The sequence below is a fragment of the Sarcophilus harrisii genome, chromosome 4, assembly GCF_902635505.1.
Source record: "Sarcophilus harrisii chromosome 4, mSarHar1.11, whole genome shotgun sequence".
Taxonomy (NCBI): Eukaryota; Metazoa; Chordata; class Mammalia; order Dasyuromorphia; family Dasyuridae; genus Sarcophilus; species Sarcophilus harrisii.
This window is the reverse complement of record NC_045429.1, coordinates 221,697,170-221,841,348: the sequence shown is the minus strand read 5'-3', so window position 1 is coordinate 221,841,348 and position 144,179 is coordinate 221,697,170.

The following is a 144,179-nucleotide window of genomic DNA, read 5'->3' as shown; positions in this document are numbered from 1 at the left end:
CAGAGCAGAGTTACAAAGAAAGGAGATCCAGTCTTTACAATTTCTGACTTCTAGCTTTGAGAAAGAAGATGCATGATGCAACTCTCTCTTCAGATCAATAAAGGAAGAAAAGGATTTTTGAAAGAAGCCAGCACAAAAGAAGCGGGTACTCACCAACATATTCCTATTCTCAGTTTACTACACTAGAGACTTTGGAAAATTTTCCCTTTGGGTGAGATGTAAAACCTATACTCTCTTGGTTGAGTTACATTACCTCAATCCCAAAAGGAGAACTCCTTCAATCTGTAATTGAATTGAATTGAATATGATCAAATCCTTGATTATATTCTTTTATATATACTTTCTCTGGTTTCTGTTTCACTCTCAATTTGGATAAATGGGATTATTTTCTATTTACTTATTGTGTGTTCATTGTGAAATTGGAATTTGTTGGGAAGGGGAATCAAGTCTTGAATATAAAGTTTGTCCCTCCCCTTCCTTATTAATGAATAGTGATAAGGAGTTTAGCTCGAACCTAAAATTTATATTCTCTGAGTTAAAAACTCTGTTGGCAATGGGGGAAGGGGAAGAAGATGATGGAGCTATATCCTGACCTCCTTTTGAGCCTACAAATGTCATTTTTATGTTAAAAAAAAAAAAGTATTTTAAAATTATCCAAGTCAGGATTCTTTGTACTAATCTGAAAAAAGAAGCCAAATCTTTCTCTATCAGTTCTGAAACAATGTTTTTGCTTTCCTCTCTCTGTTGAAATCAAGAAGGAATCTCCCCTTGAAATAATTATATTGGTGATATACGTAAGACAAGAAGTCCTTAACTTATCCATTTAGAAGTCGTAACTACTTTCCCACCTCCTTGAGGGGATGAGGATAATGATCTGCCTGAAAGAAGGAAGAAGGCTTTCATTATTTCTGAATGCTTGGTGCCAAAGAGTATTTTTTTCATCCTTCTTCCCCTCCCACAAGCTCTTGAGTGAAAATTAAAGAGAGAATCTTATTGATACATATTATTATATTTTATTAACTTCCCAAAGGAGAACAAGAGTTATATTTGAGATTTTCTCTTCCTTAGAAGAAAAGCAATCTGACCACCATTGTTCTCTGGGAGTTGTTAGGCACTTCTAAATAACAATGCTCTATGTCTTGTTTTCCTACCCCATGCATGGGCAAAGAAATCTCTCCATAGGGGTAAATCTGAGAGTGGTGACTAGAAAATAGGCGTTATCTAGTGAAATAAGTGAACTGAAGGAGTCTTTGGAACATCCATGTTCCAAAGGTGGGAGCCAAGTAGGGAGTATTCCCCACTTCCTTTCCTAAAGTAACTAAATAGTTGAAACATTTTGGTTCCATTTTCAAATAAACAAATCTCCAATTCTCATAGATTCCTGGCTACACATATATAAAACAAGGTGAAGACCATGGACTAAATTTGTCTTATTTCAAACTTTAGACATATATAATGTTTGAATTTGAATATGCATGCGCTCCACCCTTGCTGTAACACCTACCCTTCTTCCACAGTTTTTTTTTTTTTTTTTCCAGTAATCTCTATGGACTCCATAGGAGGGATTTCAAAGATGAAATTTAAGTCAATTCAAAAAGCATTTGACAAATGCCTATTCGATAATCTGGAACAGTTAGGTGGCTCAGTGAATAAAGCATTGAGCTGAAAATCAGGAAGACTCTTCTTCATAAGTTCCAATCCAGCTTTAGACTTTTTGGAGCAGTGTCACCCTGGGCAAGTCACTTAACCTGGTTTGCTTCCTTTTCTTCCTCTGTAAAATGAGCTAGAAAAGAAAATGGCAAGCCACTCTAGTATTTATGCCAAGAAAACTACAAATAGGATCACAAAGAAAGAATTGAACAACAATTGAATCAATCAATATTTGTGATAAGCACTGGTGTGAAGACCGCATGTTTTAAAATCAGCCGGAGTCAGGAATTCATGTTAGGGGAAAATCATTAGTCTTCATTCTCAGTGAAGAAAGATCGGAGGTGGAAGAGAATGGGCAATAGCAATGTGTGTAGCTGAGTCAAGAAGCTAGCTAGACCAGCAGCCACATGACCAGCAGCTAGGAGTATGGAACCCAGGCCAATCTCTCCCAGCTTCTCTTCCTGTCTCTCTCTGCCTCCACCCACCAAAATCGTCATTTCCTATACAACACATCAGGACTTGCACTGAGAGTGGGCAGGGGCCATTCTTTATCCAATCATGTATATTAATAGAGTATAGCCCAATTACTATTTAGCCTCATGTACTTGGGACCTCAGTGCATCAACTCAAACCTCAGCCCATTACACACTGGGAATACAAGGGAAAAGGGGAAACAATCCTGTTCTCATGAAGCATATGTTATATTGGAGAAGAACCATGCGCGAGCGCACACACACACACAAACACACACACACACACACACACTCCTATACAAAAAAAAAAAAAAATACAGAACAGAAAGGTAACCTTAGGAAGGTACTATGTACATGTCACTATGCTAAGCATAGAAGATATAAAAAAGAAAGAGTTCATGTCCTCAAAGAGGTTATGGAAACCCTTAAAGTACGGAAATATATTTTAAATTACTTAGGACAATGGTTCTCAAATGATGTGCAACATATTTTCACTTGAAATGCCTCAAATGACATGTATAAGAATGAATCCCCCAGTAAGATCATCATCTGAAGGTAACCATGGAAAGTTAAATGATGGAAACATTAAAATTTAAAGAGGGTAACCTGATCAAAGGAGGGTAAAATATATATACAAAGTTGGGTACAGATAAGTGTGCAGGATCCAGATCAACCAACTTTTCACCAATTGTTAAATATTGAATGAGAAAATTTGCACCTTGAAAATTAGCAAACAACACAAACAACAAAAAATTTTTTCTTTATTATTTTGTTATTGCCTAGAGTTAAGCAATGAAAACTGTATTAATAATGCAAAGTAAACTCAAAAGTAGTCATGGATATATTTGAGGGAGCAAGAAGAACTGGTTGTTAAAATACTTAATAGCCCACCCCTGAATAAAAATAAATTTCTCTCAAATTGGGAAACAGAAGGAAAATAGGAGAAGAAAGAAGGAGAAATAAAATTAAATAAATAAAAGAAAGAAAGAAAATCCATTTTTAGAATAAGGGAGAGACAAGTCTCAAGGAAAACAAACACTACATATGTAAAAAATATTTATAGCAGTTCTTTTTGTGATGGTAAAGAATTGGAAACTGAGGTAGTGTAAAGGGGTCCAGAGACCAAAAAATTTGACAACTTCTGAGATGGGTCTTCCTCTAGGTAGCAATACCTCGCACAGATTAGCACATAATCTGTCACTCCTCCCTCTTGCTAGTGAGGATAATATTTTTTTTTAAGTTTTTGTTAACACTATGTCTTTTCAGTAACTCACTGACTTCATCTTAAACTTCAAATTGATATCCAACTTTGTGCCTTTAATCCAGATTTTATTTTATGTAGTCAGCTTTTCATGATCAGAAAATGATCATGACTATTCTCATTGTTGTTGTGTTTAAACAAACTGTAAATGGACAAGCTGGTTTCCAATGATATTAAGATCACAAATAAGTTGCAGTAAAAAGAAAGATCCACATAATTGGCTAATTTCACTTGTTAGATCCAATGATGTCATCTACTCTTGTGACATATTTTAGATACTCTTTCTATTCTGGTTTTTCATGATACATTCTCCTGGTTCTCCTCCTCCTTGTATACCCCCTCCTTTTCAGTTTTCTTGGAAGAATCATAATCTGAATCACACCTCTTATGCATGTATATAACTAGTACTATTTGATAAATGTTTTTACACCTGGCTCCCTCAAAAAAATGTATGCCTGGACACTCTTTTGAATTTAATCTGTATTACTAATATTTTCTTCATCACTTTCTTAAGTTTAGGCAATCAATAAAACAATGAATCCATCCCTTATTTGTAGCATTTGATGGTTTCTATGATATAAATATTCACACTGAAAATTTAAACAATTAACTCTCACCCTTTGAGGTGGCTCCAATATAAAACTGAACCTAAGTCTCTCCCTTGGGCTTCTCTGTGTGTTCTCTATCTTCTGTTGATGTCATCAGTTCCCATAGGTTTATTTATCATCTCTATGCATTTCCATCGTGAATGTCTCAAATCACCAACTATCCATTGGACCTCTCCATCTAGATATTCCATAGGTATTTACAACTCAATGTGTCCAAGATAGAAATCATCATCTTCCTCACCACACCCCATTCTAAATTAGGAAAAAATCACTTTGGCAGACACATGGAGAATGGATTAAAATGGGGAGAAGTGTGAGGTAAGGAGACCAAAGGATCCTATTGAAATAGGTCAGGACAAATAAAAGGTAAAAGAAGTTTTCTTATCTTGAAACTCCCTATACAGGACAAAAAAAAATATTTTTTATTTGTGTATAACCTCCAGTGTTTTCCTCCAGTAGAATGTAAGATCCTTTGGAGGCATGTATTCTTTCTTTTCTGAAATTTTTCCCCAGCACCCAACACAATGCCTAATACAGAGGAAGCATGTGATAATTGCTTGCAGAACTGAGTGGAATTAATCAAGTCACTGCAAAAATTGATTTTCACTAAATAGTTCCTTTATGCTATACCTGACAACACCTTTAGCAATCATTTAGTGAACCTACCTTCTCAATAAGTCTATCCCTAAACTGCTGAAAGCATTCAATTACTCAAGTAGGCACTAGATTTTGTGATGTCAAGCAATGAAGTGTTAATGAGGACCATGTGTGAGTGATAATGGGGTCCATGTGATTAGTTGGCCTACAAAATATAAATGAAATAAAAGATGGAGATATTCATATTCTGTCATAACAGGTGGCTCAAAATGACTAGATTATGTGTGTTTGGTCATTATAGAGACTTCTGAAAGATTAAGAATGGTATATTGATAAACGTAATTTTGAGATAGGAGAAATTTGTCATTTAGTCAACATTTTCACTTTACTAATGAGGAAAATGAGCCCAGAGAAATTAAGTGGAATTTTCAAGCTCATTATTGGCAAAAGCAGTCTTGGCAAAGCAGAATTTAGACCCAGATCCTCTGAATCTAAATATAGCATTCTTTCCATTGTGCAAACATACAATCAACTTAATCCAATGACTTCTGAATTTTGAAAATGTTTTCATCATCTTTCACTAATTCACAAAATAATATATCCCTCATTCTCCTCTAAGAAGTTATATAATTTATTTTAATTCTTTTAAAATTTTAAATTCACTTAAAAATAAACACATCAAATTGTCTCAAGTGGATATATTTATTTTTCACATGACCTCACTCTTTCCTCGTGAATTATATTATTTTAAGAGGCAAAGTGGTAAGAGAACTGCACTTTGAATATGGAAAAACTGTGATCAAACCCTGCTTCAAACATTTACTAGCTCTGTGACCATGGGCAAATCAGTTAAGCAAATCGCTCTTTGGATCTCAGTTTCCTCATCTATGAAATTAAATGGTAGGATCATAAAGGTTCTAATGTCCTTTACAGGTTTAAATATATTATCCCTAATAATTTGGTCTGGGGGCAGCTAGAGATAGAGAACTGGCCTGTGAGTTAGGAAGGCTCATCTTTATGAGTTCAAATCTGACCTCAGACATTTATTAGTTGTGTGACCCTAGGCAGGTCACTTAACCCTGTTTGCCTCAATTTCCTGATCTATGAAATGAGCTAGAGAAGAAAATAGCAACCCACTCTAGTATCTCTACAAGAAAACCCCACATAGGGTCACAAAAGAACAACAAAAATCTGCACTAACATTTACCTGATGGATCATGAGTCTAAGACCATTGAAAGATAAAATTTCATAATTTATAACTTTTCTTTGTCAACAGCTTTTCAGGAATACCCTTCAAGACATATCTGTCCAGAAGATGGCACAGGTCCTTTCCAATAGTGGTAAACTCATTATTTTAAAAACCTAACAGTAAAAAAAAATGCTGAATAATGTTCATGGATTTGAGAGGAAAGCTATCCTGCATGGTCCATTAAAATTTTGGTTAAAAGTGGATTAGAATACTTCCCATGCATATAAATTCTGGTGCCTTTTTCTTCAACCTGTCTTCTGACTCCTTGTTAAAGGATATTCATGACACTTTAAACTGACATAGCTCTTTAGTGGTGCCTGTGACTGGAATATTTCATCAAAAGGATTGTACAGTAAATCTCATGGAAAATAGACACTTAGAGAGGGAACATTCCCCTACATAGATTAAGAAGAGCTACATAAAGGCTCTTTTGAGCATTTTAAAATAGCTTTGTGGTTCAGCTATCTCCCCTGTGGAATTCTAGCAAGAGAGGGAGAGAATTTCTTTCCTTTCTCACACCCCAGCTGAAATGACAGCAACAAGAAAATGTATTTACCTAAGTGAAGCTGAGTCTCAACTTTTGAGATCTTTAAGGATAGGTGGGCAACCAGTCCCCAACAATTCTGAGAAATTAATCTTTTCAATCATATGAGTTTGAAGGCTCCTGAAGTATTGTCAGCTCAATTTCTTCTATTCTTTATGAGTTGAAATTTTCATCCTTTTTTTTTTTATTTTTTGACTACCAGTGAGGTACCTGGTTAAAACTTTTACAGATAATTATTACTTCTTATTAATTTGACGAATCTATTCAATTTCCTTTCATTAGTCTCAACATCTGCACACCCACACCCACCTTTCCTCAGTCTTACACTAACCTCTCTGTTTCATCCTGTTCATTGTCCCTACTCTTTAGGCTACCAGTTTGCTTCAATTTCTAATGTTCCATTTATCTCTTCTTCCTTGCCTTGCCAACTATCATTTCCTTCTTGAGTATACCTTTTCTAGGGAGTTCTGCTCTCTGATCCTATTTGATCCTTTCATGTTCTCTTTATCCTTTAATTGTCCTCTTTTAATTCAGAAGTAGAATCTGGAACAATGTCTATGTTTACTGGGATATTTTCAAAAGTAAAAAATGTGATAAAGCAACCAAAAAAGCTAATATGCTCTCAGACTACTTGTAGGGATATGTGACTTCCAGGAAGAAGGAGGTGAAGCTCCCATTGGACTCAGCTGTTACTAGACCTTATCTGTAGCTCCTTATCTGTAGGCACTTAAATTGGGTGCCACAAATAAAGAACATTGGTGAGCTATAGAGCATTCCAAAGAAGGGCAAAAAGAATGAGAAAGGATGTAGAATCTATGCCATGTGAGAGTGATATTTAGAGATACTGAAGAAAAGATTAGGGTAGATGTGATGATATTTGTCTATTTTGGAGTAATTAATTTTGTTACATTTGGCACCTGAGGATAGAATCAAAAGAAAAGAAAAAAAATAAGTAAAAGAGAAATTACAAAGAGGCCAACATAGAGTTGATGTGAGATAAAACTCCCTAACAATTAATTAGGGCTGTCCAAAGTTGGAATGGACTGCTTTAGGAGGTGGTGAGATCCCCTTCCTTAGAAGTCTTAAAGAGGAGCCTGGACTACTTCTTGTCAGGTATGTTACAATGGTGGTTCCTTTCATGTTTAGGTTTGACAAGATGGCTGCTGAGGATGCTTCTCACTCAAATTCTGTAATTCTGTGATGGCTTTTATGTTTTAAAGATCAAAGACAATGCTCAAGATGAAGCAGATGTCAGTACTTTTCTTCAGTGGTCCCATCTTTGCTGAAGAGTCAAGAATGACAAAATCAGATCTGATTCTTCTCCTCAAACATTTTTTTAGTATCAAATGGACATAAAATGCCAGTCCCAATTACAACAAAGAACAAGGAATATTTTTCCTTTGCCTTTAAAAAAAGATTCACATCAAATTTATAATAGCTTTTTTAAAATTGTGTCTTCCTTAAAATATTACAGCATTTTATAAATATATGTATATATGTATTTCAGATCAGAATTATATGCATTTTAATTAGTAATCTTCCCCTACTTCCCAAATAATTTTGTTATCTTTAAGTTTGTATGAAATCACTAAAGTAAATATTAAACTGAAGAATAATCTAGGTGTAAATTTTAGCGTATTCATTCATATTTGCAAGATTGTAAAATAACATTCATATTTGCAAGATTGTAATATAACATTCATATTATGTCCTCTCTTTGGTATTGTAGCAAAAAAAGAAAAATCATCTAACTTCTTAAGCTTGCTGATCAGACTAAGTATTATGAAATCTTAGATTAAGATCAGAATTCAGGAATAACAAAATTTTACAAAGTGACTTTGATGAGGCCTCTAAAATGATTATGAAACTGGAAAGGGCATCATAGAATACAACACTATCCTGTTTAAGATAAGCTGACAAACTGAAGCCCTAAGTGGTAAGATGACTTACTTTATGCATTACACAGATAGTTAAGATCTGAGTTCAAATCTAGCTTGACACAATTACTGTATGACCTGAACAAGGCACTTAACATCTACGTTCCTCAATTTCCTCAACATGAGTATAACAATAGCACCTACCTCCCAGGATTATGGTGAAGATCAAATAAGATAATAATTATAAAATGCTTTGCCAACCATAAACCTCTATATTTAACTATCATTATTACTATTATCATTATCAACCAACTGACCTACTAGTCAGGATGACCCAAGTTCAAACCTACATCTGATATATTCTGGTGGTAGGATCTTGGAGGAATCATTTGATCTCTCAAAAATGTAAGAAACTTTAATTATCAGAAAAAGTACCAGCACACATTTCCAGAGTCACTTAAAATCACAGGTCTAATTTCTGTCCTGTATAAGAATTAACCAAAATACAAGGAAATCTCATTATAGCCCCTTATATTTGACAAAACAATATTTTTCCAAGATCTAATTCTTCATTTAGCTATTTTTCATAGTGCCTCTGTCAAATACATTGTAGAATACTCCTCTCTAAGAATTAAAGTTGGGAGAAGCCAAAGGACAACAGAGAAGCTAATCCTAGGGCTAACCCTAATTCTGAGAAGCACATAGAGGTTTCAAAATATCACCAACCAATCTCAACTAAACCTTCACTAGAACATGACTTTTACTCTTCCTTAATTGATTATCTACCCAACTCACTACAACAGTTGTTCCAAATATCTCTCAACTGAAGATCTAATTTTATACTTTACAAAAAAAAAAAAAAAAAGGAAATCAAAGCCATCTGAAGAAATATTCTTCTTCTCTCTATCTTATGTCATAACCCCTTAGGGCTAAGATATTCCAGTGCCTCCAGGACCATCTCCAATCATCCTGATCTATATCTTGGCCCAAAACCCATATGACTCTTGAAGAGAAAAACAAGCTGGTGACTTTGCACAGCCCTTCCTCACTTAAATTCAACTCACTTACATGTCATGGTGACATGGTCCTCTTCAAGAACTAAGGACAAATAACAAAAAGGAATTATAATTACATTGTAATTGTAATTACATCTCTAAGGATCTCTCCTGGGACTTCCTATCTTTTATCTTTATACTCCAATTTGATGATTTCATCAGTTTCCATTAGTTCCATTATCATCTCTATGCAGATGATTTCCAGATCTATTTATCCAACCCTATCTCTCTCCTGAAATTCAGTCCCACATCACAAACAGCTTTTGTGACATTTCAAAGTAGATATACCACAACCATCTCAATCTGAGCACGTTTAAAGCAAAACTCTTAATCTTTGCAACAACCACCACCACTACCACCAATAAGTCCATTCCTCCCGTAAACTTCTCTATTATTATTCAGAAAACTTCCATTTTTCTGGGTATGGAGGTTTAAAATTTTAGTGTCACCTTCATCTCCTTATTCTACTTCACCCCATATATCCAATAATTTGCTAAATTTTGTCTTTTCTATGTCCACAATGGCACACTTTTTTTTTTCACTCACACAAATACTATATTAGTTCAGGCTCTTATAACCTATTGAATAATATCCTATTTGGTCTCCCTACCTAAAGTCTCCATTCCAAACCAAGTTCTACAGAACTGCCAAAATGAAGTTCATAAAGTACAGATCTGACCATGTCACCTCCTTACTCAATAAACTACAATGACTCTCTATTACGTCTAGGATCAAACATAAATCCTTCTGAGAGTTAAAGCTCTGCAAAATCTGAACCTTTCCAATCTTCTTCAACATTACTATCTTCAACATGTTCTTTGATCCAATTATGCTGGCCTTACCATTATTCCCACATAACATTTCCACCTTCCATCTCTAGGCCTTTGCTCAAACTGTCCCCCATAACTAGAATGTACTTCCTCCTGCCTTTTGCTTCTTGTAATATCTGGTTTCTTTCAATATTCTTCTCAAGTAACCATATAATGTCATGAGATCTGAAGGAAACACTGTAGTTCATTGGAAGGATTCCCACTTTGAAGGATTTTCTGTGATATATAAATGAATCAGATGAGATGAGATTAATAAAAATAATGATATAATAACTAGAATTTATATAGTACTTTGAGGTTTATAAAGTACTTTATAAATATGATCTCATTTTATTTTCACAACAACCTTGGGATATAGGTGCTGATATTTTTCTCATTTTACAGAAGAATAAATTAAGACCAGATAGAGATTAAGTGCATTTCTCAGAATTGGTCAATAAACATTTATCAAGCTCCTATTACATTGTCAGGCACTGTGCTAAGTGCTAGGTATACAAAGAAAGGTAAAAGGCAGATTTCCTCTAAGAGTATATGCAAATAACTATTTACAAACAAGCTAGATGCAAAGATAAATTGGAAATAACAGAGAGGAGATACTAAAATTAAGTATCGGGAAAGGCTTCCTAGAAAATGTGAGATTTTACTGGGACGTGAAGGAAGCCAAGAGACATAGGATATAAAGGACAGTCAGTAAATGCTTAGAGTCAGAAGATAAAAGTATCTTTTTAAGAAAGGCCAATATCTTCGGACAGAAGACTATATGGGAGTAAGATTGGGAGGTATAATGTGTTAAAGGTGGAAGAGGGGAGGGGAGGCAGATTATAAAGGACTTCTAAGGGTCTGAAGCTGGATTTGAACTCAAAATTTCCTGCCTCCAAGCCCTTACTTCTGTCTACTGAACAAACATAGGTAGTATAAAGATGGACAGCAATCATATCATGGTAGGAAATATTGGGTAATATTCAGAAAGCCTAATTAGGAGTCTACCTATGGCTCTCTAGAATATTTTACTTGATGATGGCATGCCTTAAACCTCTGCTGCCAGTGAGACTTGATTCAGCACAATACTTCAGAGTTGCAATGAGCTATTCCAATCAGGTGTCTGAACTAAGTTCGGAATTAGTATAAAGAGACTTCCAGAGCAGGGGTCTACCAGATTACTTTGTTGTTGTCCAGTTGTTTCAGTCACATCTCATTCTTTGTGGCTCCATTTGGGCTTTTCTTGACAACAATAACAGAGTAGTTTGCCAATTCCTTCTCCAGCTCATTTTACAGATGAGAAAATTGAGGCAACAGGATTAAATAACTTGCCCAGGCTCATAAGGTCAATTCTGAAAAAATAATAAAGTATCAAGAATTATAGGCCAAAAGCCCTCTTTATTCCATTGGAAGAGGGAAAACTAGATACACATGCCATGGTCTGATCTAAGACCAAGGAGACCCAAGGGAAAAAGACTAAGCCTTAATACATATGGTTGTAGCAAGACAAAAAATCAATCAGTGAGGTGTAACAGCAGCAGTGAGGTGTAACAGCAACAATGTAGCAAGTTTGCCTAGTGACAAAAGTCTATTCATTGCAGGGCTTCATGACCAGGATGCGGTTTCTGCAGGTGCTTGCCCAAGTTCAGGGACCACCTGGGGTTGGTTTGAGCCCAGGTCTGTGATTTAGTTGCTGCAGAGTTCATGCAAAGGGTGAGCACAAAGGGCTGTTGTTATACCAGGCTCAGGACACAGTTTGCTTTTGGGGCCTTGGAAACAAGGTGTCTCCTAATAAAAAGCAAAGAGAGGAGTGATATTGGCATGAGGCTTCTTGATTCCAGGTCCAGTACTCTATTCACAAGGGAAAGGCAAACCAGCCTAGCTTAGCAAAGGAGCAGGTCAAAACTCTAGTGCTGATCAGTAGTGGTTTAGACTGGTGAGCAGTCTGTATTTCTATCCTAGGAGGCACAAGGAGACCCAATATTAAAAATAATAACAATAACAAGTACATGCATGCATACTTATGTATATATTTATACACACATACCTATTACTCATGCACACTTAGCTTTCAATCTATTTTCAAACTCTCACACTTCCTCGTGGGTCTATATCAGAAAAAGACTAGTACTTGTGGACTAGTACTAATGGAATTATCATGCAATCATGAAAAGAAGGAATATATATTTCATATTGTCTCCTCGAATTCAAATCTAGAGAGAGATGATGTATAAACCTTTCAAAATGAGGCTTCCCTTGGGCTTTCAAAATATCTCCTTGAACTATTTTCAAACAAATAGCTTCTATTGTTACAAACAAGAAGCAATAATATAGGGGAAAAAATACCTGTGGGTAAAAGAAATTTGTTTTTTTTTCCTTATATGGAGAATTTAAAATGATAGACATGATCTGCAAGACAGAAGTCCAAGGTTTTCCAATTCAGAAGGATCAATCAGTAGAAATTATAAAGGAGCAGATTTCATTTCAATATAAAGCATTTCCTAACAATCAGAATTATCTGGAGGTAGAATAGGATCCCTCATAAACTTTCTGGAGGTGTTCAGACAGAGACTGAAGAACCCCTTAATGGAAATATTGCCAATGTGATTCCTATTTAATAGAATTGTTGTCCTGGAATAACCTTTCAGAAGATTTGATCCAAGGGATAAAAAATTAGACAGATCGTGCTCTGGGTTTGAATTTAAACTTAGAAGAAACCTTGTAGTACAATGGTTCTTAATTTTTTTGGTCTCAGGTCCCTTTTACACTTTTAAAAGTTAGTGTGGTTCCTAAAGAATTTTTGTTTAAGTAATTTGTATCTGTTGAGATTTTAAAAAGAGAGAGAAAGGAGTGAAATGAGAGGCGTAGTCTTGGGTTATTAGAAATTGACACTCACAACAATTTTAAATGTTTATTCATTGATTTATTTTCATATGTCATACATATTTTATTTAATATAATATATAATTTAATATCTTAATAATATATATTTATTCATTTAATATAATAATAACTTTTAGGTTTATAAAGCACTTTACAAATATCTCATTTTTTGCTCATAACTCTATGAAGTAGGTGCTATTATTATCTATGTTTTACAGATGAATATAATTCACATACAAAGTAATAATAAGCCTATCATGTTAATATAAATAAGATTTTTATGGGAAAATAACTATATTTTCCAAAAATAAAAAAGTTTAGTGAGAAGAATGGTATTATTTCACATATTTTTGCAAATCTCTTTAATGTCTGGCAAAATAGAAATTAGCTGAATTCTGATAAATGCTTCTGTATCCAATCTGTTGCAATATATTGTTTTGAAGAATACAAAGTATATAAAGAAACTCCAGCCTTTCACAGACATGGAAAGAAAGTATTTTAAAATGCAAACTATGCCTTAATATTATTTTGAAAAGAGTTTTGACCTTTATGACCCTATTTAAAGGTATAGGAAATCCTCAGGGATACATACAGACCACATTTTGAGAAACACTGATCTAATCCAATTCCCTCATTTTATAGGTAAAGAAACCAAAACTAAGAAAAGTTCATGGGAACTTAGAGGTAAAATAATTATTAATATATTTCTATATTTATAATATAAATATTATATATGACATACATTATATATATCATATACTATGATATATAAATAATAAATATATTTGTACAAATAATGAATAATCATATTATAAATATAAAATATTATTAGAGGTAAAATATCCCTACTCCTTCCTTTTACAGATGAATACTGAGAACCAGATTGATTAAGTTTCTTGACCAAGAACACATAGCTTATAAGTAAGAAAGGTAAGATTCAAATGCGGGTCCTTTCATTCTAAAGCAGGAGATTGTTCTGTTATACCTTATTTTGCAGATGAGGAAAATAAGGCCCAAATAAGTGACTTGTCCAAAACCATGTAGTCAATAATCAACAACAATAGGATTTATCTGAACCTAGGTCTTTTTACTTAAGAACCAGTACTATTTATACTATACTGTGAGCACCACCTTCAATGTTGTGATTTGTTCAAGGTCAGTAAATAGTGGAGAAATAGTAAGTAAATGATAGGTCTTCTCATTCTTTAATCAATGCTTTTTCTACTCTCCTCACTAATCTCATAGGATAGAGGGGATAAAGATAATAAGAGTGACATTTTACTATTCATTTCAATATATTGATGAATCCATAAAGTTATCCATATGAGGTAGTTCCTCCACTGGTATGGACTGCAGCCCAACCTTGCATTTTTATCCTTCCTCTTTGTCATAACTTATGGCTCTCAGAAAAAAGGTGAAGGAATAGAGATATTTTGAAATGGAGGTGATTAAAAACAAAAGATATTAATAAAAACCAAATGTAATTAAAATATAATTCCAAACATGTAATCTAATTTAAATTTTTTCTACATAGTAAAATATGTTTTTTTAATAAAATGATAAACAATAAGCACAGCAGGATCTTAAAAAGTGACCTGCTATAGAAAATTAGATGTGGAGGCCTATTTCCTCATGTTTCCATCAAGGACAATTTTGATGCATTAATGGACGATTTTATAGTGATAAGAAAGTTGATATATGATTTGATAGGTACTTATATCTCTATCATCTTTTTTTAAAAAGTAGAGGAGCTTCCAGGTATGGCATTAAAATTCTGTCTCTGATTTTTTTCTCCATTCCCTTTTAATATTTGCATTGTCTTTTCTTTCACATTCATTTATTTTATTTTTAATTTATGGACTAAAACAAGCATTTCTATAACCTAGTATAATTTTTTAAAAGATGATTGAATATGAAATCTAGAATGTAAATTTATTTTTTCTTTTTTTTTTCTTTCCTTTTGCTATCCCTGCTGTAAAGATTGCTTCCATTAGACACAAATAGTACAATTTGGCACATCTACATATATAGGTGTATATATGTAAATTTTTTCTATACAGATTTCTGTTAATACATATATGTACGCACATATAAGTGTGTATATATAAAATTTTGCTATACATAATTTCTGTTAATTTCCTCTGGATGCAGATAGTGTCTTTCTTTATATGTCCTTTATAGTTAACTTGGATATTTATAATGCTGAAAATTATTTATTCACTTAACATTTTTCTTAAAACTGTAATCTTCAGGCTAGCTTTTTGGAGGATCTCTGGACAGGCCTTGGTCTTTAGGTGGAGAAGTGATAAAGGCAGGAGAGCCACCATAAGGCTGGTCAAAGATGGAGTCCAGAGTCTTCTCTGTTTCTGTGACTGAGATTCTCAGTTCTCAATCCTCTCAGCCCTTAAATACCTCAATACGATTACATCACTACAACAACTGAGCATGTGCCAACTGTCACCATATCACACTAAATATAGGCCAACTAGAGTGCTTACATCATTATAATACATTAAGTATATGTTTAAGTAAAGAACTATTATCCCATCAATCACACTGAGTAGGTACTTAACTATAAGCATCCTGCTGTCCTTGATCCAAGTTTACCTTTCCAGAGTTCCAGCTCTCTACATAAAACAATAATGTTCTTAGTATATATCTTTTGGTTTTGTTCATTTCACTCTTCATAATTTCATTCAAATCTTTCCATGTTTTTCTAAGATCATTGAGCACATTTCTTTAAAACAAACAAACAAAATAACAACCCCTAAGTTTTTTTTTTTTCATTTTTGCCTCCAGTATAATTTTCCCTCTATACATATTTAGCCAGATCCACCCACTCTTCCCTCTTTTGTCTTCCTAAGATTTATTGCCACTTTCTCACATAGTACATTACAGAGTTAAAACATTATAGTTTTGCTTTCATCAGAGATAAGAATAAATCATAATGGAATTTCAATAAAATTTTTCCTTTTACATTTATTCCTTTGTGCATTGCATCTATACATGATCTCAGGATGACCTTGCCTTGGTATCTCTCACCAAGGATTTTACAAATTCACTTTCCCCTCAAGTGTTTTATGTACTTTTAAGATAGAGTGTGAATGATTTCATATTATTCTCTTTTCCAAAGTTTTGCAAATAACTTTGTACCAGAAATCATCATTGTCCTTGGTTGCCTTGTCTTTCTACTAGACAAGGAGATTACGTGTTTGTAGGATAGTAGTTGCTAGGTTTGTTTGGTTGTTTTTCTTTGTCTACCTCTTTAATATGGCGATTGTCCTGTGTCAGTTAAATGATGCTGGAAGAATCAATATATTTACTTCTCTCCATTTCCCATTTTTCAGAGTTTCAGCTTGTTTACATAAATCAGATTGGGATGACTAATCACAACCAATGTCTTTTCATTTTTATCCTTTCTTTTAATATAAATAATCTTGACCCTTGGTCTCACCAGTTGTTGAGCCAACTATATACAGACAGCTGATTCTAAAATAATTGCTATCCAATCATTTCTAATCATGAGATTTAACCAGTTTCATTTTTTAGATTTTGTCTGATGCTTCCCATTACTATATCTTCTAACTCACTTCTTAAAAAGACAAATCATAATATAAAGACATAAATGAGCCTTCTCAGTAATCTATGAATCATTGACTACTTTTATTTCTTGAGCTCAAGTTATGCTTTACAAAATTGTTTACACCATTTTTTCCTGGAGCTACTTTCATACTGAAGTCATCAAATAATCATGTATCTGTAGATAGTTTGGAGAATCTTATCAGATTTCATAGAACTCCCCTACTTTGTTCTCTATTATAAATATTGATGCTTGTTATAATCATATTTATGCTGGACTTTTAAGTTAAGTCCCTTACAAGCACTGCCTTTCAAATAAGCATGATCCATGAAAAAAAGATTTTAGTAGCAAATTGAAATAGATCCCACCTATTAATTCCTTTATTTATTTTTCTCTCCTTACAGAATCTACAATCCACCATTCCATTTGGCTAGAGTGTCTTTATATTTCCTGGTTTCATTTATAGCAAGAATGTCAATAATGATGTGGTTGAGTTCTTCTAGTAAGTGTATCAACTCTTGGCCATCATCCAAAGATCACACATTAAGAACACCAACAGTTAAATTAATGTTTGTAGAAGTCCTAATAATTGTGTGACTCAGCACCCTATCTCCTATCTACCCTTTTCTATTTCATTCCTTCTATCATTGTTACTAGGAAAGATTGATTAGAGTTTATAGTTTTATCTATTTTATGTTGTACAAATTTAGAGCAGAATTCTGGTGAATGATTTGCAAGGGCACTAAGATGGGTTAGAATGATTTACTGACATTCTTATCCAAATGTAGCATAGGAGGGTATGTGCAAATGAAGTCACTGGTAGCCTTTCTTACCCTCATTGTCCCATGAGGCAATATACTGGATGATGATCTAGGGTAAGTAGTGGGATGAGTACTCCTTTCAAAATCACAGAACTGCTTGGGACCTAGATTTTCAGATAAAGGGCCAGCCTGGCAGCTGTCATGTCATAGGTGAGGCAAGGAGGTCAAGCAGCATGGTTCACTGGAAAAAATCAAAGGTTTCTAAAATTTAACCAGGAAGGGCACTCAGGGTGATGAAAGTAGAATTATAACTCTGTCCTATCAACAAGCTTGCTGGAGAATTTCAGCATCCAGTTCCAAGCCTAGAGTTAGGAAAATTTAAGTTCAAATCCATCCTTAGACACTTAGTAGCTGCATGATTGTGCAAGACATTTAACCTCCGTTTCCCTCAGTTTTCCCATCAATAAATGGGGCTAAAAATAGAATCTACCTCCTGGGATTGTTGTGAAGTTCAAATGACACAAGTACTATATAAATGTTATATCATCATAATTATTATTTACTCTAATTATATAAGGAAATACACCTAGCTAGAGTAGAAACATAGATTCCTCTGTCTATTCACATGAATGTATCACTATAGTCAAAAATCTTCTCATTTAATGTGATATAAACTGTATGGTTTAAGTGGATAGAAACTGGGGTATCAGGGGATGTTGGGGGAAGGAATAATTTCTGCCATGCCTATGCATTCTAAGAGTGGGGTTATAGTTACTCCATCAGGTAGAAACTGTCTTCTCACTTCTTTATTCCTTTCACTTCAGTGACTCCTTGGAGTTACTTGAAAATAGGAACTCTTTGATGAACCAAATCAGTTCCATTTGTTCAGTAATGAGTAGAACCAGCTACACCCAGCAAAAAGAACTCTGGGAAATGAATGTGAACCACTACATAACATTTCCACTCCCTCTGTTTTTGTCCGCTTGCATTTTTTATTTCCTTCACAAGTTAATTGTATGTTATTTCAAAATCCGATTCTTCTTGTGCAGCAAAATAACAATATGGATATGTATACATATATTGTATTTAACATATACTTTAACATATTTAACATGTATTGGACTACCTGCCATCTGGGGGAGAGAGTGAGGGGAAGGAGGGGAAAAGTTGGAACAGAAGGCTTTGCAAGGGTCAATGCTGAAAAATTACCCATGCATATATCTTGTAAATAAAAAGCTATATAAAATAAATAATAATAATAATAATAAAAAGAAAATAGGAACACTTTGCTACTTATTGTCATAGATCCCTTTAGCAATCTGAAGAAGCCTACTACAAATAATATTTGATATAATTAAAGGAAATGCTAAAGTTCAATTAGAGTCTTTTTAAACTAAAGTTGTCGTTTTTCCCCATTCCAATTTACATACCTTCTGAAATTTAATCCCAGATCAAGAACCCCTGTTGTAGAAGCAAATAAATTAGGTTCACTTCTTAAAAGAGAGACTTAGTCTGGGGGGGAAATGTCAAAAATTCCTCTTCAACACTTGATGCCTTCCTATTTGTCCTGTAGCCTCTGCAGGACTATCTAAGCACCCCAACACTGCATGGGTTAGGGATGAAGAACCTCTACCTCCAATCCGGAAAATTCACGTAAAATTTTTGGCCCACTTTGTATCAGAAAAGAAAGAGGATGGTATTGTACAATAAAAGAGGTTGATATTATACAATGCTATACATATATTTTATGCAATTCTGTGTTTCTAAACTTTTTCTGTGTTATCTACTAGCCTTCATGTGTCATCTGTAGCTTCCATAAAACTACCCCAAAATTTCCATTTAATTTCTTATGCTGACCCATGCTCTTTCAAAATTGTTATGGGGTAAGTCAGTGTGGAAGAGATAACTATATTTCTATCTTATGTTCTCTTAACTGGATTTTGTGATGTCTGAGTGATTATCGCATTTTGAACCAGCTTGAAACATAGTTGACAATAACTATGTACCACTCTTCTGGTAATGAACCAGTCCACCCATAATAATAACTCACAATTATACATAGATATAGATATAAATATAAATATATTATAGATAGATGTCATACATATATGTAGAGATAGATGTTATATCTCTATAGATAGATAAATATTATCTATAGATAGTTATATAATATCTATACTTTATATATATTGCTTTAAGATTTGCAAATCTTTATATATAGAATCTTAACAGATCCTTAACAACTTCATCAGGACAGAGGTGCTATTATTATTCCCATTTTACAGATAAGGAAAATTTAATTGGCTTTCCCAGCATCTCAAAGCTAATATCTGGAGAGGGATTCAAATTGGACTATCAGTCTATAGCTCTAACCAATGGATGATACTCCCCTGCACTAACAGGCCACTTCTCAGGTAGCAAACACAGTCTGTCTCCAGACTTGCGTTGGGAATTTTTTCAGCTTGTTAAAATCTTCCAGAACTACTGACTTGGGTTTTAAGAATATGGTATAACTTATGTTTCATTTTGAGACAGGAGAGTTAGACTTTCACAGTTATTATTTCATTTTATAAATGTATATATTTTACTATTAGAAAATTCTGGTCTCCATAAAAATTTAATTTGAGCCAATCAATTAACTCAATATAGTGCTTTAATGTTTGCAAAGCACTTTACATACACATTAGCTAACAATAACTTTATGAAGAAAGCAGTAAAATGAAGCTCAGAGAAATAGTGCTTATTTGAGTCTGAACCCACATCTCCTTGTCTTGTGATCTAGCATTCTGTCTCATACTACCTCAAACAGGACACATTGCTTTTTTGGGGTGGGAGTAGAACAATTGTGTTTAAGTATCTGAGGTCAAATTTGAACTCAGGTCCCTCTCCCTCTCTCTCTCCCTTTCCATCTCCCTCTCTCTCTCCCTCCTTACTTCTCTCTCTCTTCCTCCCTCCCTCCCTCCCTGTGTGTGTCTCTCTTCTCCTCTATGTATTCTACAGTGAGACTAGTACTACTCTGCTAGAGCTCACACTCTCTCTCTCTGCTCTCTCTGGCTCTCTCTTCCATTTTCTCTCTGATGCCTAACCACATTTGTAATTTGAAATTAAAGGAAGAATCATAGTAATCTTAGACCTTGATTCTCTAAAGCACAAACCCTTTTCTAGCTTGCTAGGTTCTTCATTTGTTTTATCTTTTAGAGCATTAGATGATTTTTTCTAATTTGAATCTTTCAAATGATGATTCATCTAATTCTTGTATCTTGAATGGTCATAAAGACTAAAAATGTTGCTTAGATAATGAAATGAAGTTTCAATTTGAATAAATTTTATCTTGTTGGAAATGGAAGACTTGAGAATAAAAACATAGTCTGTTATGGGTTCTCTATATGTCAGTCTTTTCAGTTCATCCACATAGATTATCAGTAATTTGAAAGACTGAGGATCACACAACCTAATGGCAATTCAATTCAGCTCAATTCAACAAGAATTAATAAAGAAAGATGACTCATGTTGTAATCTTAAGGCAATACAATAGATTATTACTCAATGAAAATAGATCTGCATCAGAACTGAGAATACTGAAAGTGAATTTGATAGATTTCAACTTTTAATTGTGTTCATGCTAATTTATGTCATTTCTTTCTCATGCTTTTCTCATTTGGATCTGATTTTTACAGAATCAGAATTTAGAAAAGATCTTCAGAGAATTCCATTTAATCTATGACTGCTATCTTGAGGAGAGGAGATTAAGAGATAGACAATTGAAACAAACAGTCTTACATAAAAAATATTGAAACTATCATTATATGTATTTAGAAAAGTAATACTATTCGAATAAATACTAAATGAATAAAGATAAAGACATTGCAATAAGTAGGACTAGAGAACAATGTGGAAAGTGAATTTGGATAGTATTTTCAACTTTTTATTTGTTTGTTTGCTTGCTTGCTTTTTCTTTCTCATAGCTTTTTCTATTTGATCTTGATTTTTTTATACAACATGGCAAATATAGAAATATGTTCAAAAGAATTGCCCATATTTAATCTATCAGATTGCTTGCTATCTTGAGGAGAGGGGAGATAAGAGAGGGATGGAGAAAATTTTGGAAAACAAAAGTCTTACAAAAATGAATGTTGAAAACTATCATTATATGTATTTAGAAAAATAAAATACTATTGAATAAATACTAAAATGAATAAAAGATAAAGACAATGTGCTCAATAATAGTAGGGACTAGAGATACAACAATGAAAAGTAAAATAGTCCTTGACCTCAGAAAGCTTACATTCTACTAGGGATATCCAACATTCACACAGAGGAGCAAAACACAAGATATAGTATGATACAGTGGAAAGAAAAGAGGTAGACAACTTCTCTAGAAAAATCTGAGCAGGGAAGAGCATGCTTTCAACTGGAAAAATCAAGGAAAGCTGAACAGAAGAGGAGGAAGTACATGAGCTGAACCTTGAAGAAAGAGAATAATTTTTAAAGGTGTTTATGAGTAGGAAATGCACTCCAGTGACAAATATTATCAGGAGGTCAAGGAAAATAAAGATTAAAAAAAGACATTAACAATTCAGAAATCATTGATGACTTTCAAAAAAGTGGTTTCAAGAGCAGCTAGATTGTGTAATAGATAGAGTACCTACTCTAGAATCAGGAGGATCTGAGTTCAAATTTGTTTTCAGACATTTGACACTTACTAACTGTTAGATCCTGGGCAACCCCAATTGCCTGACCAAAAAGCAAACAAACCAAAAAAGAAAAGAAAAGAAAGAAAACAATTTCAACAGAGCCGCAGACTACATTGCCAACAGATGGGAATGTAACCTATTTTTAAAGACCTCCATAGAAGCCTTGCAAAATAATGTTCAGGAATCATCTCTTGAGTTGCCAAAAGTCTACTTGGCAAACATCATTTGCATTTGCCCCGCCTACATTAATCAATACCACTCCTGAGGCCTCCTAACATTCTCCACATCACAAAGATTTTAGTATGTCAACATCTGTGTGTAGCTAATGCAGTCAGAGTCACCCAGCAAAGAGAGAGCCCCTTGCCAACCAAACCAAAACTCAACGAGGAGGAGAGGCAAACTGTAATAAATTAACCTGAAGCATGATTTTCTTTAGGCCAGTCCTCATTGCTTTAAGGCCCCAGGGCACGTGAACCCAGATGTGGATCAGATGGGGGTTCAGCACCCTCACGCTATACACCATACCTTCCCTGACAGCACCAAGGTGTCTGAGAGGATAGGCTCAAGCAGGCACATTCCAAAACTCTCAGGAGTTTTAAATCTAGGGACTCGCTTGCCAAAAGGCAAAGATTCATAGACATCTAAGAAGGGACCGCAGTGTTTGACACCTTATATAAAATATTTACCACTAGCTTTAATAAAAGCATCTCAAATCTACGCCTGATCCAAATTGTTAGGATCTGGCGCAGTTTTTTAAATAAAACTCCTCATCACCTTACCTGACTGGAAACACCAGAGAAATTACATTTTTGTTTATTGATTTGCAAGAATCTAAGGGGTTGTAAATAAGGGGGAAGGAAATAGGATTTCTTCAGAAATTTTTTTCACCCAAAATCTATAAAGGAAGAATGCTGGGTTTAGAATCAGAGGGCCTGGATTTGTCCATCTGGAGTCCTCTCCAACTCTAAATATATTATCCTTTATATAGATAGTTCAGATCTTGATTTTATCAGTTTCAACTCTCTATAACTTCTAGTCTTAGAATTCCTAGTTCAATGTCTGAATAAACAGTACATGGTTAATAAATGCTTGATGATTAATTAATTAAAGAGCTTCATGGAACACCAAGAGGTTAAATGGCATGTCTAAGGTTATTCCATTAATATATATCAATAATAGGCCTTAGATTCAGGTTTTGATTTTTCAGTCTCTCTCTATAATACCACTCCTTCTCACCTGTTGAATATATAAGCTGTCAAATATTGGCTGGAGAAGGAATTGTTGTTCTCCATGACTTAAATCATTTCCTTGTAGAGTTGTATCTGAAAAGAGTTTGTTTTCTTTGTCTTCTGACAACTGTTTTTATGTTTTTCTCATATTGGATCAACAGACAGACTGATTTAAAAAACATTATGTGCTTTATCAGTAACACAGATCAAAAACTTTTCTTGGGTCACCATAAAGGATTGAGCTTATCTCCTGCATGGTTTCTGTTCTCAAAGTGTAACTGGCCTGCAAGGTGGGGAGAATTACAATACCACACCATGTGAAAGACTGGATTTCCATTCAGTCTTCTACTTTTATTCTGGGACTCAAATCACAAAGATATCAGTCTACATAGTTGCAGGAGAATATGAAGTGCTAGTTGCAGAATTCATCCCACATTTGCATAGTGACAAAGAGAAAGAAATAAAAATCCCAAGAGAAATTGAAGAAGCTTCCAGGATTAGACAGTCTACTCAAAGCAGATGAGGTAAATTTCCATGAAAACAGACCACTGGCCTCCAGAAGAGGAAGGGCTTCAAGAGAATTGTGAAGGAGCACTGGAAGATAGGGGATATGGACAGGGGGAAGGAAAGCAGGAAATAGATAAGAACCAAGTTCAAAATTATTTTTCATCATAGATATATGATTTCTTCTTGTGAAGACATTCCCCATCAATATAGTCAAATACTAACAATCCCTGGATGAGTAATTGATTTGGGGAGATATTATTTTCTCTATTTGAACTTCGTTTAAGTTGAAATTGAACTTAAAAAGTCAATTTTATTCATATATTCTACTTTACATTGCTTAAATTATCCTCTTTATCTTTCTCTCATTCTGAGAGATTCTTTCCTTATAACAAAGAATATTTAAAAGGAAAAAAAATCAACAAAACCAATTAGCATCAAAAATATCTGTTGTTATTTGAGATGTTCCACACCCATGGATCCAGCTCTGGGGGAAAAAAAAAAAAAGTTTTGATCATCTTCTAATTCTATTAGACTATTTCATGTTAATGGTCCTACATTAGTCAGTTGAAATAGTTGCCATAACTATATATTCTAGAAATGTGTTCTAGATTGTTCCTTCAGGGGTCCTCAAACTACAGCCCGCAGTCCAGATGCAGCAGCTGGGGACGATTATGTCCCTCACCCAGGGCTATGAAGTTTCTTTATTTAAAGGCCCACAAAACAAAGTTTTTGTTTTTACTATAGTTCGGCCCTCCAACAGTCTGAGGGACAGTGAACTGGCCCCCTATTTAAAAAGTTTGAGGACCCCTGCAAGTTTAGAATGAACAAATAAAGGGGGAAAGACATCCCATATTTCACATTCGAATGTGGGAAATAGCTTGCAAATAATGAGCAAAGATATATACATTTTAAATTGGAGATGGTTTCTGGGGGAAGGTATTACCATTAACTAGGATGGGGAAAGACTTTTTGTCTCCACAATACTGTGATTTCCTGAAGCAGGTATATGAACTCCTTTCATCAATGCAATGACATGTTGCCTAGAAAGGATTTGCCTTTATAAGGGGGCAATTTATGCCCATGTTTAAATTTGTGGGCCTTGAGGGAAATTCAGATAAAATGCCCATAGCATCACTGACAGAGCAGTTCTCCTCCCAAAAAGGCTGAGGCTCTGCCCTCATTTGACCCCGAAGTAGGAAGGGGTAAACCAGAGCAGATGGCAATTGCTATGACCACAGCTTGCAAAGGGCAGGGCCTGGGAACACTGCCCTGGCTACAGGGTGGAGTCAGCAGTAGAATTCAAGGCCCCTCCTTACCACACCCTCTGTCTGGGGAGTTCTCTACAGGATGTAAGCTCCCTACCAAGGCTCAACTTCCTGTTGGAGCATCCTAACCCTATTTTTGCCAAACCACTTCAAACAGTTAGAGTCATAGACTGGGAAAAATCCTCATTTTAGTCAACACAGCCTCCTCTGTTCCCCCTTCCTAATAATCCACCCACTGCAAATCAATATGCAATCTAAACAGACTTAAAAACAAATTTAAAAACAACAACACCAATAAACATTTATTAAGTGTCATTTATTGTGACAATACCTGCTGAGGATACAAAGAAAAATGAAGAATGTCTGCCCTCGAGGATCTTACATTCCACTAGAGTTGGGGGAAAGGAGGAAAGTGGACTATAAATTCATACAAAGGTCCCTAAGACAAGATGGCTGGAATAAAACTCTTCACTACAGGGACATAGAAATTTGAAGGCAGTTAATGAAATCCTCTCTAAATGTTGCCCACCTGCTCACTACAGAAAAATTTCCCAGGCTGAAGAAAATCTTGTTCTGTGCTGAGAACAGCTCATTTTAACTAGCTTGTTTCATGTTAGGGTTTGGGCTTTTTTTTGTTTTGTTTTAAGGCGAACGCCTCACTTGCACAGTATTTCCTTTCTAGGTACAGAGTGGCAAATGGAGGTGTCGTAAATATAAGACTTTATCATCTGTTGAGTCATAATCCAGATGCCCATGGGGCATAAATCGTCCAGAGCTGGTCTCCAGGTATATCAACCAGGAAGGGTTACTCTCTCACTATTGCCTGGAAGAGTTCTGTTATTTTTCTACAGGGCCTTTACTGCCCTCTGCTGGCCCTAGAATCTGGCTACCTTGTAAAACTATCTTTTTTTTCTAAAAGCAGAAATCAGATTTAAGACTTTTCAAACTGGAATTCTTCACTTTTAGGGGAAAAAAGACAACTTTTGAATTCTGTATTCTGTATTGCCTCAGCCATGTTCAGGTAAACAAAGATATACTCTCATGCTCCTTCCATTATTTCTGCCACTTCCATAGAACTGGACATATTATTCTAATAGATGTCATCCTAATTACATTTCAATTTAAGCATAACAACAGATTTAAGATTTGAAAAGCCCTTTGCAAATATTGTCTCATTTGATCCTTACAAAAACCCAGAGAGTTAGGTGCAATTGTTATCCCCATTTTTCAGATGAGAAAACTGATATCTTCCCAATTTCAGTTTCAGCATTCTAGTTATTCCATGTGACAACAGGGCAATATGAAAGGTTTGGGAAATATTTAGCTTTTCACATTCAAGGCTCATGATTTCCTTTCTGCGGGTAACCAAGCTTCACTGGAAATCTTTGCAATATTCTGAGATTCCTCTATGATGAACTCTTGAGGGTTTCATTCCCTTCTTCTTTTATCTGGAGATCCACAGAGCCAACTAAAATTCTTTAACCATCACTGAACTCAATAATTAATCAGTCAATAAGTATTTACTAAGCACCCACTATGTGTCCTGCCCTGTACTAAATGCTGGAGATACAAAAAAAGAGGGGGAAAGTTTCTACCTGCAAAGAACTTACAATCTAATGGGGAAATAGCCTTCAAGGGAGGTAATCTGTGGAAAAGATGGAAAATATACTTCATTTGGAGTCATACAAGTGACATATTCCAGCTCTATTACCTATTGGCTAAATGTCCTTAAGAGCAAGGGTTGTTGTTTTCATTTCTGTATTACTACAGCCTGGAAGAGTTAGTGACTAATAGCAAGCACTTTCCCATTCAGTCCATGAATAAATGAATGAATGAAGCAGCTAGTGTCACTGGGCATATAAAGTACTGGGCCTGAAGTCCAGAAATCCTGAATTCAAATCTGGTCTCAGAGACTTACTAACTTTGTGACCTCGGGCAAATCACTTAACCCTGTTTGCCTTAATCTACTGGACAAGGAAATCACAAACTATCCCAGTAACCCCATGGACAACATTGGTGTATTATGGTCCATGAGGTCATGAAGAGTTGGGCATGACCAAATATCAATAAAAAGAATTTTTAAATTTTAAGAAGCCTGGAATTGTTCATTTATTTCTGAATGAAAAAGGAATTTAACATAACAAATGTATTAGATCCAAACTACTGAGTTTATCTTACTACCTCAAAGCCAAATCTACCATCCTAATGGTGTCCATTTTGCCAGTAACTGGGTTTTGTTTGGATTGGTCTTGTAGCTGTTGGATCACCTAACAGTGTAACTAGAAATATTCTTGTTGCCATGAGGAAACCCAGCTTTTATGAGATTCCTCATACTTCCTCCTCTCCACAAACTATATTTTGACAGCTTGCATCATTCAAGATCATCTGATTCAGTTTAAATAATTAAAGAAAGGTGCTTCAGTACTATACTCAGTGTGTTGGAGCTGCAATCTTCAAATAGAGCATCTTCCAAGAGTTTAGGGACAAATTCAGAATATCACATCTTCTGAAAATGAAATTAATAAAAAAATACAAATACATGTATACATATATGGATATGACTGTTATATATAATTAAGTGTAATATGTTAAAATATAACATACCCCTAATATATGCACAAGTATATACAAAATTATATGTTATCAAGAAATATAATGATATGATATATGTAATAAATAAATTAATATATTTAAATGTTATATATAAATATGGTAAATTAAATATAATATATAAGTTATAAATATCTATGTATTGAAGTATATATTATTTATGCATACATATATGTTAATTGTTATATACCTTAGATACCAAACAAATAGTTAACAGATAAACTTGATACAAATACTTTTTCCTATTCAATTTCCCTTTTTTATCCCTTTTTATCCTTTTTTATCCTTTAATGAATCCTAAAATTCATTAATTTTGTTTTGTAGCATTTTTTCAGTTTCACATAATCAAAGTTATATTTTATCTTCTGAATCTTGGCAATTCTCCGTCTCATAAGACTGTGATCTTAAAAGCAGGGACTGTTTTTGCCTTTCTTTGTATTCCAAGTGCTTAACTTAGTGCCTGGTACATAGTAGGCACTTAACAAATGTTTGTTGACTGACTGACTAATTCATCCAACTGCCTACTAGAATCAAGCAGCAAAATGTTGATGTATGTCATGGTTGACTAATATTATCGGAGGCAAGAAGTTATCCAGTTTTTTATACTGTTTGACCAAAGGTTCTCACCAAGGAACTTATTCCTAATAAGAAAAAACTTAGCTGTACAAAAATGCATTATTATTTATGATTTTTAAAAAGCTGGAAACAAATTGTATATCATACAAGATTGAAATAGCTGAACAAAATAAGTTTCTAGATGTGATCTACTATTATTATATGGGTAAATAACAATGAATGTGAAGAGAAATACAAGAAGACTTGTTTGAAAAGATGCAGAGCCAATAAATCAAAAGTATAATTATGGAACAGTGTTGGAACTAACTCACACCCATCCTTATTAACAAAAAGAAAACTATTTATGTGATTATGTGTATTATAAGTTGCAATTATTCTTTTATGATGCTTTATTTGGCTGTATTCAGGGACTGAATATTGCAGGGCACTGTGCATGTGCTGGGAATAGGTAGGCACTTTATATGACATGCTGAAATGAAATGTGTTTCCTTGGTTCCTGTTCCAGGTCTGCAATTTCCAAACCACCTTTAGTCTCTCTAGGACTTCAGTAATACAAGAGAGTTGGACTAAAAGATTTCAAAAGTTCCTTCTCCCTCTAAATCCTATTAGATTAACACTTTCTTTCTTTTATTTCTTATTCCATTACATCATCTTGGACATCCAGTCTGGATCTCTATCTAGTTTCCTTCAGTTAAAATAGCACGTCATAAGGAGCCAGCATACATTCTAAAATAGAGAAGAGACATGATAAAGGCAACATTTCAAGAAAATTAACCTGACAATATGGGTAGGATGAGTTAGAAGACTAATTATGAAGTTATTGGTCTGGGTATGGAATGTTGAGAATCTACAGTAAGATAATAACAGTGAGATTGCAAAGAGAAAATTAAATGCAAGAGATATTATGAGTCTTTGCTCATTCAGAGAATGTCAAACAAATGAAAAGGGGACTTACATAGTTCCCAAAGATAAAGGGACTCCAACGTGTCATATTATCTAGCAGGTAGATATCCTCTAAGGATAGCCCTACCCTACTATAATGCAATACAGATTCATATGATGGACATACATTGTCTGAAACTTATGACAAACAATGACTTATATACAAAAAAGTGATGTAAAAAATATACTTTAAAGTGATTGCAAAAGGAGGAAGATGGCTCAAGTATTGTATTGGTATCCAAAAAATATCAAAAGACTATTTCTAGGCTGTTGGTTAAATCCACCATATAAGATTTGTAGAAAAGCATGACAAAGAATGAGAAGGCATGAATGAGTGGTAATCTGCACTATTGAAAGGCAAGTCATTATAATTATTACATTATTCCTTTTAACCTTCATGACAATCCCATGAGACAAATCATGAATTTTTAAATAATAATAATAAAATAAAACTATAGCTCATCCTAGTAATTCTTTATCTAGGATCCATAAACTTGATTTTTAAAAAATATTTTGATAAATATATCAATATTATTGGTTTCCTTTGTAATTTTATATGTTTTATTTTATGAACTAAATAATATTCTAAGAAGAGGCCCACAGACTTAACCATTGGCAAAGGGACTCATGATATAAAAAGGTTAAGAACCCTGCTCTAGTCTAATCCTTGTCTAACCTCTCATTTTATAGATGAATTTATGTAGAAATTGAAGTCCATAATGATTTCGTGTCTTGCTCAAAGTCATACAACAAATCAAACATCACACATAGGTCTAGAAAATGGGTCTCCTAACTCTCAAGAACATGCTTTTTCTATTGCTCCATTTTCTATGAGCTAATACGCATAGAAATTAAGTAGTATAATGAGAAGACTGGCCAATGAGGACCAGTCCTTAGAGTAGGACTTAGTGACCTGCCTCCAGGCCTCTTTAAAAGGGGCCTTCTTCACGTTGGAAGCAATACAAGTTTTGTTTCTTTTGGCTTACTGTGCAGAGACAAAAAGTCATTTAATTGGTTGCTGAGACAGGGAAGATTTTTTTTAAAGAAAATAAAGACAATAAGCATGTACATATCAAATATATAAATATATTTATGTTTATATAGCATGTGCCAGGCACTCTACTAAACATTTTTAACAAATATTTCACTCAATCCTCATAACAACTTTGTGAGGTAGGTGCTATTGTTATCCCAATTTTACAGCTGGGGAACACTCTTAGACCAATAGCCTCCAGTTAGTTTTCTAATTCATCCTACCCATAGTGTCAGATTAATTTTAATTGGTTAAATGACTCACCCTGAATCACATAGCTAAAAAAAATCTGATGTCACATTTGAACTCAAGTCTTCCTGACTCCAGCTTCAGAATGCTACTCCACTGTACAACCAGTGTCTCCTAAGGTAGAACTGAGTGTGAGTATAAAAGTCTCAACAGAGATAAAATCCTTCTCTGTTCCCTAATGGTGAGAGCAAGATAAATAACTATTATAAATCTGTCAAGTGAAGGAAGAAACAACAGCCTTCCGCTTTCCATCAGTTACCTCACACTTTTCCTTCTTCTGTTCCAACCTGGCCTCAATGTATCTGTGAACACAAGATGCCCCTAATTCCTCTATTTCCTCTGAGTTTCTACTTTCCTAATTTTATGAGCCTTGAAAGGCCAAGACATTTATCAAATATTTTCTCAGCAACTGGAGTCAATAGTAATAGAGTTAAACCTGGGAAATGGCCTGAGCTAAACAGTCACATGAATTGACCCAATAATTCTATCCTCAAAAGTGACCTTAATGAGAGGAATATTTTGTAACAACCACTTTAAGTTTAAGGTGTTAGAGAAAAGTGTGCTCCAAATTATTGATGTTGATAATTTTGGTCCTTTGCTATTTTTCTTAGTAAGGATGTTCAAGGACTAGCCCCTCTGGTGTGAGGGCTCGTCCAGCCCTTCTCAGGGAGGCTCCTCCACTTTTGGGGTCCACCATTTCATCCAACTCTGATCTGTAACTCCAAGAAGCTATAGTATGAGCAGCAGCCACATCCTGGTTGAGGGTAAGCAAATACCTTCAAGTCTGTGAGTAAATTAGGGAAATGACTTACCCCAGGCAGGTGAAGACTTTCCCCAACATAATGGGTGAATGAAAACAATTTGTTCCAAGGGCTATGAAGGTGGATGAATCAGGTGTCATAAAAGGCTTAGAGCTTGATTAGACTTAAAAGATGCAAAGGTCATCTACTACACTTCAGGTCACTGCCAAACGATTTTTGTCTCACCACTGGACTTTGATGATGATTCTAGAAGTGAGACTAATGACTATGAGCAACTCTACCTCATTTAAATCCAATTAACACATAAAGACATTAACTTTTGATGTCATTGCTCCTCTTCGAAAATAAAGAACAAACAACAAATTCCTCTTAGTAAATATCCTTTTGATTAATATTCGTTGATTATATTGGGCCAATATTAACTGGAGATTTATATTGGGAAGAACATACAGGATTATGCAGTTCTAGACAAATAATCCCACAAAGTCTTAGAGTTTCTCTCAAAACCCTGAGAGATGATGTAGCAATCATACTCTGAGTGCCCAACTACCCAAACTCCAAATGTGGACTGAGTGAGTAATTTCAGAACCCTTATTTCAGTAGAATTCACAGAATAATAGTGTTAGTGCTGGAATAAATATTAGAGATCATCTGATTCAGCTTCTTTATTTTCAGATGAGGGAATTCATGATGCTAATAAGGCCCAAATTGGTTAAGAGGTTTGTCTAACTCAAATCAAATAGCACATTAAATGGCAAAGAAGCTAGGATTAGAAACTGATTCTCAAGCAAGTGCTTTTTCTATTATTCCCATTTTATAGGCAAGAAAGCTAATAATACCCAGAGAAAATAACTGACTTATTCAAGATGGCACAGAAAGTTTGTAATAGTGCTGGCTATTAACACAATCAGGGAAACACAGCCAGTGAAGTATGGGAGTAAGGAGATAGCAGTCCTTGCATATACTAGATACCCCAATAAATCCTTTTTGATTGATTAATGGAGTGGGGGTTTAGATGGGGTAAGGGTGGAGGGAACTTACACAGTTTTCATATTTTTACATGGATTTTCTTTCATACATTTATTCTCCATGGAGAAAATAACTGAATTTCAATGTGACTATTCTTTTAAACCTCTATTATGGATTTTCCCAATATTTAATCAGTCTAAATATGAAAAAAGTGAACCTCATTTCCTGAAAATTGCTTTTCTTTAGGAGATAATATTCAAAAAAAGAAGAGCCACATAACCCTTTCAAATCCTTTCAGGTCATCCATACTTCTAGCAAGGCAGACTTTGCCACTATGCTTCTGCTGCCTTCTCCCTCTGCCCCTACAGCCCCTTTATCCCATTGATGAGGTTTCTTCCCAAAAAACTCCATTTTCAAGAAAAGTTAAGACCGTCCATCTTTCATTCTTCTTGATTTTCCACAATGTCCCTGCTGCCGTCTCTGTCTGTTCATCTAAGCCACTTCTCCCATTAGTGACCTCTTCCTGTAAGTTCCAGACCTCACCATGTGTTAAGGATCATGTTTAAGTGAAAAAAGGCAGGTCAATTCTCCAAAAGCCCCTACAGCTGTGAATCACAACACCCCTGAAGGAATTACAAATCAGCCTTTACTGACACAGATTTTGCTTGTGAATTGGGAATGAAATAAATTGGAGGCAAGAGGGAAGAGGAGAGAGGTCAGAGAACACAACTGCCTCTCTCAGTCTACTCATATCCTTATCATCCTCTCACATAAAGGGATCCATTCTGCTGGTCTGAGTTGGATCCCCAGCAGCCACTAGCAGGTGGCTCCCATAATATCCAGCAGCCACCAGCAGGTTGCACCTGTAACAACCATGCCTCCCCCTCCCCCCTTTCAGCTGCCTTTTGTGTTTTTTCTTATATATATTTATATCCCCAATGTTTAGCACAGTGACTGACACAGTAATTAATAAACACTTGTTGCTTTAATTTTACACTGTGTTCCTTCTATCTATCCAGTGTTTTGCACATTGCAAGACCTGAGTCAAATCAAGACTTGGAGCAATTAAAAAAAAGAGATAATGCCATGAGATTGAGAGACTTCATACCCACCCCACCAAAACTCCAACTTTTATTTTAGAAGTTTAAAAATTAATAATAATTAACCACCTGAGGCAACATTGGGTAATACAGAGATATCAAACACTTACAATACAGTATAGTCCAAACCTAATTTAATTGTTTTGGGGAAATATTTAATAAAATAAATAAAAATAATGTTAATATGTGATTTTCTAAGTCAATATGCTGAAATCCTTAAATATGGTTTGATAGCCCCCATTTCTATATGAGTTTGATACCATTGGCATAATAGAAAGGATACTGAATCAGGAATCAGAAGAGTATGGTTCAAATCTTATCCCTGTTTATTGCTACTTACATGACTTTGAGCAACTTACTTCTCAATGAAAAGTATACTGCTTCAAAGTCAGAGGGTCTTGAGTCAAATCCTATTTCTGTGATCATGCAAGTTTCAGCCTTTAGGTTTCAGCTTTGTCATCTACAAAATGAAGGAATTCTTTTAAATCTCTGCAGTGCTTTCTAGCCTTGAATTTATGATCACATGGACTTGTGACTCTACAATTTCTCTTTATCTCTAGTACCCCATATGTAAAATGGGGCAGCTGGACTCAATGATGCTTTAAGTTCCTTCAAATCCTAGTGTCCTATGATTCTTACAGCCCCCATCTTCACTGCTTTCCCTCCTAATTCTTTGAAGTTTACAATACGTTCACAACCATTCCCTCATTTGATATTCACAATCCTATGTGGTAAATAGGATAGGTACTATCACTTCCCACTTTACAAATGAGGAAACTGAGGTCATACAGTGATGGTAATCAATCATCAGCAAATCTGTGAAGATCCTGCCTAATTCAACCCAACAGGAACCAAGCATTGACTACTGTTGCCTAAACCAGGAGATAATGGCAATAGATTGTCTTTCCAGTATCAACATGGCTTGTATTTTGAGTTCTTTCTGTGGTGTCAAGGATGGATTTAGCCCTTTTTTTTTTTTAAGCAATATTCGGGATCCAGGCTGTAGATACAAAAGAAAAAAGCAAATTGATTCGGAGGGAGGGAGAGAGGGAGGGAGGAAGGAAGGAAGGAAGGAAGGAAGGAAGGAAGGAAGGAAGGAAGGAAGGAAGGAAGGAAGGAAAAAAGGAAAAAAGGAAGGAAAGAAGGGAGGGAGGGAGGAAGGAAGGAAGAGAGGGAGGAAGGAAGGGAGGAAGGGAGGGAGGGAGGGAGGAAGGGAGAGGAAGGAAGGGGGAGGGGAAGGAAAGGAAAGAAAAGGGATGGGAAAAGAGATGGGAGAAGAGAAAGGAAGGGAGGAGGAAAGGAAAGGGAAGAAAGAAGGGAAGGAAAGGGAAGGGAGAAAGGAAGGGAAGGGAGAAGGGATGAGAGAAGGGAAGGGCAGGGAAGGGAAGGAAAAGGAAAAGAAGGGAAGGAAAAGGAAGGGGAGGAAAGAGGGGAAGAGAGAGAAGAAAGGAAATTGCATCTGTGTAGCACCTGCTTTGTACCAGGCACTGTGCTAAGTGCTTTACCATCCTGTTTGATCCACACAGCAATCCTAAGAGATAAGTACTATTATTATCCCTTTTTTTATAATTGACAATACTAAAGCAGAGCTTAAATAATTTGCCCAGGCTCACATAGCCAGTGAGAATATATAATAGGATTTGAATTCACTTCTTCCTAACTCTCCATTACACCATCTAGCTGCCTCTCTGGAAATTGAACCACATGTTTTTGTGTGTGCATAGTACCTTGTAGTGCCATTCAGAAGCTTTATCTTACTTGGTTTTCCCAACAAACCTATGAGGTTTGTTATTATTAGTATTTTACAGAATTATTACAAGAATTATTATTAATATTTTACAAGTGAGGATACTGCCATCCTGGTCCATAGTCACCGAGGTCTGATAAATCCAGGACCAGAATTAAGTTCTTCAGATTCTTGGGCCATTCATGGCTGAGGCTTCAAGGCCAGTGTTGCATAGAAGACATTTGGAGTCAGGAAGGCCTGAATTCAAATCCTGCCTTAAATGCTTACTATCAGGGAACTGAGAACATCTCTCAAGCCCTCTAAGTTTTGGTTTTCCTTTTCTGTAAAACAGAGATAGTAACGTCTCTCTCACAGAGTTGTAGTGAAACTCAAATGAGAAAATGTATGTATGCAGCATTCTTTAGACTTCAAATCCTCACAAAAATGTCCTTTGCTGATGGACCAGGTCTGTAACCTTTCTAGGACTCAGTTTATTCATCTGTAAAATGAATGGCTTGGAGATGAACGCTAATGTCTCAACTCTAGGTCTGCGATTCCCTCTTTGCCCTCATTATCATCATAAATTGCTAGTTACACACAAGCTGCACAAAATTGTTGTGGGAGATCTCAAGGTTATGTGGTTATAACCCTGAATCTTCCTAAAATGGCCCTGTCATCTACCATGGTTACTGTCATTTTGGAGTCACTAGTTGGGCATTCAGGTACTTCTATCATTTCTCCTAAAACCCAGGAAGCTCCACTGAGTTTTTCCTTCTCAGTTTTATTGTGTGGAGCAAGGAAATAATGTTCTCAAACAGCCCAGGATCCTCAAAGGCAATTGCTTCTATAAACAAATTCTGTGCTCTTTCCTTGACTGAGGAGGCCATAGATAATGTGGCTTTGAACAACGCAGTTTTTGGAACTTCGGCAGACCTTTCTTTCCAATTTGGTTTTATAAGCACCTTGACTTTATATGTTTAACACAAATTGTTTGATTTTTAATAAAGTGCTGGCGCATTTTAGCTTTCATGGCACATTTTTTGGCCTTTATTAGGGTTTTAATACTGTTTTTCCTCAGCTGTCACCCCCTGAGAGATGTAGGACAAGGAGAGCTGGCATGAGGTTCTTACATGCTAGATGGCCAACCTTAACAACTATTGGAAAGTTTTATATACTTTCCTTTGCTGCCCGAGTGTGCCTAATGCAATTAAACTTCCTTCTGGAAACATGAAAAGGAATAAAAATGGCCACTAAAAGGAAAGCAATTTGGCCCCTCATGCCCACAGCTGCCCGATATTGCATTTTATTTAATTGGAAAAGGATGCAGGGGGTCTGCTGAGGAATTAAAAGAAACTCAGAGCTTGGAGAGATCACAGGAATTTCTCCCTGCTCTCATCTAGTAAAAATTAACATTATTAAATAATTTATTGAGTGTCAACAACATACTAGGCAAGAAAAGGAAGGAAAAAATAGACAGGAGCTAATTAAAAGGGAGAATATATTTAAATGTTGTGGCAGGAATGCTCTAAGATCTTTGAGTGTATGCCTCATGACCTTATCCATCAATCATTCTCTTTTCCCCAATTATCTTACATTTCTTGCTGTTTACCTAGTTCTTCTCCTCTAGCTACAAATACACTGAAGTCATCCCAGAACAAAACCAAATTCTCCTCTTGGCTCTGCCCCAAGTTCTGTCTTTTCTTTCCAATATCAAATTTCTTAAGAGAATAGTCTAAATCCACTACTTCCTCAGCACTGTCACTCCCCTGGAAGTGGAAATCAGCAGGCTCCTCCCATTCCCAATGTTCTATAGCAAGTGCTTTCTCCATGATCATTAATGATCTCCTTGTTGCCAAAATCAAAAAGCCATCTTCTTTGTCCTCCCCTTCCATGTTTTCTCTGCAGCATAGGACATTGGCAGCTATCCTTCCCTACCATCATTTTCAGAATCCTGTGATCTCACAATTCTCCCTCCCCCCACCTACTTCTGATCTCTCCTTGTCTGTGTCTTATACTTGCATTTTTATCTTCCTCCAGTCCCTGCCCCAATTTTCCAAGGTCTTAGCCTTGGAAGTCTTTTCTTTATCTCTTTAGACTTTTCTTCATTTCTTAAGTTCCTAAAAGTTAACTTCTAAATGTTTTTAACTTTTTTTGCACCAGAATCCCTTTTGATAGTGTGATAAAGTCCATGGGCCTCTTCTTAGTATTGTTTTAATAAATTTGTAATTGAAGGAAATGCTAAATTTGAATTTGATATTAACTAAAAAAATGTTTTAAAGCTTTCTCTATATTGTGTTTTGAAAGACATATTTTAAGTAAAGTGGTGGAATCACAAGCTATATTCTACTGTTAAAGGCTGCCCCCAATTTATAAACCCATACTTGTAAATAGTCTCTGTCAGACCTTGTCAATACCAGGAGAAAGAAAAAGGAAGGAAGGAAGGAAAAAAGGAAGGAAGGAAGGAAGGAAGGGAGAGAGAAGTTTTTCAAGATTAGAATTCTATTAAAAGTGTCAAACCTCAGAAAAGTTGACACTAAAATGCTAAACCTATAGTCAAGAAGATCAAGTTTTGAATCTCTCTTCCAATTGATACTCACTACTAAGTGCCAAGCCTTTATCTCTTTGCAGGCAAAATGGGAATAATATTACATTTAGACCCTACCTTCATAGGGTTGTACAAAACTCAAAAGGACATAGCAAAAGAATAAGGGAAAGAAATAAGCATTTAATGAGCATTTACTATGTGCCAGGGCATAAGCATTTAATGAGCACTTACTATGAACTAGGGTAATGGAGATGGTTCAATTGATAGAGTGTTGCGCCTAGGATCAGAATGACTCATCTTTCTGAATTCAAATCTGGCCTCAGACACTTACTTTCTATATGACTCTGGTCAAGTCATTTAACCCTGTTTGTCAGAGTTTCCTCACAGATAAATGAGATAGAGAAGAAAAGAGCAAACCACTCCAGTATTTGTGGCCAAGAAAACCCCAAATGGGGTCACAAAGAGTAGGACAATTGAAAATGACCAAACAGAACAATAGTAATATATCCCAGACACTGTGCTAAGCACTTTATAAATATTCTCTCAGTTGATTTGCGTTAAACACTACAAAAATGTCCAAACATTATATTAACATTAGGTATTACTATCTAGAAGAAATGTGGCATTGTGGGTAGAGAACTCAGTGGAAAATAAAAAAAATCTGTGTTCAAGTCTTATCTCTGGAGACAAATTTTCTGTGTGGCTGCAGACAAGTCACTAAACCTCTCATTCACCCTCAGCTAATTATCAAAGATTATAAATTTCTGAGAAAGTGCCCATGTCTACTGGACACCATCTATCCCAAAGGAATCATAAATGTGGTCCAAAAAATAAATACATGAAATTCCTTCTGTCCAAAATTAGTTTCCCCCAAGTTATCAGGCAGTCAAAAATCTTGCCATCTAGACTTTTTTTTTTAGGATACCAAATTTGCTCTTTGTATGAATTCTCACTGATACATATACGATGATGATTTTTTTCATGCTCCCCAGAAGAATCTGTATTTTCCAATCAAACTGCTTTTCTTCAACATCTAATTGAAAGATGAGAACTTTAGTTAGTGGGATAAGGAGGTAAATAATATTAGAAAAAAAGCCACCTGAGGAGTAGGGCTGACCTGGGTAGGGTGACTCAATGGGGAGTTCAAGAAGGCATGTTGACATTAGTTTCCTGGAGATAAGAGCACTAGAAGTAAGAGAAAGATACAGAAAGGGAAACAGGATGCTAGAACCAAACTTAAATGTTTTTGAAATTTTGCCTGAGTCCAAGAAAGAAAAGTGAAGATATTTTCTTCCTCCCTTGTTACACCTCCCTCATCACATGCCCCCTTGCCCTAAAACTTATAGCTATGAAAAATGCCCAAAGAGCTATAAAACTGGCATAAACTTTGATCTAGCAGTGTCACTATAAAAATGTTTGTAACAGCCCTTTTCGTAGTGGTAAGGAACTGAAAAATGAGTCCCACCAATTATGGAATGGCTGAATGTGTTATGGTATATGAATATAATGCAATACTATCATTGTATAAGAAATTATGAACAGGCTGATTTCAGGAAAGCCTGGAAAAACTTGCATGAATTGATGGTAAGTAAAGCACACAAAACCAGGAAACGTACACAGCAACAGCAAGATTACTTGATGATCTACTATGACAGAATTAGTTTTTCTCAGCAATTCAGTTATCCAAGCCAATTCCAATAACTTTGGATGGAAAATATCATCCACATCCAGAGAAAGAGCTATGGAGTGTGAATAAGGATCAAAGCATTCTATTTTCACTTTTCGTTTTATTTTATTTTATTTTTCTTTCTTGTAGTTTTCCCTTTTGTTCTGATTTTTCTTTCCCAACATGATTCATATGGAAATATGTTCTTTTAAAAAATGAATATACACATATAACCTATATCGGGTTGCTTTCTAGCACAGGGAGGGGGGGAGAAAAGAAGAGAGGGAGAAAAAAAATTGATTAAAAACTTATAAAAGTGAAAGTTGAAAATCATCTTCACATGTAATTGAAAAATAATATACTGTTAAAATAAATTTTAAAAAACTTATAACTATCATTACTGTTAAGGAGGAGGTGAAATTAACTTTTATAGATAGGCCTAGAAACCCAAGCATCATTTATGACCTGGTTTTCATGGAAAAGGATATTCTGAGTTCCAAAGATTCAGAAATCAGCTGCTGGGATGCAATCATCAGGAAACTGCCTGAGATTATTATATTTTTAATCTTCACATATTTCATCAGCTTCCAAAGTTTTTACAAAGGGAGTTAACATTTCAAAGTATTTCATTCTCATACAGTAGCATCCTGAAAGAAGTCACCATTCTGGTATAGCTAAAGCAAGAATATCATTCATCCTGATGTATATAATTAAACTAGAGAGTCCCAGAATGAATTTTTTTTCAGAACAAGGTTTGGACTTCCTACAAAATACCCTGAACTCTCACCTCTTTGGTGTTCACTGAGGAAAAAAGGGAATTGGCGTCCACGCTTGACTTAGAAGTTGGGATTGTCATGCTTGACATTTTGCCTTTGCTCACCTCATTATCTAAACTGAAGGAAACAGGCTAGTGTCAGAGGGCAGCAGCTCCAGCAAAGAGAAACCAGGGTCACACATGGCTGGCAAGGGAGGAGAATGAGGGGACAGCAGCAAGGAATTGGCAGATATTTGGAAAATACTTTAATCGTTCAAAGTAATTTCTTATCCAAAATAAAAATGAATGTCCTGCTTCTTACTGTCTGGCCTTCCAGTAACACTCAATACTATAAAGCTGTTCCTCTGAGTGAGCTACTGGCCTTATACTATACTAGATCTGCCATTTCAGTCATATGAGGAATTCCAAGATAAGGAATTCTTAACACCATTTTACTAAGGCAAGTTGGCACCTTACTGCAATTTGTAATATTAGTGAATTGCTCATAGCACTGAGAAATTTAATTACCTGTCCAGGGTCACAACCAGTATTTATCAGAAGCAGGATTTGAACCCCTGGACTTCCTGGGTTTAAGACCAGCTCTCTATGGCAAAAACACATAGGTATATAATTGTATGTGTGTGTGTGTGTGTGTGTGTGTGTGTGTGTGTGTGTGTGTGTGTTTAATGCTTGTTTCTTTTACTTCTAAACAAAATCCCAAGAATCAGAAAAGGTTTGCCAAACTGTGCAACTGACATAAAGAATAGAAATTCAATATTGAAATAGCAATTAAGCTCCATAGAGCACTGTGTTTTTACTGATTTGCACTTTCTTCTTTGATGGTCCTACTAGCTAATTAGCAAACACATCATTTGCTAATTGGAAAGATGGTTCTTAAGGTTCAATAATCCACTTGCCTTAATTCAGAGCCCTGATTGGGAACGAATCAAATTAATATCTATTCTTGAGATAATGATTATCTTTTCTGGCTGATAAAGACCTCTGCTACCCACAGAGAATCAGAGAATCAGTTAAAGCTCAATGACTTATAAGAATCCTTTTAGAATCTTTGCTACTTAATTAAGTCAAGAATCTCTGGAAATTTTAACTTCAAATTTATCTGTCCAAATTTAAGAAAATACTGTGAATACTGTTCATCTTTTAGAAAAAACATAGAATGAATTTGAATGTCTCGAGTAGATGTGGTAAGAGAGGTATTGTAGTGTAGTTTCTTGGAGTAGAGATAGCCTCAATAGGTATCTATTTCACTTTAGACCCAGATGGAGAAAGGTCAACCAGCCCTGGATTGAAGGGCTTCAATAACCTGGGTTTATATTTTATCAGCGTCAGGCATAGATCTGAATTTGGAAAAGACCTTAGGGGACATATAATTCAACTGCTCCTTTTACAGAAGAGGAAACTAAAGGAAAAAGAAAAAGAGGTCCATCCACAGAACCTGGACATTGAAGGCATACTGTCATATTCCCTAATGCCACAAGCATACCCATTCACCATCCTCTGCTCTCCATCTCTTGTACAAAGAATAAAAATTAAGTCAATATTAGCTTGCTCTTGGAAAGGCTGAGAGAATCTAATGCCTCCTTTCTCCCAATACAATCACAAGGGTTTGTATCACTTGTGGAACTTCCTGGGAGGTATTCAATTTCAACAGATAATCAATAGCTGAAGGAATTTTAAAAGATGCAAATCCAACATGTTACAATTAAAACCAAAGCTACTTAAATTTACCTGCAAGTACAACTAGCATCCAGCAGAGGGAAGTATGATATAATTTTTTTAACTACAAAGAATGATTTCTGAATGAACTTTCTCTAATCAGATGGTTCAACCTTTTAAATAAATTAAACTAGCCAAAGAGAAATATAGCTTTGAACAACTCATTGCTGTTTGAATTAAGTAAAAAATAGACAAATCTTCCTGATTCTAAGTCTGGCACTCTATCCACTGCACCACCTGTCCAAATTCTGTATATGTATTATGAATATATTTGTGTGTATATGTGTATATGTATATATAAAGTATATTTTTTTATTTTTTTTCTGAGAGCCAGAAGTCAGTTGATAAATATTGATCTGCATATATTGTCAAAAAGGAAATGTTTTATGTATACCAAAATATGTATGGCAGCAAGATGGAGCAGTGGGGTGGCAGAACTTGGGAAGAAGGCTTGAGGATTCTCCAGTCAGAGTCAGAAAAACTTGAGTTCAAAACCAGCCCCAGATACTTACTATTTGTTTGACTCTAGGCAAGTTATTTAATACCATTTGCATCAATTTCCTCAATGGGAATATGTAAATTGGGAATAATAATAGCACTTACCTCCCAGGATTGTTGTGAAGATCAAATGAGATAAACAGTGTCTGGCACAGAGTAAGCATTACATAAACGTTAGCTAATATAATTATTATAGCATAACTTTTTATGGTAACAAAAGACTAGGGGGCAAGAGTAGGTGTCCTATTTAGGGAATGTCTAAACAAATTGCAGCACGTGAATATAATAGAATATTGTTGTGCTGTGAGAAAACATAAATATGACAAGTAATATATATCAGGTAATACATTTATTAAACAATTATTATATGCCAGGTATTGTGACAAGTGCTAGGGATGCTTGTAAGCAGCATGTATAAACAAGCAAGAGAACACTCAAACTCAAAGAGATTACATCCCAATGGGGGAAGACAGTTTTTAGTGATGCTGGAAAGTGGGAGAGGGGAGAAGGTATATTACCTGGTATAGAGACCTCAGAGAAGTGGTTTGAAGGCCTGGGCCAGCAAGAAAAGACAAAAACTAGCTATCACATCAACAGGATGAACTGAGGGAGGAAATACCCACATAAATGAGATCATGGATCCATGAAAGTACTGAACAATAATATACTGCTTAACCATAGCTGCTAGTAGGGCATAGATCGACCTACCATGTTTCCACGATTAGAAGGGCTAGTTCTAACAAGGATTCTCCAAACTTTGGCCTATGACCACTTCCTTGGTTCATCACTAAAGTGAAAGATAAACTGGGACTTAATTCTTCAAAAATAGCTTGTTTTAGAAGGTTAATAAGGCAGTTGAGGGGTACAGCAGATATAGTGCAGGACCTGAAGTCAGAAAGACTCATCCTTTTGAGTTCAAATATAGACCCTAAGTAAATCACATAACCTTATTTGCCTCAGTTTCCTCCTCTATAAAATGAACTAGAGACAAAAATGGCAAACTACCACAGTATCTTTGCCAAGAAAATTCCAAATGGGGTCACAACGAATCATACTTCACTGAAATGACTGAACATGTTACCAAAAGTTGAATAATAGCTGACTTTTTATTTTGTTAACAATCCTGGAAAACAGTACTGTTTTACACATGAGAAATTAAAGGTTAGAGAGATAAAATGAGATACTCATTTGGCAAAAAAACAAATTTTAAAACAAGCCTTTCTTACTCCAAAAATCAAAATTTAAATCTAGTCCTTCTTATCCAACTCCCTCCCTCCCTATCAATTATGTCACACTATTTCTGGGAAAAACACCAAGAAGTTATAATATTTGTGAAAGAAAGGAAAAGAGAGGCAGATGGGAAGAGAAAGAAGAAAAATGGGGGGAAATTACAGTAGGTGGCTAGAAAAAGTGAACTATTAGAAGAATGAAGTGGGGAGAAACTTGACAGAGAAGAGTAAACAAAAAATTTAGGGGGTGGAAAGTGCTGCCTGGATATGTCACAAATTCAGGAAGTTTAGGTGAAAGAATTGAAAGATAGGAGGAACAATGTGGTATTGATTAAGGGATTTGGAACAAGGTTAAGGAAAGCAGCTATGTCTATCATAGGTCCTATAATATAGATTTAAGTTTTGCAGCACACTCTTAATTAAGTCACTTGACAGATATTTGAATGCCTAATACCAGTAGTGTCCTGGAGCTAAGTTTAACAAGTTCATGGGAGCTGATTGTTATATTTTCAGTGTAAGCATTTCTACCTCCAAAGTGCTGCAAATCAGGACTTGATTTGTTGTTTTGTTGATTCTACACTAAAGAAAGTGATGGAGAAAATGTTAGTAATGCACATTAAATTTAAAAGTGTATTAGGAGTACTATTTTTTCCCCCTGAAGAGCCAGTTGTTAAACATTTAACAGAATCCCTCAGTACCACAGTGCTTTAAAAACTAGCACATGCTCCTCACTCCATTTCTCATCTTCTTGCCTTTGCACACTTTCTCATGCTTGAAATGCTTTCCCTCCTCCCTTCTACCTCTTAAGATCCCTAATTTCTTTCAAATTTTAGTTCAAATGCTATGTGAGGCTTTTCCTGATTCCCCCATATGTTACTGCCTTCAAGACCCCCAGAAATCAACTTGTATCTGTGGTGTTCTTTTTTATAATATAATGGTTCTCTGAGAGTGCAGGTTTCTTGGGGAGGTTTTCTGGAGGCAGCCTTAGTTTCAGTTCAGAGTAATAATCATCTCAAATACAGCCAGATGATAAAATCCAAATGTTTATTTTCTCCTTCCTTGGTTCCAAGAGCTCTTGCAGCTTGTCCTTTGCTTCTGCCTCTGCTTTTTTTAGCCTCCAGCCAGCACAAAGCTGGAAGATGGAATGAATCTGACTTCTCCGAGAGTGGGCTTATGGGCTTCTGTATCTCCCAGAGTGCTCTTTGGCCCTGAGAGCTTCTTGCTTATATGCTGTTCATTGAATACACACCAATCATTATATCACTGGGAAACCATTATTTGTTGTATAATTAAATCAATGTTAAACTAGATTTAAACATTGTCTCCTCAATTCCAGTTAGTACCTTGTTTCAAGTTCTGGCCCATAACATCTCCTTGTAGGATCAAATCAATCATACTGAACCATGCTAAATTAGATAATTATTGTCTCTATCAACTCTAATGAGTTAACACTTTGTGAGGATTCCAACATCTCCCCCTTTCTTTTGATTTAGAACATAAGTGGTCATGACCTCCCTGACTTCTCAAGGAGGTGAGAACCCCAAAAAGAAGGTGATCACGCCTTCCCTGACTGCTCAAAAAAGAAGTGAAAACACCAGAAAAAGAAGGTGGTTACACCCTCCCTTGACATCTCAGGGAGATGAAAACACAGGAAATGGGAAATCAGATCAGATTAGTGAGTTTCTAAAGGTGCTCACTCTTAAAATAGGCATACATAAATCCATCAATATGGGAGACATTACACATAATTACATAAATTACATAAGCACATAGCAATATAACACAGGCTAGTAGTAATATAACAAATAACATGAATCAACATGAAAATTTATACATGTCCATAAGTCCTAGAAATAGTTCAAAAGGAACCCATTGTCCATTAATTCATGTGCCAGGAATCCAATAATTCCTATAAGCTTTGAAATACTGCAATAGTCTCATCAACAATTTTTCATCTCGAGGAATCCAATGATTCCTGCAGATTTTGTTCTTAGATCTTCTCCTTCATTTCCAGATTTTTCTCTTTTTCTGTTTCTCTCTGATGGACAAGGCAAATACGGCTTGTTGGCACCCATCTGATTCCTTCTCCATCTGTATCCTTCTCTGTCTGTAAAAATACAAGCAAACCCTTTCTCCCAAGCAGTTAACCTATCTAATTCCCTTCTATTTACCACTTTGGAGATTTCTCCTCATCATCTGGCAATTACATTGGAGCTGTTTGCACTGGACACTGCCCTGTTGGGTTAAAAGGCCTGTATTCTCCCCAACTGTAATCTCTTTGTGCTATGTGATTACTTTTAGGCTGATTGATCACATCAGAGTCCTGACCTTCTAAAGACTCTCTGGATGTAACCTCAGCTGCCATCATGCCCCACCAGTCTTTTGATTGATATCTTGGAGCTGGGCCCTGCCTCTCATTTCCCTGGGTCAATCTACATTCAGAGGCCCAGTGAAAGCCTCGGTTGCATTTTGGACTTGGGGTTTGGGGTTTTATTCTCTCACCCTGTCCTCTCACTCTGTTTCTGTATCTGCATTGGGCTCTCAAATGTCCAACTTTTCCACACTGAAAACATCGATGAGTTTCTCTAGAATTCCTTTGCCAAGAAAGACCCTGTCTTTCTATGTTCATCATAGTTTGGGTATAATAAGCATTTGTGCCCACTGTGGCACAGCGTCTTATGATCTCCTCTAAAGGAGCATCTTTGTCTAGTCCCCATATAATTTTTTTGCAAACCTCATTGGCATTTTCCTTAGCCAGATGTCTGGTCATTATTTCTGTGGCAGCATTATCTCCAATGGTTCTTATTACAGCTGTTTGCAAACGTTCCACAAAATCAGCAAAAGGTTCATTGGGACCTTGCTCTATTTTTGTGAAAGCTTTACTTCCATCTATCTGTCCAGGGAGAGAATTCCAAGCTTTTATTGTAGCCTTAGAAATTTGCTCATACACAGGCATGGGATAATAAATCTGTTCTGAATTCTCTGCATACACCAGCTAGTTGGTCAAAAGCTATTTGTACAATAGGTCCTGTTTGTCTATTGCATTGGGCTTGAATCCTACATAATTCATGAAATTCTGAAAGCCACAACAAATTTTGTCCAGGTTCTAAACATGTTCTATAGCTATGGATTTCCAATGATTCGGGGTTAAGATTTCATAAGACAAATTATCTAGTAACATCTTCACATAAGAGGATGTAGCCCCATAAAGAGTGCAACCCTTTTTCAAATCCTTAATTTTTTCCAAATTAAAAGGAGTGTTTCTTCTCCCTTTTTGACCTGAAGGGTCAAGCTCTTCAATCACAGGATATGCATTTATAAAACCAGATATATCTTCTCCTCCATTTTTTGCCTTAATTAATGTTTTTTCTAATCTTGTTACAGGCTCCTTAATAGGTGGTTCTGATTGCATTACTGCATCTCCCCCTCTTCCTTCTCCCTCTACCCATGAAGGATTAATTGGGGGGGAGGGTCATGAGATGAGAAATGATCTAATTTCTCCTGCTGTGAAGTATCACACTCCAAATTGTACTTAACTCCATTCTTATCTGATTCTTCTTCCTTTTCACCTAGTTTAGTTGGCACCTCCCCCTCCTGCTCTTTCTTCTTTTTCCTTATTTTAACACTTATAAAATTTCCTAAAGCCAGTTGTATTCAATTATATGTATTAAGTATGTCTCTGGAAATTGAGTCAGGTCCATTTTTATTATAGAATTGACAAAGATCCTCTCCTACTAATTTCCACTCCTCTAGATCCAATTCTTTTTCCATAGAGAAATAAGGACATATGTGCTTTACAGTTTCTAAAAGTTCAGTGATCTGCTGCAAAATTATAATCAAATCTTAGCTTTTCATAACTTTGACGATGCTCTCTAAATATTTTCCTTGAACAGAAACAGAAGTCTGTTTTCTAAACATCTGTCCCATCTTAGCTGAAATTTTACTTTAACTCTTTTAACAAAATTTCTTTGTTGTACTCACCCTAATTTCTGGGTTGAGGAGACTTTTCCACTGAATGTGGATCAGAGGCTTTTCCACTGAGTTCAGGGTCCTGTCAGCCCCACATTGGGCACCAAAATGTGGTGTTCTTCTTCTTTTTTATAATACAATGGTTCTCTGAGAGAGCAGGTTTCTTGGGGAGGTTTTCTAGAGGCAGCCTTAGTTTCAATTCAGAGTAATAATCACCTCAAATATAGCCAGCTGTTAAAATCCAAACGTTTATTTTCTCCTTCCGGGATTCCAAGAGCTCTTGCAGCTTGTCCTTTGCTTCTGCCTCTGCTTTCTTCATCCTCCAGCCAGCACAAAGGTGGAAGATGGAAAGAATCTGACTCCACCTTCGAGAATGGGCTTGTGTGCTTCCTCCCAGAGTTCTCTTTGGCCCTGAGAGTTTCTTGCTTATATGCTGTTCACTGAGTACACACCAATCATTATATCACTGGGAAACCATTATTTGTTGTATGATTAAATAAATGTTAAATTAGATTTAAACATTGTCTCCTCAATTCCACTTAATACCTTGTTTCAAGTTCTGGACCATAACATCTCCTTGTAGGATCAGATCACTCATACTGAACCATGCTAAATTAGATAATTATTGTCTCTATCAATTCTAATGAGTTAACTGTAAGGATTCCAACATGTATCTATTTTATATATCTTTTATATCACATATAGATAACTTATGTTGCCAGGTAGAAATAACCAGATCTCAAAGAATACATGTATTATGTATGATCTTCCTAAAATTTATGGTATATAATCTGTTGGCCATGCTTCTCCTCTACCCATATCTAGTTCCTATGTCATTATCCTTTTCTCTTGTTACAGTTATACCATCTTTTTACTCTCAATCTCTTGATCTCTCTCTCTTTTCTCTTTCTTTTTCTGTCTCTCCCTCCCTCTTTCTCACACCCTTTAAGTCTTCTCCCTTTGTCTCACTCCTTTGCCCTCTTGCTGTCTTTGCTTATTTATTTCTCTTTCTGTCATTCTGTCTCTGCCTTTCTTTCTGTGTCTGTCTCTGTATATGTGTCTCTGTTTCTCTCCGTCTCCCTCTATCTCTATCTTTCTGTCTCTGATTCTGTCTTTTTGTCTCTGTCTTTATCTCTCTCTCTCTCTCTCTCTCTCTCTCTCTCTTTCTCTCTCTCTCTTTCTCTATTTCTCTCTCTCTCTCCCCGTCTTTCTCCTCTTTTTCCAGATAACTTCCTACTTCACTAAGAGTATTTACTTAATCCTGAAGCTCATCCATTGGGTTCACCAAATCACAGGATTTAAATTCAATCAGAAATCTCATCCACTCTCAGAACTTCTCAACATCATCATCCCCCACTCCTTTCTTGTGATCCTCCCCTTCAATGAGGCATTTATTCTTTATGCTCTTTATCCCATTCCTTCAACCTTGTTCAGAACCTTGTACTAGTTATTATCATTTTTTCCTCTCATACATCTTACGTCAATAATCACATACTGGCTCCTTCAAGTTTTTCCATTCAAAAAAAAAAAAATAAAACCATCTTTTCCATGATTTTTCTTTGCCATCTAACTTCCATCCCATCACCATCTTCTCCTTCCTGGTAAATTTTTTTGGAAAGAGTTAGATATGTGTGACCTGGGTTGGTATCAATTAAGCAGCCATCTTGACTGGAGGTCCACAGGTGGAATTTGAATCTAGATTATTAACTTCTAAATTGAATATTTTTTCTTCTCTACAGTGTTATTGTTCACTTATTTTAGTCACATGGGATTTTCTCAGCAAGGATACTAAAATGGTTTGTCACTTCCTTCTCTAGCTCATTTTACAAATGAGGAAATGGAGGCAAACTAGGTTAAGTTACTTGCCCAGGGTCACATAATTAATGTGTCAGAGGATGGATTTGAATCAGATCTTTTACTACCTCTGTGATCCTGTTTCAAATCTATGATTTCTGAACTATCATCCATTTCTAAAATTCTTTGGCCCAACTTCTAATCATCCAATTTTTGTTTTCTTTCTTTCTTCCTTCTCTCCTTCCTTCCTTCCTTCCTTCCTTCCTTCTTTTCTTTCTTTCTTTCTTTTTGCTGAGGTAATTGGGGTTAAGTGACTTGCCCAGGGTCACACAGCTAGGAAGTATTACGTGTCTGCAGACTTGAATTCAGATCCTCTTGACTTCAGGACCAGCACTCAACTTTTGTTTTCATAAAGGTTCATCTTAATAGCTACCTTCTTCAAGAAGCCATTGCTGATTTCCCCAAGTCTAAGTGTCTTCTGCCATTCACTATATTATCTGGTCTGTATCCTACATTTTCTTACCTATATACATGTTGTATTTTACTAGTACAATATAATTTCTTTGAGGGCAGGAATGTCTCACTTATATTTGTCTGACCAAAACATTAGGGCACAGCATCTTGAAGGGAGCCCCGAAACTCTCTAAAACTCCTTGAAGGACAAATTCTCCTTGAATCCTGTCACTGTAAAGACCCCTCCTGAGGACAAACGAGCTTCATTCTGTTATTTAAGTGGGGCTGGTTGAGTCCTAAACTGGAGAATTCCAACCCTATTCAGCTGAAGATTTTCTATTCAATTCCAGCTTAAACTGAAACCCGGCTTGTAGATAAAGAGCCAACTTGAATCTCACTCCTTTGCAGAGGAGTTAATATGCCATCCCTGGCATAGCAAACTCTGCCCACCGAAATATTCTCTTCCAGCATTAGCCTCTCTTTATCCTCACCTATTTCCCTAATGAGACTTTATATCTCTCTATCAGCATTTCTCTACTAGAAATTTTACTTCTCTGCCAGGACCTTGTCACTAAGGAATTCAGACTTTTTATTCATGCATAGCAAAGGCTGACTTCCCAATGCCTGTAATAAACTTCTTTTTATCAGTTTAGCTTTTCAGGTTTGTAAATTCCTTTACAAAGGATCTCTGCGCCACCAGAAAGGGGGTTGCTACCCATGCACCAAATCCTAAGGGGATTTAGGGGAATCAAACCTCTTCATTTGGTTCCCTGAACCCCGAACCTGCCACTAATCTCATCATTTAACTTCCTGACCCCCTAGGAACCCTAATCTCATCATTTGGTTCCCTGAATCTAATCTCATCAATCTGACATAGAATGAATGTTTTATAAATGTTTATTGATTTATTAAAAAACAAAACAACCATACAAAACAATACACTCTGTCCCAGATAAAACATCCACCTAAAATTTCTTCATTATGTTTCAAACAGAAAAGACAACTTTAAATCTTAAGAAAAATTTAGTGACTCATCAGCAGAAATTCTTCTGTTACTTACCTCTTAGGAAAGAATTGGCCAATACCCCAGAGTGACTCTCAATTAAACACTTTTAATAGTCTAAATTAAGAGTCATAAGGAAATGCTTGATTTATACAAATGGTTGTACTTCTCTTACAATAAGAATGCTAAAACTTCTAAGCATTTACTCAAATTATATAAGCCTGAGGATGAAGAGATAACCACTGAAAGTTTAAAAAAGCTAAGTCATTAAAATTTGTTTGTTCTAGCAACAATCAGTCTAATTATAAGACTAAAGAATATGCTATAAGAGGATTAGATGATATGTGTGTATGTGTATGTTCATGCCTGTGCCCTCAAATGATAACCATAGAGGGAGCTGGGGAGTTGGGGAGAGAAGAACAAAAGGAAAAAAATAAATTTACATGATGATTTTATAATATATTTAAAAGGAATGGTAAGTTGGATGTAATAGATTTACAGTTTTACATGCAGTCATATTTTTATTATGTTATAGAAATACTTGTTTTATTCCAGAAGTTAAAAATAAAATAAATACAAAAGAAAAAAAGAAAGGGAGAGAAAGGGAGGAAGGAAGGAAGGAAGGAAGGAAGGAAGGAAGGAAGGAAGGAAGGAAGGAAGGAAGGAAGGAAGGAAGGAAGGAAAGAAGAGAAAGAAAGTAAGAGAGAGAGAGAAGAAAGGGAAGGAGGGACGGAGGGAAAAAGGAAGGAAAGAAGGAAGAAAAGAAGGAAGGAGGGAAGGAAGGAAGGAAGAAGGGAAGGAAGGAAGGAGGGAGAGAAGGCAGGAAGGAGGGAGAGAAGGCAGGAAGAAAGGAGGGAGGGAAGGAAGGAAGGAAGGAGGGAGGGAAGAAAGGAGGAAGGAAACAAGGAAGGAAGTGACGGGGTGAACCCTGAAACTGTACTCCTTGATTTTTGGGGTGAACTCTGAGAAACTTTCCTCTGGGAGAGGCTCAGCTCAGGGAATCGAGATAAGTTATCTTGGTGGTAACTTGGTGGTGACTAGCTGCACTCTCTATTGAACTGAAAATTAGTCCAGGACCACTCCTACTTAGCATGAACTTAAGTGGTCTCTTTCAACTGGAAATTTAGGCCTGGGGGCAGTGACAACATTGAAGGAATCTCATTCAATTGATTTCTTATAAAAAGACAATTTTAAAGTCATAACTTTGCAGAAGTCCAAAGCAGGACTATGCCATGCCAAGGGGCCTCTCCTCTTGGTACAGCTGCCTACCAGGACTCCTGCCCTCTGTGAAAAGACATTCTTCTCAGTGAAAAACTTTTGTTATTTCTCTGCCAGGACCTTGCCACTGAGGAAGTCAGTCTTTCTAGCAAAGCTGGCCAACAGAATAAACTTCCCTTTTGCCATTCAAACTTTTTGGGTTATGAATTTTTTTTCAGGTTGGACCTGTATTGACCAGAGGGGGTTCCCACAACTCTCTGCATTGCCACTAACCGCATGAGAAGGAAGAAGGGAGGACAGGAGGAAGGAAATCAGCTGTCTTTTGTAAGCCACACAATTAGAATTGTCCAAAGTAAAATGAGTTGCTTCTGAAGCTGGTCATCACTGATGACCTTCAAACAGATGAAATTCTTAAGCAGATATATATTGAATTAATTGGCCTCTCAGTTCTCTGCCTCCCAAAGTTTGTATTCCAAAAGCTTATAAACTAAACCTAAAATCATTTCTCATTTTTAAACATCTATCATTTAAATGTATAAAATTTCAAGATCCATGGGAGATGGGTGGGGGGCAGCTAGATGGTGCATTCAATGGACCACCAGCCCTGAAGTCAAGAGGACCTGAGTTCAGATCCAGCCTCAGACACCTAACACTTACTAGCTGTATGATCTTGAGAAAGTCACTAAAACCCAAGTGCTTCATCAAAAATATTAGGAGATCCATAGAGGCATTCCTGCCTAAGTGACAGGTAACCCAGAGTTCTCAAATCAGCTCTGTAAGTTACTAACTATAGAACTATGTCAATGTCATTTCAATTTTCCGAATCACAGTTTTATTATTTGTAAAATAATAGCGTTGGAATAAATCATCTCTGAGATCCTTTCAGCTCTTTCATTGTATAAATGTATGATTTAGCAATTCCTAGAAGACATTCTATAGTGTTTCTATCACATTTGACATTCCCACTTTCCCACACAATGATGTTCCCTCTGTGTGTCTCTCTCTGTGTCACCGTCTCTTTCTCTCTGTCTCTGTTTCTCTCTTCCTGTCTTTTTCTCTCTGTCTGTCTCTCTATGTCTCCCTCTATCTCTGTCTCTGAATTTCTCTGTCTCTATCTCTGTCTTTGTCTCTCTCACACACACACGTATACACACACACACACAACACAACACACATTCTATCTCTCTGTCTCCAGGGAAAATGTTGAAGTGGGAGGGGAAAGGCAATGCTTTTTTTTCTAAAACTGGTGATTTCTTTGTTATTGTTCAATGAACCAATAGTGTCCAACTCTTCAGAGGCCATATCCTCCATGGGGTTTTCTTGATAAAAATATTGGTTTCCTTCTCCAGTGGATTAAGGCAAATAGGATTAAATGACTTGCCTGGGTGTCTGAGAAGTTTTGAACTCAGTTCTTCCTGACTCCAGGTCCAATGTTCTATTCACTGAGCCAGATTGAGCAATAAAATTCCAACCAAAATTAACAACATTTTGAAGAAACTGCTGGCTTGGGATTCAAGTCTAACCTGCTATATATTGTTCATGTGATCCTAAGCAAATAACTCAAACTCTCAGCACCGTAGGAAACTCTTAGAGTCTATCGGTTACAGTGAAAATACTCACCTGAATAAATAGAATAAATTCTTCAACAGAGGGTACCTTCATCACTGAAATCACAGTGAATCAGAAAGATAGATAGATAGATAGATAGATAGATAGATAGATAGAAAGATAGATAGATAGATAGGTAAATGGATGGATGAGTAGGTAGGTAGGTAGGTAAGTAGGTAGGTAGGAAGGTAGGTAGGTAGGTAGGTAGGTAGGTAGACAGACAAAAAAATAGGACAAACAGATAGATAGACTTAAAATCATGAGAAAAAGTTAAGTTAAGGCTTGATAGAATTTCTTTGGTGCCTTATATTTATACTTTACAGAATCATCACTGCTTTTGTGACAGAATCATCAAACTTTCCTGATGTTTTTGTCCATGTTCCACCCTAACTCTCCTGTTCCATCTGAAAAGAGAGACCAAGTTAACCTGCCTGAATGATCACTTCTTATCTCTAGACCTCACTTTCCTCATCTGTAAAATAAGTGGATTAAATGAGATTATTTCAAAAGTTTCCTCCAGTCCTAGGATTCTATGAAATATACTATAATCACATAAGAGTAGTTTGGGGTCCAATTCCCACCCAAAGAGCAATGTGTGATTTATACAATCTGTAACCCTTAGAAAGGGAGAACAACGAATTCTGTACTACCATGTCCTAAATCCGATGTTTCCTGATGAGAAAGGAAGTTCAAATTAAGCTTCCTTAGACCCAGTCTCTGTAAACATCTGGTAAAAAGTTGAGTCAGCTTCTCCAGGGTATTAGAGGAGGTCTAGGAGGAACTACTTCCCAACTTTAGCAATCTGTGTGATCTCTGGGACACAAAAGAGCTGGGACAGGATATTGTAACAAAGTCAAAGAAGTGATTAATGAGCCGGTGTCAAACTCCCTGAATGTAAAAGCTAAGCATTCTAAAGAAGAAAGGAAAGGAAAACCTATTCAAAATATCAAAACAAAGGGCTATGGGATATGATGGACTAAGAACTGGTGTTTGAATTAGAGCCTGTTTCTTGCCTGACAGGTTTATTCAAAAATCTTAAGTGGAGACCTTGAGGAGGGAATAGCTAGTATGGAAAATTTTTTATAGACATTATGAGATTCATGAGATTATAGGATCAAAGACATAAAGCTAGAAGGGATTTTAGAGACCAATTATCTTAAAGATGAGAAAACTAAGTCTGAATAAGAAGTTACAAAGTTGAGGCAGGATTTGAACCAGATCATCTTAATTTCAAAACCATCACTGTGACCCCTAGATAACCTGGGTTTTTCCCAAGGGAGCCAAAAATTAGAGGGGATGAAAATGCTCAGTCCTCTAGCTCAGTCCTCCAGCAGCATAGAACCAACTTAGGTTAACATCTGTTAACAAGAATAAGTAATAAAAATTAGGCACTTAAGTTGTGCACAGGATATAGTGTTAGACCTGAAATCTGGAAGATCTGAGTTTGAATTGTGATTCAAATACTAGTTTTGTTACTTAACTTCATTCAGTCTGTTTCTTTATCAGAAAAATGAGAAAGCTGGACTCAGACTTTTAGGTCTCTGACAGCTATTACATTTGTGATTCTATTATCCTTATTTTTCTTAGAATTAACCTCTCTCAGCCTCATTTTTCTCATCTGTAAAATGGGGGTTAATAATTATACCTAAATCATAGGGTTATTATGAAGTTCAAATGAGATTGAGTGTAAATATATATGTATCCATGTATATGGATATATGTGTGTTTCAGTATACATATGTGTGAGTGTATTAAACGTATTGTGATTGTGTGTATAGATTGATAGATTGATTATTTCTGTCTCTGCTTCTGTCTGTTTTCTCTCTGTTTCTCCCATTTCTCTCTGTCTCTCTCTCTCTCCTCTCTCTCTTTTTCTTTCTCTTTCTCTCTCTCCCCTTATCTCTCTCTGTCTCCCCCCCCCTTTTTATCTCTCTCTCCTCTCTTTTTTCTTTCTCTTTCTCTCTGTCTCTCCCCCCCCTCTCTTTTTGTCTCTCTCTCTCTGCCTCTCTGTCTCTCTGTGTGTGTGTCCCTCTCTCTATTTTTGTCTTTGTGTGTGAAACTATCTCTCTCTGTGTATGTCTCTTTCTGTCTCTGTCTGTCTCTCTTTCTCTCTCCTCCTCCTCCTCCTCCCTCTCCCCTCTCTCACTGTTCAGTCATTTCAGTCATGTCCAACTCTGTGACCCCATTTGGGATTTTCCTGACAAACTCACCGGAAGATTTTGCCATTTCCTTCTTCAACTCATTCTACAGATAAGAAACTGAGGCAAACAAGGTTAAATACCCTGCCCACAATCACACAGCTTTTTAAGTGTCTGAGGCCACACTTGAATTCAGGAAGAGGAGTTGTCCTGTCTCCAGCCCTAGTGCCCTACCTATCAAATCACCTAGCCATCCATTAAAACAAATGCCAGGTTTTATTCTTAATGGCAATGTTGTTTACTTAGACCTTTATGATTATAAAGCACTTTACACCAAAATGCGTCATTTCAGTTTCAGAACACCCTTGTAAAGCCAACAGAACAAGTTATTACATTAACTCTTATTTTACAGATCAGCAAGATGAAGCTTGGCAATTGTACAGTAAAAACAATATTGGATATGGAATTAAAAGACTTGGATTCAAAATCTGATTCTGATACCCCTAAATGACTTTGAGCAAATCTTTTCTCCTCTCTTGACCTCAGTTTCTTCATCTGTAAAAGGAGTAGGAGGGACACCAGCCTTGAAGTCAGGAGGACCTGAGTTCAAATCTGGTCTCCAACACTTAATGTTTCCTAGCTATTTGACTCTGGACAAGTCACTTAACCCCAAATGCCTCAGGAAAAAAAAAAATGAGTGGGAGGGGGACCAGATGATTACACTAAGGATCCTGCCAATTCTAAATCCTATGATCTTGAGAAAAAATCTGAAGGTCAAGAGGTACTTAGGAATAAGACTCTTCTTACCCAGGGCCAATGCAAATAGACTGCCCTGAATTTCTTGATCAGACTCCTAGTAGATAATCAATGTGTACAACACATGGAAAGAGCTAACAAATAGAATTGTGACCCAGAATTCTGGTATCCACATCAATTTCTGTTGATTGGTAGGGAGCAAAAGCATGGAGATGGAGTCAGGGAAGGCATTCTTGTAGATCTGCTGAAATACCTGTTTTTCCATTATTATGAAAATTTGTCGAAAAAAGAAAATAGTACACGGAAACAATGCTGACTTGCAGCCACGTGACCTGGATTCAAATCTAACACCTCTAGCATTTATTAAGTGGGTCATTTCACCTCCCTGGGCTTAGGTTTTTCTCATCTGCAAAATCAAGAGATAACTTGAAATCCATGATCCGGAAACCTAATATGTAGTTTGCATTGTAAGAAATATAGAGATGCAATGCCATACAGCTGCTGGCCTTGTGAGACTTGAAATCAAATACAACCATGGAGCTTCATGCTCCCCACACTCCACAGGCTTTCCTCAGAGCAGGCTGTAAGGGCCCAAATAACCAGAGATTCAGTTAATGTGTTCAGTACAGCTAGAAGGGCTCACTGGCAGTAGCTGGTGGATTTGATATAGAAATAAAAGCTAAGTTGGGCAGCTTATCTCTACCTGCAGCCAGGAGAAGAACCATCAGCTAAAATGGGAACCATCCAACCTGTCCTTTGTGACAGATTGCCCCTCGGTAATGTTGTTACTCTGTACCGTTGGAGGTCTCAGCAGAGACGGGGCATTAAATCCATCTGATAGGGAATTGCAAAGCTTTCCTTATCAGCCTTTTAAGACCTAGGTACTAGATTTCCCTGAGGGATGGAAATCTATTCCCCCAATTACCTACATAATAAAGCAATTACAATTCAGCTATCCTGTCAGGATATAGTGACAGATTACACACAACAGGCTGCCATCCATTTGTCTATTAGTCAGCCTTTCAGAATACATGATACACAGTTACCAATTCTGTGATGGAAGGCCTGCTGAGTTATTTTGCTATGCTACCTTTTGCTTCTGTTTGCAAGAAATAATTTTCAAAAATTTTACTGATGAAAACTGAGATGTAGCAGGTGATTATAAATATTCCCGACCTCTAGTGGCAAAAACACTGGATTTTGGAGTTAGAAGGCTTGAGTTTAAATCCCACTTTTAAGACTCCCTGTGTGCCCTTGTTCGTGTCACTAAACTCCCCAGGTTTTAGTTTCCTTTTCTATAAATTGAAGGGGTTGACCACAAAGAAAGATGGTAAGTGCTGGAGGTACTGTGGCAATACAGGTATATCCATAAATTATTAGTGGAGTTGTAAACTGTTCTGACTATTCTGTAAAACAATTTGGAAATGTGACCCAAAAATTGTGATACCCCAAAAAAGTGTTACCACTTTTATTAGGTCTATATTTCAAAGAGATCTAAAAAAGGTAAAAAGAATCTAATTATACAAAAATATTTATGGAACTCTTTTCAAAGTAAGAAATTATTAGAAAGTTAAGGGCTGCCCATTCATTAGGAAATGGCTAAACAAGTTTCATGAACATGATGGAATATTATTGTGCCGTAAGAAATGATGAAGGGGATAATTTTGAACAAACCTGGAAAAACTTATATGAATGTATAAAGAGTGAAGTGAATAAAACCAGAGGAATAATTTATTTAATAAAAATATTATAAAGAATAAGAGGCAAGATCTGTTGTCAAATATTTCCTTGGCTAAGAATCTAGGTAGCTGGAGGGGAAAACCACCTTTCAGTTATTTTTTTCTCTTTGTCTATCCTTTCAATGTTTAGTCTTTCTTTCCATCTTTCCGTTTATATTAAAAGTTCCTTAGTTTCCCATTTAAGCTTTTTAAAAATTATTATTTCAAGGGCCTTGTTTTCTCTAAATAAAAGAGAATTATTCTACATTATATTAAGAATGTAAACAAGGAATCCTTGGCTGCTGGATTATACATAATTTAATCAATTTGGAAATTTCTTTTTAGATTAGTGACAGACTTATTTGGGAACTTAAAAAGTGGTTAAATTTTTACTTTTTTAAACCCTCCAAAATTAGCAGAGGAAAAAACACCTTGTGACATAAACCAGTCATTTTCAATTAGCAGATCTGGTGTGCAGAGGCCTGAAGCTAATTTCCAGAGAAAGAGAGAAGGAGGGAAACGAAGTTTGGCTAGAAAGAAGATCTTAGCCAAGCCTCTGGACAAAGATAGACACGGAGGATTTAGCCCCTACCATTCCAGGAGAGGAGAGGGAATAGTACTCCATCCACAGCCAGCTGCACTCCAAAATGTCACCTGCATTTCCATGTATTCGGTTCTCCGATCATCTGCGATATTTTTTCTAACCCTCAAGTGGAAACTTGTGACGTCTCAATTGTCATGTTTTATAATGTCATTGCCCACTTATAAACATGATAGGAAGAGAAGCAGAAAAAAGGAAAAGTTCATTGAGAAGCTGGAGATTATCCAGAAAAATTTGATTTGTACAGTGAAGGGCCCATAAGTCCATGGCAATTGAAGATCATTTAAAGAGCTAGAAATTTTTAGACCACTAAAGAGAAAACTCAAGGGGATATATGATAACTGGTCAGGATTAAATGTTCAAAAGGTTTTCACTTGGAAGAAGGATTAGAAATGTCCTGCTTGGTCCTACTGAAAAGAAGAAGCAAGTAATAGTTAACTACAAAGAGAAAAGGGATTTCATAGAGAAAACTTCCTAAAGTTTTTGTTATTGTTGTCATTTTTTCAATTCCGTATGACTCTTTGTGTTCCCATTTGAGGTTTTCTTGGCAAAGATACTGGAGTGATTTGATGTTTCCTTCTCCAGCTCATTTTACAGATGAGGAAGCTGAGGCAAGCAAGATTAAGTGACTCACCCAGAGTCACAAAGCTACTAAGTGTCTGAGGTCAGATTTGAAGTCTTCCTGATTCCAGCATGCTATCCTAAATATTAGAGCCATTAAAAAGTGAAATGAAAAGTTTCAGAAATAATGGGGTATTCCCATCAAAGCACTTGGGGCAAAGACTGAATTCAGATATGTTAGAGTGAAGATTCTTTTTTTAGATATAAACTGGGGCAGATGTCCGCTCAGATCCCTCCCAAATTCTATGATACTACGAACATAAAATTAACTTCTTTATCAGTTGCCGGATATCTTAACCAATTATTCGCATTTTCCACTAGATGGCGACTTGAACTCAGTAACCTCTTGAGCAATACTGAATGAAACCCATTGTGGAGAGCATCAGTGACCTTGTTGAAGGATCTTTTGGGCATGGGAGCTTAAGGGTTACAAGAAATCAAAGTCAGGGAAGTAGCCAAGGATCAAGCCACTTCTTAATCCTCCTTCAGTGTAACAATGCAGGGTAAGACAGGTGAGGGCCGGAGGAGTTCAGGGAGAAGGAATGAGAAAGAGGAAGAGAGCCCAAAACTGGACTAACTCATGAATAACTTACAACACAGACTTACATTGTTTTCTGATAACATGTCATTTTGTGGTTATTGTTCAATCGTTTCAATCATTTTCAACTTTTTATGACCCCATTCGGGATTTTCTTGGCAGAGATGCTGAAATGGTTTGCCATTTCCTTCTCCAGATCATTTTACAGATGGGGAAACTGAGGATTAAGTGACTTTGTCTAGTGACACACAGTTTTTAAGTGTCTGAAGCTGGATTTGAACTCATCTCCACTGGGAGTCTATCCACTGAGGAGGCACTAAACTGCCCCCAACATATCACTTCTGAAAACTACATCTGCTCTTCAAGAACTCTATTTTTTATTTAAATTTTCCTGGATTTTTTTTGTATGTTTTCTTTTGCTATATGGCCAATAAGGAAATGTATTTTTCTGATATCTTACTTGCTTTCTCAAAGGGTGATGGAGGAGCAGGAGAGAAGGAAAGAATTTGAAACATGAATTTTTTTTAAATGAAAGTTTAAACTTTTTAACATGTAACTGGAAAATATTTAATGAAAAACTTAATATATAATATGTGTGTATATTTTTTTAAACTATATCAGCTTGGAGTTCCAGACTTTCAGACCCTCAGAAATTTTCTTGCTTAAATTTCCTAATACCAGGAGGTCCCATTCTCCCATAATCTAGGAGATATATAGAGGGTTGTCCTAGCTCCAAAGCTCTAAAATAAATTTTTACGTGATTTAAAGCAAATAATTCCCCTCAAAAAACTAATACATTTCTTTGTAGTTCAAGAGTCTTGGGATCAGATTTGGCAGGAATTCTTTAGGCCTTATGATCTACTTCTGAAAATCGTAAAGGCTTTAAGAGTCTTTTAAACAAGTCCGTCATCATAATGTAAAAGGAGGTGGATTAGAATGGATGACAAATATCCATAAGTCTTTTAGTCTTTTAAACACTACTAAATTTTCTCTGATCATGTCTCAACTAGTTGGATTGACAGATATAAAAAGGCTTGCATTTGATACTAACACATTTAACATTCATTTAACAAAATTGCTCTCCTCTTATTCACTCTGCCCTACCCATCCCTACCTTCCATACAGAAAACAATGCAATCCTGTTTTGAACATGAGTACTCCTTAACTACAAGTATTTAAGAAGCTGACAGTCTGTTAAGCAGAAGACAAAGAATTCATCACAGCTTTAGAGCTAAAAAACAGAGAAATCATCTCTCCCCAATCTCTGGATCATAAAATTAGGATACTTGGCAGTTAAATGATTTGACAAAGGTCATGAAGTTCCCAAAATAGTCATGTGGAGGAGATTCAGACTCAGATTCTATGACTCCAGTATAGCCTCTTCCACCATTACATGTTGTCTCCTCTTTCATTATAAACAATGCAGTTAAATATACTTAATTTTGTGGGGAAAAAAAAAAAAGGTTTGTCATTATCTTTCATTTTCATAACGCCCTTCAATAAAACAGCTATTTCTTTTAACAAAAAATAAAAAAGAAGAGGAAGGAGAGCAGTAAAACAAAAGTGATACATAGATAATATCTGGCTATAAATATATATGTATGTATATATGTATATGTGTGTGTTTGTCTGAACTCAAGAAGATTTTAATTAAAGAGAAATTAAAGAGACCTTAGCCACTCATGTTAATGAATGGAACTTAGAGTGGTTCTTTCCTGGAAAAGAGATATACTTTGAGTGCAGAATTCCATGTGAGCAAACACATACTTGGATGCTGTTCAATTGTTTTTCAATCATGTCAGACTCTCTTTGACCCCATTTGGGGTTTGCTTTTTAGAGATGCTGGATTGATTTGCCATTTTCTCCTCCAGCTCATTTTACAGATCAGGAAACTGAAAGAAAGAGGGTTAAGGGTCTTGCCAGGGTCACAGTTAATAAGTGTCTGAGGTCAGATTTGAACTCAGGAAGATGAATCTTCCTGACTCCAGGCCCAGCACTCTATCTGCTAGACCACTTAGCTGCCCTTGCTTGGATGTTTAACTCAGTAACCTAGAATATATTAGTCACTAAAGAGACCATATTCACAGGATAAATAACTATATGAGGCAAATAGCTACACAGAGGAAAAAAACCCAATATTGTATGGTCACACATTCTCTCTCTAGACAACAATCTTTAAAATTATCATTCTTCTCTCCACTCTTAAAATAAGAAAAAAAAAAAAAAAAAGGAAGAATGAAGATGAATAATAGCCTCATTGCAATACCATTTTAAAAGATTCATCAGCCTGTGTATCTAATTAATAGGGAATTAATTGATATAGCATAACTTCACTAAGAATGAATTTACTGATTAATTGCTGAATTAAACTAGTCATATTATAATTTCCTCCATATTCCATTTTTCTTAGAAGAATGAGTTTGTTTTAAGGTTGACAGGAAAATGTCTGTTTCCTGTGGCTAGCTAGCAGAGGAGCATAGATTTTTGCTCTAAGAAAAAAGTATCTGGGGCAGCTAGATGGTACAGTGGTTAGAACACCAGCCCTGAAGTCAGGAGGACCTGAGTTCAAATCTGATCTCAGACATTTAACACGTCCTGGCTGTGTGACCCTGGGCAAGTCACTTGACCCCAATTGCCACAGCAAAAATAAAATAAAATAAGGCATCCTTCTGATACTTAAATTGACTTAGTAAAGACTATGAAAATGCTGGAGGCAGTATGATATGTAGGGAAGAGTACTGGTTTGGAGTGGAAGGACCAGTGTTACTTACTACCTGGTTGATTTCAGACAATTCAATATATCCTTGAGCTTAAAAGATGAGTTTCCTCGACTGCTAAAATGAGGAGATTGAATGAAATAGTCTCTAAGATTCCTTTTACTTCTAAATCCTATGAAATATACACATGCATTATTCAGCATCACTTATAAATGAAAGCAGCTAGATGCTGCTTTACTATCTACCCGTGTATTGGGGTTTCCACTCCTCACTAACCATTTTTGTTCGATGCATCCTAGTCTGGAAATAATTCTACAGAATAGAATAAATAAATGCAAAGTAACAATTGAAAAGTTTTGCTTTCTCAACAGAAAATATTGTCCAATGAGGCAGTGTGGAAGCAGCAACAGCAGCAATTAGAGTAGGAGCAGTGGTAATACTATTAGTATTAGTAGTAATACTAATAATAGGAGCAGTAGTAATTATAGTGGGAACCGCAGTAGTAGTGGTGGTAGTCCTAGTGATGGTGGAGGTAGCCATAATGGTAGTAATAACAGCAGCAATTGTAGTGGTGATAGTGGGAAGAGGAGGAGGAGCAGGAAGAGGGAAGAAGAGGAAGATGAGGAGGAGGAGGAAGAAGAAGAGGAGGAGGAGGCAGTACTAGTCAAAGCAGCAACAAAGATGGTATTGTGGTGGTGGAGGCGATGTGGTAGTGGTGGCAGTAATAATAGTAGAAGTAGAAATAGTAATAGTAGTAGTGGTGGTAGTAGTAGTAGTAATAGTAGGAGGAGGAGGAAGAGGAGGAGTAATAGTAGTAGTAGTAGTAGCAGTAGTAATAGTAGTAGTAGTAGTAATAGTAGTAATTAGCATTTATACAGTCCTTTAAGGTTCAAAAAATACTTTCTAAATATTATCTAATTTTATTTGCCCAACAATTCTGGGAGATAGGTACTATATTATCCTCATTTTATAGATGAGGAAACTGAGTCTGGGAAAAAAAATTTTTCCTGGGTCCCTCAACTAAGGATCTGAAGCAGAATCCAAACCAGCTTATGATCCACAGAGCTGTCTGGTTCCCTATAAATAATCTAGAGAATAAATAGATATGGTTTCTGTCATCTATGTCACAAAATGCCTTTTCTCCTGTCTCATTATTCAAAAAAAGACTCCCAGTTTGTAGGGATTTCCTCTTAAACAGTGTACAAGTCATATGCTTGCTTCTCAAACTCATAAGCTAGTATCCAGTCAAAGGAGATAATGAAGTTTTCTTTTTGCTTTCCATAGAGTCCTTACAAATGCCAATTTCCCAGATAATAAATATCTATTCAAGTGCTTATTATGCATTGTAAAGTGTGCTAAATGCTAGTGTTAACAAAAAAGGAGAAAAACATAGTACTTGCCCTATGAGACCTTAAATTCTAATGAGGAAATTACATTCAAAGAACTCTGTATAAGGTAGATAAAGAAATAGGTAGAAAGATAGATAGATAGATAGATTGGTAGATAGATAGATATTTAAAATAGAGAGTAAAATTTTTAGCCTTTTGATCTGATTTTTCTTGTGCGGCATAATAAATGTGGAAATATGTTTAGAAGAATTACACGTTTAACCTATATTGGATTACCTGCTGTGTAGGGGAAGAAGAGGAGGGGACAGAGGGAGGAAAAATTTGGAATACAAGCTTTTGAAGAGTGAATGCTGAAAATTATCTTTGCATATATTTTGAAAAAGAAAAAACTATTATTATTTTTTAATGGGAGGGTAATCTCAAGAGCAAAGAGTGGAGCAGAGAGTAAGTGAAGACTTCAGAAGGTGAGATTTGACCTAAGTCATTGAAGAGGCCAAGAGTCAGGGTGACAATGAAGATCATTTTAAACATGAGAAGTCATTGAAAAGACATGGAGTTGAGAGATGAAGTTTGATGTATGAGAAAGAGCTATATAATAAAATATATGCTATAAAATACCTACTATAGATACATATTATAGAATACATAGAGGAGAGTAAAGTTTAAGAAGAATGGAAATGTTGGAAAGCATCAGGTTTTCAACAGTTTTAACTGACAAAAAAAATCAGTCAATCACATAAGAAACAATTATTAAGTGCCTCCTATGTTCGTCACTGTTCCGAGCACTGGGGAATAAAAAGGAAAGCAAAAAATCATCCTTGCTGTCAAGAAACTCACTGTTCAGGTAGAGTTTTTGGAACAGGGAGAGAGGATGGTTTGACAGCTCTTAAGAAAATTAATTTGAAAACTTAGTGAAGGATGGATTGGAGTGGGGAGACTTGAAATAAGAAGACCATTAGGCAGTCTATTTCAATAATCCACGTCAGAAGTGATGAGGACTTACACCAAGTTGTCATCAGTGTCAGAGGAAATAAGAGGGGTATTTCTAAGAGATATTACAAAGTAAAATCGACAGGACTTGTAAATAAAGTGGATGTGTGGGTGATAAGAGTGAAAAATTAAAGGTGACATCTAGATTTTGAGCATGTATTCTATCAGGGAGGACTGTGATATCCTTGAAAGTAATAGAGAAGTTTCAAAGGATTAGGAAAATTTTAAGGAAAAGATAAGTGAATCCAGTTTTAGACTTGTTGAGTATGAAATTCCTTTGAGATATTCAGTTCTAGATATCCAAAAGACATTTGGTGATAAGAGTTTATAACTCTGCAGTAATGAATTGAATCAGCTACACCCAGTGAAAGAACTCTGGGAGATAACTAAGAACCATTACATAGAATTCCTAATCCCTCTATTTTTGTCCGCCTGCATTTTTTATTTCCTTCACAGGCTAATTGTACACTATTTCAAAGTCCGACTGTTTTTGTACAGCAAAATGTTTGGGCATATATACTTATATTGTATTTAATTTATACTTTTAACATATTTAACATGTATTGGTCAACCTGCCATCTGGGGGAGGGGATAGAGGCAAGGAGGGGAAAAATTGGAACAAAAGGTTTGGCAATTGTCAATGCTATAAAATTAACCATGCACATAACTTGTAAATAAAAAGCTATAATTAAAAACAAACAAACAAAAAAAAAGAGTTTATAGCTCTGGAGAAATGAGGGCCAGATAAATAGATTTGAGAATCATCAGCGTAGCCATAATAATTGAATTCATCTGACCCTTTGAGATCACCAAGCAAGATACCATAGAGAATAGTACTTTCATTCTTTAAAATAATTACTTCTTTCTGGAATTCAGAAGAATTAAGGGGCATTTCTCTGCCTCTTTTATCTTTAGTTTAGTTTAGTAAGGAAAGGAAACATGTATTTGTTTGACTCTGGCAGAACTACAAATCTGGCATACTTTCCAGGTCATTGGAACATTCATCTCAACTTCTCTACTTGCTGAAACTAAAATATTTAATTCTTTTGGCTATTATTTGATAAATTGTCTGTTTGCTTTGAGAAAAGAATAGAGATTTCATCTGACACTCTTTGCAACCAGCAAATAGTAGATTCCTGGCTTAGCCTTAATGCCTATAGGAACTGTCCTCTATTTTTTGTCTGTGAAAAGGTCCCAAATCCAACTTCCTTTTTCTTTTCTTCATTCTTCCTTTTTTTGTGGGGTGGGGGTGGGGAAACACAAGGCAATTGGGGTTAAGTGACTTGCCCAGAGTCACACAGTTAGTAAGTGTTAAGTGTCTGAGGCCAGATTTGAATTCAAGTCCTAGCAACTTCAGGGTTGGTGCTCTATCCGCTGCATCATTTAGCTGCCCCCCTTCTTTCTTCTTGATGCTAATCAGATGTCAGATTTATTTACCTCTTCTTGCTTCACTGCTGTTTCAGCATCTTCTGTCTCTAAAAGTCATCCTCAATGAGCCTCATCTCTAAAATGAAGAAAATAGTGTCCATACTGCCTATCCCATATGGTTACTACGATCAAAACACTTTACAACCTTAAAAGAGGCATAGGAATGGAAGTGTTCGGCTTTATTTCTAGCTCTTAAAGACATGCTAGGCTTGAACAAGCAATCAAGAAATCTTACATGATAATTTCAAATTTTTCAAATATATTTCAGCACAGATAAAATTCCATGTCTGAAGCTCCAAAGGAATTACAATAATGAAGCCCTGGCACTCTCTACTCAGATACTGGCAATGAATTTAGGGAGGGATTTCAGCTAAATCAGGCCCAAACTATGAAGGAAGTGGCCTTTGCTCAGACCTGCCTAAAATAAAAGTATCTGGTAATTCATTTGTTGATGTGCTGGATTTATTTCACACTACTATTCTTTTACATATGTTCCGGTCAATCTCACACCTATTAGATTGGCTAATACAACAAAAAAGGAAAACAATGAATGTTTAGGGGTATGTGGGAAAATTGGGACCTTAATGCACTGTTAGTGGAGTTATGAATTAAATTCAAACATTCTGGAGAGCAATTTGGAACTATGTTCAAAGGGCCACAAAATTCTGCATACTCTTTGATCTGTCAATGCTACAGTTAGATCTGAATCCCAAAAACACACACACAAAAAGGAAATTAAAGGAAACAAAAAGGACCAATTTATTTACTTATATTTATAGCAGTTTTTTTTTTTTTTTTTTTTTTCTGGTGGAATTGAAATCAAAAGGACGACCATCAATTGGGGAATGGCTATACAAGCTGCAGTATATTGTTGTGATGGAATATAACTATGCTATAAGAAATGATAAGCAGAATAGTTTCAGAAAGATTTACATGAACTTATGCAAAGTGAAGCAAGCAGAACCAAGAGAATATTGTACACATTAACAGCAATATTATTTGATGAAAAACTGTGAATAATTTAGCTATTCTCAGCAATACAATGATCCAAAATAATCCCAAAGGACTCATGACAAAGAATGCTATCTACCTCCAGAGAAAGAATATGGAATATTGACTAAAGCATGCTGCTTCCTTCCCTCCTTCCTTCCTTTTTTCTTTTTCTTTCTTTCTTCCTTCCTTCCTTCCATTCTTTCTTTTTCTTTCTTTCTTCCTTCCTTCCTTCCTTCATTTCTTCCTTCCTTCCTTCCTTTCTTTCTTTCTTTTTTCTTTCTTCCTTCCTTCTTTCCTTTCTTTCTTTATTCCTTTCTTCCTTCCTTTTTCTTTCAAGTCTTCTCATGTAAAATGACTAATATGGAAATGTTTTATGTGGTTGCTAATCATCTCAGGGAGGGGTGGAAGGAGGGAGGGATAGAATTTGGAACTCAAAACTTTCTTTTAAAAAACTTTTTAACAGTTGATTAGGAGAAATTAAAATATTATTTAAAAAATAAATAATTATGTTTTGGACAAATCGGAACATAGCTATCCCCCCAAATTCAACAATCCATCTCCTGCCTTTGTACGTCCATGTGGAATCAAACTTTCAGTGCCTCAACTATATACAGTCAATTCTCAAATTTCTATGTTCAGCTTCCATGACTTTAAGCATTTGCATGATTTTATTTGTAAGCTCATTTTCAGCTTTACATTGATAGTCACACACATTCACAGCAATGCACAATAAAAGGTGGAAAATGACAGTAAAGGGTGGAAAATGAGAGATACAGTGCTCATAAGTCTGTGGCACGGCTTTGTAACTTACTAGGTGCTTTACTAGTCTTTTTTACTATTGTAAAGAGTTCTCCATGCATTTGTTACACATTTTCATTATTTGTCTGTAAAATTCAAGTTTTGTTTTGCAATTATGCCCCCAAAGCATAGTGCAGCTCCTATGGGTTTTAAGCACAAGTACAGTCAGTGATGCAACTTAATGAGAAAATAGAGGCGTTAGATTAACTTTCTGCCACAGTTGTCAGCTGATTGACCCTTAAGGAAATCAAAAGGCCCAGAAGCATAATCAGTGATGGATTATTTCAAACTGATGAGCCCTTCACAATTTCCAACACAATCCACCAGCTATGAAGGACAGAATGTACATGGTCATGTCAAAATCATGCCAGTTTCAAGGTTTTCCAAAAACAGCAACTAAAGTTTCAGCACCCTTTCCCTTGGTTTTCAGAGCATAGCCAAGAGTGAGAGGTTTACAGCATTATGTATACTATAGAAGCCCCTCACAATCCCATATGACAAAGTGGAAGATAAAATTCAGGTTTTAAAAGTTTTAGTTTTAAGAATTTTGTTTGCTGTATAGTATATATAGTACTGTAGATTACATATGTTAATGAAAAGTAAACATTTTTTGATATCAATGGTTTTCTTATTAAAATGTTAGTACAAAAGATCACAGAATTCTAGGGAATTACTAGCAATTATGTGGTACAGTGGATGGAACACCAGGCCAAAATCAGGAAGACTCATCTAAGTTCAAATCTGGCCTCAGACAATTACTAGCTGTCTGAGCCTGGACACTTAACCTTGTTTGCCTTAACTGTCTCCTCTGTAAAATGAGATGGAGAAGGAAATGGCAAACCACTTTGTCAAGAAATCCCAAATGGGGTCACAAGAAGTCATCCATAAAAGATGACTTATATATGACTTTATAGATTATTTCATGATTACTATGTTAGGAAAAGTGTATATTATCAGAATTGATATTTTGCTATTAAGAATTGTATGCATAAAAGTATGTTTTCAGTTTGGGGTATTATGTAAAATTGACTCCTTATTTCCCATAATTCCAATGTATCAATAGTCACATTTCTTACTCTGTCAGTCACCATTATCTAAGAACATTACCACTAGGAAAGTTGATGATTGACTATCTTTTTTCTTCACCTTTTTACCTTTTAGAATCCTCCAGCTTTCAGAACTCTTTCCCACCTCAACTAGGACTGTGTTATATATTTACAGTGTGAAAGTTGACTATCCTCCCTACCAACACTCCAAGTAGAATGTAAGCCCTAGAGGACAGGGATTGTTTTCTCTTTGTCTTTGGGTTTTCCAAGTGCTATATACTACTTGGATTGAATTAAAATTAATTAAAGTTGAATTGAATTGAATTAAAAGTTTGAGTGATTAATAAGTGAAGAAAAAGTTCTGGGAAATGCTCATGAAACAGATCCAGTGAAAATTCCCAAGATGAATTTTTTGGGGTTTTTTAAAAAAATATATCAACTGGGAGAAGCAAAATATCACAGTGGATAGAGCACAGGACTTGAGTTCAAATCCAGCCTCAGATACTTACCAGCTATGTAATACTGGGCAAGTCACTTAACCCTGATTGTCTCACCAAAAAAAAAAAAAGTATTAAATGCTTACTTGTTCTAGATACTATCCTCAAGTAGCGTATATTCTAATAAGAACCCAGAGTTAAAGAGTGGAGTGGAATGGGGTTGGTGGAGATTACTTGAAACTCACCTAATAGAACCCTGAATTAAGTTTCAATGGGAGGAAGAGGAAAGCCAAATTGTAGGCATGATTTTGACCAAAAGTATCAGTTAATTACCTGACCACATTCTGCCAGCAACATTCCCTAGTGAGTGAGTCCTGAACCAGATTAAAATAGAATTTGAAATTGCTTAACAAAGTAAATAAAATATAAGGTTAACATGTGGTTTTTTAAGTCAATATGCACCCACAGGGGATCCATCTCACCCCCACCTCCTCTCATCCCTGCTCCTTTCTATTTGAGTTTGACACCACTGATTTAAACAATTGATATTTAGGGAATTTTGATCCAAAATGGTATGAACAATCATTCTAATAAGGAAGGATGAAATTCTCAAAAGTGAAAATCAGTTCACAATAGTCAATTTATAACCAGATATAATATGGTCTGGATAATAAGTACCAGTCTAGTACTTGGTTTGCCCCTACCAGGAAACATTCTATATCCTAGGGAGAATGTTACAAGATTTTTTTTATTTTATAATTATTTTTAATGACAACAAGTAAATGCAATGTGTGTAAATATCATATTCTCTATGGAAGTTTGTGAATATTATCTATGGCAAATGATTTAATCTATAGAACTTCCAATTTTTAATACTTAAAAAATCGTCCCTTCTTGTTGTTCCTCTCTCAGATAATTTAGGAGGATAGTAGTATTCTAAGTGTGTCCATGTTTCAGGAACAACTAAAGACAAACTGCTAAAGACAATCTCAATCCTGAGTAGAGCTGATTAATACAAGACAGACCTCAGCTGATTCAAATAATCCTAATCAACTACTTACTAGAGAGTAAAATCAGGGACAGGCAGGAAGTTTTGTTAATCTGATGACAAGTAGAAAGCATTTCATGGAGCAAGAGACCTTCATTTCTAATATCAAAACCCAAAGATTTGGGAAAGAGAATGGGTTGATCATTGTATCTGAATCTGGATTTTATTACAAAGATATGTAGATGAGAGATGGAGAAGAAAAAAGGAGAGGAAGAAGAAAGAGGGAGAAGAAAAGGAAAATGAGGAGGGGGAGGAGAGAGGAAAGAAGAAGGGGAAGATGTGGAGGAAGAGAAGTTGTTGAACAATGAAGGATATATGTGTTTTCTTAAAAGATGATTCTAAGAATATGGGACTAGTCGATTGAGCCCTGTCATCATGAGCATATGCAGAGTGTTCAATTGATGTTATTCCCATAGATTTTAGAGTATGCACAGACTTTTTGTAACGAGTTCAGGTCCACTAACCACATGATAAAGAGATGTCTTTTTGATTGACTATGGAAGCAGGACTGGGTTACTCTTAAAGGGCACTACTCCCTGAGAGTTTCTCTCTGATTCTGACTTTTTCTTGCTTGACATATTAAAGTAAGGAGGAAAATACTAAGTCTTCAATGAAGAGAAAGGCTTCACGTCTGAACCTCTCCCATAGGACCCCCCACAATGTAACCTATGAATGCATGACCTGCAGTCACTTTTTTCCTGTTGTATTCATCCTGCTTTTCAGTGATTGGATATGACTTTTGAACTCTGAAAGGTAAGGAAATTGATTTGCCAGGATATCTGAAAGTACATGCTGAATTTTGCAGCCATACAATCCAGCATTAAGTCTCTGAAAAATTACTTTCTGTATTTAGCCCAGCAAGATCTGAGATCCCAGATTCATCTTAAAGTTTAGGCCACATTTATTGTACAAACTCCATTTTTTTCCAGTGCCTGAAGTGGTATAGAGGATCATATGCCCCCACTTTTTGGAAAGAAAATGTTTGCTGTTCTATTCTTGTTTTATAAAAGTAAATATTCCTTTTTTTAAGGGGGTTTTTAAGATAAAAACAAAAAAGTGACTCTTTGGTTGAACCAAAGTATGGAAACAGTATTCAATCTGTCACCTATTGCTAGAGCCACAAGTTTTTGGTGGAAAACTGTCTCCTGACTACATGGGAAAAGGAACGCCCTATTTAGCACAAGGACAACTCAAGAGAAAAATGGGTTACATTATGTTGAAGGAAAGATGCTATGAGTAAACACCCTATCTTGGAGCCAGGGACAACCACAGCTGAGGTCACAATGAGAGTGAGAGCAATAGTCTGCATTTAAAACACTCCAGTATCAGAATTTGACAGAATTCAGAATATGAATTATGGGAAATGCAGCTAATGAAATTCATCTGAAAGTACCAGAATATTATTAGATTCTTCCTTATCATCAATATAACATCCTTTGATATTTTATGGCCATTGTTCTTATAAAGTATGTAATCCCTGTTCCAAATCTATTAATATAAGATTACCTTTTTTGGAAAAGAATGCCCAGCCCTGCATGCAGAAGGGATGGAGTTGGTAAGAAGCAAGAAAACTTCAGTCCCATCTTGGGACTCTTCAAGGACAGTTCTTCTTTACTGTCATTCAGTGGTAAGTCCCTTATAAGACTTATCAAGCTTCAAGTCTTCAAATGGCAAGTTGCTTCCAGGCTTCTGCCTTCCAGCTTCAAGGGAGGAAATAGAGGAAGCCAACTTCACTTTAAGTATCTGAAGTTAAAGACTGAGAAGACATGAAAAGAATCGACAATTTCCGTCTTCTTCCCATTCCCAGCTTGCTTCCCTGAATCAGTGGGGAGTTCCCCTTTTAGTGAAATTCAGGATTCTCTCTTGGTTGAGCTAAGTTAACTCTCTCCCAATGGGAAAATTTTCCACATAGAGGCAGAATAGACATCTTTATTCTCTTTCTCTTCCCCCTGCCCTCCACTTTTCTCCAAGGGAGATTTTCATTTCTGCCAGGAGGAGAAGGAGGAAGTTGGGGCCAGAGGCAAATTTTGCCCTCTTCAGAGAGAGAGGTAACAGGGTAAAAGTTTTTCTATGTGCTATCTTTAAATATTATAGGTCTACAAGATATAATAGTGTTCAAGTTAACTAGGGACCCCATGCTCTATCTTCAAGGTTTGACCTCTTTCCCCATCAGATACCAGTTCCACAATTTAATAATGATTTCCCCACTCTCAAAGGGCAGGACATTTGTCTCCACCAAGTCCATCCCAATGGACTCTGGGAGAAGGATTACACAGGGAACTAGCCAGTACCTAAGCAGTCAGCGAACAGTCACAGGAACATATATCTAGAACTGGAAGAGATATCAACGGCTGGCTAGTCCAGTGTCTTTATTTACATGTAACAAAGCTCTGGGCTGATTAGTAAGCCCCAACTCTAGAGTACAGCTAGTTACATCCGTTTCTCAGGGTTTTAAGAGGTACCCTGAGAGGCAGTAAGTTTTTTCTAATGCTATTGGCTTGAACTCCTATTATGGTATGTTCTTCCAACATCATTGCCAATAATTAGTGCCCCAGTATTATTTAACCCATTGATAGCATCAATAAGTAATTAATATAAGCTAGTTTTAGCAAAGGGACATTTACTGAAAAGTATTCTTCCTACTATCATTTTGGTCCCTGGGTATAAGGCACTCACACTTAAAATAGTTAATTACAAATATGTCTACCACCAAGTTAGTTCACTTGCAAGTGAGACATAATTGATGGATAAGTGACTTGCTTGCAGTGCCAAGCATCCCAGCTTCCAGGTAGACTCCATTGCTGGACTGAGTCAAACAAATCCCTCCTCAGGGTGGGCTCCTTCCCTGGTTTGGCCACTGGACCTAATGGCTCCTCTGATCTTTTGAGATCTCACAAGATATCTCTTATACCAAAGTAAAGAAGTCAGATAGAAGGTTACCTCTTCTCAGATACAAATTTGCTTATGAGGCTATGTCCCTCACAGGTTCAGTTAGCAAGGGACAGGGTGTTTCCCTACACTGGCTCTCCAGAGCTCAGGCATTATATACATGGCCAGCAAGAGATGGGGGGAAAAGGGTAACTTCCTCTATTGGAGCCTTCTGTATATACACTTAGTTCTGGCTCAGCAGTAAATTAAATAGCTTTTTTTTTTTCATCACAAAGTAAGTAGATAGAAAATAGCCATAGTCAAGACTTACATGAACTGATGCTGAGTGAAATGAGCAGAACCAGGAGATCATTATATACCTCAACAACGATACTGTATGAGGATGTATTCTGATGGAAGTGGATTTCTTTGACAAAGAGAAGATCTAACAGTTTCAATTGATCAAGGATGGACAGAAGCAGCTACACCCAAAGAAAGAACACTAGGAAATAAATGTAAATTGCTTGCATTTTTGTTCTTCTTCCTGGGTTATTTATACCTTCTAAATTCAATTCTCCCTGAGCAACAAGAGAACTGTTTGGTTCTGTGCACATATATTATATCTGGGATATATTGTGACATATTTAACATATATAGGACTGCTTGCTATCTGGGTTAGGGGGTGGAGGAAGGGAGGGGAAAAATTGGAACAGAAGTGAGTGCAAGGGAAAATGTTGTAAAAAATTACCCTGGCATGGGTTCTGTCAATAAAAAGTTATTTTAAAAAAGAAAAAAGAAAATAGCCATAGTATACTTATTTATGCACTGAATGAGGCAAGATTCCTCCATTTCACTTTGTCAAGCACTCCCCAAAAGCAGGCTCATCAATCCCCTCATGTGAGTTGACTGCACACAGGATGCCTTGTTCTTGCTCCTGAGACAGGTCTCTTTCTTCCCTTCTTCCTGTCTTTCCCACATTATATATAAATTAGAAACCTGATGATCAGAGAAGTTAGATGACTTGTCTATAGCCACACCACTAGGAACTGAAGAAGTAGAATTGAAATCCAAGATTTCCTAACTCCATATAGAGAACTACAATGGGCATAAGCTCCCTCTAACAATGCAGGTCTGCACCTTTTCTGAAATTTAATAACTTTAAAGATGTGCCTACAGTACTGAATGGTCAAGTAACTTCCTCAAGATCATGAAAGTGTGTACATGTTGAGGGACAGGGTTTGAACCCAAGTTCTCTTGATTTCAAGGTCAACTTTTTAGGATTATATTCCATGATTCTCTTTGATTTTAAAGGAGAAAAATTTGGGATAGTTGTGTTAGTGTTGCATCAGTTAGATTTGTGTGCCATTTGAGCTTGCTTTTCTTATCATTTTTCTTAGGCACATCCTTCCCTCCTCCCCCAATTTACCTATCTGGGTTTTAGTTTCTTCAACTGTGAAATAAATGGTGAAATAAAATAAGATGGCTAAGGTCCAGGGAGTAAGGTAATAAATACTTGATACAAAGAATGTTTTCTTAAAAATAACTTACATAAATGATTTTATGTGTTCAAAGCAAGGGAGAAGCAAGAATCAGAGAGAAGTCATTTGTTGGCAAATTAGTCCTCATAAGTCTGTGTCTCCAGAGGAGTAAAGTTCAAAAATAATTGGTGACTATAAAAAGAAAAGTAACCAAAGTCGGAAAACAATCTTAAGCTGTTAAAAAATAAATAAATAAACTAGTACCGTTAATCTGTTTACCATGTATAGACTTTCTTACTGTTAAATTTTTATTTTCAAGTTCTGAATTTTCACCCTCCCTCCAGCTGTTCCACAAACTGTTGAGAAAGCAAGAAATATGATAGTCATTATACGTATGAAGTCATGCAAAACATATCCACACTAACAACATTGGGGCGAGGGAGCAAGAAAAATGAAGAAAATTATAGAAAATATGCTTTGATCTGCATTCAGAATTCAACAGTCCTCTCTCTGGAGGTGGATAACATTTTTTTTATGAATTCTTTGGAATTGTCATGGATCACTGTATTGCTTAGAGTAGCTAAATCTTTCACAATTGATTGTCATTGCAATATTGTTACTCCATACAATGTTTTCCTAATTCTTCTTACTCCATTTCCATCAGTTCATATAAATCCTCCCAGTTTTCTGAAATTTCTGAAATCCCCTTCATTATTTCTTATAATGCAATAGTATTCCATCACTATCAAATACTATTATTTGTTTCACTATTCCACAATTAGGGGAAATTCCTTCAGTTTCCAATTCTTTGCCATTATAAAAAAAAAATCTGGTATGCATAGTTTTGTATACATGAAGTCATTTTTCCTTTGTCTTTGGTCTCTTTGTACTACAGACTTAGTACTGATATTGTTGGGTCAAAAGTTTTATAGCCCTTTTGGTGATTTAATTCCAAATTGTTCTCCAGAATGGTTGGACTAGTCCACAACTCCAAAAAGTGTGTATTTGTACCTATTTTCCCACATCTTCAACATTTCTCATTTTTCTTTTCTGTCACTGCAGTTAATCTGATGGATGCAAGGTGGTCCTTCAGAGTTACTTGTAGTTTTAACTTGTAGAACTATACTAAGTATGTGTAAACTAGAGAATCATTATCTCAATTCCATTGAGTTAACACCTTCAATTTGGTACTGAGTCAAATACCTATCCTCTCCCACACTTTCCTTCAAAGACTCCCAGATATTGACCTAACTCTGGCAAGATGTATGTCAATCTCATTATCAATGCAGACATCCCTGGAGTAGATTGCCAAGGTAAGAGAACATATCCACAGCTTTCAAAAACTTCATCATTTATTGTAACAGATGGTTGCTCATATGGATGGTGTGGTGCTGGCTGATGAAGGTTCTGTGTTTTCTTTGTGTTTTCTTTGGTTAATCCAAAATTAGCATAAACAGAAGAGAATTGATTCATACTTTGATGTATCTTAGCTTTGAAGGCTGCATTCAATACATCCTTTATGTCTAAATCATGTACCTCTTTTGAATTATTTGGGTAGATGGTGTGAAATTGTAGTCTACGCCTAATTTCTACCAGACAATTTACAATAATTTCTGTCAGCTAGTGAGTTTTTGCCCCAATAGCTGGGATCTCTGGATTTATTAAGCCCTAGGGTACTATGGTTATTTACTTGTGTTGTATGCTTAATTTATTCCACTGATCAACCATTCTAATATTTACCTAGTACCACTGATTGTTTTAATGATTAGCTCTTTGTAGTATAGTTTGAGATCTAACACTGCTAGATTGCCTTCATTCACTCCCTCTCCCCATTGATTCCATTGATATTCTTGACTTTTTGTTCTTCCAATTGAATTTTGTTATTATTTTTTCAAGTTCTGTGAGATAAATCTTTGATATTTTGATATGGCATTGAATAAGTAAATTAATTTAGATAGTATTTTTATTATATTGGCTTAGCCTATTCATGAGCAATTAATATTTTCCCAGTAGTTTAGATTTGACTTTATTTGTGTTTTGTTATTGAGTGCATATAGTTCCGGAGTGTGTCTCAGAAAATAAGCTTCCAAGTATTTTATACTGCCTACAGAAATTTTAAATGGAATTTTTCTTTCTATGCTAGTTTTTGTGTGTAATGCATAGAAATGCTGATGATTTAGGTGAGTTTGTTTTACATTCTACAATTTTTTTAAAGCTAGAATTTTTTTGACTAGTTTTTTAGTTGATTCCCTGGGGTTCTCTAATCATACTATCATCATCTAAAAAAAAGGTTTCTTCATTGTCCATACTTATTCCTTCCATTTTTTCTCATATTAATACAACTAGCATTTCTAGTATAACATTGAATAGTAATGATGATAATGGGCATCCTTGGTTCACTCTTGGTTTTTTTTTTTTCAGATTTATAGCTTCATTCAAATTGACTAAGAGTAAAATTTATTTCAAGTAATAATTTTTTCTTTCTTTTTTTATTAAAGCTTTTTATTTTTCAAAACATATGTGTGGACAATTCTTCAATATTAGTCCTTGCAAACCTTGTGTTCCAATTCCCCCTCTTTTCCCCGTGCCCTTCCCTAGATGGCAAAGAGTCCAATATATGTTAAACATGGTAGAAATATATGTTAAATCCGATATATGCATACATATTTATACAATTATTGGACCTCACAAGAAAAATCAGTAAGAGAAAAAGAGAGAGAGAGAGAGAGAGAGAAGCAAAATAAAATGCAAGCAAACAACAACAAAAAGAGTAAAAATGCTTTGTTGTGAACCACACTTAGTTCCCACAGTCCTCTTTCTGGGTGTAGATGGCTCTCTTCACAACTGAATAATTGCAACTTCACCCTTGATGTTATTGGAAAGGTGTTTAGTTTATTCCCTTTTCAGATAATGCTTGCTTTTGGTTTTAGATATTATTTATCATTTTAAAATGTTACATTTATTCCTATACTTTCTGTTGTTATTAATAGGAATAGGTGCTGTATTTTATCAAAAGCTTTTTCAGTATCTATTAGTCTAATCAGGATTCTTAATAATTGTCTTGTTGTTGTTGATGTTATTGTTGCTGTTGATATGGTCAGTTATGTTTACAGCTTTTTTGACAGTGCAGTAAGCCTGCAATCCTAGGATAAATCCAATCTAGTCATCATGTATGATCATTAGGATATATGGCTATAATTTCCTTGCTAGTATTTTATTTAAAATTTATGATAATGTTAATTAAGGACATTAGTTTACAATTTTCTTTTTCTTTCTTTACCTATTTTTTCCAAACAGTTTATGAAATATTAGAATTAATTTTTCTTTAAATGTTTGGTAGAATTCACATGCAAATCCATCTGGTCCTAGGGTATTTTTCTTAGAGAGTTCATTTATGACTTTTTCAATTTCTTATTCTAAGGGAGGAAAATTTAAGTATTCCATTTCTTCTTAATATTAACCTGAGCAATTTATATTTTGTAAAATCCATTTCATTTAGATTGTCAGTTTTACTAGAATATTGTTGGGCAAAACAGTTTCTAGTAATAGCTTTAATTTCCTCTCCATTGATCATGCATTCAACCTTTTCATTTTTTATAATGATAATTTTATTTTCTTCTTTCTTTATAAAATCAAGTCAGCCAATATTTTATCTTTTTTTTTTGTTTTTCCCCATAAAGTCAGCTTCTAGTTTTATTTGATAGTTCTTTTCTTATCTTTCAATGTTATTAATCTTTCATTTGATTTTCAGGATTTCTAATGTGGTATTTAAGATTTTTAATTTTTTCTTTTTCTAATTTTTTAGTTGCATCTCCAATTTATTGATCTACTGTTTCTCTTTTACTTGCATAAGCATTTGGAGATATAATACTTCCCTTAAAAACTGTTTTGGCTGCATCTCATAAATTTAGTACATTATTTCATTGTTGTCATCTTTAATGAAATCATTGATAGTTTCAATGATTTTTCCTTTCATCAACTCATTCCTTAGGATCAAATTATTCTATTGTTTCAGTCATTTCAGTTATGTCTAACTCTTTGTGACCTCATTTGGGTTTTTCTTGCGAAAGAAACTGGAGTAATTTTCCATTTCCCTTTCTAATTCATTTTAGAGATGAGGAACTGAGGCAGAGATAAGTAATTTGCCAGTCACATAGCTACTAACTATCTGAGGTCAGACTTTAACTCAGGAAGATGAATCTTCTTGACTTCTGACCCAGCATTCTATCTACAAGTCAATTATCTATCTATACTTCAAATGTTTCTTCATTGGATGTAATTTTATTGTATTGTGAACTGAAAGGGGTACATTTAATAATTTTGCTTTTCAGTATTTGTGAGGTTTTAGTACTTTAATATGTGTCAATTTGTGTGAAGGTATCATGAACAGTTGAGAAAAAGCTATATCCCTTCCTATTACCATTCAATGTTCTCCAGAGATTATAATATCTAACTTTAGTAAAATTCTGTTGATCTCTTTATATTCTTTCTTGTTTTGTGGTTATATTTATTCAGGTCTGAGAAGAGTAAATTGAGGTCCTTCATTAGTATAGTTTGTTTTCTATTTCTTCTTGTAATTTATTTAACTTTTCCTTCACAAATTTGGATGCTATATCATTTGGTGGATACATGTATACATACAAACATACACATATACACACATTATATACATATATATTTACTATTGATACTTCTTCATTGTCTATGTTACCTATTAGCAAAATGTAGTTTCCCTGAATATCTCTTTTAATTAAGTTATTAATTTTATTTTTACTTTTGCTTTGTCTGAGACCATGATTGTTATTCCTGCCTTTTTTACTTCAGCTGAAGCATAGATTCTGCTGTAGCCCCTTATTTTGACTTCTGTGTGTCTTTCTCTTTCAAATGTGTCTCTTGTAAACAACATATTTTGGTTTCTAATTCATTCTGTTGTACACTTCTGTTTTATGGATGTTTTCACTTTATTTACATTTACAGTGATGATTGCTATGTAATTACTTCCACCCTATTCTGTTCTATTTATTCTTACTTTTTTTTTACCCAATCCTCTCCTTTAAAAAAAAAAAAATCTTTTCACGTTAAAATCACTGCCTCCCATAACATACCCTCTTTTCACCTATTCTTTCTACTTCCCTATTTAGTAAGATGATTTTTTATATCCTACTGTGTGTGTTTGTGCACATTCCCACTTGTACCCTCTTTGAACCACATCAGATGAGAGTTAAGTTCAAGCATTGCTTGCTGACCACTATTTCCCCTTCATCTTAAAAATTATTTCTTGTGCACTTTTTTCAAGTGAGATAATTTTAACCATTTTTCTTCCCCTTCCACCTTCTCTCAGTGCATCTCTCTTTCCCAATCTTTCATTCTTTTTTTTTCTTGAGATCATCCTAACATAACTGATTCACAGTTATGTCCTCTGTCGATGTAGAATCCTTTTAACTACCTTGATAATGATAAAGTTCTTAGGAATTATATGTATCTCTCATATAAGAATGTAAATATTTTAATCTTATTAAGTCCTTTATGATTTCCCTTTCATATTTACATTTTTATGCTTCTCTTGAGTCTTGTGTTTGTCAAATTTTCTATTCAGCTCTGCTTAAAAGTCCTTTAGTTCATTAAATATTTACTTTTCTCCTGTAGGATTTTATTCATGATTATACCCAAAACTTATATTTTATTAGGTAGGGTATTCTTGGTTCTGATCCTAGCTTTTTTGCCTTCTAGAATATATTCCAAGTACTCTAGGTATTTAAAGTAGTAGATGCCAAATCTTGTGTGATTCTGACTGAGGCTCCATGATATTTGAGTTGTTTCTTTTTGGCTATTTTCAGCATTTTCTTCTTAATCTGAGAGCTCTAGAATTTGGCTATAATATTCCTGGGAGTTTTCTTTTTCCACCCCTTTAAGGAAATGATCAATGGATTCTTTCAATTTGTACTTCATCCTATGATTCTATAATATCTAGACAATTTTCCTTTATAATTGAAATATGATATCTATGCTCTTTTTAAAAATCATAACTTTCAGGTAATATGATCATTCTTAAATTGTTTCCTTGATCTATTTTCCAAGTCAAATATTTTTCAAAGACATATTTTACATTTTCTCCTGCTTTTTTTTCATTCTTTTGATTTTGTTTTATTGTTTTTTGATTTCTCATGGAATCATTAGCTTCCACTTACCCAATTTAATTTTTAAGGAGTTATTTTTTTTTAGTCAGTTTTTTCTTCTTTTACCACCTGTTAATTCTTTTTTTCTAATTTTCTTGCATTGCACCAATTTTTTCTCCCAATTTTTCCTCTCCTTTTCAGTTGATATTTTAAAAATCTTCTTTCTTATGCTCTTTTTTGTCTCTTTTTTTAGCTCTTCTAAAAATTCTTATTGGGCTTCTATCCACCATGCATTTTTCTTTGAGGTTTTGCTTCTACATGTTTTCAAATCATTGTCTTCTTATGAATTTGTCTTGATCTTTTTACCACAGAAGATTTTTGTGTTGAGGTTCTTTTTTGTTGTTTTCTCATTTTTCCAATCTTTTTCTTGACTTTGGGTTTTATATTAGAAGTGGCCTTGTTGGCCTTTTGGGGGTAAGGCGATAGTTAGCCCAAGTTTGTATAGCTTGATCTAGATAGGTTTAGTTGATTTAGATGATCTAAGGTGACTTCTGGTTTCCATCCTCCTACTCCGTGCTCTGGTCCTTTCCAGTTTGGGCAGACCATAACCATTTTTCTCTATCCTAGAATTGGATAGAGTAGAATTGTGTACTTGGCAAAGGAGATGTCAAATTATGACCCATTCTGTATGCAATGCTAGCTCAAGTGTTCCCTGTCATAGCTTTCTGCCTGAGTATATCCTTAAGAGTGTAATATTTCTGGTGCTGCCACTACTGCTGCCACCATACGGCCTAAAAATCCTATATTATGTTGAATTCCTAAGTAGCACCAACCCCAGGGTCCAAAAACCTCTATTTCCTGTTAAGATATCCTGTGTTAGAAAAGTTAGTGATTATGCATATGTTTTGTAAATTAAAAGCTTAAAAAAAATAGAAAAGTTAGTGAATATGATTTTCTTCAGTTATCCAACTCAGAATTTCATCTGAGGTGGGTTTGCGTGTTTTTTTTAATTAGTTAGAGGGTTAATTTGAGAGAGCTCAGTAGAAATGCTGATTTTATTTTACTACCTTTATTGATTTTCTAAGGAGCTTCCCTAAGCATCTAGCATTAATCTAGGAATAGACTAAAAAAAAATAGAAGTATTAAAGATGTTTCTAAGTGCAGAGACTGAAGCAACAGAAAGAAAAAGTGGCTTCCCTAAAGTCACACAGATAGTTAGGTGGCTAAATGGCACATTGGTAGAGAGACTCAGAAAGACCTATATTCAAATTAGACTCCTGATTCTAGTTATGTGATTCTGGGTAAGAAACTTAAATTGAATCTATAAAATCTGTAAAATGGGGATAATAATTGTATCAGGAGTGTGTTGGAATCAAGAGAATGAGTTTTAAATTTTTAGTGTGAGTACTAACACCTCAGAAATTATCCATAAATAAGGATTTAATTTGCTGTTTTGTTATTGTCTAGACTTAAGGAAGTGATGGGAAAAATGTAAATAATATAAATTAAATTTAAAAGTGTGTACATTTTTTCCAGAAGGCTAGTTACCAAACATTATTAGCACACCAATATACTTGCCAGGATTTCTGTGAGGATAAAATAATATTTGTAAATCACTTTGCACACTTTAAAACCTTATATAAAATACTAGCTATAATTAGAGGTAGAATTGGGACCCTAGAACCCTTTCAATTTTTCAGTCAAGTAAACCAGATTTTGACTTTTTATTTAATATTTGATTTCACTCTGTAGTCAATTATAGCTATGTTTTATATAACAATCTAAGCCCATTTCTCTATCTCTGAATGAAGAAACTGATGAGTTCAGAAATTCAGTCTTTCTCAAGTCAAATGCTAAAATTTAGTTTTCCTATTGATCATTTTTAATTAAAAAAAAGCCTCTGAGCTAAGTTTAAAAGTTCAGTGCTCTCAAAAAACACTTTAATTCAAAGGGATTTGTTATCTCAGCACCATCTGCAAATCATTTTATGTCAAGGACATTTGTTATCCCTCATAATTTTAGCTCCTGAAAGACTTCACAATATCTGTTTATGATTTTTGAGGGCCTAAAATTGTACTTGGTCCCATCTTTGCTATCCTTATCCAATTAAAGGTGCTTACCTTATTCCCTAGAGCCAGTCTATTATCCTGGTCCATCAATAGTTTTAGAATGTAAATGGGTCCCATAAGTCAACAAAGCAGTATTCTAAAATAAAAAGGGCTGTGAATATTGGCCCTCTTTCCTTAATGTAGTTGGTTGATTGTCTTTTATTCCTGAAGAGGACCAAAATGACACTATTATGTTAGAATCAAATTGATGGATCAGACCAGTACAGGCTTGGGATGCTCTGCCAAGGTCAAGCACAAATAATACTTGTGAACATTTGAGGTAGATTCTCTAACTTTGCACATCTCATGTTTCTTCTGAGCTAATTGAATTCTGCTTTGTTCATAGAGCACACTTCTTCTCTGCTGAGGGCACGCCATGCTAGGTGGACCTGTGCCAGTGTCTCCCATGCCATACAATCAATTATAAAATGCTTAAGAAAGACCTTGATAGTGTCCTGCTTTTTCTGACCACTTTGTAAGTGCTTGGCAATTTAATTTGAGAAAGAACCTCAGTGTCTGGTATCTTATCCTGCCAGATGATCTTCAGAATATTCCTAAGACAATTCAAATAGAAGGAATTCAATTTCCTGACATGGCAATGGCACACTATCCAGGTTCCATAGGCATACAACCATGAGGTCTGTTCTGAAGTCCTTCAGTTTGATAGTCAGTTTAATACCTTTCCTCTCCCAGAGGAGAGCCTCTTCAGAGCCTCTCAAATACTGAGCTAGTTCTAGAATTGTGTGTGTCATTCTCATTATCAGTGTGGATATCCCTGGAAAGTATGCTGCCAAGGTAAGTGAACTTTTCCACAGCATACAAATATTCTCCATTTGCTGTAACTGATGGTTCCACATCTGGACGGTGTGATGTTCCATCAGCTTCATCCATCAGCCTTAATGTAGCCAATTTGACCTCACCCCTATGTAATATAACCAACTATATTATTTCTTGGCCTACCTGTGAAGACCACGTATTTTAAAATCAGCCGGAGTCAGGAATTCAGGTTAGGGGAAAAATCGTCAATCTTTATTCTCAGTGAAGAAAGATCGGAGGTGGAAGGGAATGAGCAATAGCAATGTGTGCAGCTGAGTCAAGAAGCTAGCTAGACCAACAGCCACACGACCAGCAGCTACGAGCATGGAACCCAGGCTCAATCTCTCCCAGCCTCTCTTCCTGTCTCTCTGCCTTCACCCACCAAAATCATCATTTCCTATACAACACATCAGGACTTGCACAGAGAGTGGGCGGGGGCCATTCTTTATCCAATCATGTATATTAATAGGGTATAGTCCAATTACTATTTAGCCTCACGTTCTTAAGACCTCAGTGCATCAACTCAAGCCTCAGCCCATTACACCTACCTGTTCTGTTCTTTGTTCTATGTTAATAAAAAGGAGCTGCAGCTCTTCTTCAGGATCTTTTGCCCTAACAAACAAAGCCACTTGACTTACTTAATTAACATTCACATCCTGTTAAGAAACTATTAAATTGTTTGAAGAAAACAGTCTATCCTTGTTAAATTTCACTCACAATACAGCCTAATGTATGTTCTTTTTAAAAAATGATTTCTTAAATTAAAATAACAATGTATAGATTAATATAATAACATAAACAGAAGGGAAAAATTAATTCTGTGCAAGTAAAATGACCAAATCTGGCCCCTGAAGAGAGATGAGAAAATATGGTTCTTTCTTACAGAAGCAGTTAAAAACCATTTTAGTTCAGCTAAATATATTAAAAAGTAGGAGGAGGTGGAGCCAAGATCCTCCAAACTCTCCCACAGATAGCTCTAAATTCCTTTAAATAATGACTCTAAACAAATTTCAGAGCATCAGAACCCACAAAAAGTTGAAGTGCAACTTGAAACATCAAGAGGAAACTCTGTTGCATAAAGATGGCAGTCCCAGTCCTGGCTCAAGAGCCAGAAAAGCAAGAGTGGACCTTGGGACCTCTGATTCAGTGGCAATTTCCAGATCTCTCATCCCAAAGACACCAAAAACTATTTGGAAAGTGAGCAGGAAAATTTTGTCTCATTAAGGTAAGAGGACTTTGGGAAACCAGCAAACCAGGACTGGAAGGTGAAGGTAGTAATGGTGGCAATAGCAGCTTCTGGAGGTCCCAGCTCACAGGAGGCCTCTTTATTAGCACTGAGGAAGGAACCTATTGCTTTAGCACACTAGAAACTACAATCACAATTGAATGGGCCCACTTCTTAGAGTTTTAGGACAGTGGTTAGGTCCCTAAAAAGATCTCTGAAAACAGTTTCACAAAACCCCTGAAGCTTGGGACAGTATACCCTCCCCCCTGGAAACAAAGCCCTACTTTAACAAAGATTAAAAACTGAATAATGGGCTGGGTATAGGAAAAAATAATAGGAAAAGATTCTGACCCTAAAAAGCTACTATGCTGCTAAGGAAGATCAAAACACACATTCAGAAAATGATAACAAAGGCATCTAAAGACTCTAAGAAAAATAAGAATTGATCTCAGTTCATGGAAGAACTCAAAAGGGATTTTGAAAATCTAGTGAAAGAGGTAGAGGAAATATTGAGAAGAGAAATCAGAATGATGCAAAAGAAAATACAAAAAAGCTAATGAGGGAAGAATGCCTTATAAGTAAAAACAGCCACTCTGGAAAGGAGATCCAAAAGCTCACTGAGGAAAATAATTCCTTAAAAATTAGAATTGAGCAAATGGAAGTTAATGACTTTGTAGAAAACAAGAAACAATAAAACAAAACCAAGAGAATGAAAAAATAGAAAATTTGTGAAATAACTTATTGGGGGGGGGGGGGGGAAGACTTACCTGGAAAATAGATACAGGAGAGATCATTTTAAAATTTTTTGTACACCTGAAATCCATGATCAAAAAAGACCCTAGATATCATCTTTCAAGAAATTATCAAGGAAAACTGTCTTAATATTCTAGACTTAGAGGGTAAGATAGAAATTGAAACACTCCACCAATCACCTCTGAAAGAGATCCTAAGATGTAAACTCTCAGGAATATTATAGTAAAATTTTGGAACTCCCAGATCAAGAAAAAAAATATTGCAAGAATCCAGGGGGAAAAAATTCAAATACAGCTGAGTCACAGTCAAAATACATAAAATTTACAGCATCTCCTTTAAAAAATCAGAAGGCTTAGAATATGATATTCTAGAGAGCAAAGGAGCTAGTATTACAAACAAGAATCACCTATCCAGCAACTGAGTATAATCTTTCAGGGGAAAATAGAGGAATTTCAAGTATTCATGATAAAAAAAGACCACACCTGAATAGAAAATCTGATTTTCAAATACAGGACTCAGGAGAAGCCTAAGGAGATGAGTGAGATAGAGTGAAGACCTCTCAGAATACAGGCACTGGTAGAAAATTACTGAACTAGTCTTCACCTCATACATGATCAAAAAAAAAAAGAAAAAAGAAATGTAGAAAACTCTAACTAAAGAATGTTCCAGGGAGTAGATGCCCTCTGAAGATATCTTGCTGATGTGGCAAGAAACAGTCTTTTGTGGTAAATATTTGACCAACCCTATATTTTAGATTTTTTGTGAGATTGTAAGCTCTTGAGATTCAGAAAAGAGAACAAGGGGAGTTGGGATTTGTTGCAATTAAGGACTGGAAATTCTTGAGTTTTCTACAACTCAGTGCAGTCTTTCTGGGACATTATACTTGCTTTATATCTCAGGGAATCCACTTTCCAGAGATTGTAAAATAATTTCTTTTGCTTTCTACCTTGAGAGGTCTCTTTCCATTTTGTTGCAAACTGTACCATACAAAGGCAGTCAGGAAAAGGAAATCATAAGGGACTTAATAAGGTTTCTCTGTTTACATTCCTATAGGAAAGGATGACGTTTGTAATTCATATGAACTTTCTCATTATTAGGGCAGTTAGAAGGAGTAGATAGATGATTGATAGATAGATAGATAGATAGATAGATAGATAGATAGATAATGTGTATACACCAAGGGCACAGATGTGAGTTCAATATGAAGGAATAATATCTAAAAATTAAACACAATTAAAGTGGGAGAAAGGAATGTACTGGAAAAAAAAGAAAGGGAGAAGTGGAATGGCATAAATTATCTGCCATAAACAAGGCAAAAAAAAAAAAAAAGATTTCACAGTGGAAAGAAAAAAGGGAGTTACTCTCATAAAAATTGACTCAAAGAGAAAATAACATATACACTAAATATGTGTATAGAAATCTATCTTACCTTAAAGAAAAGTAGAAGAGGAAGGGAATGCAAGAAGAGGGGAGACCTTTTACATTTTCGAGATTTTTCCAAATATTATCTCAAATTGTCTAAAAGATGTAGGAAGACTGGGTAAAGGAGGGATGGGGAGATATGGAAAGAAACTATATCTATTTAAACATTTTTCCCTCCAAGATAGAAATGCTTAGGTTTAGAATTATATTTTATGTCTCTGCCTAAACTGTCAGATACATTAATAATCTTTTAAAAATATTTTTAATTGAAAAAGTGAGGAACTATATGTATTGAACACTTTTTATACCATTAAACTTGATTGATGTGTTGCCTACTTTTCTTAAAATGGTTTTTCTCTCTTTTTTTCCTTCCTTTTTGTCATTAGGAACAGACTTCAAAGGTAAAAAAATGAGAAACAAAAGTGATAACAAAATAAAAGATATCAATTTTAAAATATTAAAAGAAATGTTTTATTGATGCTTGTACATATTTATATGTATGCTATACTATATATTACTATGTATACTGTGTGCATATGTTATGTATATATATACACACACACACACACACACACACATATATATATTACTTTCATTTCCTATCCTTCCACCTCACTTTTATGCCAGTAGAATTCTCTCTAATAAGTACATTTAAAAATTACAATTCAACACATTGAACTTATCTGAAGATCTGTGTTCTCTAGTGAACTTTATATAAAGTTATAGCAGCTTCCAATATTGGAATATAGAGTATAATAAAAGTTTCTACACAATCATATTAGCTTAAAGTTGTAGCAGCCCAAGTCTTTAATTTTTCTAAATTGGAGCTTCTTAAAATATAAAAATTAGAATATTGCCAGTTTATAAACTGTTTACTGCTAATTTTCTTTTTAAAGTATTGCTTAAAATTTTTTTAATTGATGCTTTGTTTTGGCATCATATTCATTCCTGAAGATATACCTCCCTGACATAGAGCCATCCCTTGTAAAAAAAAAAAAAAAAAAGCTGTTGTTGATTTTTGTTTTTTGTTTTGATTTTAATATGGTGGGAAATCCTTGTTCTGAAAAACTAGCCAATATATCAATGGTATCTGACAATATATGTAATATATCAACAATCCCCTATATTAGCTATGAAAGGAAGGAGAGATAGTTTCTTAATTTTTCTCCTGGTCCAAGCTTAGCCATTATAATTAAACAATATTGCCTTTCAAATTTTTTGTGTTGCTGTGTCATTGAATATATTGTTTTCTTTGTTCTATTTACATTATTCTGTTTCAGTTCATAGAAATCTCCCTATACTTCTCTCAATTCTTTACATTCACTTTTTCTAGTGATGTAATTCATGTACTACAATTTATTCAGCCATGTCCATCATTGGACACCTTTGTTTACTATTCTTTGCTACCACACACACACATACACACACACACACAACACACACAAAATCATAGTAGCCTAATCTAAATTCTCCAGTAGTATAAAACCTCTAGAAGGAGAAGTTTTATTTGGTAAATTTATTAGAATAAAGATAAAAAATTGCAAAATAAATATTATTAGTTTTACACTTAGATTTTAAAAAATCAACTTTACATGTACAGGCTGAAGGAAGGATGATTATAAAGCAGTTCGTCTGAAAATGCTCTGGGGTTTTACTGATTTAGCTCGATAAGAATTGGTTCAGTGATACTAATGCACCAAAAGCCAAAGGAATTTTGTGATTATTCATCAAAAGCCAACCTACGGCTACACATTAGATTTTGGGATCATAGAATCATAAAAAACTCATATAGGAAGTGTATTTACTACAAGGATCCAAAATCCTTAATATTAATTCACAGACTGTGGAGTGCTGCCAGCTTTCTCTGAAGAGCATCTGTGTAGAGTGAGGCCGCAGGGGTCCTCAAACTTTTTAAACAGGGGGCCAGTTCACTGTCCCTCAGACTGTTGGAGGGCCGGACTATAGTAAACACAAAAACTTTGTTTTGTGGGCCTTTAAATAAAGAAACTTCATAGCCCTGGGTGAGGAGGATAATCGTCCTCAGCTGCCGCATCTGGCCCGCAGGCCGTAGTTTGAGGACCCCTGCGGTGAGTCTAGACAATCATTGTGCTTACCTTGTAGGCATATCTGGATTCTGTACTACATGCATCCTCCCTATATCCCTCTTACCATCCTGCTGGAGCCCTTGATGTTTCACGGATTAGCCCCATGATTTTCTTTATCATAGAGAATTCCAGGATGAGGAATAATATCAATCAGTATAGACTGGCACTTTCTCTGCAACGTAGGATCATGGACAATTGTCTAGACTACTGAAATGTGAAACAATTTGACTTGCTGTTTGGGGCTGAGACTGACTCAGGCAAATCTTTTGATAGTTTAGGTTCAATTTTGGAACAAAATAACCCAGAAATCATTCAACAGTTAATAAAAGGAAATTTACTTGCACGTAACAGAAGAATATTCAACAAATATAGGCATAAAGGACCCCTCCCCACCAAGTTGATTCAGCTGAGCTTGAGTTGCCCATCATTTTTCACCAATTAAGAATGAGAGTGGACATCTGGAGCTCTTCATGGCTGTTTTGTGCTTAGGGAAATGACAAAGTAAATTCAGTATGCTGAGCCTTTAGTCCCTTGAGCAGCCCAAGTCTTAAGGGCGGTTTTCATGCCTTTTTTTTTTCCTGAGGCATTTGGGGCTAAGAGACTTGCCCTGGATCACACAGCCAAGAAATGTCAAGTGCCTGAGGCCAGATATGAACTCAAATTCTCCTGACTTCAGGGCTGGTGCTCTATCCACTGAACCACCTAGCTGCTCCTTCCATACATTTTTAAAGAAAAACTAACCTAATTTGCATCTGGTTAGGATATTGCTCCTACCTACTACATTATAACCTTTGATGATAAAGGACAGAGGTATCAAACTCTCAGCAGTGGGCCATATCACAAGCCAGAATCAGATTAAAACATCAGTGGGAAATTTTTTAACAACAAATCAAAATACAATATAACATAGATAATGTTCAAATGATTTTCTAAGTTAGTATGAGGCCTAAATAGACCCACTTCTATCAGAGTTTGGAACATTTAAATTACTTTATAGCTGTTTTTGATCAACTTGAACTGAACTTCTTGAGAAGTCTGATAGACAGCAATAAAGGAGAAAAAAAATATGGCCAAAAAATAAAGCAAAACAATGTAGCAGTTCCTTGAAGAAGTGACTGAATCTAGGAGAATTCCAGGAAGGGACTAAGTCCAGAGTCTAACCTATTAGGTGCACATGGTTGTTGTTGTTTACCCTTCAGTCTTGAAGAGGACCAAGTCCATCTGGTAGATGAAGTCATATTTTTATAATTCACAGGTAAAAAGATCATTAACAAGAGCAGCCCTGTTTTTGATCAATCCTGAACTTCTTAAGAAGTCTGATAGACAGCAATAAAGGAGAAAAAAAATATGGCCAAAAAATAAAGCAAAACAATGTAGCAGTTCCTTGAAGAAGTGACTGAATCTGGGAGAATTCCAGGAAGGGACTAAGTCCAGAGTCTAACCTATTAGGTGTACATGGTTGTTGTTGTTTACCCTTCAGTCTTGAAGAGGACCAAGTCCATCTGGTAGATGAAGTCATATTTTTACAATTCACAGGTAAAAAGATCATTAACAAGAGCAGCCCCAGGAACATCAGAGCTTACAACTAAAATAGTGACCCTTTCTGCCTAGTCACTGATCCTCAGCACAGGTCAGGGAGAGTTGTCCTGTACAGCCACCCACTTAGTGTTTCCAGGTCTGCTAAACAAGCCTCTCTCCTCCCTGGAAGTCCCATGGTGGAAAGGATAGAGAATACAGAACTGTTGTCCTATGAGGTGCCTCTGAAGGACTACCCCCCCTTCTTTTCTGGGGGATGCTGAGATGTCTCTTTCTTGCCAGAGAGCAAGCATCCTTCCGATAAAGCTCCAAGCTTTCAAGGGGAAGAGTTGGATACAATGTTTACTAGGTGCTGTAATAGGGAGGAAGCAACGGGCTGCCACCGGCCAGTCTTTTGCCACTAGTGGCTCATGCCCTTCTACTGCTGCTGCTGGCCCTGGGAGCCAAGCTGATGGCTGCTGCTGCCGGGATCTTCGTCTGTGCTCACTGCCCACTCTGCCAGCATCAGCTGTAACCTTCCCCTCCAAGGAGCTTCTGAGGTGCAACTTCTGCCCCATCCTGGAAGAGAGTATTGTCATAGGCTGGGGATTACCAAGGTGCTAGTAGTGATGAATCCTAACTCTGCCTTCTTAAAGCTGAACTTTTGGGTTTTAGGTCAGAAGGTTCCTGCTTCTAGCTGATCTATCAGAGTTCATAAAGTCAACTTCCTTAGGCAAATCCAGAGAATTGCGATAAATGAAGCCAGGGGTGATAATCAGTTGTCATCTTTTCCTTGGAGGAAATTCCTCCTGCAGTCACTGTCTGCTGACAAGATTGCCATCAATTAATCCAGCTCAGAATAATCCATGCTCATGGAAAAAACAAAGCTAGACACCAGTAGGTCAGGGATGTCAAACTCAAATAGAAAGAGAAGCCATTCAATCAAACATAAAGATCCCATCAGGCTAGGTATTGTCTTAGGATTCCACGTATTAACATTATCTATATTTTATTGTGTTTTTCTTCATTTTGTTAAATGTTTCCCAGTAAAGAACTCTGGGAGATGACTATGAAACACTACATCGAATTCCCAATCCCTCTATTTTTGTCCGCCTGCATTTCTGATTTCCTTCACAGGCTAATTGTACACTATTTTAAAGTCCGACTCTTTTTGTACAGCAAAATAATGGTTTGGACATGTATACATATATTGTATTTAACTTATACTTTAATGTATTTAACATGTATTGGTCAACCTGCCATCTGGGGGAAAGGGTGGGGGGAAGGAGGGAAAAAGTTGGAACAAAAGGTTTTACAATTGTCAATGCTGAAAAATTACCCATGCATATATCTTGTAAATAAAAAGCTATAATAAATAAATAAATGTTTCCCAGTTTCTTAAATCTGGTTAAGCTCTCTGTTGCTCAGTTTCTTCATTTGTATAATGGGGGTAGGGATGGATATATGAACTTTCTCATAGATTGTTGTGAGGCTCAAATTGGATAACAAATCTTTTCCAGACAAATTCCTATATAAGCATACTTCCCTCCCCCATCCTCTATTTGTGAATTTTTTTTTTTTTAACTCAGCTTTAACTTGTCTGATCTTCTTCAGTCTTCTTGTCTGCTCTCTGTGAAACAGGGTATAATATTCTTTAGTGCAAACCTTAAAATCTATATAAATGTCTATTGTTATTGTTACCACCAGCAACCCAATCTTTCCCCTTCTGATGTTTAAAAATAAAATAAAATAAAATAAATAACAAGAATGAAGCCCCAGGGGAGAAGCATGGAAGAGTTAGAAGGTTCTTACATTCCAAGTTTTTTTCCTCTTTTTTTTAATTAACTAAGCTCCTTTGAATTTTAATGCCTCTGAAGACAAATTATCTAGATTAAATTCACCTAAAATAAATGGAAAATAATTAGCCTAAAGAGTTTTAAAATTTTCAAGCTGAAATAAAGAGATGACCTCCCCTTTTTGTGGTGATTCTAGACTTATTTTTTTCTCTTTTCTAGTTGGCTTACAGTTGCTGAATTTAAAGGCCAAAGAACTCTTCCTAATTTCTTTTTAACATCTAATTAATTATTCTAATCACTTGGAACTCAGGAAGACTACATCTCTAGGAGAATTTATGCTAATTATTCCCAAACAGGCAACAGTTATTACTATTTCCAATTTTTAGGCTAAAATGAAGAGATGGCCCAATTAAATGAACTCTTCATATTATATCCATTCTAATAATTCTCTATACAAACAAGAGTTCTTATCACAGAGGAGTGAAATACGCTTAGTCTAACAATTTATGATATCCCCACTAATCTTTTATAGAGGAATACTTAAGTATGACCACTGTGAGTCTGAGGAAAACTAAAGCCAAATCAAAATTCTAACATTCATAGATAGGAATTGTAGCATTTTTCTTGAGCTATAAGAATTAATTACCAATATCTTTTCGAATTGATAAATGAGGAGATATGATGGTTAGGATTATCTATAACAGAGGTAATCAACCATGTAGCCAGAAACATTCAGGATTGCAGCCTGAACCTGATTAAAATGTAATTCAGACATTCAATATTTAACAAAATAAATTAAAATTCAATAAAGTATACTTAACATTAAAATTTAAAGCTTAATAAATATGTGGTTCCCAAAGATTCATATGTGTGGATTAATGGATCTATTTCTGAGTTTCTGCTCTAGAGAAAAAAGAACAGAAAATAAAGGGGATGCCCTTGCGATGTGGTACATCCCTTAGGAATAACCCCAAGGCTACCTGGTCTTGGATATGACATAGTTAGGAATGATGTATTTCTTCCTTTAGGCTCTCTTGCCTTGGTTTACTTTATACGGCCAGGATGCTAAAACCAAAAGATTTCTGGCTGTCATTTAACAGCTCGTTGGTCAATGATAATGGGGTTTCTAAAACTAATGAGCAACAACAATGAGGTGCTTAATATTAAGGCAGGTGCAGAACAAATTTGGATGCCCACCACTTGACCTAATGACATTTCATGCCTAAAACCTCTGGAAGGTTCCTCCCATGAGCTCTGCTTAGGAATTATAAGTATTGCACCAGAGCACAAAATCAGAACCTGATCACTCCTCAACTCCTCCTGTAAGCCATAAAATTAGCATAATCATGAAGCACCTGGTTTCTTTTACTTTTCCCTATAAATTTACTTTCTTGCCCTTGGCTCTTTGCTAACTTCTTTTGGAGTTTAGCCTGCTTTAATTGATCTCACAATTATAATAAGCTTTGCCCCTTGACTTAGAGATGGGATTGAATCTGCAAATGCTTTTAAGACACTTTGAAACACTGATCTAGAACCCCAACATTTTTAGGTTTCCCCTGGAATCTCAAAACTTCAATTGAGAAATGGTTGAATAAATTATAACATAATATTATTGCCCGGTTAGAATGAGAAAAGGGACAGATTCTAAGAAGACCTGTATGAACTTATGCAGAATGCAATAAGTAGAACCAGAGAATAAAATACACATAAACAACATTTTAAAGAAAAATAATTGAAAAATCAAATATTGTTTTTATATTTTGTATTGATCTTATTCTATAATTGTCTAAATTATGTTTCTTTGACTGTAAAGTAAGCTCATAATTTCACAGGCTCAAAAGTTCAGTCTCCTTATTAAAACACTTACATTAAAAAAGCCTGTTATTTTAAGTTTAGGCATTCACTTTCTCTATAAACCACTTTTAATTGAAGAAAATCTGTTATCTGTCCACTACTAGCTGTCTTTGAACAATTGTAGGAAATATGTTATCTCTTGGTTCAGAAGTTTAGTAAAGAAAATGTATTATTTTTGTTCCATTGACAAGATAGACTACATTAATCAACTTTTCCACAGAAGAATGAAAATTGGGATTTTTCCCAATTTCCCAATGCCTCCTAAGCAGAAGGGAAAATTGGGATTGTAGCTAGCCCCAACTGTCCAACCAATCATATTGATTTTGCTGTGATGTTTCTGATTTTGTAACCAATCATATTGTTTTTCCCTCTATGATTTATTCTTTTCTTTGTTCTGTGCTTCCCAGGAGAGAAAAAGTATAAAAAGATTGGTTTCTCTCCTCTCAGGGATTTTGTTTAATAAGGAGCAAAGAAACTTCATTTATTGGTAATTGCTAGCCTTACCAATATATGGATCATGCTAAGAACTTTGTGCCTCAGTCTACATTAATTTCAACAATGACATAAATTTGAAAGACTCAAGAATTCTGATCAATACAAAAATCAATCATGACTCCAGAACCCTGATAAAACATACCATCTACCTTTTGACAAAAAGATGATGGATCCAAGGTGCAGAATGAGGCATAGATTGTTTTGCTTTGTTTTTATTGGTGAAGAAGGAGCAATTAGGGGAAAGAAGTAATAAGTTTTCAGAAAAAGAAAAGACTGTCATTGAAGCATTTTTTAAACACACAGAAAATAGAAGGAAATTCAGAGAAACATATACAAGCAAGCTAACTTTGAAAATAATTTATTGAATTTATTATATCATTTTTTTAAATTAGCTATTTATACATAATAAACCTTTACACTTTTTTATATAATCATCTCAGGAGAAGGAGCTCTATTTCCTGTAGTAATTTGCATCTTCCTGATGAGGTTCAACAAGTCATGTTAAGGTCCAACAGGTCACAAAGGTGAGGAGTTGTTAGGAATGAATTTACAGGCTCAAACTATCTTCCAGGTCAAGGGGCAAAGCTTTATTATAATGCTGCAAGGTAGGCAAAGTTCCTAATGAATTCAAAATTATGAAGAGGGAGGATGGGACCTTTTATGAGAAAATATAATCAAGGTATGCTAACTATGTTAATTTTTGGCATCAGTAAATCAGCTAATGGTCATGTCCTTCCTATTTATACAAGATAGCCTCAGGAGTTGACATTAAAAGCTTAACTTCCAAATCATATAAGATAACAGGAGATATCAGTACAGGATAGCTCTGTACTGGGCTCTATCTGTACATGTCAAAACAAGAAATTCAGCCGGGTCTGCAAGAGGATATAAAAGAAAATAGCATTCCTCACTGAGGCTCATTTAAAAATCGGGAACATAGTATTTTTCTGGGGTTCCTTCACCCTATCATTCCCATATCATCAATCTTTATTTTTTGTTTTCTTGCCCCTGCTTGGAATCCATCTGGTAAAATAATAATAATGATAACACCAATAACAATAAGTAGAATTTATATAGTTCTTTTAGGTTGTTAAAGCACTTTACAAATATAGCCTCATTTGATCCTCACTACAACCCTGGAAGATAAGTGCTATTATCCATTTTTCAGATTAAAAAAAACTGAAGCAAACAAAAGTCAATTAAATTGCCCAGGACACACACAGCTAGCATGTGTCTAAAACCAGATTAGAACTGAGATTTTTCTTGGCTCCAGATCCAGTACTCTACACATTGTGCAATCTTACTGCTATCTAGCCTTCAAAGCTGTGTCAAATTCTATTACGACTCATCAAACTTTCCCTAATTAAGACAATAACTATCCCAAGGTGTCTTTCTCCTCTAGATTTCATAAGGTCCTGCATTTGGGTGGGGTTTTGTTTGTTCTGGGGGAGCTTTTTTGGCTTGATTTGTCTTATGTGTCTTGGCTCCCAGACTAGAACTACATGTTCCTGGAGGTCAAGGATTATATGTTTTATATAATCCACTTTTCCCTAAGCAGGACTTTGCAGGCAGTCATAAACACACTTACTCTCTTGAGGGGGTGGGAGTGGAGGGGGATGTGCACACAATTTAAGCTTATATATTACTAACACTTTTTTAAGTTTAGACAATTGAGAAAACAATAAATCAAAGCCTAATTTGTAGGACTGACCATTTTTTGACGTATAAATATATTGTAAATATAATAATCCTCTCAAAACCCAGTTAAAGCTGGCTTCAGCATACCCCTGACTTGACATTAGATGTTTGTTAAATGAATTAATGAACTAATGAATGAATATATGAACACAAAGATATAATCTGTCTTGATGAAGTTCCTCACAGGAATTTCAGAACCACAAAACATGGGAGGGAAAAATCAATAAAATATTTTCAAATATTCAGAATATAAATAAAAAAAAATAGTTCAGAAGAGGACAAGCCATCAGAAGAGGAATTCTGCTACCATGACATTGTCCTAGCTTCATCATTCTCCCTCCCTTCACATATCCAATCACTTGCCAAGTTTTACAATTGTTACCTTCATTTTCACTCATAGAGTTACAACCTTAGTTCAAACCTTTATCATTTCTCTGTTAGATGATTGCAAAAGTCTTTAAGGGAAGAACTGCAGTTAGCTCTTCTTAGGGCCCTTTAAAGTACTTGAAGAACGTTTGTTTTTCTCCTGACTGGTTTAAAAATTAAATAACCTATTGTTATTTAGGTTAGGTTAGGTTAGGTTAATTAAGCCATTTGTTAAAAAGGAAGCTAAAGGATTTCCTTTAGCAAATCCTTTATATCTTTCTTTCCTCCTTTCTGCCTTCCTTTACTCCTTCCTTCTTCCTTCTTTGTTGTTTGCTTGCTTTTTGAATCTCCCTATCTTGCTCATGTTGAAAGTACAACCCTCTATCTGAATGGAAAAGGGTCATTCAATATGCAAGTTTTAACTTGCTTCATTTTTCCAAACTGGGCCAGCTACCCTTTTTGGGTAACCTGGTAGCCCTCTCCTGGGAATTCACCATGTTGGTGTTAGACTAGATACTTTATTAGCTCTAATCTTACTGAATTCAACCCGGAACTCCTGAACTTGTGCTCTACCAGACTCAGCCTCTCTAGCAACAAGCATTACAGCTATGTGTCACCACACCCAGTAAAACAAAATTGGACTTAGAAAGGCCAGATGTAAGAGGTAGTATTGGGTTTGGTCCTGAAGAGAGTGAGAAATCTTGCTTACACTTAGTACAAGAATGCCAAGATTTTTTGGATTAAGTTTCTTATACAATATGTCACTTAAGAAGAATAATCACTGATAACAATTGTGTAAATATTGACAGTAATGAAAACTATAAAAATACATAAAAATACATAAACAGGACAGAATTCAGAAAGGGAGATATAAGTAAGCCCAGTGTTTTTGTTATTATCTTGTTAAACTTCATAATGGAATTTATAATTTTGTGTATAAGTTTAGGATAAATTTAAAAGACTGAGAAGAATTCTGGGAAGATAAGAGAGTAGATTTTAAAATTCCAAGCTCTCCAGATTTTCCCCACAAACAAAACAAAATTGCTCCTCAGGATGAAGTAGACTTCTCCAACAAGAGTTGGAATAGAACAGTGGTCCTCCTTGGGACAACTGGAAAGGACCAGAAGAAAAGACTGCAGAGCAGAGATTTGGCCAATGTAAGAATAATATTTCTGGGCTAACTCTACTAACATGGCAAGTGGAGAGCTCTGAGGCTAGTTGGGTTCAGAGGTAGGTTCAGCCCTAAACCCAGGAACTTTCATCTCCCAGATAGTGTGAGGAGTTGGGGATCTGAGTCCCAGGAAGATTGAAAAAAACCTCTTATCACACCCAGCGTTGCTGCTGAGACTCAGCTCTGGAAGAGAAGGAACTGGCACATGCCTAATGAGTGCAGAAGCAATGGGGCAGGGATTTGCCTAGGAACTTACAGGAAAATGGTGTTCTTTGGCTTGGGGTTTCAGATCAGAAGAGAGAACTGAAGTGAATCCAGAGGTACCATTCCTTCCACCCAAGAATTAAAGGTGATTACGCCAACAAGTTCTTATTTTTTTAAAAAATGAGCAAAGGAAAAAGGACTCAACTATAGAAAATTACTGTGGAAACAGGGAAGACCAGGGTTCATCTTCAGAAAATGACACTAAAGTAGCCTCTCCTACCACAAAGTATATCAAGTGGTTACCAAGCCAGAAAGAATTCACAGAAGAAATAAAAAAAAAAAAATAAAAAAAAAAAAGTTTAAAAATCAAATGAGAAAGATTGGGGAAAAACTAAAAAAAAAAAAAATCCAAGAAAACCAAAAAGATTATGAAACAAAAGGCAACCAGCTAGAAAAGGAAGGACATCTAGTATCTGAAAGAAAAAAATGACTGAAAATTGGAATTGGGCAAGAAGCCAATAAAGTTATAAGCAGTCAAGAAATAATAAAACAAATAAGAAAAATGAAAAAAAGAAGAGAATGTGAGACATATCATTAAAAAACACCAGATCTAGAGAATAGAGCAAAAAGAAAAATATAACAAAAATTAGTCTGTCTGAAAGCTATGACAAAAAAAAGAAGCTCGACACAATAATACAAGAAATAAAGAAAATTGTTTTGAGATGATAGAACAAGAGGGGAAAATATAAATAGAAAAAAAGTCCACTGGCTACCATTTCAAAGAGATCATAGGAGGAAAACATACAAAAACATCAATGTTAAATTTTGAAACCCCTAAATCAAACAGAAAAATTTACAAGCCATAACAACAAACCAATTCAAATATGCTAGAGCTACAATTAGAACTGCACAGGAGCTATCAGTGGCTATAATAAAGATCACACATCCTAGAAGATTATATATTGACAATTGAAAGAGCAAGGCTTGTAGCCTAAACTATTATATCCAGAAAATTAAGTATAATATTGAATGAAAAAAAATAGATATTCAAGGAACAGTCAAATTTTCAGGATTTTGCCTCAAATAAATCTGAACTCAATAGAAAATCTAACATATAAGAGCCAAAATCAAATACTAATTTCAAAGGATTCAATAAGGACAAACTTGTTTATGTTTTATACATGGAAATATAGACCATATGTCTAAGATTGTCTGTGAAGATCACGTATTTTTAAATCAGCAGGAGTCAGGAATTCAGGTTAGGGGAAAATCGTCAGTCTTTATTCTCAGTGAAGAAGGATCGGAGGTGGAAGAGAATCGGCGATAGCAATGTGTGTAGCTGAGTCAAGAAGCTAGCTAGACCAGCAGCCACACAACCAGCAGCCAGGAGTATGGAACCCAGGCCCCATCTCTTCCAGCTTCTCTTCCTGTCTCTCTCTGCCTCCACCCACCAAAATCATCATTTCCTATACAGCACATCAGGACTTGCACGGAGAGTGGGCAGGGATCATTCTTTATCCAATCATGTATATTAATAGAGTATAGCCCAATTACTATTTAGCCTCACGTACTTGGGACCTTAGTGCATCAACTCAAACCTCAGCCCATTACAATTGTCATTAGTAGTTGAGTAGTCCAAAAGAAAGATTGGGGTATAGTTGAGTATAATGTGATTCTAAAAAGCAAAATTATGTAGGAAAAGATAAAAAATAGTAATTATGCTATACAAATGAGTTACAAGAGCAAAAATAACAGAGGAATTAGATGGAGAAAGAGGGCTGGTAGTTCTGAAATTCTACTCACACTGGGAATAGATTAAACAGGTAACAATACAGATACATCCAGAAGGACATAACACCTGCTGAAAGAGGGGGAAGAAATAGCGTAGGAGTATAGAGGACTGGGATTATATGTGTAGTTTTAAAGAGAAAGGTGTAAAGAGAAAAGTATGGGGAGAGAAGATAAGGGAAGGATCAATGGCAGGGAGGGGAGAGGTTAAGTACATTCAAGACAAGTTGCTAGGTAGAAGTAAAGTAGAAGAGTTAAGAAACTAGAGAAATATGGGAACACAGTAACAAGATTAGGAGTAGAGTTTATTAGGGAAAAAGGTAAGGGTAGTAATTATGGATCTCAGACAAGTCAAACAAAGATTCAATTAAAAGGGAAATCTACATATGTCAGTAATATTAATATTATTTTAGATATATGTGTATGTTCGTATATATCTATATATATGTATATGTATATGTAGTATATATGTGCATGTGTGCTATTGTGAAGTCACATCTCCATTTGAGTACAGTACACAACAGAGGATTATTCCTTTGGGAAAACCCATTTTTCTGGGTGATACATAAGAATGTTAAGGGCCCCCTTTTTAAACTTTATTTTGCTGCTAAATTGAAAAGGAAAAAAATGCCATTTATTAGGAAACAATATAGGTTAGAGAAAACAAATCTCACAACTTTTATGTACAAAGCACTACCTTTTAATGACAAATCTTTTCCCTGGCCAAGTTTTACAAGCTCCCTCAAGAAAAAACCTTTTGAAAGAAGCCTTGGAATTATCCCTGAACTGTTCAGATAGGTTTACTAATTGTGGATTTTCTTTGGCTCAATGCTTGAGGAACAGAGAAGACTGGGTGGAGAAGTTTGAGCTATGGAAAAATTTACATGTCAAATATAAGCTCAGTAAAGCCTCAGAGCTCTTAAATGGAGGATTTAAAATGGAATTCATGAGTGATTCAGCCCCAGGAGGGGTTATTAAAATTTTTTTTTAATAAATAACTTGACTGAGAAAAAGAAAAAAGTTTCCAATTGGTATGAGAAGGAAATGGCAAAATTTCCAGTGCATAGAATCCAAAATTTAAGCATGTAGACTCCCACCCTTTGAGATCCATCCCCATTTTTTGGCACCAAAAGAATATCACTAGAATATAGAATGTTTAGAAATTATTCAATTCAATTATCTCCCTGCTTTAAGCTTCTCCCTTCTCCAGTCCATCCACTACACAGGTGCTAAAATGGTATTCCAAAGTATAGGTCTGATCATGCTCAATAAACTCCATTGTTCCTCCCTATTTCCCTTATCTCTAGGAACAAATTCAAACTCCTTTGCTTTGTAAGGGGCATTTAAAGCCCCTTACAACTTGGTTCCAGCCTGTCTTTCCAGCCTTATTATATATTCCTTCCCTTCACTAACTCTTCTCTCCAGCCAAATTGACTTGCTGTTCCCCATGCATAACATCCTACTGGTGTTCCTGTACATTTGTCCATGTCCAAAATTATTACAAATAGCTCCTTCTTTGAGAAGAGCTTTCAAAGCTGTATTTTGTCCTAATGAATTAAAATTTTATTTAGGCTTATGTGTAGAAAAGGAATAAACAGGGTGCCTGAAATGTCTCAAGCGCTGTGCTTTCCAAGTTTTATCTCATTTTATCCTCACAACAGTGGGAGGTGGGTGCTGTTATTATCTCTACTTTACAGATGAAGAAACTGAGGCAAGCAGAAATTAAATGATTTGTCCAGAATCACAAGACTGAATTTGAATTCAGGTCTTCCAGAATCCAGACCCAGCACTCTGTCCACTGCACTACCTAGACACATAGGTTCCAAAGGGAGGGACAAAGAACTAGGACAAACCCTTTCATTTTTTCTATCTCACATCCCCTCTTCCCATGTGTGCACCCAAACACACACACATACACACTTCCTGAATCAGTTTGAAACACCTGTTTGTTTGCAAACAGAAAGAAAAATGAGACCAATGGGCATTTATTATCTTTTATATAGTCATCACCTGTTATAAGTTATCACCACTGTTAACTTTGCAGCCAGGAAGGGGATGCTTCCTCATATATAAGTATATATACATATATATATATATATACATATGTATATACATATACATATATATATATGTGTGTGTGTGTTTGTGTGTGTGTGTGTCTTTTAGCCTAACTCACACATGGCCAAAAGCAGATCCCAAACCTCCCTTTGAATCAAAACTAGAAATGGCAATCCTGAGCATGCTCCCTAGGATGGTCTCATAGGCCAACTTGACCTTGCAATACTTTTTTTTTAAGTTTTCTTATTTTCTTATTTTTTGCAATTTTTATAAGACAATTGGGTTAAGTGTCAGGTGTCTAGGTTCAAATTTGAACTCAGGTTCTCCTGCCTCCAGGGCCAGTGCTCTATCCCTACTCCTATTTCCTTATGTTTCTATATAAATGGTCATTTTTTCTTAACCCGACCCCCACTGGACCCTTTCTTAAAGTGAAGAAAAACATTTAAGCCAAGCCAATAGGAGTCATGTCTGAAACTATTTAGCAATGGTTCCCATTTAGTGGTTTGGGAACCTATTGGGGGCTTGTGACTATAATTCAAGAGGTACATGTAAAAATTCTTTAATGGTGCCTTAAGCAATAAAAAATGGCAGAATATTGTAAGTAATAAATTTTGAATTTAAGGGTTCACAATACATTTGTTGTTGTTGTTGAAAGGAGTTCATGGAACAAAATCAATAAGGAGCCACTGCTTTATAGCATTCAGAATCTGCTCTTACAAAGAAAAGAATTATATATGATGGCAAAATTGAACTAGTATTCTTGGTATCATGCCATCTATAATTGAAATATGTTATAGGTTAAATATTCTTTGTCTTTTGTTCTAAAAGAGGACCAAAGACTTCAAGGGGATGAAGTCTTGATGTGCAAATGAATTGGATTTAAATGAGACAGAATGACACAAAGTCTTCTGCCTCATTCTCTCTTCATTGGAGTCCAGTGACAAGACAGAGATCAGAACAACTGGTGAGAGGCCTGAATGTGGTGAGAAACCTTGGCTTTTTTAAGTTAAGACCTTTCCCAAATCTCAGTTTGACCAAGGCAACGCCCATTTAGTGAGAATTGAAGCAAAAGATGCCCTAATTTGCCTTCACAAAAGAATCAGTCTTGGAAGGAAAGACCCTTAGTTTCCCTAAATTAGACTTTTATCAGTTGGCCCAAGAACTTTACCATTATGAGAAATAATTCATTTGGACTCCTACTCTATTACAATCAGTATTAATCAATTTGATAAAATCATATCAAATTTCTGTAAATAAAGTCCCCAGAACTGTGAGCAACAGAGTCTAAGTTCACTTAACTTAATTATAGGAAGTCAATTAGAGGCCCTCCACCCTTGTTTTCCTTGTCATGATGACCAAGCCCAGTGTGGCAGAGGTGATTCAACTGCATGGAAAGTCTCCCAAAATATTTTTGTACCTCCAAACCAATGTCTTGTCTAATAGGAGCAGATGACTATCTTATGACTTTAGGTCACTGACTGCAATAGTTTGTACCATTTCCTCCTACCTAACCTAAGGAGAAGCTTGTCCATCTTGTGTGGAGATATTGATTGCTCCATCCAACTTGTGACTCTGCTGACACATTATTTTGCATATTTTGGCTTATACATTATGTGTCACTCAATGGGACCGTTCTGTATTTGGTATACCTGTTCTTGAATATCTGGACGCCTAACCCTGTAAAAATAAGGCTCGGGAAGGAGATGGCATCTCAGATCACAAGGAAGATCTATGGTTCATGTCATTTAAAATTTTTTATTATTATTATAGCTTTTTACTTACAAAACATATGCATGGGTGATTTTTCAACACTGACCCTTGCAAAGCTTTCTGTTCCAACTTTTCCCTTCCTTCCCTCCACCCCTTCCCCTAGATGGCAGGTAGTCTAATATGTTAAATATGTTAAAATATATGTTAAATCCAATATATGCATACATATTTTATATAATTATCTTGCTGCACAAGAAAAATCAGATCTAGAAAGAAAGAAAAAAACCTGAGAAGGAAATGATATGTTGTGGTCCACACTCAGTTCCCACAGTCCTCTTTCTGGGTATATATGGCTTTCTTTATCCCTGAACAATTTGAACTAGTTTGACTCATCTCATCGTTGAAGAGAGCCACGTCCATCAGAGTTATTGCCATGTATAATGGTCTTATGGTTTACTTCATTAGAGGGAACTATGGATCCTTTAATAAAGTGCCATTGGCTCAGAGCTTTGCTTCAGTCTTTTTTATTCTAGGTAGGTTAATTTTAATCCCCATACCACCCAAGGATAATGTTTCTTTCATCTCTTCTCTTTAAAAAATTATTTTGCTTTTCTTTTTTGAACTTAACAAACATTCCCTTATAAACATTTCCAAATATAAAATAAAACATAAAACAGTTTTGTACATAAAACTATCTGTGCCATAGAGCTAATTTTCAGTGGTGGTACAGGAAAACATAACCTAAATTCCAGGACATTGACAACAACCAGATTGTTAAACACAATCTATTTTTAAGTTTCCTAACACAGTATCAAATAAATAGTTAAAATGATAAACAGTAAATGTTCCAAAAGTGGAAATGGTCACTTCCAGTTGTGATGTTCAAGGAAAACTTAATTATAGAAGTGGATTTGAACTAGACCTTGAAGAATTGATAGGACTGAGATAAACAGAATTACAAGAGGGCATTCTAAGTTATAGAAATGATTTGAATGACCCTGAGATTTCCTCTACTTCAAAGCTTGGCATGTTATGCAAATTTATTTAAAATTTAATATGTATTTCTGATGAATGTATGACTGTCCCTTTTCTTTATTAATCACGTTCATATAGTGCTTTAAGGCTTACAAATTATATATTTTCAGGTATTTCATGTTATTTGTCTTCATGCACTACTCCAATCAACCTGGGCTTCTCACTTTTATACAGGTCATCCAATGGGTCTGGAATATATCCCCTTTTTGTCTCCCCTTAGGATCCTTAATGTCCTTCAAAGCTCTACTCAAGTAGAGCTCATAATACCAAGCTCTCCTAACAGAGCTGTAGTTACAAACAGGTTATTAACTTGTTCAGACACCAATTTACGTGTAAAGGAAAGCCAGTGGACCAGGCAGAGATATCAAGGGAAACATGAGAATAACATGAAAAAACAGTAGGAATACAACTCAGATATGCACACTAAGATAGAGTATAATTTAGTTAAGAGCAGTATTGCGTTAGGGAGCACAGAGGCACAGGTCCATTCTGCTAGAAAGGGTGCTCCAAAGTGTTCTCCTGAGAGTGGAATATTTATATTCTGATTTTGATGGCCACTTGTTGCTGGTTGCTTTGCACATTAGGGTTCAGGGCACAGAGAAGAGTAGAGGAATACACAGTTATATGGAGAAAACGATATTGGAAAGATATTATTTTGGGGTACATAGCAGCAGTGACCAAAAGCCAAGGCAGCTGTGTATGAAAAGCACCCTTGTTTGTCTTTTTCAATGAATAGATTTATAAGATACTACCTTCCTTAAGGGAAAGCTATCATAGGGGTCTCAAGACTACCAGGCCAATCTTTAAACACTAGTTTCACTTTCATATTTGCATCAAATTTGAAATACCTTAATGCAAGCATAGACATCTACATAAAAATCATTTATAGATGAGAAAGTAAGCATATAGGTTAGTGGATGGCTGATGTTTTCTCAATTAACCTTTTGAAAATAGTGACAATAATATACACAACCTTTTTTCATTCTTCTAAAATAGTCCTCTCTTTGTTATTTCTTAATAAAAACCTAAATGCCTTTAAAGTTGTTTTACCTCTAGCATTTATTTATTCTGCATGAACAAATTTGGTCAACTCCAGCTACTCTTACTCCATGTTTAATGTATTGCCAGTGCCTCATATATTATATTGACTAGTGAGGTAGTAGAGAACAAAAATTTGGGTTACTTTTCTAATGAGAATAAATTGCCATGGAAATTTTAGATGTATTCCATTTTGAGTCTATGTATAATCCTTCTAGTTTCATCTACAAATGCTCTTCTATTTCCTCATCTTTAAAATAAAAGGCTGTTCTAGGTCTCTATGTTCCCCTTCAGCTCCAGATTTTAGATCACATGGTTTTCTTGTAGTACATGTCCCTCAGAGCATATGTAGTTGCCTTTTTCATCTATCATAAGGGAATTTGAGGAGTGATTTATGTGCTGAGAAGCCAGTGACTGACTGTTGAACTAAAACAATTAAGGAAACAAAAGACCTTCTAAAAAGATGTGAGAGTTTCCTTCTGGCCTCCTCCTAATTATAACCCTTAAGATGACATGATGTATTGCCAACAAGGAATAGGGGAGACAAAGGGTGCTTCCTATCCTGGAGTCACAGTGCTCTTTTCTACAAGATATCTAGGGCTGAAGAAGTTAACCAGCCTGTACCAGATACCTGGACTCCCTTGCCTATCTTTTGGGGTTTCCTATCCTATAAAAAGCTTTAGTGGTGGCAAGACATGTCTTACAACAAGAGCAACATTTACTGAAACAATTGGATTGCAGCAGTAGTAGCAGGAATGGGCATCTAATGAGAAATCATCAGCATTAGAGAGAAACTACCAGAAAAATCAAACTGAGATGTTTGATCCTCACAATGCCTGGAAGAGCAGAAATTGTAGTTGGCTAATTAAAAGTCCTGTGGGAGCCATTTTATGTCTTAATGGGTTTCAAACATTGGCCTCCCAACTAATTGTAAAGTAGTCAGAAATTAGCTGAATTCTGTTTTGGTGATTCTGTAAAGCACTCTAATTCTCTTGTTCTTGTCATTGCTTTCTTTACATAGGAATAGATTATTTGAACTATATCCACTTTATGTTTGTACATTGAGTTCTATTTTTTTACTTTTCCTCTTTTGGGGGAGACCTCTTCCCTAGATCAGCTAAAGTGATGGTGATGATCCATTGAATGCAGTACCATTACTTTATTATAAGCCAACCCTCTGCACAGGGAGAGGTCAGCATCTTTAGTAACAATCTTAGCACAAAAAAGCACTAGTTTACAGAACACATGACCTGCCTGGGGTCTTCACTGAGCAGCTGCCTCTAATCTCTATACTAATTTAATAACAGGTCTAATTGATCCCAAACTCATCTCCACTCTGGCTCCTTTCTCCCTCAATTGCTTTTTGCTATTTGGTGAGGTGCTTAGGATCTTCCATCATTTGTCTATGTAATGTTTTGTGAATAAGTTTATACTCTATTCTAGCTTTTCCTTTGGCTATCATGTTTTTCTGCTTGGCAAAAAAATATTAAGCATTTGCTGGCTAACATGGTTTCTTTGGATTAAAGGTAAACCTTTGAATTTAGGACAGGAAAAACAGTCCATAATAGAGACTAAAGGCATTTGGGAGAAAGATACTTGAGACAATGGTATGATAAACTTTACTCTGATGTATATCTCAACTATTTGCATCTCTAAATAACCAAGATCCAGAGCTTAATCATTTAATCTCAGTAGATCTTGTTTGTTAGAGAAAACTATAGGAACTTCAAAGAGTGTACTTTGTATCAAGTCTATGAGCATTTGAGGTATATATATATATTTGTCTCTCTGGTCAATAAACTTTAAAGAGTTCATATTCAAAACTCTTTCCACCTGGCCCTGGTAATTTCACATCCTTAATTCACTACAGGAGTAGGACTCCAACAATCCTTGCCCTCAAAGAGTACACATTCTAATAGAGGAGTCATTGTATAAATGTCTATGTACATATAAGATATGAAGTATATTTTTGACTCACCTGTGCATTGAACCTTGTGCAGAGTTGCCCAAAGTCTTCAACCTCAATCTCTCTTCCAGAGTTTTCAAAGTCCAGTGACAAGACAAAAATTAATGGTAAGAGGTTAGGATGATTAGCAATAGCTCAGAATGCATTGAATGATCTTGATGTCTTCCATATCTAACCAAGCTCTAAGTACTCTGCAGTGCCTTCAGTCACCTACATGACTATTGGAATAAATTGTTCTCATCCACCCACCCTCAACCTGGTTCAGCCCATCTGCCAAGATGGTTTTACTAGATTGTGGCTACTGTGCATTCTACATCTTCTTACAGTCCCAGATGAAAACTGAGTGAAGGTGAACACCAAAGATGGATGGGCAACCCTGAAAAGAGTTCAGCAATTCTCACACCAAAGGTACTAGTTTTTTTCTAAACATACATACACTCCAAGATATAGAAAGTATAAATGGAAAGTAATCTCAGAGTGATGGTAATTAGGGAATAAGGGGGGAAAGGCCTCCTTGCAGAAGATAGGAGTAGAGCTGAAACTTGAAGGAGACCAGGGGTGAGGAAAAAGGACATTCCAGGAACCAGATCACCAGTGCTAATGCATTGCTTTTGAAATGGAGGATTGTTCCATGTATGAGAAATAGGAAGTAGACCAGTATAACAGCTTTGTAGGGAGGGGAATAAAGAGTTTAAAAAATTGAAAAGATAGAGAAGATCCAGGTTGTGAAGGGTTTTAAAAACCAAGCAGAGCATTTTATATTTAATACCAGAGGTAATAAGGAGTCTTTGCAGTTTATTAAGTAAAAGATGAGAGTGACTTTAGGAAAAGTACTTTATTAAGTATTTACCATAGGCACTGTGTTAAGCATTAGAAATACAAAAACCAAAGAGAAGTAATCTTCATAATAAGATTAATAAATAACTGACAATTTGAGAAGGGAGAGAGCATTCTCTTAAAAACTATGACAATCCAGGAAGGCTTCAGAATGAAGATGACACCACTCCTGAGCCTTGAAAAATAATATTTTGAAAATCAGGGATGAGAGAAAGAGATATTAAGAAGTTCCAATACTAACATCGAGATCTGACTTTGCCTGAGTTTCCCTTTTATTTATCACAAGAATAATATAAAGGTTTACTTCCTTTTAAATTTTTTATTATTTCTATTTCAGCAACCAGTTTCTTTTTATTTGTCAAAAATAGGTTCCAAATAATAGCAATTCCCTCATTACTTTCTGTACCTTTTGAAGAATGTTTTATTATTTCTATTTCAGCAACCAGTTTCTTCTTATTTGTCAAAAATAGGTTCCAAATAATAGCAATTCCCTCATTACTTTCTCTACCTTTTGAAGAATGAAAGTATTTTTGGGATAAGAATCTAACAGTTCCTCTGGTTTAAGGGATAGCTACAATAACTGGGAAACAAAAGAATGTAATGCAGAGTAGGAGGGGAAGGAGAACCTTTTTTTCAGCTATGTCATAGGTTGGAAGCTCTTCTCATATAGAGAGAAGAGGTTGATGATCCTTTGAGGAGGACACTGATTATACTCCATTTAGTGACAGGAGAAAAGACATGCAACAGTAATCATAAGAAAAGGGACAAAAAGTATTGTCCCTAAGTTCCAGAAAAACATCTATTTCTACTTCATGTACTACATGAAAGTCTTTGGGTGGATCACAACAAAATGTGGCAAGTCCTCAAAGATGTGGGAGTGCCAGAACATCTTACCTGTCTCCTGAGGAACCTGTATATGAGTAAAGAAGGAACAGTTAGAAGTGAACATGGAACAATTGACTGGTTTAAGATTGAAAAAGAAGTATGGCAAAACTGTATATTGTAATCTTATTTATTTAACTTATATGAAGAGTACATCATACAAAATGCCAGGCTAGACAGATCAAAAGCCAGAATTAATACTGCCAGGAGAAACATCAACAATCTCAGATAGGCAGACAAATACCACTCTGATGGCAGAAAGAGAAGAATTAAGAAATCTATACTTGAGAGTAAAAGAAGAAAGTATATAAGTTTGTTTGAAGTTAAAGACCCCAAAAAAAATCCTAAGATCTTAACAACAGGTCCCATAATTACTTGGCAAATACAAGAAGAAGTAGAAATGGTGTCAGATTTTCTATTTTTGGGCTCAAAGATCATTGTGGATGGTGACTACAGTCATGAAATTAAACGATGCTTGTTCCTTGGAAGGAAAGTTATGGCAAATCTGGATAGCACACTAAAAAGCAGATTCATCCCCTTGCCAACAAAGATCCAGATGGTCTAGTTTTTCCAGTAGTAAAGTATGTAGAAGAGAGGTGAATTGTAAGGGAAAGTTAAACACTGCAGAATTGGCACTTCTGAACTTTGGTGTTGAAGAAAACTTTGAGAGTCTCTTGGACAGCAAAGAGATCAAATCAAGAATACTTAAAGAAATTAATTCAGACTATTCTTTGGAAAGTCAAATACTGAAACTGAAACTGAAATACTTTGACCACATAATAAGAAGGCAGGACTTATTGAAAAAATTGCCTGATTGAAGGCAAAAGGAAAAGGATACCACAGAGGATGAGATGGTAGATAGTATCATGGAAACATGACCATAAACTTGGACAGACTTTGAGAAACAGTGGGGGATAGAGGGAACCAGCATGCTATCTATGGTTCATGGGGTCAGAGTTGGACATGACTATACAATTGAACAACAACAACGAAACCAAAAGAAAGACCATGTTTTTTAATTGTGACAATACAGTACTTATGTTGACTGTTGGATGTGATCATATTTAGTTGATTTTCCATTGAACTTCTTTTCTCATAGGAGTTATAAGTGTCAAGTTTAAGAGGAAAAAACCCTTCAATGATATAGTTAAATAATGATCAGTAATAGCTAATATTGATTTAATCATTAGTTTACAGTGATAATGTTTTTGCATGTTCTTTCTGATAATTTGGACAGCAAGAAGTGTTAGATTTTCTTATATTTAATCTTTTCCCACTTAAATGGATAAATGTTAAGATCCAGCAACATACAAGGCACTCTCCTGGGCACTGTTTTTATAAAAACAGTCTTTGTCTTTGAGGAGTTTTTCTTTTACTGGGATGTTGTACTGTCTATGCTCAGATGTGCTCCTGATACCTCTGTGCTCCATAGGGCACTATTCATGTTAACTATTAAGTTGGGGAGGGAGAAATCTTAATAAGAGCCCCCATTTGCAAGAATGGCAAAATCAGATCTGTTCTCTGTTGGCTAAAAATCTTCTGTGCATATTCAGTTTGCATCCTTTGGCAATAACAGATTAGGATTTTTATGTGGTTAATGATATATCTGTAGGAGCCAAACTGAAAATAACATGAAATTTATAATATAGGATCTGCTCAGAATTTTGCTGATTAAAATAATTTCCTTTCTAATTTTGCTAGTACCAATTGACACTGTCACCAATTTAATTTTTATGAAATCAATTATTAGTGTAGGAATTTGTAGGAGGGAAAAATATTGTCGAGTGTTTTCTTTTGCTTTGTGAACATCTCTCTGGTTTAATTTATAGTGAAATATTTAACTATAATTTGAATTTTGGCTTCTCAATAGTCTATTCAATGCAAACCATGCTGAGAACACATGCAGAAAACATAATCTATGTTATTTTATGGAGATTGTAATTATAGAGGCTGTCTATGTATTACGTATGTATAATATATGTAAATAAGGGATAATTTTTTTTCTTGTACTAATTTTCACTTAATTTTATTGGAATGCATCCACAAAAGAGTTCAAACTTAGAATCTTTTTAAATTAAGGATATAAATTTTTTTAACACCATATGTCAATCAGAATTGATCATTAAAATGTTAAAGTTTTTAAGGTTTTTGTGGGTGCAACACTGACATGCTAATTTATATATGTTTTACTCATAAATGTTAGAAAAGGCCACTTTAAGAACATTATAACATATCATTGTTTTCAAGTCAAGTGGTTTTCTGATTCCTGATTGGCATCATCATTTCTTGATGGGAATAAAAAAATCCTCTTGAAAAACACTTTAGAGACATAAACTAATTGCTATCCACAGTGCAAACTAGAGCAGTTATTTGAGGAACAGTTTGGTCTCATAACACTTCTTCAGAGGTTTGTATATTGCATTTTTATTATCTGTTTTATGTCTTCTTTTGATTAAATATCACATACATATTGCTTCAGTGAGAAAATTGTGTAGTTCTTCAGAGAAAGATATTTGTGTGTCTGTTGTCTGTTCATATTAATATTCCTTTAGAGTATAGTTTTATTTTTTCTACAAAATGCAGCAATATTGTATGCTAAATTGAAATAAAAATCAAAGAATATATTTCATTAAATAACAGAAGACATTTTAGAAGAAAAAATGTTGTTTAACCAAAAGAGAGTTACTGGGTGTTTACTACATTCAGAACATTGTGATAGTTATTAAGGAAAATAGAAAGCTAAATAAAGTATCATCTCTACCTATGTGAAATTTATGTTCTTGTAAGAGATATAAAACATGCATAATTATTGAGTAAAAAATAGAATATAAGTGCACATAAGTGCACATGGAGCACACAATGTTATAAAGGTCTCAAGAAGGAAACAAATGATTTATGACTGGAATTGTGGGAAGATTTCATTTAAAGAAGTGACAGCTGGGCCTTGAAGGACAAAAAACCTTTTAACTGGCAAAGTTTGGGGGAGAAGGGAGAGCATTCCAGGTTTCCAGCATGCACCATAAGGAATCATAAAGAGGAAGGAAAAAAGAACACTGAGTTCAGGAAGCAAAATTTTAGTATCATTGAGGGGAATAGTTTTAAGACATAGGAAAGATAAGAATGAATCAAATCAGGGAGACCACTGAACGTTAAACTAACTAGTCTAGATTTTACCTAACAAGTTATGGGGGATTACTGGAGGTTTTTTCAGAAGATTATATTATTGTAATAAGAATTATACATTAGGAAGATTACTTAAGCAGAAGTTTGTAAAGTGGATTGGAGAAAGACCAATTTGAAGGCAATTATAATAGGTCAGGTAATGAGAATCTGAATTGTGGCAGCAGAAGGATTTGGTACATAATTGGATGTGGCAAAGTGAGGAAGACGGGAGGAATTGCTGACTCTGAGGTTTCTAGCTTCAGTGACTAAAGCAAATATTGGTATTATTTAAAGGCTTGCATATGTTAAAATAAGATAGAGGAAAATTCACAAATAATTACAACTTTGAATGTGAATGGGAAAAACTCACCCATAAAACAGAAACAACACAAATGGATTAAAAATCCATAAGAATTCAATAACAATGTTATTTTCAAGAAACGCATTTTAAAATGAGACATAATATGAGAATGTGCATTTCAGCAAAAGCTTTGGAAGAATCACAGCACAGGCACAACAATGGTTGTCAGGCTCCTTTGAAAATAATCCAGGATTATATTCCCCTCTGTCTGTCTGTCTGTCTGTCTGAATGACTGTCAGTCTGTCTCTTTCTCTCTCTTTCACACACACACACACACACACACACACACACCTCCTCCATCTTCCTTTCCCTTCAGTTCCCTCCCTTCCTCCTCCAGAATTCTCTCTGACCCTATAGAATCACAAAACCTTTAATATCTTCAAAGTATATCACAGTTTATATAGTCTTCTCTTCTTTATATATAAATTAACAGGAGGGGAAATAATTCTGTCTCTCAAGAATTCTTGATGTCTGGATTTTTTAAAAATCAACTCCATTTTTTAAAAATCAAAATCATAAGTAGGTAGAAAATAATGAGCATTTCTTTTTCTTAAAAAAAAATAAAGTACTAAAAGATACACTTCTGGCCATATTCCATGGTGCCAACATGTAAAGAATGCTATTTGGCATACCAGGGGCATTTGGAGCTAGGAAGAAGACCTTTTACCAAGGGGTAGAAGGAGATTCTATTGTCCCCTAAGAGCACTTTATTCCAGTGTCCAACTTCTCCAGAAACCCAGATCCTTGGTTCTAGTCTAGTTCTAATCTTTGGATCTAGATAGTAGTCATGTAATCTTTGTCATCAAAAAGACATTACTGACTTAAACTACAATTTGTCTTAAAGATTAAGTTAATATTGGTGAGTGGGGAAGTAGATTTGCCAACATTCAATATCCTTATTTTCCAACTTTTCTTGTTTCCTACATCTGCAAATTCACTTCCATCCTAGTTGAAGGTAGACAAGGTTAGTCCATATTCATCAGAAATATGTCCTTAGAACTTGTATGAAAGTGTATCAATTTTTATCTGTTCTTCTTGCAGGTAAATCTTTGCTGTTGCCAAAGTGCATCTTTTTAGCATTGCCCATGTAAATAAAGATAGACATAGCTTTAGCTTTATGTGGGTTCAGGACCAACAAATAAGGAAACACAGCACCTTATAGCTCAAGAGAGGGCCCCTTGGTCCCTAGATCACAGCTCTGATGCCAGCCACTGGTCTTTTCTCTAACAGTTTGTTCAAAATGAGTGGTTATTATCTGGGAGGATATTTCCTAGAAGTATCAGAAACAGAACAAGATGAAGGACATAGCACCACTTAGTATAAATAGATTGTGTACATCTTTTAAGGACAAGACTATTTAAGTGAAGGTTAGTATGGTTTTATTTTTTTCCAAGAAAAATTAAAAAGAAACTGAAATTAGCTAAGGTTGTTTTTCCTTCTTTACCAACTGAAATTAATAGCTTTTATTTTAGTATAAACAAGTTATTTATCATGAATATATTAAATTTGTCGGGAGAGTAGTAAGCCCCAACCAGACAATCAGCATCTACTACTTTCATTGGGTATCCTGGAACATGGCTTATGCCTTGGCTAAGGACAGTACGAACTTCCCTAAGGAAGGAGCTGGACCTCTAGCACATATTGATTCACATTTTATCTAAACAAAATTTGCTTCTCCTTCAACCCAGAGCAATTAGGTCTTGCTATGTGTTTTTCCATAGTAGAAAAAAGAGGTACGGCTAAATGTCCTACCTTTTTCAAATCTGAATATGAGCATTCTTGATTTAGGTCCTACTCTTATTATCTGCTATTCTTCATCACATTATAGTGAAGTGACATAAAGAACTGGAGAATGGTGCATACCCTTTGATCCAGATACTGGGCTTATATCCCAAAGAGATCATAAAGAAGGGAAAAGGATCTATATGTGCACGAATGTTTGTGGCAGCCCTCTTTGCAGTGGCCAGAAACTGAAAACTGAGTGGATGCCCATCAATTGGAGAATGGCTGAATAAATTGTGGTATATGAATGTTATGGAATATTATTGTTCAGTAAGAAATGACCAGCAGGATGATTTCAGAAAGACCTGAAGAGACTTGCATGAACTGAGGCTGAGTGAAATGAGCAGGACTAGGAGATCATTATATACTTCAACAACAATACTATATGATGATCAATTCTGATGGATGTGGCCATCTCCAGCAATGAGATGAACCAAATCGGTTCCAATAGAACAGTAATGATTTGAACCAGCTACACCCAGTGAAAGAACTGTGGGAGATGACTATGAACCATTACATAGAATTCCCAATCCCTTTATTTTTGTCCACCTGCATTTTTTATTTCCTTCACAGGCTAATAGTACACTATTTCAAAGTCCAATTCTTTTTGTACAGCAAAATAACTGTTAGGACATGTATACTTATATTGTATTTAATTTATACTTTAACATATTTAACATGTATTGGTCAACCTGCCATCGTGGGGAGGGGAGGGAGGGAAGCAGGGGAAAAATTGGAACAAAAGGTTTGGCAATTGTCAATGCTGTAAAATTACCCATGCATAAAACTTGTAAATAAAAAGCTATAATAATTTTTTTAAATATGGAGTATCTTTTGCAAGGAATAGCATCCTTTTTCAGTCATGTCTGAGTTAACGACTCCATTTGGGGTTTTCTTGACAAAGATACTGGAGTGGTTTGCCATTTCCTTCTCTAGTTCATTTTACAAATGAGGAAACTGAGGAAAACAAAGTAACTTGCTCAAGATCACACAGCTGGTAAGTGCCTGCTAGATTTGAATGCTGGAGGATAAATCTTATTGACTCTAGACTGAGCACTCTATCCACTGCATCCCTATCTCCTCTAATAACTCTGGGAAAACAGTAGGAATCTCCTTTAATACATAACATAGGTTTTGGGGAAAAGACAATGAATTTAGTTTCAGATATGTTGAATTTAAAATGTCTATGAGACATTCACTTTAGAGATATTTGATTGACATTTGGAGATGGGAATCTGGGAGTTAAGAGAAAGTTAGGGTTGGATAGATAGATTTGAGCTTCCTTAGCATACAGATGATAATTGAATCCATGGGAGGTGATGACATTACCAAGTAAAATATGATAGAGGAAAAAGAGATGAGGTCCCAACACACAGCATTTAGGTTCACCCATGAGCAATGGGAATGACCTGTATGAAAATCCAGGTAAGAAAGTTTAGTCAGATAAGAAGGAAGAGAACCATGATAAGAGTACTGTCATGAAAATGTAGAAAGAAGAAAATATAAAGAAGAGGGTGATTGGTAGTAAGGCTAAAGAGAGGTCAGGATAAGGATTTAGAGGAGGTCATTAGATTTGGCAATTAAGAGATCATTAGTAAATTTGGAGAGAATAATTTTAGATGCTCAGAAGCTAGATTGTAGAGAGTTAAAAAAAAAAAAAAGAGTGGGAAGAAAGGAAGTAGAGTCATTAATTGTTGATGACCTTCTTAAGCAATTTAGCAACCAAAGGGAGGTGAGGTATGGGATAATACCTAATGGACAGGATTTTTTGAGGATGAGGGAGATTGCTCTTATTTGGAGACATTAAGGAAGCAGCTAGTAGACGAGCAGAATTTGAAAATAAGTGCAAATCAGGTGAGAAAGGAAATAATATTCTGTAGAAAATAGAATGAAATGTGCTTAGTTATACATATACAGTGTTAATTATTCATGTGAGACAAGGGTGGAGCTATATATTGGAAAAGAACATCTAGGTGATATGAGGTATTAAGTGGCCTCAATTTGTTCAATGCAAGATGAGACAAGGTTCTAAGCTTAAAATGGTGGTACAAGGAAAGGTAACCAAAGATTTGAGGAGGAATTAAAAAAAAAGTTTGAAACAGATAGTATAATGAGTGGAATAGTGATTTGAGTAGAAATGTATAAAAGAGGTGTCACTTCAGTAAGGATCGAGCTAAGGTAATGTAATATTTGTAGTGGACAGAGTTAACAAGATTTTGTGATTTTTGCCATTTTAGTTCAACAGCATGTGACTAAGCAAGGCAGAGGAGAAATGGGATGAAAATAGATTAAAGGAAACGTTAGTGTTGATGAAAATGGAAATAGTCTATTTGTAGGTGATTTAAGAAATAGATTATGATCATCTTTGTGTGTACCTGAAATGGAGTAAAGGAGTAAGTCATCTGAAAATAAGTAAGTTAATTTAGAAGTAGCATAGTATATTTTAGATCACTCTTTCAGCTTGAGTGTTTTTGGATTTTTCAGCTTTCAATCCATCCTGTGCCTTTCATTTTCTTGTGAATTTCAGTCCATTTATGTTTAGCCTTAAAATGATTAGGTTTCAATTATATTGTAAAGTGAGAACAATGTTGAACTATTAAATAGATAATTTTGACTACTTTAAATTAAAATTTTCTTGTTTAAATAAAACCTATCTAGCCAAGAATAGAAGGTATACAGAAAACCAAGGTGGGGGATCCACTTTATAAAAGTGGATCTCACAAATACAATATGATTGGGTTAACATGTTTGCTGTGGCATAGAAATGATATGCTGATGAATTTAGAAAAACATGGAAAGACTTAGATGTGTGAAGGAAGGTGCTGTCCACCTTCAAAGAAACAGATGAAAATGAAAATAAGCACTGGAACCATCCTTGGTAGCCATAACTACAGATACATGTAAATGAAAATGTGAGGTCAACAGGAAATCTTCAGATGGGCTACCCTACAAAGTCCTATAGATTCTGCAATGTTACTTCTACAGACTCACAGATTATTTTATAGATGTATAGATTATTTTATAGATGTATTTTCTTAACAGTTTTTCCACCTGATTCTCCAGGTTTCTGACACCACTCTCCCAGAAATACTGCTTGACCAGAAGGATCAACACATCTGATGAAATTTTATTCTTACTTTCATCCAGACCACACTTCAATGTGTGTGAGGGCTAGGTGTGAGGAAGCAGATAACGCTCTGCAATGACGAGTTTTTCCTTGACCACAGAGCTAAAGGCATTGATCATCTCCAGTCTATCTCTCACAGAGTTAGGGTTGGTTTCTTTTACAATGACTATTGCAAATGAACAGAACCTTAGACAGATCCACTGGCATATCTAGGAAGCTCAAAGGGTTTTGGGTTATTTTGTGTGCGTTTGTTTTTTGTTTTTCTGGATCTAGAAGTTCAAATGGTGCAGAAGAGAGGTGAATCTGGTAGCTCCATCCCATCTTATTCATCTTATTTATTAAAATTAAGGGATTTTCCACCTGGGTCTTTCCCAACACTGGATACTCTTCCCTGGCATAGTTCCAGCATATATCTTCCTGTCTCTTTTGATTTCTGTCAGTCATGCTTCATATCTGAACTGGAAATATTCTCTATTCAAAGCTCTTGCAATGGAATTAGCAATGCTTGTCTTAACCATTCTTGGAGGGCTGCAGAAACAAAGGAGCAACAAAAAAAAGACAAAAAAAATTTCTTTAATTTCTAACATCATTCAAAGTTTTTTAGTTCCAACTTCTCTTCTTCTCTCCCACTCCTTCACAGATTGAGAAGTCAATAAACATGGTATCACGTATACTTGTGAAATCATGCAAAAGATTTTTAAATTAACCATGTTGCTAAATATGTGTGTGTGTAGATTCATTATATGTACATACACATATATGTATGTATTTCATTCTATACTCAGAGTTTATCAATTCTCTCTGAAAGTGGATAGCATTTTTCATCACAGATCCTTTGGAATTGTCTTGAATCATTGTCTTGATCAGAATATCTACACTTTTACAGTTTATCATTCTTACAATACTGCTTTTACTTTGTTAGATGTTCTCCTGGTTCTGCTCATTTCTTTTGTTTAAATTTAAATACTACCTCTCAGGTTTTTCTGAAACCAACCTGTTCATCATTCATCATAGCACAATATTATTCCATCACAATTATATACTTCTGCTTGTTTAACCATTCCCCAATTAATGGGCATCCTTTCAATTTTCAATTATTTCAAATATTTTTGTGCATATAGATTCTTTTTTTCTTTTTTTATCTGAATGAGAAACAAACCAAATAATGGTATTTCTAGGTCAAAGGGAATGGGAGAATTTTTACAGCAAGTTTCTCTGATAAAGGTCTCATTTCTCAAATATATAAAGAATGGAGCCAGGTTTATAAAAATAACAGGCATTCCTCAATTGGTAAATGGTCAAAGTTTTCAAAAGACAAAATCAAAACTATAATTAGTCATTTAAAAAAATCTTCTAAATCACTAATATTTAAGAGAAACTCAAATTAAAACAACTTTGAGGTACCATATAGCTAACATGACAGAAAAGGGAAATGACAAATGTTGGAGGGAATGTGGAAAAATAAATAAACTAATACATTGTTCGTTGATTTGTTAACTGATCTAACTATTCTGGAGAACAATATGAAACGTTGCCTAAAGGACTATAAAACTGCATACCGTTGATTTACTGCTATTAAGTCTATATCCCAAAAATATCAAAGAAAAAGGAAATTTATGAATGTATACAGAAATATGTATAGCAACTCTTTTTGTAATATCAAAGAATTGAAAGTTGAGGAAATGCCCAATAGTTAGGAAATGGTGGAATAAATAGTGGTATATGATTGTGATGGGATATTATTGTGCTACAAGAAATCAAAAAGGTTATGGTTTAAGAAAAAACTGGGAAGACTTATATGAAATGATGCAAGATGAAGTAAGAAGAATCAGAACATCATACATAGTAATAGCAGTAGTGTAATGATCATCAATTGTGAATGATTTAGCCACTGTGTTCAATATAATGATCCATGACAATTCCACATTTCTCAAGATGAAAAGTGCTATCTACCTTCAGAGAGAGAATTGATGAGCTCTAAATATAGATTGAAGCATTTAGCACAAAACATTATGTTTTTCTTTCCTGCTTATTTTTCTTGCTTTTTTGTGCAACATAACTAATATGAAAATATGTTTTGCATGATCATATGTATAATGAGTATTGTATTGTTTGCCTTCCTAATGGGTAAGGGAGTAGCTGAAGGAAAGGAGAGAATTTAAACTGAAAATTTTTAAATGAATATTTTAAAAAGAAAAAAAAAACAATAAGCATTTTTTTTACTGAGGCAATTGGGGTTAAGTGACTTGCCCAGGGTCACACAGCCAGGAAGTGTTAAGTGTCTGGCCAAATTTGAACTCAGATGCTTCTGGCTTCAGGGCTGCTACTTTATCCACTATACCAAGTAGTTGTCTCAACAATAAGCATTTAAAAAAAGATTTTGATCTTCATTTAAAAACAAACAAACAACAACAACAACAACAAAAGGATTTCCTGGAAATATATAAAAAAAATTTTTTTAATATTTCTGAGTCTCTGCTTTTCCATTCCTCATAATTTTTAACTAATCTTTCCTCAATCAAGATTATACACCATTTAGGCTTTTTTCCTTACTTAATATGTGTTACTCTGCCTGAACAGGGAATTATTCGTTAAAGTAAATAGATGGGAGTATCCTAGGAACAGGATTGAGGATAGAAAGCACTTCAGTTTATTGGTTAAACTTTCATGAAGTTTAGGAAGAAGAGAATGACTATTATGCTTTTCCCTATGTAGCTTTGTGTCCTTGACATAAACAACTGAGAATCTCCACAGACATTTCTGTTTGGTCCTTTCAGATGCTGTGCCCTTGAAAACACTGAACCTCATTCTCTCCAAAGCAAACAGAAACATGCAAAACAGACCTTTGAAGAAATCATGAACTATATTCCAGGTGCAATATTTGTAGAAATTAATTAAGACATATGTTGGATTTTTTTCTGTAAAGTTTGAATTAATACACTTTACTGAAGTCAAAAAATAAAGTGAATTACAGTCAAATTCAGAAATAAAATATTCATTTCACCAAGTCAAAAAGAACAAAACTGTTGAAAAGAAAACTCTTCATTTGAGCTTTCAACCTTCTTAATGGGGCAAAATTCTGGACTAAGAGAATTGAAAGGATTTTATAACTATGCCAAGGTAGTAACAAACTGATGGGTTGATCACTGAAAATTAGCAATAATTTCATGGTAGAGACAGTTTTAAGGTAACTTTAGTTTAATCCAGATAGGTCCACCTCAGTAAAAGAGATGGGGCCCTTGAATCTCAGTCCCTCCCCAAGGTAGCAAGAATGTGGCAATTTGCAGGGAGTGGTATGACAAAGAGCAGGTGTTACAATAACTACAGACTTAATATTTCCTTCCTCCCCCCACCGCCCCAGAGCCTCACCCAATATTGTTTGATAAGCAGAGCTGGGAACAATGAATAACTAAATTAACATAACTTTCAGTAATATACATTGTACAGTTACACATTGTTTTAGATATTAATTATCAAATTAAAGGGCTACAAGAAAAAAAATTGTGGGGATTTTTTTCCATGTGAAATTATTGGATGAATTAATTACTAAATCTTGACGTTTCAAAGGACACTTGACAGTAAATAGTTCCTGAGAATCATTTCATAATAAATAATAATTGAGCTAATCATCACCAGATATACCCTACACATACACATATACACATTTTGTACATAATCATATATATTTTTTAAACTGAATGGTTTCTTGTTTCTTCACCAAGATGAGATTTCATATTTCTTATCCATGACTTTCCATAAACTGTCCCCCATGCTGTCTGTTTTAATGTCTAGCTTTAATCTAGATCTTATGCATAAAACCCTTTTCTGTTTCACTCATCCCAAAAATTATATTGTAATTTTTAAATAAATATTCTCTATGTTTATATGTGTATGTGTTGTTTTATCTCCAGTAGAATAGGAAGAAGCTTCTTGAAAGAGGAGCTTAGAAATTTATTTCCACAGCACTAGGCAGCTAAGTGTCCCAATGGATAGACTGTTGGGTCTGGAGTCAGGAAGACCTGCGTTTAAATCTGGCTATGTGACCTTGAGCAAGCCCCTTTACTCTATTTGTCTCAGTTTCTCCATATATAAAATGGCCTGGAAAATGAAATGACAAACCACTCTAGTATCTTTGCCCCCAAAACTCCCAAAAAGGGATCATAAAGAGTCTGAAAACAACAAAACAACCATATTCCCAACACCAGAGAGCCTTGCCACACAGTGGATCTCTAATAAATGATTATAAATTTGTTGATTGTTTTAATGATTAAACAAATTATAACTAGTCTGATCCCTTGCATTTAGAATGTAAGCTCTTTAAAAGCAGGGACTGTCTGCTTTTTGTCTTTCTTTCCTAATTATCTATTGCATATACAGATATCCCTTCTATATTATGGAGGCTGGATGGAGTGCATCCAACCCAGCAATCTGGAAAATCACCATAAAATTTTTTGACCCTCCCTTCATACTAGAGAAGAAATCTGAATTTCCCTTTTTTTATATGGTATTTACATTCTCTTATTTTAAAATTTGTATTAAGTAGCTGGTCACAGACTCTGAATCATCCTTTGCATGTTATATGCAGCTTTTGCAAAGCTCCCCCAAAAAAATTCCTTTTTGATTTCTTATGCCAACTAGTGATACATCCCAAAATGGAGAAAGTCACAGTGTGAAAGGATAATTATAGTGGGTGTTTAAGTATGTGTTAAGTTGAATTGCTGTTCAAAACAGAGATGTCCTAAAACAGATGAAGGTGTCTAAATAGACATGTGGCAATGTAAAACTAAGGTTTTTTGAACAGATAAATAAGAAAATAATAATCTGTCTTCTGTATAGAACTTATGAATTGAATTTGAGCTTGTTACTTTATATTTACCTCTCTAAAGCTGGCAGCAATGCCATTTTAAAATTATAAATATTATAAAATGACAAATATCTATATAAAGGCTAAAAGAGTGATGAATTATGTTAACTTTATTAGGAAAGACAGAAAGAGACAGATTTAGAGAAGCAAAAACAGACAGAAAATGTCTCAAACCAGGATGGGAATTTGGGTATTTTGTATGTTTTTTCTGGGTTTTTTTTTTTTAACATTTTTATTTAAAGTTTTGAGTTCCAAATACTATCCCTCCTTTGTTCCCTTCCTGAAATGGTAAGCAAACAGATATGGGTTATACATGTGTAATTATGTAAAACATTTCCATATTAGTCATTTTGTACAAGAAGACTTGAATAAAAGAGAAATAAAAGAAAGTAAAATATAGCATCCTGCAGCCTGTATTCAATCACTGTGAGTTTTTCTCTGGAGGCAGATAGTATGTTTTATCATTAGTCCTTTGGTGTTGTCTTGGATTATTGTACTACTGAGAATAGCTAAATAATGCAGTTTTTCATTAAACAATATTTCCATTACAATGAACAATGTTATAATGATTCTATTCACTTCACAATGCTTCAATTTGTGTAAGTTTTCTCTTTCTTGGAGCTTTTTTTATTAAGCTTTTTTTACTTTCCTCAATTTTCTGCTTTCGTTATAATTTTGGTTGCATTGGTCTTGTTTGTGCAAAAATGTTTTAATTTTATGCTATCAAAATTATCTATTTTACTTTTTATAATGCTATATATATTCTCTGGAGTTATAAATTTTTTCCTTATCTATAAATCTAATAGATAAACTATTCCATGATCTCTTCATTTGCTTATGGTCTCACACTTTATGTATAAATCATGTACTCATTTTGACCTTATTTTAGTAGGCAATGTGACATGTGGGTGTGTAGTTAGTTTCTGCCATACTATTTTCTAGTTTTCCCAGAAGTTTTTAATGATGTTGAACAGTTTTTCTAATTTTCTTTGGCTATTGCCTTTTAACACAAATTTTTCTTCTTTAATTTTTTTGGCATGTTCTTATGTCCTAGTGGACGCTGTGATACAGGAGCTTTTCTCAAAACTCAATATTGTAATGAATGACAAAAAAAAAAAAAAAAAAAAAAAAAAAAAAAAACCACGTTTAATCTTTTTTTTCCAGAAGATTTCCCTGTCAGTTATTAGGAACATAGGAGTTGAGATTTTGGCCACAGTTCTTTTAAAAAAATATATCAATGACTTTTTAAATTTCCTCAATCTATCATATACAAAGATAGAACTAAAGTAAATTCATTTAACCATCCCAGATTCTCAGGTTCCTGACATCTCTCAACTGATGAAGATGTACTAGATAACTCCAAAATCTCTCCAAATTTTAAATCTATTATCATATGAACTAGTATTTGTTTAGGAAGTAACAGAGTCCTTGCTGCTTCAGCTTTTTTCTTCCCCATTTCTTTCCTGCCAAATAGAATAGAAAGATAAGGGGTACTTGTTACTTTCTTTTTACAGTATAGTTGGAATGTAAACATTGGCATTATAAAACTAGCTACAAGGAAGTTGGGACAAAATCAGGCTCAAGTAAATGTTCAACAGATGTTTACTACGATTGAAGGGAAAAGCATGTTTTTCTTGAGTTTGCCAATACAGATTTATAGGGAATTATACTATATCAACAAGCACTCATTAAACACTTTGAATCGGATATTATATTAAATTCTATATATACAAAGAGAAAAAGCTTGAGAAGCTTTCATTCTAATGTTGGATATGAAATTTATTGTCTTTCATTCTGAGTACCAAAATGAAATCACTATGTTAGAGTCAAGTTACAGTGTGTCTGACCTTGGGTGATCAGACCAATACAAGTTCAGAATGCTCTACTCCAGATTGGTCACAAATAGTTCATGTGAATATTTGGGGCAGATTCTCTAAATCTGTACATCTCATACTTCTTTTGAGCTACTTCAATTCTACTTTGCTCATAGAACACAGCACCTTTTTTTGCTGAAGGCATAGCATGCTGTTTGGTTCTATGTTAGTGTCTTCCATGTTGCATAATCAATTCAAAAGTTCTCGATATTTTGAGATGTGTTTGTATCACTTTTTCTGACTATCATGTGAGTACTTGCCCTGTAAGAGCTCTCCATAAAAGTCTTTTTGGCAAGCATGCATTTGGCATTCAAACAATGTGCTCAGCCCAGTGGAATTGCACTCTCTGTAGTAGAGTTGGAATCTTCAGCAGTTCAGCTTGAGAAAGGACTTCAGGGGTCCTTATCTTCTAGGTGATCTTCAGAATCTTCCTAAGACAATTCAAATGGAAGCAATTCAGTTTCCTGACATGGTCTTGCCATATACACTGTCCAGGTTTCACAGGCATACATACAGCAATGAAATCAGCACAACAGCACTGTAGACCTTCAGTTTGGTGGTCAATCTAATATCTCTTCTCTCACACATTTTCCTTTGGAGCCTCTTAAACACTGGATTAGCTCTTGTCTTGGCTTTTCAAGTTAAAGAATTACTGCAGTAGCTGACTTTGATGCCATATTCATTCTCATTGAAGACTTTTGCAACATGACTAAAAATATCATGCTTAAAAGACTGGGAGCAAGCACACAGCCTTGTTTCATTCCATAGTGACTAGGAAAGTGCAAAAGATCACCCATTATCCAGAGCCCAGGCAAACATGTCATTGTGAAATTGATATTCAATACTGATGAACTTTTCCAGGTTACCAAATTTTGACCTGATTTCCCATAAGCCCTCACAACTGACAGTATCAAAAGCCTTGATTAGATCTGTCAATATTGTTTATAGACTTCTGTTCTGTTCCTGGCATTTCTCCTAGAGTTGTTAGGCAGCAAAAACCATATTAATTGTTCCTTAGTTCTTTTTGAAACCACACTGGCTCTCAGGTAGATAATCTTCCTCCAGGTGAAGTCCTCCTATTAAGGAAGATTCTTGTAAGAATCGGATCAGCAATTGTAAAGGACTGAATTTCTGAGCAGATGCACTTGGATAATTGAACACTTAATTATTGGACAATACTCTATTAGTATATGCTTGGAAAATGGCCTGCTCCACTACTCTGTGCTGACTAGATCTGTTAGTGTATAGAGAGATTTGGAAGAGGGATTAGAGGGTGGAGTAAGACAAGCCAGGTGACTCCTGGCCGAGAGAGGAAGAAGAGAGGTGTGGAGTTTCCTATGTCCATTCCTCTGACTTCAACAAAGAATAAAAACCAAGGGCTTTTGCTTTTCCTGAGTCTGGCTGATTTTTAAAGTATCCAGAGTGCTAACTTGGTCTTTATAAGCAATGAGTAAGAGAAAGACTCCATCCCTGTGATCATCACAGGACAATCCATTCCCTGTACCTTTATAGAAATGAACAATGGAGGCCTTCTTGAACTTCTGGGAAAAATCCTTCTCTTACCATATAACCCAGAAAATTTAAATCAGCTTTTGTATGAGCAATGGATCCCTGACCTAGTAAATCTCAGGTGGAATAGAATCAGCACCAGGTGTTTTGCCACACAAAAGAAGCCTAAGGGCATTCAAAACTTCTCCAGTTGGAACTTCAACTAAGAAAAGATTCACTTCCACCTGAGATATACAGTCAATGGCTTCAGCACTGGCTGATGATGATCTGTTGAGGACACTATGGAAGTGTTCATCCCATCTCTACAAAATCATGTCTTTACCACCAATCAATGTAGTTTCATCAGCACCAATTGAGATATACCATAGATGTTTGACTCATAAATAGCCTTCAGGGCATCATAAAATCATTTTGGATTGTCAGTTGTAGCATAAAATTGAATGCCTTCTTACTGAGTCAATAATTCTGTATCTCTCTAAGCTTCACTTGGACTTTGTTTTTGTTGGAATTAAATTCTGCCTTCTTAAAGTTGAACTGTCCTGCTGATACACATTGTGAAGTTCTCATTTTTCATTTAGCAGCTTCTGAATTGTTCATCATTTTTGTCAAACCAGTCTTGATGTTTGTAAGTATTCTAACTCAGATGATCAAATGCAGTGCTGTACACTACTTCTCTGAAGGCTACCCACTTCTTTTTTGCTTCACTGTTGCCAACTGTGTACATTGGCTCAATTTTCCCTCCCTCCTTTTAGCAACAAATTATTCCTTCTCAGAGAAGCATTGTGATATGTTGACAATTCTTCTGGTAGTTTTTTTTGTTTGTTTGTTTTGTTTTTCGTTGTTGTTTTGTTTTTTGTTTTTTGCCTTGGGGCCACTACATTTATTGAATGGGAATACTTAGTTTGGAGAGGATAAGTCTATAGTCAGTCCAGCAATCTGTGTCACCTTTGACACTGTCAGTCCTGTGTTTCTTTTCTTACAATCATATAGTCTTTTGACACATTGATGATAAGGACCTCTGGGTCTTCAAAAAAATTTTTTTTTACTTCATCAGGATTTCTCCTGTTAGCAGCATAAGCACTAATGATGGTGGCTTAATGTTTTATTGCAAGTGGCAGTTACATTTCATAAATTTATCATTCACTTCTTTTGTCAGCCATACAAATTTACTGACTAGATTAGTTTTGATTGCAAAATCTATACTAGTTTCATAGTGTTCCTTTTCATTGCAGACACTTCAGAAAAAACACATCTGTAGTTTCAGCTTCAGTAAGCCAACCTTCATTTGCCAGCTTTGTTTCACTCAGGACTGCTATTTGGATGTGATAACTGCTGAATTTGCTTTCAGTTCTACTGGATTTTGTGTTGTCTATAAGGGTGCACACATTCCATGTACCGATGGTGAGTGCAATCATCTTTGCAGAAGGTTTTGTACATTGTTTGTGTTTCAACTATAGGATGGGATTCCCACCTACTGTGGTGATCAGGCCAGGATTGGGTAAGCAGGCACTTTTTAGGGCAGCTTTTCTAGTCCTTTCTTCACACTTGGAGGTGAACAGAAACTCAGGGGGCTGCCAAATCCTACTGCTGCTTCCGATAAGAAGACAATCCTATGGCCTGGGTGGCCTGAGTGCAGGGTAGTGACTACAGCTCCCAGGGTATCTGCATTTGTTCTTTCATCACTTGGTTATCACCACAGGACTTTGAGACAGGTAGAAATAGTAAAATGTATGAGTGATTTTTAAAAATATTTTTAAATTTTAATTTAATTTTATTAATTTATTTAATAATTTATTAGTAATTATTATTATTAAAATAATAAAATTAATTTAATTTTAATTTAAGTGATGCAGAATTGAACAAAGTCATTGGCCTTGCTCTATTTTTCATAGTCACCACTGTCCAGTGGCAGGACAGTCACGATGAATAGTAATAGTTCAAGATATAATGGATGACCTTAGCATTTTCTATGTCTAAGCAAACTCTAAGTACTCCATAGCACCTGCTTCAGCTGCCTTCATATCCTTTAGAACAAATTGCTCTCATCTCCCATCCCATCAAGGAAAATACTTTCATCCAATGCAGATGGGCAACTGTTTTACAATGTATAGTTTTAGTTCCTTGGAGTACTGAGAAGGAAAGTGACCTAGCCAGAGCTTCACAGTCAATATATTTTAGAGATGAGACTTGAACCCAGGTTTTTTCTGATTCCAATACTAGCTCTCAATTCACTTGAAAACAGTGGATTGTAATGTTTAAAAGGCAATTATAAAACATAAATATATAGCTGTTTGATATGACAGTAGACAAGAAAGAATTCTAAATTATAGTATAAAAGCACAAGAACAGGATACTAATTTTCAACATAGAATCAACTCACATTTTTTTTACTTAATGTATTTCTCACAGAAACTTCCTCCCCTTGCCCTTTTTAGATCTTGAATAATCATTTATTAAATATTTATATGTACAAAACACTATATTAACTGCTAGGGATACAAACAGAAATTTGATACAGTCCTTGCTCTCAAGGAGCTTACAATTCAGCGGGGACACAACATACAAATATAGGAAAATTAAATTTAAGGTGGTTGAACAGTTTAGGGTAACTTCCAGTACTGTTCCAGTGGAAAAGTAGACATAAGTCTAAATGAGCTATAAAGTACTTCAGCAGAGTATATGGTAGATATCCAATTACTTAAATATAAAGAACATAAATTTAAAGAACTTAAATGTAAAGAACAATGTGAATTCAAAATGGAGAAAGTGATACCTGGGGGTTTTATAAAATGTCCTGCTTAGGAGATGACACCAGAAGTATGTTTTTTTCATGAGGCAAAGATAAGGAGAAAGAGCATCAGTCTCTTAAGACAAATGCCATCTTTCCTCTTCACTGGAATTCTTCCTTTGTGACTTGAGAATTTCATTCTTGAATATCTCCTATCTTGTCTGGTCTGACTTCCTCTGAAACATTTTATGCCATGGCATTCTGGCCTATTTTTTATCTGAACTTTTTAATGTGAAAAATGGCCAGAAGATAGAAGCAAAGCCAGATGCAATGAAGACAAGCATGGGGGATTCTGCAAAAATAGTTTGGTTTTGTTTGGTTTTGGAGAGGCAATTTAAGGAGGAAAATTAGGATCAAATTGAATAAGAGAATAAGACCTTTGCATACAGTAAGAGGAACAATAATTAAATATAAAAGGAAGAGTTGTTCCAATTTCATTATGTTTCCTTTGTAATGAGGAAAATCGGAAATGACAGAACAAAAACAAAAGCTTTGTGCCTAAAATGAAGAGAAGCACTTTATTGCCTTCAATTAATTCAAGTCACCTAAAGTAAATGAACTTCATCTTCAATTACAGAAAAGAAAAAAAATTGGAAGAAGGCTGGTATAATTAGAAACTATGATTTTTCTAGTAGCAATGTATGGCTATGAGAATTGCCCCATAAGGAAAGATGAACATTGCAGAATCAATGCTTTCTCATTGTGTTTTTGGAGAAGACATCTGAGAGTCCCTTGGACAACAAAGAGATCAAATCAGTTAATGTTAAAAAAAAAAAAAAAAGACAATTCAGACTATTCATTAGAAAATCAAATACTAACATGAAGTTTAAATACTGTAGTCACATGAGAAGACAGGACTCACTGGAAAAGATCTTGGCACTGGGAAAAACTGAAAACAAAAGGAGAAAGGGATAGCAAAGAATGAGATGGATAAATACTATCATGGAAACAGTGGACATGAGCTTGGAAAGATTTATGAGATTATGGAGAGAGGGCTTAGCATGTTATAGGCCACAGGTTCATGAAGAACTAGATATTATTTAATGACTGAAGAACTAGATGTGATTTAATGACTGAGGAACAAGTAATGTTGTTCTTTCTACTGATTATTGGTGATGATGATAACTAACATTTGTAAAGAAGGATTCATTTGGACCCCTTACTCTGTTAAAATCTGTGTTAATTAGCTTGGTGTTTTATAAAAATCATATAAAGATTATTAGATAGGATAAATTCTAATAGCATAACTTTATAGTAAACCTCAAACTTTAATGAAATATTCATTACTTATTACCAGTTATAAAGTTCACTTGCACAATCACAAGAATGCAAACAGATTTCTTCATCCCATTTTACTCAGATTCTGTGTCTAAATCTAGCAAAAGTGGAATGCCTTGACTCTTTAGAAAATCTCCCAACTTATTCTTATAACTTTAAACTACCCTTTTTTACTTAAAATGAACAGGTGACCATTTATGACCATCTTGTGACCACCTGGTAATGAAAGATGACTTTTTTTTTCATTATAGAATCACTGCATTTATTTACTTTTAATAATAATAATAATAATAGGTTTTTTTCAAAATACATGCAAAGATAGTTTTTAACATTCACTTTTGCAAAATCTTGTGTTAGAAATTTTTCTCCCTCCTTCTTCCTTTTTTCCCTTCTTTAGATTGCAAGCAATTAATATAGCTCACACATGTGCAATTCCTTTAAACATATTTTCACATTTGTTATCTTGTGCAAGAAAAATCATATCAAAAGGGAAAAAAATGAGAAAGAAAAAAACCGAAGGAAACAAACAATAACAATAAAAATGGTGAAAATACTATGTTTTTATCTACATTCGGTTTCTATAGTTCTCTCTCTGGATGTAGATGATTCTTTCCATCACAAGTCTATTGGAATTGCCTTGAATCACTTCATTATTGAAAAGAGCCAAAACCATCACATAATCCTGTAGCTGCTGGAATACGATGTTCTCATGGCTCTGCTCATTTCACTTAGCATCAGTTCATGTAAATCTTTCTAGGTTTTTATGAAATTAGCATGCTCATTATTTCATATAGAACAACAATATTCCATTACATTCATATACCATAACTTATTTAGACATTTCCCAACTTGTGGGCATCCACTCAGTTTCCAGTTCCTTGCCACTACAAAAAGGGCTGCTATGAACATTTTTAAACATGACTTCTTTTCCCTTTTTTATAATCTCTTTGAGATAACAGGCCCAGTAGAGACACCGCTGGATCAAAGAGCATGCACACTTTTACAACCCTTTGACATAGTTCCAAATTGCTCCCTAGAATGATTGGCTCAATTCACAACTCAACCAACAATCTATTAGTGTACCGGGTTTCCCACATCCACTTTAACATTTATCATTATCTTTTCCTGTCATCTTAGCCAAAATGAGAGATGTGAAGTGGTACCTCAGAGTTGTCTTAATTTGCATTTCTCTAATTGTAATTTCCAATAATGATTTAGAGCATTTTTTCATATGGCTAGAAATGGTTTTAATTTCTTTGTCTGAAAATTGTCTGTTCATATCTTTTGACCATTTATCAACTGGGGAATGTCTTGTATTATTATAAATTTGAATCAATTCTCTATATATTTGGGAATGAGGTCTTTATCAGAAACACTGGATATAAAAATTTTTCCCTAATTTTCTTTTTTTTCCTTCTAGCCTTGGCTGCATTGGTTTTGTTTGTACAAAACCTTTTTTAATTTAATATAATTAAAATTATCCATTTTGCATTTTACAATGTTCTCTGCATTTTTGGTCATAAATTCCTCCCTTCTCCACAGACCTGAGAGGTAGACTCACAGTCAGTGGGGAAATTCTGGGTAAGGTATAAGACTTCAGCCCAGAGGGCCTGCTAACAATGTCTGGTTCAGGTCCCTATCTTCCCTAAAGGATCTCAGCCTTCCTGAGAAGGCAAGGGGCAGTGACAACCTGTGTTGAGATTGAAGCAGAGTGATACCAGGTGGCAAACTGCGTACAATAGTAAATTGTTTATGTGGTCCCACATGCTCAGTGTTGGTTTTATTACATTATATAAAAGGGAAAGTCCTTGAAATAAACAGACTCCATTTTCCCACCATCCTCAGGAATCCCGCCTCATCACTTCTCCATTAGGAAGGTATATTTTAATCACCCCAGTGTAGCTCTAGAAAGCAACAGTACTTTTGTCACCCCAGCTTGGGGGCTCTAGAAAGCAGGATATTTTAATCACCCTGATGTGGGGGCTCCAGAAAGCAATGGTACACTTTACCACCCCAACTTGGGGGCTCTAGAAAGCAGGACACAACAGACTATCCCTTAAGGGTTCTCCTAATTTGTTTATAATATCATGGGATATTAGGAATGCTCTTGCACAGGTCAAACACAAACAGTCTCTACGAACATTTGGGATAGCTTCTTTAATTTTGTGCATCTCACGTTTCTTCTAGACTAATTCAATACTGTTTTGCTCATAGATCACAGCACCTTCTCTGATGAGGGCATGCTATGCTGGGCAATCCTATGCCAGTGTCTCCCATGTCATACAATGGATTCTAAAGTTCTTAAAAGAGACCTTGAAATCATTTTTGTTCTTGTATCATTTTTTCTGACCACCTTGTCAGTGCTTACCCTATGCAAGTTCTCCATAAAATAATGTTTTTGGCAAGTATACATTTGGCACTCAATGTGTCCAGCCCAAAAAAGTTGTCTCTCTGCAATAGAGTTGGAAGGTTCGTTTAGAGCTTGGCAGTTTAGTTCAAGAAAGGACTTCAGTGTCAGTAACTTGTCTTGCCAGGTGATCTTCATAATCTTCCTAAGATAATTCGAATGAAAGCTATTCTGTTTTCTAGCATGGCACTGGTATACTGTTCAGGTTTCACAAATATACAACAATGAGGTGAGCACAATGGTTCTGTAGACCTTCAGTTTGGTAGCCAGTCTGATACCTTTCCTATCCTGCACTGTCCTTCACAGCCTCCCAAACACTGAGCTAGCTCTGGCAAATGAGTGTGTAAATCTCATTATCAATGTGGACATCCCTGGAAAGTAAAACAGCCAAAGTAAGAGAATTTATCTACAGCATTCAAAATTTCACCATTTATTATTACTGATGGAAGACTTATGTTTTCTTGTCGTTAATTGTTAGACCAAAATTAGCACAAGCAGCAAAGAATAAGGTAGTAATCAGGTAAAGGATAAAAGGTAGAGATCCTTGATTGATCCACTCTGAAGAGATTTAGATAAAGAAAAGAAAAATGACTCCTGGAAGTGATGTGATACAAACCCCAAAGCTACCTGAGGTAGCTTTATATGGCCAGGATGCTGAGTCCAAAAGATTTCTGGCTATCAGATAATAACCTGTTAGACACGGATAATAAGGTTTCTGAAAGTAATGAACAACAAGAATGAGATGTCTGAAGTTAATGAAGATGAAAAACAAAATTGGATGTCCATGACTTGCCTGTGATATTTCAGGCCTAAAAATACATCTCTGGAAATTCCCTCCATGAGCTCTGCCCAGGGAACTATGGGTACTGTGTCTGCACACAAAGTCAGAACCAGATTACTCCTCAATTCCCCCTTTAAACCCTAAAATTAGCATATCAGTGACATGAAGCACCTGATTTCTTTTATTTTTCCTATAAATTTACTTTTATAGCAAAGAGCTCCTGGCTCTTTTGGAATCTAGCCCACTTTAATTAACATTACAATGATAATAAATTTTACACCTTCACCTGGAAATGCATCTAAACCTGAAAAGTCTTTTGAGATTCCTTACTACCCCGGTGTTACCCCAACATTTGGGGGTTCCCCTAGGGTCCCAACAGAAGAAAGTATACCCAAATAAAATAACCATGGAGTTATTGAGTGATTTTAGGAAATTGATCCTCCAACGGTGGGCCTGAAAGTTAAATGATTCTAGTTCTAGATTTATGAAACTAAATGTTAACTTGTATCTGATCCTAATTTGTATAAATATGTTTTGTCCAATAGTGAAATTTTCAAAAATCCCAAAGAGGTTACTTCAGAGTCTCTTGGACAGAGATATATTCAAAATCGTGTCAGGATTCTATCGATTTCAATATTTCTTCCTTGTGGAAAAATTGGATGGCATCGTTTGAACCTAACCCTGAATGGCTTAGAAACTAGACCTGTTGCTTAGAGACCATATTTGTTGAAAGTTTAATTCAGGATCTAGGTTATGTTCACAATCAGCTCTGAAAACTAATGCAAGGAATGTGAAGAGATTTTTCTCTTATACATCTTAAGCAATGCCATGTGTTTTATTTGGAAACTACCTCAGGGTTGGGTAAGCAAATATAGTTTTCCTTGCTCCACTGTTTGATTACTATATAATGCATAACTTAGTTATCTGGGGAGATTGGGCCTCCCTTTTTTCAGCTCTCTCCTCTATTGACCAACTTAATGAAGTTCTTTTGGTTCTCAACTAAGATTTTTGAGCAGAATAAATGCTTGAATTTGGAATAAAGATAAATTAATAAAAATAAAGTACAGTAGAAAGAGTCAGGAGGACTTAAGTTCAAAAATGGCCTCAGACATTTTTGATACTTACTAGCTGTGAGACTCTGGGCAAGCCACTGAATCCCAAATGCCTTCCCCAAAAAAGATTTCTGACAGATTGAGCCTACAATACAGTCAGTATTAATTTTTTTCCACATCACCACTAAAGTATTAGGAAAAAAACAAATATTAGTAGTATTGCTACTAAGGAGCTTAATTTTACCCCTGGAATTGTGCCCAGCCCCTGAAATGCTGGGCTCTATAAGTAAGTTTTTATCTTGTCTGGAATCAGGCCTCCAAGTCACATTCTCACCGTTGCCACACCAGACAACTGTGATGAATCATGTTCCATTTTCCAGCACCCCTTTTTGTGTTGTCGTCTGTAATTAGAATGTTAGGTCCTTGAGGACAGATAATTATCTTTCTTGTATTTCTATTATTGGGTTTAGCATATTGCCCAGAATATAGAAAGTGCTTACTAAATGCTTTAGCTTTCTTTCTATCTGAAAGAAACAATTTAGTGACACTTCTCAAAATTTAGAAAAAGACATTTTTAACAGATTTAGGGGAGAGTCTCTGTGGGTTTTCAGTTCTTTGTTTCATCTTTTGAACACAAATTTTCTTTCCCAGATACTCTAAAGTTTCCAAGGAACTCTAGGGAAAAAAAAAAAGAAGGAATTGGAGCTCCTATTCAGGAGGCTCTTCAGAGCCAGTGTTATTTATTTATTTTTTGTCTTTGGCCCCAGTTTTCCAGTCACAGTGGAATAATTGGTTAGTTCTCAGGAAGATGATTCAAACGGGCTAAAGCTCAGAAAGTTGAGTGTGCATATAAACAAGTTGTGAAAAGACAGACTTGCCTTTCATTGCTGATCAAGGATTTGAATAGGTTCATAGCACCATAATTAGTCCATGGGTAGTAGTTTAGCCTTAGGTGAGTGATGCCATATCAATTAACTTCCTATAAGACAGATAATTATTTTAAAATATGGTGGATAAATAGCTCTTAAGAAAGCAGACTATCAATTTGGTCCCATTGTTGGTGAAATTGATTGCAGAGATGGATAAGTAGGAAAAACTATGTACATCTGCTCTTATTCATGAAAAATTTACACCAGCATAAAAGAAGCCCTTTTCATTTCCATTATGAAACATCAAAGTAGCTGCCTGATGTCAAAAGGTCCAAAATTTTTCAAATGATTTTCTCTCCATCCAACTCAAACCCGGGATGACAAATATAGAGATGATTTCAACAGAGGAGGAAGTCAAGACTGCTTTAGAGGTTACTAATTTATTCAACCTGAGTCAAACAAGAGTTAAGGTTAAATGCTGTGTGGTTCAAATTCTGAAAGCTTCCTTTTAAAGAGTGCAAAAGATGTGCAAAAAATTTCCCCCATAAGCTTGGTCATAGACCCTAACCTTTAAGGAAAAGATATTAAAGGCTATTGATACTCAAACCTAGGCAACATCTAAAGTCTATCCATAATTAAAAGTCATGTCTGATCTTTTCTCTAGATATCATCTTCCACAATATGTTTATAGAGGTAGATTTTGTTTCTAGCATTTTGCCTTCTCTTTCTTTTCTATCAGCAAATTAACTCTCTCACCTCATCATCCTTCCCCAAATGACTGTTCCCTTAACTGTTTTTCAATCATTTTTCCTACTATTTTCCCCAATGCCACTCAACTTCCTGTCCCCAAGATCCTTTTAAAATTACATTTACATTCCCTAAATCAAAGCTTCTTAAACTGTGGGTCACAACCCCATACATACACAACCTGTAACTGAATGTGGGAGTTGTAAAAAATTTGACAATGGCAAAAGGTATCAGACATTCCACCAAGGTTTAATTCTTTATGTAAAAAATAAACAAGCACATCCATCTCATTAGTATGTAAATTTGCTTTTATCTTTAATAAATGATAAAAATCATATCTATACCAAAGAATTGTTTTAAAATAAATTTCTTTATGATTTATTATCAGTACTCATATACCTGGGGTTGCATAAAACTTTCTCAGGTGAAAAGAGGTTGCAAGTGGAAAAAGTTTAAGAAGTTCTATCCTAAATCATTATTTTCCAGACTCTCAGGAATAAGCTCTCAATGGTTATTAGAATTCCATAATATTCAAGATAATAACTTATTAGTGTGACAAATCTGATGATAGTATGATACCATGCTGATGTCCTAATGGGAAAGAGCTAGAAGTTAAGGTTGTCCTTGAAATCCAAGAACCTGCTTTCCCTTTCTTAGATAACAGAGGAACAACCTTGATCCAATATCCTTCCCTGGGATTTCCCCTTTAAGAGAACTAGAATTAGGAATCCAATCCTGCCTTACAACTGTTATAATTCTCCTCCTTCTAACCTAGACAATAAGAATTGTGACACATGGGACAATAGAAAGAATAGTCTCTGGATTTAGAACCAGGACTTAAATTAAAATCTTGGCTCATCTACTTATACCTTTGTGAACCTGGTCCCTAAGTTTCTCTAAATTTCAATTCATCTCCAAAATGAGGATAATAGATTAGATAACCTAAAAGATTTTTTCCATCTTTATATCCATGATACTGTGAATCTACCTGAAGTTTCAGGTAGCTTTTCTTATTCAATAGATTCATTCCCACCCTACACAAAGACCTAGAATTCTGTGGCACTTAACTGGAAGAAAAAAACATTTCTCTCTCCCAAGTAAAAAGAAGCATGCTTAGCCCAAACTGTCTTGTGGCCTGGTAGACACTCATAAAGCCTCAGCAAATAACAGAAACACCTTGCTAACTCAGAACACATTTGCCACTATTCTATAGTTCCAATGACAAAGGACCTGCCTTTCCTATACTCTTCAAAACCCTGTTGCCAACCTCTGCCATAAGTACCTTAATAATCAGTCTGCTCCTGACAAACTGACTTCAAATAAATCTTTGGTTTGATTCCTGGTTGTAACTATTGAATACCTGTCTGTCCATATCTAATATGATCCAATGACACCCTTTCTTAGTTGAAACTTGTCCTGTCTCCTCTACCCAATAACAGGTTATCATCTCTATAGCACCATTATTCATCCAGGTTCTATGCAGCATCCCTAATCCCAATCCCAACCAAATATATATTTTTGCAAGATAATGCCAGAGATAGTAATCCAACTTTTACTATTTCATCCAAAGAAGCAATGTTGATCAAGCTGGAGTTTGCTAGACAACTAAACAGGCACTTTACATAACACTTGTGTACTATACAAATAATTTTATTGTTTAAAAAAGTCTTTAACTTCTGTATTGTCCAAAAAATTTCCTCTAGGGAATTATCCAAGAGAGATACACCAAGCCAAGATGGCAGGGTAAAGGTGAGATTAATCCTAGCTCTTCCCCAAACCCCTCCAATTACTGTTAAATAATGACTCTAAACAAATTTTTAGAGCATCAAAATCCACAAAAAGATGGAATGGAACAATTTTCTAGCCAAAAACAATTCAGAAGTTTAGCAAGAAAGGTCAAAATTTTCCTCTAAGTCCTTGTGTTGCCTTCTATCCCTTTGTCAAATTGATCTTCCTAAAGCTTGCATCTAACCTTGTCACCCCCTCCTTACTCAAGTGAGATCTAATGGCTCCCTATCACTTCCAGAATAAAATATAAAATGCTAACTTTTGCTTTTAAAACCCATCTTAACCTGGCCCTTTCCCAGTCTTCTTATGAACCTCCCCCTATATATTTTGTGATTCAATGACACTAATATCCTTATTATTTCTCCCACAATACTCTACATCTCCCAACTTCAGCTTCTTCTTTTTTCTTTTTATTTATTTATTTTTAATAATAGTTTTTTTTTATTTTCAAAATATATAAAAAGATAATTTTGTTTTCTTCTTCATCTTCTTCTTTTTTTTGCTGAGGCAATTGGGGTTAAGTGATTGCCCAGAGTCACACAGCCAGGAAGTGTTAAGTGTCTGAGGAAAGATTTTAACTCAGATTCTCTTGACTTCAAGGCTGGTGCTCTATCCACTGCACCGACTAGCTGCTGCACAAAGATAATTTTCAACATTCACCCTTGCAAAACTTTGTGTTCTAAATTTCCCTCTCTCTTCCCCCACCTCCTCCCCTAGACAGCAAGTAATCCAATATAGGTTAAACGCATGCAATTCTTCTGAACATATTTTCACATTTATGATGCTGTACCAGAAAAATCAGATCAAAATGGGAAAAAATGAGAAAGGAAAAACAAAGCAAGCAAACAACAACAAAAAAGGTGAAAATACTATATTGTGATCCACATTCAGTCCCCTTACAACTTTAGCTTTTTCACCAGCTGTCCTCCCTACCTAGAAGTCTCTCCTTCCTCAACTCTGCCTCCAAGCTTTCTTGATTTTCTTTAAGTCTTAATGTCCCACATTCCACAAGAAGCCTTTCCCAGTCTTCCTTAATTTAATGTCTTCTCTCTTTAGATTATTTCCAATTTATCCTCTGTGTGTATGTGTGTATGTATGTATATATATGCACATACATATATGTAAATATGTATCTAATTTCTACATAGCTTGTTTATAACAGCTACATAACTATTACATCTTGTGGGACTGTGAGCACTTGAAAACAGAGACTGTTTTTTTTTCCCTTTCTTTGTGCTCTCAGCACTTAGCACTGTGCCTGATGCAAAGTAAGTACTTTATAAATCCTTACTGACTTGACTTATGGCAAGACAAGTTTGGGCTTATACTCATCCCCTTGTCATGTGTCATCTCCAAAAAACACAAAAGTAGATGCAGAAAGAATTCCTATAGTGCAGTCAACACCTATTTTATTCAACTGAAAATATTAAGAAAAAATATTTTTCCAGCCTAAAAGCCTTTCTTGACTTTTTCTTGTCTAAATAAAATCATTGACTCCCCATGCCCTAAAGTGATTAGTACCATGACTCACCTAATAGTAGTGGCTTCTTTTGCATTCAAGGCTAAAATATTGATAACAGAAAAGAACCTTTTTTAGTAACTGAGAAGAGGGTCAAAGAAGTAATTGAGTAGTAATGATTCTAGAATGTTAATCCAAATTTTTATTTTGACATAATATATTTTTCTTAGTCATATAAATATTATACCAAATGATCTTAGAATATAAATGTGACAGAAAGAATGGAAGACTTTTCCAGTTTGTACATTTCTCCAAGCTAGAAATGCTTAGCTATTCAATTAATGATGAATTGCATAAAATTGTTTCTGGCAGACTTGAATCTAAAAATGTACACTATTCACACATTTTCTTCAATACTACTGAAGATCTAGAATCTCTGAATATCTCAAAACTCGCAAGACTGTCTCCAGTACTGGACACATCAATTTTGAAATCGCTGTTTGATTACATATTTTAAAATAAAAATTTAAAAAGCAGAATAAGCAGCTGAAACCCAAGGTTAAGGTTCAGTTCAGCTAGGTAAGCTTCTGTTTTAACTTCTATGTGCTCATAGCTATATGTTCATAGCACTACCTGTGCCATATCCTCTCACAGGAAGTCAATTGATGGAGAGCTGTATGAGACAACTAAAGGAAGAGAGAAAGCTACAAGCTATTTTTCTTTTTAACTTACATATTACTTCCCACCTCTTGTTAAAAGCATATTTAATAAAAGCATAAAATTAGATGGCTTGAGCTTAGGGAAAGAAATACAAAGAAAGAGAGATGACCAAGAACTTGAGGTCTAGTGTCACCCAAACAAAAATATGTTCTTTTTGTCATTTGCACATATTTAACCATGACTATTGGGAGGAGGCAGGGAAAACAGTGGATTACACAAAAGAAATGCGTCCCTCTCCTTGTTGAAAGTCGAAAGGAGAGCTGATGATCTCCTAAGGGAAATGCTCAAAAGAGTGTTTTTCTCCTCATTCCCTTTTTACAACCTATTTATTTAACAACTCTTTCTGATTCAGGCATCAATAACCTTCAGTGAAATCCCTCAGTCACAAAGACACATAAGGACCAATCAAGAGGTGCTTCATCTCTTCTTCACCCTAACAAAGATCTGAAAAGGATCACAAGTGCGACAACAAAAAAAAGTCCTAATGACCCTCCATACAAAGTAAGCATGTACAAATAATTTAGATAAGAAAAGAAAACCAAAAAAAGAAAGAAAGGAAAAGAAAAGAAAGGAAAGGAAAGGAAAAGAAGATGTCTATAAGCCACCAGTGTTTCAGGGAAGCCAGCCTAAACTCTAAAAAACAGGAAAGGGAAAAAAGGTACTATATCAGAGGAAAATTAATTAAACTAAACACAATGAAGAAATTTTATAGTTTCAGAGAAGCCCAAGAAGTAAACTCAAGCAAAGAGAATAATTTAATATAAAATACTAGAAGAGCCATACATGGGGAAAAAAGTGACTTGACCAAAAGCATTATAAGTTTGACTATGAAAATGAACTAAAGGATACAAAATGAAATTAGAAATTAAATCAAAGCTTTGGAAGGAAAAAATGGAAAAATATTAAATGGTTTAGAATAGAATGAATAATATCCAAGTAAAATAATCCTGAAAAAGAGAATGGAGTCAATGATTCTAGGAGTCAAAAAGAAATCATTTAAGTAAAAAAGTTTTTAAAAAAATAGAAGAAAATATAAAATAGCTACTATTTTTTTTTAAACTGAAAATCAAGTCCAGAAGAAAGAATTTAACATTGGACTCCTTGAAAACCATAATCAAATAAAAAAATGTATACAATGTTTCAAAAAAAATCAGGACTTTCTGTCCTTTTTTAATTCTAAAGAGGATAAAAAAGAGTAGTTTCTTTTCAGAATCCTATTATCTCTAAGGGCCACAGAACAAGTGAATAGCATAAAAAACACATCAACTGAGGATGATTTTGTTGGTTTCAGAAAAAGGAAGAAAAGAGGAAGAAGGAGGAGAATACTATTCCTCAAAATTGGGCATTTCATGAAATTCAGTTGATATCTGAAACTGGCAGAGCAGTTAAACACAAATACATAAAGAATTTATTGTAGAAATATGTGAACACAAGGAAATGGATGACAAAAAGAGAGTAATTAAAGAGAAAGGGTAGAGTTGGCAATGAAATAGTCACAAGCAAAATAAACATAGTAGGCAGTTAGGTGGTGTAGTGGATAGAATGCTGAGCTTGGAAATCAGGAAGACTCTTCTTCATGAATTCAAATCTGACTTCAAGTACTTAACAGTGTGACTCCGAGCAATTCACTTAACCTTGTTTCCTCAGTTTCTCATCTGTAAAATGAACTAGACAAGAAAATGACAAATCACTCCAATATCTTTGCCAAGAAAACTCTAAAATAGGGTCATAAAGAGTCATACCCAACTAAAAAAATCATTGAACCATAACAACAAAAACAAATATAAACTTGAGAGGACTAATTGTAAGAGAGAGACAGAAAGATTAAGAACCAGAAGTAAGAGTCTGATTGGGATGAAGAGAGGAGAAGCAGAAAAGTAGAGAAGTAAGAACAGATCATTTCAATTATATGTTATGAATTTTAATCAGATTCCTTCTCTTTCTCCATTTCCTTCTTTGCCAAGGTGAAGAAGGAGAATATTGTTTTGATAGTAGGGAAGAGGGCAAAAAAATAGAATATATTGGAAGTAAATAGACAATTAGCGATCAAAACTATGAAAAGGAATGAGATGAAGAAAACAGAAGCGAGTAGTGGAATGATTTAGAAAACTGAATCTAACAATGTTTTGTTTATAAGAAACAAACCTGAATATTTGCACAGAATTTAAATGAGATGCTGGAACAGACCTTACTATGTTTAAAGAAAAACTTTAAAAGCAATCATCTCAAACAAGGAAGTAGAAAGAAGAGATTTGATCAAAACAGACAAACATGGGAAACTAAAGAACACCATAGATAGTAAAATAATAACACTTTTTAATATATATGGACTAAACAGCATGATATCTAAATACTTTAAGTGGTGTAGAGGGTACTGAGATAAGACTAGCACCTCCAATGTAAAGTGTTACCAAGCCCTATTCAGGGATGTTCATCCACTTTTGATATCCACCTAAAACTCAATTTTCACTTGTGGCACCAAAAAGTTGTTGTATGTGTGGCAGCAACACTATAGTAAATGGTCTCAGCAGATAAGCTAAACCAAATTGAGGGTAACTTCAAATCCATCACTTAATTAAAGGGGTGTCTACCCCAAGCATGTAAAGATTTCCCCTACAGAATAATTTATTCCAATAGTCATAAAGGTAGTTGAAAGAAGCATCATGGAAGGCTTAGAGCTTAGTCAGACATTGAAGATCTCAAAGCCATCCCTTACCTCCTAGGCCAGTTGTTTTCTCTTGTTTTGCCACTAGACTTTAATTCTTCTAAAACAGAGAGCAAGGCTGACAACAATTCATGCACAACTCGAGACATCATCCCATAATGTCATTGGTCCTCTTAAAAAATGAAGGACAAATAACAACTATTTAAATAAAAAGTTAATTGAATTATAAGAATAAATAGATACAAAAGCTTTAATAATCAAGAACATCAAGAGACCCTCTTCAGAACTAAAAAAAATAACCAAAAAAAGAGAAATAATAAATTAAGGACCTTGAAAAGGTCACCTACATAGATTCCTCAACTTTTTTCTCCTTTCACTCTCTTCTTAACTCCTTATAAAATCTAGATTCCCATCTCAACATCCCATTGAAACTACTTTCTTCAAAGTTACCAGTGATACTTTAATTGCCAAAATCTAATGGCCTTTTCTTAATCTTCATTCTCCTCAACCTCTCTGCAACGTTTAACACTGTTGATCAACCTGTCCTTTTTGATACTCTCTAAGTTTTTGAGACACCACTCTCTCGATTCTCCCCCTCTCTATCTGAACACTCCTTCTGTGTTTTCTTTACTGAATTCTCATCCAAATAATACCCAAGTCAAGCATGAAGGATACCATGTGTCCTTCAGAGTTCTATTCTGGATGTTCTTCTCTTCTCCCTCTACATTATGTGACTTATTGATTTCATCAGCTTCAAAGGATTTAATTACCATCTCTTTGCCAATGGTTTTCAAATCTACCTATCTTGCCCCCACCCCCTCTACTAACCTCCAGTCTCATATCGCTAATTACCTTTCAAACATCTCAAACTGGCTATTTAGTATGCATCTTAAACTAAATATGTCCAAAATGGAACTCATTATCTTTTCCCTAAACTTTCCCCCTCCTATCTTCTCTATTATGTAGAAGATGTCACCATCC